Below are 144,179 nucleotides of genomic sequence, written 5' to 3'. Positions count from 1 at the left end.
TCAAGAGCGGATCCCCCATCTCTAGTTCATACACTGTTTCAATAATGTGCATTGCACTCTAAAAGTATGTTGTGAAATGAGGTTTTATTTTTGCAGATTCTACCCCTAATTTGTGTTGTTTAAGTAGTGCTTTATTGTGTAATGTACATTATTTAAGAGGTAAGTTCTATCATCCTTCTTAAAAGAATTGGATCCAGTTATCATTTTCATTTCAGTGGGCAATTTTCTTTTTACAGTTTTTAATTCCGTAATAAAAAATACTGTTTTGAGATTTATGTTTAATTTTTAATGTAACATTTAACTGAATTTGGGTCCTTGTTCTATGACCATAACTAGAGCTAGAGCTTAATAAAGTTTTTCTTAAGGTGCATTGTTAGAGGTTCTCAGATGGCACAGCTATAATTCCCAACTCTTTAAGCAGATTTTTACAATGAAGCCAATTATTAGTTTTTAGTTATTATTCTTTTTTCTGTAGTTCAGATATAGTGGTGAAATTTCGCACACTTGATTCCCAAAATCATATTACCAGCTAGGGACTGTAAGTACTTGCTGTTACATGCTGATAATCATAACGAAATTATATCAGAATCCATTAGAAACACAGCAAATATCAAAAAATAAAATTAAATAAACTTTCAGAGAAAATATCACTCCATGGAAAAAATAAGAGTGGTCTAGAATTAACTGAATTAAACACTTTAATTCAAAAATATTGGCGAGATAATATGAGCATGTACATGACATTAAAATTTTTGTAAAAAAGAGAACCAAGAACTAGTGAAGTACCAAAGAAAACAAAATTAAAATAAGTGTCATGTCCCATAGTCAAGTTATTTGAATAGTGATACGTTGTCAGAAATAGTGGACAAAATTCTTCAAAATGCAGAAAAAAGAAAAGCAACTCAGGTAGACTGAATAATAATAACATTGTGGAGGACCACTCAGCTGTGCAAATGTAAGCTAAAATTGTGGATTTAAGCCAGCACTGAGATCCACAACTGCCTTACTGCAGTGATTTGACCATCAGTAACTTTCATCCTCCCAGAAGAATAGGTTGCAAGATCAGTGTTTTCAAATCGATAGAAGAGCTCTTCATTTCCAGGGCATCACAGAACTGATCCTGTTGCAATATAGATAAACTTGTTTACTCAAAAACTGTTATAGTGAGGTCTCTTCTTGCTATATTTCATGTATTATTTTAGATATACGAATGTTTGACTACATCAGTTTGATGATTTTTTTAATCTTTGTTTTTGTAAGATTTTAATTGCTATGATTACAGATTTATAAGTTCACACTGAAAATATATATTATGGGAATTCAACATTTCATAATGTATTACAGGTTCCACTCAAACTGGGGCGATGATTACTTCTCCTTCTGGTGTGCTGGTATCCTGTACATTTCCTTGAACAGCCAGTATTACTATGATCCTTCTGGTGTCCCTGAAGAAGCCAAGGCACAAGAAGTGTGGCTTGACAAAGTTTTATCTGGTGTGAAGCCAGGAAGAGCCGTTGTCTTCATGCACATTCCACCATTTATAAACAGTCCTGATGAAACAGACATTGGGTACTTCTCACTTGCACCAGAACCACGCAAGAAGCTTCTGGATAAACTTATGTCTGCAGGTTAGTAAGGCAAAATTAAACAGTCACATTTTATAGTATAGTCACTAGGCACCAATGACTCTGTTAATGAGCACAAGTTAGTCATGTTGCCAGCTTAAGTGCATGCCACAGTCTCGAGTTAGAAATGCTGTCAGAGGAGTTTGATTATCAGGGGAGGTATTGATGCTGAGATATGATTAATTATCATAAAAACTAGTTTTATTATAACTTTTGAATACACAGCTTTGCAGACAAGATGTCAATCAATAGCCATTGAGGGGAGCTGTCGATTGGCACACATGCTTTATTGAGATTATTATAATCTGTCTGCTAAGAGAAAAAAATTATAAAATGTACTAATTAATCACTTTACAAATAATTAACATAAAACACAGTTCATTGAACAGCAATTTTTAGTATTAAGTTTGATTTATCACTCTGTGAAATATTATGTCTTAAAATGATTGGTGAGGAATGAGAGTGTTTAATGATAATTACTGTAAGTAATGTCGTCATTTGAATATGACAAAAGTTAGTTAGTTAGTTTCATGTTACATTGATCATTTGAATGATAAAACTTAATGATGTGGAACTTTCTGGATGGGATGAGAAGGCAAAACTGATTGTTGGAGATTGCACCAGACAAGATTTGAAAACCTGAGAGCATAAAGGTGGAATGTAGGGACATATGCATGACAGAGATAACTGTAGTTCAATTCTTTTATCTTGGCGGTTTGCGCATGCCCGCCCAGACGCAGGAGATTGCTGCGTTGCCAGTTGCACGCGCCAAGCAAACTTACATTTAGAGGGGAGCGCGCAGTTTATGAAGTAAAGCCACCACGGCCGCATTAATCCTTTCGCTGCTACAGAGACGTGCTCCCCGCATTCCACGCTGTGCGCGATTTTGTCATCATTGCACTGCTCGCCTGTGCAGACATTGGTGTTCCGACTGCTTTGACACACTTATCATTCGATTTCACAAAAACTATTTGGCCCAAAAATTTGATTTTTACATATCTTCTTGACTGATACCTTCCCCCCGTAAATGACTTAATTTTTTTTCGATGTTCGACGCAGTTATTGTGCAGCATTAAATGTAGTAAACCACTGCACGAAATTTTGAAGATTTTGCAGAGGTAAAAGTCCATAGCGTATACTTTCCGTATGGTTGATTTCAGATGCCACTAGAAATTTCAAAAAATTACATTCAAACGAATAAAATTCATAAAGTAAGACACTTCGATATTGTTTTTAAATAAAGAAAGTATTAAGCACAGAACAAGGTTTGAACTCGGAACCTTTCGCTTAGCAGCCAAACGCATTAACCATTACGCTAACGCAGCTCATAATTCAATATAGCTCCTGGAGGACCTTAAACTGGGACGCAAAATACCGACAAACACTGTTGGTATGACTATGAATTACTCACGTTTCATTGAAGTACAATAGGAAATAAACAATTACCGCTGTTCTTTATTGCGAAAAAGTGGTTAGTGAGGATGATACAAACACCTTTCCTTGCTATCGCCTGAATTAGGAGGCTTATTGCTTGTTTGGTTTAATTAATTAATAGAATATGAAGCAGTTGGTATAAAGAATGTTTTTCAAAACTTTCTATAAAAGAAATTCTGCTATCAAGACATTGATTTCGTTCAGTTACTTTATTTATGACTGAACGTTTCTAAAACTGAAGACACTCATCCCTGCTCTGTATTGCAGTCGAGCTCTGGCAATGTCGTTCTCTGTTCATTGGCTGACTGTGTTTTGTGACATCAGATGTGCAGAACGAACCTAAACTCGGCCGCCGTCATAAATGACGCGCTCTTTAACAAAACATTGTACATGAGTTAATACGAGTGGAAAGCTATTCTACATTGTATGTGGTAGAGGTGGGGGGAGTAGGAAAAAATAGATAGGTCAGTAAATAAAAGATATAGAAAACAAAACAGGAATGGAGAAAGGAATAGTTACTGAGAAGAAATGCTGAGACCTAAGAAAATAACATAATTAAGACCAAGGACATGTTGTAACACCTGTTCCCACATGTGGAGTTCTGGGGGATGAATCTGGTGGCATGTGTGCTGAAACAGGCAGTAAGGTCACGTAATACACACACACACACACACACACACACACACACACACACACACACACACAAACTGTTCATCAGTTACACTGACAGACGGTAAGTTTGTTTTGTTTTTAAATGTTAAAAACTGTGATAAATAGCAAGTGCAGTATTGTTTCAAACCTTGTTGGTGAAGAAACTGTTGAGGAAATTGATAACAATGAGTTGTCTACAAATCATTTATTAAATATGAAAAAAATCGTTCGAACTCTTTCTGTCAGCAGAGTTAATTTGGAATTGGAATGGCTGCTTATGTCGAGTGCAGGGTACCATATTTGTGTGGTCCCTGTTGATCCTGTACATCTGCCTGTACAACTGTCTGTACATCCTTGAGCACATCAGCAGACTACGTTTCCTGGTCGACACCGGATCGCAGATCAGCACGGCACCTCACACACCTGCCTTACCTACATCTGAAGACTCGTTCCTTCGCTTGACACCTGCTAATGGTTCTCCTATCGCTGTTAGGGGTATCCAGATGCAGACTCTAGACCTCAACTTTGCTACACCCATCATGTGGTAATTCATCGTCACTCATGTTACGGAGCCAGTCTGAGGTTCTGATTTCCTGTGGGCCTTTCACCTTGTGCATATGGATGTGCAAGAGAAGCTCACTTGCCTCTGACAGGACAGTGTGGCTCTATGCAGCTGCATCTGAACAGCACAGGCAGAAATTGCAGAGTCTCACTCCACCTTCAAACACCTTCATTCCTCACGCATCGCCTATGCTAGCAGGTCTGCACCTCTCACCCGATACCTCAAGTCACCTGACACAGCTGTCCGCACCTCACTGTTTGCTTAGGTGGGTGCTGAGCTAGCACCTGCACCCAGTGTTGCCTCCTGCTGTGCCATGTCAAACCTCCACAGCTCGTCGACTGCTCTGTGCATGGGCACGCACCGGCCATGCCCGAGCAGCCCAGCTCCAGTCTGCAGCTTGCCATCTGATGCCGCCACCTCCTGGGCCGAGCCAGCGCCTGCATGCAGCACTTCTTGCCGTGCCGTGTCCAAAATTGCGCAGCTCGCTAACTATGTCACACGTCCGCAGAATACCACCTTGCTCAGGCAACCTGGTTGCAGCCTAAAGCTGACATTTGATGTCATTTCTGCAGCTTGGGACACTGACCTGCACACAGCCCACACTGACAAATTCTCCACCAGTGGCTCCACCCTATGTGATCTTTTATCATGTCAGCTAGCAACAATGACATGGCGCACCGCATTAATGCTACACCCTGCCCGCCGGTCACTTGGTACCCCTAACATCTACCCCCTGACCACCTCCACATGGCAAAGTCAGCACCAGATGGGTTGTTACAAGCTGACGTCATTCACCCATCAGATGGCAGCTGTCTCCTCCCTAAAGAGGATGGCTCAGCCAGACTTTGCAGTGACTATAGTGCCTCAAATGCTCACACAATCATGGAAAATTACCCAGTTTGTAATATCCAAGACTTCACAGACTGTCTTGCTGGCTGTGTAGTTGTTTGTAAGAAGACACATCTGCAGATACTGATGTACAAAGATGACATTCACAAGACTGACATAACCACAATTTTTGGATTGTTTGAGTTCATTTTTATGCCTTGTGGACTAAAAAACACTCCAAAAACATGGCCACACTTTACAGACAGTCTGTTTTTAAATTTTCTTTTTGTTATGTGTATCTGGACGATGTCGTTATTTTTTTGTCAGACATGGACTCACACACTGCCCACCTTGAATGAGTTCTTATCACTCACGAAGCCAATGATGTTGTGTACTAAAATGAGAAATGTCTACATTCTTGGGCCACTTCATTAACTCCTCTGGCATCCGCCCAACTCCAAGTGCATCGAGGTGATTCGTAACCTACTGCCACCATGTGATTTCTGTGAACCGCCATTTCCTCAGAACAGTCAGTTTCTATCACTGTCGCCTGCCCCACACCATTGCCCTGCAGGAACCCTTAACAAAGCCCCTCAAAGGCAACAGCCAGTCACAGGAAGCTCACGTAGACCATGGACATGCAGCACACCTTTCAAGTGACAGTGACGATCTGGTTCAGGCAGCCATGTTAGCTCACCTGATTCCAGAAGTTCTCCTGTCCATCCCCACTGATGCTAGTGATTTAGAGATTGGAGGTATCCTTCAGCAACAGTTCGACGGCTGCAATCGACTCTTGCGCTTCTTCTCCCGTAAACTTACTGAGACACAGTGCACCTGGTCAGTTAACGAGTGGGAGCTATTGGCCGATTATGAGGCTGTGGGATAATTTAGAGAAGATGTTGAAGGTAGTCCCTTTGTCATTTACATGGACTACCGACTCCTAGCCAACACCATCCGTAGCCCACCCAAGAGTGCCTCCACCATTAACATCACCTCGAATACATCTTGCAGTTCACTACGTACATCTGTCACATGAAAGGCACAGACATTGTTGTTGCTTAATACTTGTCACGAATCAGTACCATCTCAGTCACGCCAACTCGCACCGTCTCTGCAGGACGACCTTCAGCTACGGATCTCTTAAATTATGCCTTCTCCACCCTCATCATTGAGCCAAAGTTTATCCTTAGTTCAGCTCACCCTGTTCTCTGTGACATGTTCCAGGGTGCATATGCCCGCTTGTCCCAGACAGTTTCACAGAATTATTTTTGACCTATTTCACAACCTCACCCGCCCCAGTGTCAAACCTACTACTTACCTTTTGACTGAGCGATACATTTAGCCCCATGTTAAGCAAGACTACAAGTTGTAGATGAGAGCCTACACACCGCACCTGCAATGTGAAACCCACCTGGTGCACCCAGCCTCTACTAGGCACTTTCCAGATACCGAAGGGACGCTTCCAGTACATTCGTGTGGTTGCCCCCCTTCCCCCATCTGGCAGCTACCTCTACCTCCTCTCCATTGTTGACTGGGTAATACGCTGGGTAGATGCTACCCCCATCCAAGACATCACCAATGAAGCAGTTGCCAGAGCTCTCATGTCGATCATGCACTTCAGCTGCTCTGCCTCCATAACCATGGACTAAGGTAGGCACTTTGAGTCGTCGCTGTTTGCTGAACTCTGTAAACTATGTGGCATTACCCATTACAGAACAACTGCCTAAAACCCTCAAGCTAATGGGCTTGTTGAGAAGTGGCATCAGGTCATAAAGTCTACTCTTATGTGTCACGGGAGTGAGTACTTCATAGGTTCTGCTAGGTGACAGCACAGTGCGTAAACAAGACCTCAAAGCCTCTGTAGCTGAGATTTTATATGGTGAGAGGCTATCTCTCCCCAGTGACCTTGACTCTTCTGACTGCCCCACCTCACTTCCCACCATGGTTGACAGCGTCTGGTGTCACATTGCCAACCTTCATGCGACCCCCCCCCCCCCCCCCTCTGTCCATACCCCTCCTAAAATTTTTGTTTCCAAGGACATAGTCATGTGTGACAACATAATTCCGCATGATGATGCTGTCCGTACCACAGTCTGGCCACCATTCTTGGACCCTCATAGTGTTCTCCAATATGGCTCCAACACCTATGACATTTTGCTTAATGGGAAGCCACTCCTGGTTCCTGTCAGTTTACTGAAACCTGCCTGATATCTCATCGGCAAACCCCCTGATAAAGACTTTAGCCTCATGGTGGCTTCCCCCCCAACTCCCGACCCTCCTCCCCCTGCGACTGCATTCCCTCATTTCCAGACGCTACTCGATGTCTGTTGCTTATGCCATGAGGTTCTTAGACTCCAGTTACAGACAAGGAGCTGGCAGTCACAGGGGTCCACAATGACTGCACAGTCTCACCTGAGTCTCCAGTACACCATTTATGGGAAGTTCTCTCCTTACCTGATAAAGTCAACTCCACAACTCTACTTGTACATTTCACTGATGATGGCTGTCTGGCCATCTCCACTACTTGCCCACCCCCTCCGGACAGTGAGCTCTTCATGGACCCATCATACACACATATCCTGGGGGTACATCTTCCCCACCTCCCCCTCCCATGCCCACCCGCGCAGGCTGTACTATCCACGCATCTGCCCATTTCCGTGACTATCATCTCGAGACCCAGCACCCAGACCACCCTTGCCCGCACTTCTTCTCTCCCCCTCCCCTATCTCCCCCAGATGTTGCCTCCAGCCCATGCTCCACATTACTGGGAGAGATGGCGGTGGGGGGGGGGGGGGGGGGGGTGCACTCTGTTGGAATGTTAGGATTGCGGGCCAGAGAAAATGACTTGTGGTCTTGTCTCTGATGGTTGATAGTAGCAGTGCAGTTCACTCCATGACTCAAGTGTGTTATGTTGTGTATTCTTCTATGTATTGATAAAAGTGTGTTGTGTATTCTGTGCCACTGTGTCATCTATTATTTGGTATCACTTTTTATTGGAGTTCCACAAGCCACTGATAATATCCTTATAAAACACTGTAATGAATAAAATTATATTACAAAACCAATAGTAAGTGTCATATCAGCCCATGACAAGCAGTTCCTTTCGTTAAATGTTAATAATGAACAGGTCATAAAACCAATAAATCTGCATTGAAGGGGGTAGCCAGCAAGCCAAAAATTAATTAAATTAGGACACTCCTCAGAGACAGAAACTGGAGCGATGTATATAGTGTTCATGGAATCAATGAAAAATGCAACACATTTATGAATAAAGTCCTTAACTCTTGTGAATACTGTTTCCTGTTTGTTGCCCTTCATGGCAAGCCATCCTGTTTGCCTTCGTGCTTTCCAAATCCTAACTTGGCCAGCAATGTCAATGAATCTCTCCCCAGTTGAGAACATTTGGAGCATTATTGGCGGGTCCCTCCAACCCTCTCAGGATTCTGATGATCTAATGCTCCATTTGGACAGAATTTGGCATGATATCCTTTATGAGGACATCCAGCAACTCTGTCAATGAACAACAAGCTTAATAACTGCTTGCATAAGTGCCAGAGGTGGACCAACACGTTATTGACTTGCTCAGTTTGTGAAGCTATCCCTTTGAATAAACCTTCCAGTTCTTCTGAAGTTGCAATTATTTGTTCATCTGCACATGTATATCATGTTACCAGTTTCTGTCCTATTTGGATAATTCCTTTGTAATGCATCATTCTTTTATTTTTAATTTATTTTACTTTCTTCTTTTCCTTAGAGTGTAATACTTTTGCTGTTTCCCCAGAGTATTAATCTGCTTCTTAGAGGGAAAAAAAGGTGTTCTTGCATATTCTAAAGTTACATAAGGCAGCTGTGTGGGTGTATTCTTAATAACTTATTGTTTGTGTGCTTGACATGACAGTTCACATGTATCTTTGATGTACTGTTAATTTCTAATAGGATGAACTACATATTCGGATTATTCTATTCATTTAATATTAAACCATTGCCTTAAGCCAGGATGCTGAATTTTCTTCCACCAAATTCATATTGTTCATAAAGTCCCCCAATACATAATTTGTTGCTGTGGTCTGCAGTCTGAAGACTGGTTTGATGCAGCTCTCCATGCTACTCCATCATGTGCAGGCTTCTTCACCTCCAAATAACTACTGCAACTTACATCCTCCTGATTAGTTATATAGTTCATAACCAGTAAATTGTACTCAGAGTCCACATCTGCCCCTGGAAATGTCTTGCAATTGAAAATCTGGTTCCCAAATATCTGTCTAAACATCATATAATCAGTCCTTCTGGTGTCTCCAGGTCTCTTCCACATATACAACCTTCTTTTATGATTCTGAAAGAAACCATTAGTGATGAAATTGTGCTCTGTGCAAAATTCTACCAGGTTGCTTCCTCTTTCACTCCTTTCCCCTAGTTCATATTCAATTGCTATTTTTCCTTCACTTCCTTTTCCTACTATTGAATTCCAGTCCTCCATCACAATTAAATTTTTGTCTCCTTTAACTATCTGAATAATTTATTTTATCTCATCATACATTTCTTCAATGTCATCATCATCTGTGGAGCTAATTGGCTTATAAACTTATTCTGCTGTGGGGGTGTGGGCTTCATGTCTGTCTTGGCTATGATAAAGCATTCACTATGCTGTTCACAGTAGCTTACCTACATTCTCCTGCATTACCCCTATTTGACCTTGTATTTGTAATCCTGTATTCACCTGACCAGAAGTCCTGTTCTTCCTGTCACTGAATTTCACTAATTCCTCTTATATCTAACTTCAACCTGTCCATGTCCTTTTTTAAATTTTCTAACATATGCACCCAGTTAGAGTATATAACATTCTTCGCTCTGACCTGTAGAATGCCAGTCTTATTTCTCCTGATGATGACATTCTTCTGAGTAGTCCCCACCCGGAGATCTGAATGGGGGACTGTTTTACCTCAGCAGGAGTATTTTACCTAAGAGGACACCATCATCATTTAACCATACAGTACAGCTACACATCCTCGGGAAAAATTATGGTTGTAATTTCCCTTTGCTTTCAGCTTTTCAAAAGTACCAGCACAGCAAGGCAGTTTTGGTTGATGTTACAAGGCAGATCAGTCAGTCATCGAGACTGTTGTCCTTGTAACTACGGGAAAGGCTGCTGATCTTCTATATTCATATTGCTAGGTGATTTGATAGAGTGACACCTCCAGTCAGTGTTCAGCAATCCAAACTGAGATTCAAATTGATTCAATGAAACTTAAAAAGTCTTAGCAGTAATCACAATGACTTGGATACCATTGCAGAGATTGATAACAGTGATATTTCAGTTATAAGTGAGCATTAGTACACAATGAACTAATTAGTATATGTCAGCCATTCTTCATGATCTTTTGTTCTGCCTTCAGCAGAAACGAAAAACATGTTTGTGGGGCAGCAATCATATCTGTGAAAGGTAGTAACTATGTGTAAGTATTTTCAGCATAGAGGGTATAATAGAATTAGCAGTAATGAACTCCTAGCAGCTATGAACTACTAGCATCAGTGAACTACAAGTGGGGAGAAGAGAATTTAATAGTTTAATAGTTACAGGCCTCCTTGTGGTATCATGGACATTTTCTTTGACATTATTGATGATCTACTTGTTGACATAGACAGTAAATACTGCAATAAATATGGTTGGGTTAACATCATCCTGACTGAAGATATGAACATTGACATGCTGACTACTGACTCCAGGCCAAAGAAACTAATGTTAATACTAGATCAGTTTAATTTAACTTTTCTTTTAATGAACCCACTAAAGAGGTCAATAGCAGCATATCATGCACTGAAACGTTATAATTAACGTCTCACTTTAAGTACAGTGCACCAGGTCTGAAGCTTGCCATTTCTGACCATCATGCTGTTCAGGTAGCGATACAAGCTAAAAATCATTATGTCAGTGGCAAAAAGGAAAAGAAAGTCGCAAAGGAACCACCCATAATGAAGACAATCTTGAAAATCTCAACAGTATTCTGAAAATATTACACTGGTATGAAAATAACTGCATCACTTTCAGTCATTACTTTCAGTAAATTTGCTTCGATGTCTCAGGCCCAGAAAAACTAGGATCTTCTCAATATGCGGTGCTAAAGAATGGCAATAATTATAGAGTAAAGGTAGAATTTAAGAAATATCATGTTTATTACAAAGATGTACTATTAGAAGATAGAAGTAAATACATAGCCATGGTGTTAAACTTTAGCAACACTGGCAAACTGCTTGGAAAGTTATAAATAGCCATAAGGGCAAATCAGCCAGTAATTATATCGACTATAAAGGGAGTATCATCAAATTCCAAATCAGGTCGCAAATGTTTTTAAGGAGGACTTTCCTGATTTTGGAAATCGACCAGTGAGCATTTCAACAATCTCCATTATAGACACAAGAGCATTACAGTTAAACAAAACGTTTACTTGGCCCCAATTAACAGCAAGGAAATAAAATACATAGTAAGATCACAAAAAAATTCAAAATCAACTAGCTATGGCAGGCTGTGTATTAGCACCAGCACATTAAAAAGTTGCATAGAAAACATGTATGATGTCTGATGTCATGCCCATAGCAGTAAATGATGTAACTGCATCACGTATTTTTTCAAACAATCTAAAAATAATACAAATAACCCTGATTTACAACAAAGCCGATAAATCTAAAACGACCCATCTACATCTACATCTACAGAGATACTTTGCAAGCCATCATATGGTGTGTGGCGGAGAGTACTGTGCACCACTAATAGTCATTTCCTTTCCTGTTCCACTCACAAATAGGGCGAGGGAATATGACTGTCTATATGTCTCTGTATGAGTCCTAATTTCTGAAATATTTTCTTTGTGGCCCTAACGCGCAATGTATACTGGCAGCAGTAGAGTCATCCAGCAGTCAGCTTCAAATGCTGGTTCTCTAAATTTTTTTGAGTGTGTTTCTCGTAAACAATGTTGCCTTCCCTTCAGGGATTCCCATTTGAGTTCCCAAAGAATCTCCGTAATGCTTATGTGTTGTTCAAACCTGTGGTAACAAATCTAGCAGCCCGCTTCTGAATTGCTTTGATGTTTTCCTACAGTCTGACCTGGTACAGATCTCAAAAACTTGAACAGGACTCAAGAACAGGTTCAAACTATCATCCTATATGCAGTCTCCTTTACATGTGAACCACTCTTTTATAAAATTCTCCCTATAAACTGAAGCTGACTATTCTTCTTCACTACCACAGTTCCACAAGCTCATTCCATTTCATATTTTTTGCACCGTGACGCCCTCATGTTTAAATGACTTGACTGTGTCAAGCAGGATACTAGTAATGCTGTAACCAAACATTACAAGCTTGTTCTTCCTACTCATCCATGTTAACTTACATTTTTTCACATTTAGAACTAGCTGCCATTCATCACACCAACTAGAAATTTTGTGGTAGTTGTCTTGTATATTCCTGCAGTCACTCAGTTTTGACAATTTACTGAACATCACAGCATCAGCAAACAACTGTAGATTGTTGTCCACCCTGCCTGCCAATCATTTGTTTATATAGAGAACAACAGTGGTCCTATGACACATCCCTGAAGCACTCCTGATGATACGCTTGCCTGTGATGAAATTTCTCCATCGAGGACAACATACTGGGTTTTGTTACTCAAGAAATCTTCAAGCCACTCGCATATCTGTGAGCTTATTCCATATGCTCATACCTCCATTAACAGCCTGCAATGTGGAAATGTGTCAGATGCTTCTGGGAATCTAGAAACATGGAATCTGGCTGTTGTCCTGCATCCATAGTTCACAGTATATCATGTGAGAAAAGGGCAAGACGAGTTTTGCACGAGTGATGCTTTCAAAACCACGCTGATTCATGGACATAAGCTTCTCAGTCTCAAGAAAGTTTATTATATTCAAATTGAAAATATGTTTAAGGATTCTGCAGCAAACTGAAGTTAGAGGTATTGGTCTGTAATTTTGTGGGTCCGTTCTTTTACACTTCGTATGTACTGGAGTCATCTACGCTTTTTTCCAGTCACTTGGGACTTTGTGCTATGCGAGAGATTTACAATCACAATTCTCAGTCTTACCTGGATTTTCTAAGATAATTGAGAAAGTTATTTCCACAAGACTAATGACATTCCTGATCAGTACAATCTAATATTTGAAAATCAGAATAGGTTTATGAAAACCAAGTTAACTTCAGCAGCTTCAGCTCGGTTAATAGACAAAATAATAACAACTCCCATAGAGAACAAGGAGTATTTTACTGAAGTGTTCTTTGATATTGAAAAAGCTTTTGATTGTGTCAACACCACTATATTACTCGACAAGCAGTGGAACCTGGGTATTAGAGGAACTGCGTATGAATTGATAAAATCATGTATGAACAACAGGAATCAATTTTTATTGCTCAGAACAAACTGGGCCAATGTAACAACAAAAATAATCAAATATTGATAAAATTATTTAATTGGATACATAAAAAATCTACTCACCAAGCGGCGGCAGAACACACACATAAAAGACTGTTGTGATTGGCAAGCTTTTGGAGCCAGTGGCTTCTTCTTCTTGCAGAAGGGTTGAAGGGAAAGGAAGAAGGGTGAAGGAAAAAGACTGGAGAGGTCTAGGAAAAGGGGGTAGATTTTGGGAAAGTCCCACAGAACAGCAGGTCAGGAGAGACTTACAGTACGGGATGAGAAGGAAAGACTGATTGTTGGGGATGAATCAGACGCTTGCATATTACCCTGTCTTCCAACTTAAAGTTTTCAAATCTCGTCCCTTCTTCCTTCCCCTTGAACCCTTATGCCTGAACAAGGAGCCACTGGCTCTGAAAGCTTGCCAGTCACAACAGTCTTTTATGTGTGTGTTCTACCACTGCTTGGTGAGTAGATTTTTTTGTCTGTCCAATTAAATAATTTTATCAAAACAAACTGGGGGTCATTCAAATCCAAAATTACTGACATCAAATAAGTGCCTCATGGTACCATGTTGGGACTTCTCCTTTTTAAATTTATGTTAATGTATAAAGTACTTTTCTCATAAATCTAAAAAAATATTGCATGTGGACAATACATCAATCAAACACAAAGCTCATGACAGTCTGGAACTGCTGTAAAACAGTGTTACCAATGAAATAGTCAAGTATTTCAGTGAAAACCATCTAAATATTGTTGCATCAAAGACTGCAGTAATGAAATATAACACCAGAAATTTTGGTATGAAATTACTCACGGGGAAACAACACTGCAAGAAAGGAAAAATTCTTGGGACCTCAAGTGCGACATGCAGATAGCTTCCTAAGCCTGTAAGGTGTCTAAAAAGATATTTGCCATAAACATGAAGAGCAAACATTGTAAAGATGTGTATGTGCTAAAAATTGGATATTGTTCATTATTCAAACCAGATTTGAATGCTGTAGAATATAGGTGCAACAACACAAAAACATTTTAACACTACAGAAAAATCTATCAGAATTATTTGCAGTGCCAAACTCAGAGAATTTTGCCAGAATGTGTTTCCAAAATTAGGTGTGAATAGAATACGATAGAATAGAATAGAATCTTTATTGTCAAATGACATGTTATATACAATAATTTGATTGAAACATTGGTGACTCGTCAATGACTAATTCTGTGCCTACCTAAGTATACCTTGAAACAAGACACGTTACAATATGGAATATGGATGCTCCCAGAAGCACATTACAACATAAAAATATAATTACATGTTTGAACATAAAAAGATAATTACATATTAGATTTCTTTCTGTTTCTTAAAAAATTCCACAATGTTCTCTAGTTTATAAATATAAGCATACTGTATAAGAGCACATACTTCCATGAAAGTAGTATGCATATATACATCTACATATTTAGATATATAGTTTACATGATACATAGTTTATAAGTATGGACATGTATAAAAAGAACATATACCTCCATTAAAAGAGAACATAAGCACACACATAGAATGTAAGTACAAAAAACAGAAAAACAAAACAAATGTAGTATCTGCTACTTGTTCCTTGTTTATAAAATCATCCACATTGTAATAACATTTGCTTTTCAAATATTTTTCAGTGTTTGCACCTGTGGGTTGTAGCTTGCAGTCCTTAAACTTTGAACACATTTCATTGCTAAGCTTCAAAGCTATGTAATATGGTGTATTTTCAGATAATGTTAGTCTGTGGTGAACTAACATGTAATCTTGTTTGTGCCCTGTTTCATAAGCATGTGTTAAAGAATTTCTCTCAAAAAGATGTGGGTTTTTTAACTCAAAGAGAAGTGTTTTATACACAAACATAGAAGGAACTGTCAGGAAGTCAAGGCTTGCAAATAAAGGTTTGCATGATTGTCTATTGTTTGTTCCAGTCATACTTCTGATAATTTTTTCTGTAGCTTGAACACTCTGAGGAAGCTTCCTCTTTCAACTCCCCAAAAAATTATGCCATATCTTACAACTGATATAAAATATGCATGGTACACAATTTTCCTAGCAGCTAAGTCAGTTACTTTATTTAGAACCATAACTGTGTAAACAAAACTATTTAACTGCTGCAGTAAGCAGTAGCTAGGATGATTGCAGGTACTAGTAGATGGGAACAATGACAGGAGGGTGTCCACAATGAGGAAATCAAAGAAAAACTGGGAATGAACTCTATAGATGTAGCAGTCAGGGCGAACCGGCTTAGATGGTGGGGTCATGTTACACGCATGGGAGAAGCAAGGTTACCCAAGAGACTCATGGATTCAGCAGTAGAGGGTAGGAGGAGTCGGGGCAGACTGAGGAGAAGGTACCTGGATTCGGTTAAGAATGATTTAGAAGTAATAGGTTTAACATCAGAAGAGGCACCAAAGTTAGCACTGAATAGGGGATCATGGAGGAACTGTATAAGGGGGGCTATGCTCCAGACTGAACGCTGAAAGGCATAATCAGTCTTAAATGATGATGATGATGATGATGATGATGATGATGATGAGTAAGCAACCCACATGATCAGTCCATGTCAAGGTTTTGTTTGTGGTCACTCCAAGAAATTTAACAATTCTGTAGTGACCACTTCTCTGTTTTCATAACTTGACTGTGGTATATATTCAACAGTTTGTTTGGTTCTGAAGTGTACAGTTTGTGTTTTTGTTAGGTTTAGCTTCATAGCATTATTATTTATCCAATTTTCTAATTCTTGAAGAGTTTGCTTCGTTTTCTGTGCTGACTCTTCAGTGGTTTTAGAGCAGACTACTGCTGTTGAGTCATCTGCATACAGAATCATATCTGAAGTTACCTTACCTGGCATGTCATTTATGGGGTGCACATGTTTGTATTTTCTTCCAACGAGAAAGCTTTCTTGCCTTTATGTTGTATAACTACCCTCTGTTTCCTATTTTTGAGATAAGATGTGAACCAACTTAAAGATCCTTCGTGGAAGCCATAAGAAGCTAATTTGAGGAGCAGCTGTTTATGGTTACACCATATCAAATGCCTTAGTGAGGTCACAGAAGATAGCAGATATACTCCTTGTTATGGAGGCATCTGCTTATTTTAGTGTTCCCCCCCCCCCCCCCCCCCCCCCCCCATGAAGCATGGACCTTGCCATTGGTGAAGAGGCTTGCATGCCTCAGTGATGTAGATAGCCATACCATAGGTGCAACCGCAACGGAGGGATATCTGTTGAGAGGTCAGAAAAACGTGTGGTTCCTGAAGAGGGGCAACAGCTTTTTCAGTAGTTGCAGGGGAAACAGTCTGGATGATCGACTGATCTGGGCTTGTAACATTAACCAAAACGGCCTTACTGTGCTGGTACTGTGAATGGCTGAAAGCAAGAGGAAACTACAGCTGTAATTTTTTCTGAGGGCATGCAGCTTTAATGTACGGTTAAATGATGATGGCATCCTCTTGAGTAAAATATTCCGGAGGTAAAATAGTCCCCCATTCGGATCGCCAGGCGGGGACTACTCAAGAAGACATCGTTATCGGGAGAAAGAAAACTGGCATTCTACAGATCAGAGCGTGGAATGTCAGATCCCTTAATCGGGCAGGTAGGTTAGAAAATTTAAAAAGGGAAAAGGATAGCTTAAAGTTAGATATAGTGGGAAATAGTGAAGCTCGATGGCAGGAGGTCCAAGACTTCTGGTCAGGTGAATACAGGGTTATAAATACAAAATCAAATAGGGGTAATGCAGGAGTAGGTTTAATAATAGGTAAGCTACTATGAACAGCATAGTGAACACATTATTGTAGCCAAGATAGACACAAAGCCTACGTCTATCACAGCAGTACAAGTTTATATGCCGTCTAGCTCCGCAGATGACAAAGAGATTGAAGAAATGTATGATGAGATACAAGAAATTATTCAGATAGTGAAGGGAGACGAAAATTTAATAGTCATGGGTGACTGGAATTCGATAGTAGGAAAAGGGAGAGAAGGAAACATGAATATGGGATGGGGGTAAGCAATGAAAGAGGAAGGTGTCTGGTAGAATTTTGCACAGAGAATAACTTAATCATAGCTAATACGTGGTTCAAGAATCATGAAAGAAGGTTGTATACATGGAAGAGGCCTGGAGACACTGGAAAGTTTCAGATAGATTATATAATCGTAAGACAGAGATTCAGGAACCAGGTTTTAAATTTTAAGACATTTCCAGGGGCCTGTTCCAGAGGTTGCTCCTCAGTCTGCAAGATCCGGACGGTTGCAGAGGGTGGGCTTACTGGTAGTTGGGAGCTCCAACATCAGGCATGTAATGGGGCCCATTAGGGATATGGCTGCAAGGGAGGGGAAGAAAACCAATGTGCACTCCATGTGCATACCGGGGGGAGTCATTCCAGATGTGGAAAGGGTCCTTCTGGGTGCCATGAAAGGGTGCACCCATCTGCAGGTGGTCGCTCATCTCAGCACCAATGATGTGTGTCACTATGGATCGGAGGAAATACTCTCTGGCTTCCAGTAGCTATCTGATTTGGTGAACACTGCTACTGTAACTAGCAGGATGAAACCAGAGCTCACCATCTGGAGGATCGTCGACAGGACTGACTGCGGACCTTTGGTACAGAGCCGAGTGGAGGGTCTGAATCAGAGGCTGAGACGGTTCTGCGACTGTGTGGGCTGCAGATTCCTTGAATTGCGCCATAGGGTGCTGGGGTTTCAGGTTCCGCTGGATAGGTCAGGAGTCCACTACACACAGCAGGCGGCTACATGAGTAGCAGGGGTTGTGTGGCGTGGACTGGGTGGTTTTTTAGGTTAGATGGCCTTGGGCAAGTACAGAAGCCTATGGACTATCAGACCAATTGTGTGATTGGATTGAGGAGTTCCTAGATAACAGGACGCAGCATGTTATTCTCAATGGAGAGAAGTCTTCCGAAGTAAGAGTAATTTCAGGTGTGCCGCAGGGGAGTGTCATAGGACCGTTGCTATTCACAATATACATAAATGACCATGTGGATGACATCGGAAGTTCACTGAGGCTTTTTGCAGATGATGCTGTGGTGTATCGAGAGGTTGTAACAATGGAAAATTGTACTGAAATGCAGGAGGATCTGCAGCGAATTGACGCATGGTGCAGGGAATGGCAACTGAATCTCAATGTAGACAAATGTAATGTGCTGCGAATACACAGAAAGATAGATCCTTTATCATTTAGCTACAAAATAGCAGGTCAGCAACTGGAAGCAGTTAATACCATAAATTATCTGGGAGTACGCATTAGGAGTTATTTAAAATGGAATGATCATATAATGTTGATTGTCGGTAAAGCAGATGCCAGACTGAGATTCATTGGAAGAATCCTAAGGAAATGCAATCCGAAAACAAAGGAAGTAGGTTACAGTACGCTTGTTCGCCCACTGCTTGAATACTGCTCAGCAGTGTGGGATCCGTACCAGATAGGGTTGATACAAGACAGAGAGAAGATCCAACGGAGAGCAGCGCGCTTCGTTACAGGATCATTTAGTAATCGCGAAAGCGTTACGGAGATTATAGATAAACTCCAGTGGAAGACTCTGCAGGAGAGACGCTCAGTAGCTCGGTACGGGCTTTTGTCAAAGTTTCGAGAACATACCTTCACCGAAGAGTCAAGCAGTATATTGCTCCCTCCTACGTATATCTCGCGAAGAGACCATGAGGATAAAATCAGAGAGATTAGAGCCCACACAGAGGCATACCGACAATCCTTCTTTCCACGAACAATACGAGACTGGAATAGAAGGGAGAACCGATAGAGGTACTGAAGGTACCCTCCGCCACACACCGTCAGGTGGCTTGCGGAGTATGGATGTAGATGTAGATGTAGATGTAGAAAGGGCAACAGCCTCAAAGGGTGTGGGGCAAAGTCAGGACATGTGGGGACCAAGCAGCAATCGGTATTGTAATTGTAAACTGTCGAAGCTGCGTTGATAAAGTACCGGTCCTTCAAGCGTTGATAGAAAGCACCGAAGCTGAAATCGTTATAGATACGGAGAGCTGGCTGAAGCCAGAGGTAAATTCTGCCAAAATTTTTACAAAGGCACAGATGGTGTTTAGAAAGGATAGATTGCATGCAAACAGTGGGGGCGTGTTTGTCGCTGTTAGTAGTAGTTTATCCTGTAGTGAAATAGTAGTGGATACTTCCTGTGAGTTATGGGTGGAGGTTATACTCAACATCCAAGCTAGGTTAATAATTGGCTCCTTTTACCGACCTCCTGACTCAGCAGCCTTAGTGGCAGAACAACTGAGAGAAAATTTGGAATACATTTCACATAAATTTTCTCAGCATGTTATAGTCTTAGGTGGAGATTTCAATTTACCAGATACAGACTGGGACATTCAGATGTTTAGGACTGGTGGTAGGGACAGAGCATCGAGTGACATTATACTGAGTGCACTATCCGAAAATTACCTTGGGCTATTAAACAGGGAACCAACTCGTGGAGATAACATCTTGGACCTACTGATAACAAACAGACCCGAACTTTTCAACTCTGTAAGTGCAGAACAGGGAATCAGTGATCTTAAGGGCGTTGCAGCATCCCTGTATCCCTGAATATGGAAGTAAACAGGAATATAAAAAAAGGGAGGAAGGTTTATCTGTTTAGCAAGAGTAATAGGAGGCAGATTTCAGACTACCTAACAGATCAAAACGAAAATTTCTGTTCTGACACTGACAATGTTGAGTGTTTATGGAAAAAGTTCAAGGCAATCATAAAATGCGTTTTAGACAGGTACGTACCGAGTAAAACTGTGAGGGACAGGAAAAACCCACTGTGGTTCAACAACAAAGTTAGGAAACTACTGCAAAAGCAAAGAGAGCTTCACTGCAAGTTTGAATGCAGCCGAAACCTCTCAGACAAACAGAAGCAAAACAATGTCAAAGTTAGCGTAACGAGGGCTATGCATGAAGTGTTCAGTGAATTCGAAAGTAAAATTCTATGTACCAACTTGACAGGAAATCCTAGGAAGTTCTGGTCTTACGTTAAATCAGTAAGTGGATCGAAACAGCATGTCCAGACACTCTGGGAGGATAATGGCATTGAAACAGAGGATTACACGCGTAAAGCTGAAATACTAAACACCTTTTTCCATAGCTGTTACACAGAGGAAGACTCCACTGCAGTTCCTTCTCTAAATCCTCGCACAAACGAAAAAATGGCTGACATCAAAATAAGTGTCCAATGAATAGAAAAGCAACTGAAATCACTCAACAGAGGAAAGTCCACTGGACCTGACGGGATACCAATTCGATTCTACACAGAGTACGCGAAAGAACTTGCTGCCCTTCTAACAGCCATGTACCACAAGTCTCTAGAGGAATGGAAGGTTCCAAGTGATTGGAAAAGAGCACAGGAAGTCCCAGTTTTCAAGAAGGGTCGTCAAGCAGATGTGCAAAACTACAGGCCTATATCTCTGACATCGATCTGTTGTAGAATTTTAGAACATGTTTTTTGCTCGCGTATCATGTCATTTCTGGAAACCCAGAATCTACTCTGTAGGAATCAACATGGATTCCGGAAACAGCAATCGTGTGAGACCCAACTCGCTTTATTTGTTCATGAGACCAAGAAAATATTAGATACAGGCTCCCAGGTAGATGCCATTTTCCTTGACTTCCGAAAGGCGTTAGATACAGTTCCGCACTGTCGCCTGATAAACAAAGTAAGAGCCTACGGAATATCAGACCAGCTGTGTGGCTGGATTGAAGAGTTTTTAGCAAACAGAACACAGCATGTTGTTCTCAATGGAGAGATGTCTACAGATGTTAAAGTAACCTCTGGCGTGTCACAGGGGAGTGTTATGGGATCATTGCTTTATAGAGGGAAACATTCCACATGGGAAAAATATATCTAAAAACAAAGATGATGTGACTTACCAAATGAAAGTGCTGGCAGATCGATATACACACAAACATACACACAAAATTCAAGCTTTCGCAACCAACGGTTGCTTCATCAGGAAAGAGGGAAGGAGAGGGAAAGACGAAAGGATGTGGGTTTTAAGGGAGAGGGTAAGGAGTCATTCAAATCCCGGGAGCGGAAAGACGTACCTTAGGGGGAAAAAAGGACAGGTATACACTCGCACACGCACCCGTATCCAACCGCACATACACATACACTCCTGGAAATGGAAAAAAGAACACATTGACACTGGTGTGTCAGACCCACCATACTTGCTCCGGACACTGCGAGAGGGCTGTACAAGCAATGATTACACGCACGGCACAGTGGACACACCAGGAACCGCGGTGTTGGCCGTCGAATGGCGCTAGCTGCGCAGCATTTGTGCACCGCCGCCGTCAGTGTCAGCCAGTTTGCCGTGGCATACGGAGCTCCATCGCAGTCTTTAACACTGGTAGCATGCCACGACAGCGTGGACGTGAACCGTATGTGCAGTTGACGGACTTTGAGCGAGGGCGTATAGTGGGCATGCGGGAGGCCGGGTGGACGTATCGCCGAATTGCTCAACACGTGGGGCGTGAGGTCTCCACAGTACATCGATGTTGTCGCCAGTGGTCGGCGGAAGGTGCACGTGCCCGTCGACCTGGGACCGGACTGCAGCGACGCACGGATGCACGCCAAGACCGTAGGATCCTACGCAGTGCCGTAGGGGACCGCACCGCCACTTCCCAGCAAATTAGGGACACTGTTGCTCCTGGGGTATCGGCGAGGACCATTCGCAACCGTCTCCATGAAGCTGGGCTACGGTCCCGCACACCGTTAGGCCGTCTTCCGCTCACACACCAGCATCGTGCAGCCCGCCTCCAGTGGTGTCGCGACAGGCGTGAATGGAGGGACGAATGGAGACGTGTCGTCTTCAGCGATGAGAGTCGCTTCTGCCTTGGTGCCAATGATGGTCGTATGCGTGTTTGGCGCCGTGCAGGTGAGCGCCACAATCAGGACTGCATACGACCGAGGCACACAGGGCCAACACCCGGCATCATGGTGTGGGGAGCGATCTCCTACACTGGCCGTACACCACTGGTGATCGTCGAGGGGACACTGAATAGTGCACGGTACATCCAAACCATCATCGAACCCATCGTTCTACCATTCCTAGACCGGCAAGGGAACTTGCTGTTCCAACAGGACAATGCACGTCCGCATGTATCCCGTGCCACCCAACGTGCTCTAGAAGGTGTAAGTCAACTACCCTGGCCAGCAAGATCTCCGGATCTGTCCCCCATTGAGCATGTTTGGGACTGGATGAAGCGTCGTTTCACGCGGTCTGCACGTCCAGCACGAACGCTGGTCCAACTGAGGCGCCAGGTGGAAATGGCATGGCAAGCCGTTCCACAGGACTACATCCAGCATCTCTACGATCGTGTCCATGGGAGAATAGCAGCCTGCATTGCTGCAAAAGGTGGATATACACTGTACTAGTGCCGACATTGTGCATGCTCTGTTGCCTGTGTCTATGTGCCTGTGGTTCTGTCAGTGTGATCATGTGATGTATCTGACTCCAGGAATGTGTCAATAAAGTTTCCCCTTCCTGGGACAATGAATTCACGGTGTTCTTATTTCAATTTCCAGGAGTGTATATGGCTGACTCTCTTCCAAATTCTGAATGTGGCAGGGGTCATATGCAGTGAGTGAAAGGTTATTTACAATTTATACAGAAACCAGATGGCAGTTATAAAGAGTCGAGGGGCATGAAAGGGAAGCAGTAATTGGGAAGGGAGTGAAACAGGGTTGTAGCCTATCCCTGATGTTATTCAATCTGTATATTGAACAAGCAGTAAAGGAAACAAAAGAAAAATTCGGAGTTGGAATTAAAATCCATGGAGAAGAAATAAAACTTTGAGGTTTGCTAATGACATTGACAGTCAGTCAGAGGCAGAAAATGACCTGGAAGAGCAGTTGAATGGAATGGACAGAGTCTTGAAAGGAGGATATAAGATGAACATCAACAAAAGCAAAACGAGGATAATGGAATGTAGTCGAATTAAATTAGTTGATTCTGTGCGTATTATATTAGGAAATGAGACACTTAAAGTTCTAAGACACTTAAAGTAGTAGATGAGTTTTGCTATTTGGGGTGCAAAATAACTTATGATGGTTGAAGTAGAGAGGATATAAAATGTAGATTGGCAACGGCAAGGAAAGAATTTCTGAAGAAGAGAAATTTGTTAACATCAAGTATAGATGTAAGTGTCAGGAAGTCTTTTCTGAAAGTATTTGTATGGAGTGTAGCCATGTATGGAAGTGAAACATGGACGGTAAATAGTTTGGACAAGAAGAGAATAGAAGCTTTCGAAATTTGGTGCTATAGAAGAATACTGAAGATGAGATTGGTATAGCATGTAACTAATGAGGAGGTACTGAATAGAATTGGGGAGAAGAGGAATTTGTGGCACAACTTGACTAGAAGAAGGGATCAGTTAGTAGGACATGTTATGAGGCATTAAGGGATCACCAATTTAGCACTGAAGGGAAGCGTGGATGGTAAAATATAGAGGGAGACCAAGAGATAATACACTTAGCAGATTCTGAAGGATGTAGGTTGCGGTAGGTACTTGGAGATGGTAAGCTTGCACAGGATAGAGTGGCTCGGAGAGCTGCATCAAACCAGTCTCAGGACTGAAGACCACAGCAACAACAAGCACAACAACAACAGTGATTAGTTCATTATCAGCTTGCACAGTGCTTCGGCCCTTCCTAAATACACACTGATTGTGAAGAAAAATGTTATGTTTTTTATTATATTTTTCTAGTTGGTTACACACTACTCACTCAACTATTTTAAAAATAATTGGTAGTATTGATACTGGGTGAAAATTTCCTATCTGCTCTTGTCTGCTCTTTTTGTGGATAGGTCGAACTTCCGCATACTTCAGCCTGTCCGAAAAGCAGCCCTCATCCAATGACTGATTTATTATGTGACAGGGTTGTGGTGTGATATTATCACATCTTGCCTTTATTATTTTAATTGGAACTTCATCCCAGCTCACAGATTCAGGATTTTTTGGGGATTTTATAATTTTAGCCACTTGATAGCAGGCTACGTGGGTAAATTTGAATTCTCCTCACCCGTGCCGCATCATATTAGCACTTATGTGTGGAGTAGGGAGATCATTAATCTTGTGAGAATTTATAAAATACCTGTTGAATTCTTTGCATGTATGTCTGGAGTTTGTAATCATTTCACAACTATTTCTAATTTATGATTAAAACTTTTTTGTTTTTCCAGCACCTATTTCACTGTTGACAATCTACCATACAGCTTTTGATTTATTTGTGGCATCTGATATATATTTATTTTTTGCCATTTGTTTTGCCTTTTTTAACTACTCTACCAAATATTCTTTTGTATTTGTTTACATAGCTGATGAACCCTGCATTGTGGTTACTCTTTGCTTCCATGTGCAGTTTCCTCTTTCTAATACTAGAGATCCTGATGTCTTCAGTTATGCATGAGTTCTTTTACAGTTTATGTCATGTGCTGTTATGAAGGGGAAACATTCATTGAAAACTCCCATGAATTTTGATACAAAAGCATTGTAGTTTGTGTTTACTGAGTACCGGTTGCTGAATGACCAGGTTTCATTTAGTCTTGAGACAAATGTATTCACATTTTGTTGGCTGAAGTTCCTGACTCATTTCACTGTTACACTTTTTATCTAAATTTGGCAATAAGATAAAAAGGGCTGAATGGTCCGATATACCTAATTCTAAGATGAACTTTTCTGTAGCACCATAGTTGATACTGCTCACTATGTTATCTACACATGTTGCAGAAGATGCTGTTATTCTAGTCTACTCACTAAAGTTTAATGTTAAGCCATTTGTAGATAACATGTCCTTCAGAGAAACAACAAACCTGTGATCAACTCTTACATTTATGTTGAAGTCAGTACAAATTATGACCTTTTTACATAACTTTTCTACTTGCAATCTACACAGCAAGGTTTCAGATTTGTCGAGAAATGCACAAGTAGCTGAATAGTCAGGAATATGACATATGCTAATAATTAACATGCCATATTCTAAAAGTTCAATTCAGCAGCTTTCAAATAATAGCACCTCGTTCAAGCAATTAAAAGTCTGCCTGACTTCAAAACTTCACTGATTCTTCTACTAGAATGCATGATCCTCCAAAACTGTTTTTTCTACAAAAACTTGGTGCTAAATTATAACCTGAAAGTGAGTTTATCAAGTTTATAATTTCACTTTTAAGCCACTGTTTGTTTAAGCATATAGCTTTAACAGAACTTGTGTTCTCCAGCAATACTTCTGGTTCATATAATATGTTCGTCATTCCTACTGATAGACCACCTATATTAAGGTGCGTTACGAAATTATTAGAAACTAAATGAAACAAAGAATCATTTAATTGGTCATCAAATGTGGCACCTGCCTGGGTCTTTAATCCTAAATTTCATTCCGTTATTTTGTTTCTTGTGGACCAAATTCCATGGGAATTGGTCCTTTAGTTTTCCTGTGAAGGGTCACCCAGCACAATAACAGACTTATTTCTACTTTCATTGTTGAGAGACATCTCTTCAAGAGCATTGCTTATGTTAGAAGCTAGCATGCTTTTAGTGTATTACCATTACAGTTGTATATTCATAAAAGTAATATTACTTGTGATAGCAATAAACTAAAATTTAAACTGTTACCTACTCCATCTTAATACGAGACAAAAATTAAGATACCATGTAAGTAGCCAAAGAATAGTATTACATGAGAAAGATGCATTTAATGCTGAGCTGAAGCTAGTCGATACCCTACCTGATATCTCTCATCCCTTCCCATTAACAATGAAAAGACCAACTAAAAAGAATTTTACTTTGAAGTTCATTTTATTTCATAGGTGAGTTCGTTATCTTTATGGAAAGTAGTTTTGGGTAATTCACAGGCAATCTAATAATAAAAATGTTGTAACACTTTTTCTTATATATTAACGAATGAGAAATGTATTAAAATGTACGATTTATTGTTAAACACAAAAAATTAGTTTCTAAATTATAAACTGATAAATTGTGAGGCCCCAAAACTGTTTTATATCTTGTGATTGTTTCCGAAATATTATGAAAAGGATAAATTGCTACTCACTATATACATGTCCCAGTTATGGAGTGCAATTGTACTTTTTTTCTGACGTGCTTGCTTTCTTTTTCTTCCAAAACCTCTTCATCTTCTCACCGTGGTTTTTCTTACATTCTTCTGTCCATGTTTCTTAGCTGTAACACTTGGTTTAGCTACAATCCGATGCTCATCAAATAAAATTTTGAATGCAGCTCTATGCTGTAGAATTTTGTTTGTAATGCCTATTTCCTGAAGATCTTTTTCAGATTGAAGTATGGTATCTAATTCTTTTTAACTTTCACTGAGAGGGCTAGGTACAGAATTTTTGGTGAGTCTATTGTAATTCGTTCTGAGAAAGTGGCATCAAAATTCAATCTCCTTTTCCTAAAAGCATCCAAGATTTACTCTAAATTTTGATTTAACTCATTAGTCTTGTATCTCATACAGATTCCCTCAACACAGATTGGACCAAAAATTGGCTTAGTATTTTTCTTTCTGCTTTTCTGTGTCTTTAATTACAGATCTACCTCCAATGATTAGAATCTCTTTTTCATTTGGACGATTGCTCCTAGGTATTTAAATTTGGACACTTGAGATATTTTGCCAAACTATGTAAACATGGTTTGTCCATGTAGGTACCGAGGAAAACCTTCCATGATTGAATTTTTTCATAAGGCATTTTCAGTCGTATTTTTAGCTGCTATTTCATGTAGTCTTTTAAGGCAGTTAATTGCCTCTTTTCTGTTGTTTGAAAAGATCACTAGACTGTCTGCATAAACTAGAAATAATAAATAAATATCAACAATTATAAAAAGAATAGATAGCTATTCATTGTGAAGATGACACTCTGAGCTGTAGACAGGCATAACCAAAAGACTGTTACACACTTAGTTTTCGGCCAAAGCCTTCTTTAGAAAAGAAAGGAAAACACACAGAACAGACACACACACACACACACACACACACACACACACACACACACAAGTAGGCACACCTCACACACATGACCGCTATATCTGGCCACTTTAGCTGGCCTGAGATAACGATCATATGTGCCTGAGGTGTGCCTACTTCAGAAACAGAGAAGGAAATGTTGAGCATGGGTGTAATCATTCTCCATGGCAGCACTCGCCCGCATATCATCCATCAAACTGTCACTCTCCAGCAAAAGTTTTAGAAGAACATAAACATGCACCCAAGTGTGGACCTGGCACCCATTGACTACCATCTGTTGAAAGAACAGTGGGCCAGAATGCGATTCAACTCTATATGATGAGGTGAAAGCTTAGGTTTAGTGCTTTCTCAAGGATATGATAGTGAGCTGGTATGACATGGCAATACAAAAACAATCATAGTGTCTACAAAAATGTGCCAACCAAAATGGCGATTATATGGAAAGATAGATAAAGGTCCAGCTTTTAAAATGACATAAATTAAATACCATGGAAAACAATTTCTTTAATTTATAAAAAAAAATAGTTCTTACTTTGGTATTATCCTTGCATATGACAAAATTGGTGATTCTAACATAGAATGCTAATGTTTAAAATGGTGCTGTATCTTTCTTATAATTGTACATTCTTCACTGTGAGCTTTTAACATCTAATAACTGGAATCTTAATTTTATAGGTGTTAAGAAGGTGTTCTGTGGTCATTTACATCGCAATGCTGGAGGATTCTACAAGGATATGGAAATAATTGTAACTTCTGCAATGGGAGGACAACTGGGTACTGATTTACCTGGATTCAGAGTTGTTAATGTCAAAAATGATGCTATCACCCATACTTATTTTGATCTTGATAATGTTCCAAAAGAAGTCACAGTGTAGCACAGTGTCAGTCTTAATGATAAGCTGTGTGAAGAGTTTGGATGAGACACACAGTGCAGTGCGTTTTGTGGCAGCCTTTCTCTAAAGGCTTTGTCAGTATATGTTGGAACATTTGCTTCTTTCTTTCTTTCAATAAGGTGAATTTACTTTGATGTTGACAAATGTAATCCTTGTATGTCACTATAAAAAAGAAAAAAGTAAAGATTATAAGGGGGAAAAGTAAAACATATACATTAGAGAAAAAGTTAATTTTTTTACTAAAAAGGCAAAGTTTAAACATAATGTTAAAGTAAACATTCTGTGGTTCACTATTCTATGCACAACTTTTAACTTCTTAATAAGTTCATACAAACTGTTATCAAGGTACTCTTAGTTTTATGTGATATCATTTCGTTCATGTAAAGCTTCACTAGAGAACATCACAGTGTTATTGATCAGCAAAATATCTTACTTTCACCCTTTACATTTATGACCTGGATCTTCAAGCAAATTATATCTCACATTTTATTTTTATAACATTATGAATTAAAGTATGTGTTGCAATGGGAAGTGATGTAAATGCATTTTACAAAGGAAGTAATCACTGACAATGAAACCCTGTGTTTTATCATGCATTATAATGCCATTACATGCAGATCCTGTAGGCAAAAAAATAAAAAGTACTATTTTATTTGTTAATTTATGCTATGCAAGTTACTAGTTAACTTACACACTACATATTCATACAGCATTATTCTTTCTCGTCTTTCACTGTGTGATTCTAAGGTGTAGGGAAGGGTACAGTAAATGGGCTGGAATGATAGCAAAATCTTTAAAGGGAGGGGGCCATTGAAACTCATGGAAGTGCTTCTTTTTTAGACAAATGATTCAGCATTGACTGAAATTAAGCTTAACGAGAGGTCAGACAGGCAGGGACTAAGATGTTAAAGTATTACAAGATTCTCATAAAAGCACAATGAAAAATAATGTTCGTATATTGCATCAGAATATCAGGGGATTAAAAAACGCAGTAGATGAGCTTCTTGTCTGTTTAGAAGATTTAGAAACAGGATGGAATAGGAGTACTATACCTGTCTGAACATTGTGTAGTCGCAGATATGGAAAAGGTAAATGTAGGTGAGTATAAGCTTTCAGCACACTATGGAGAGAAAGAGGAGCTGCCATATAGGTTAAAATTTATCATAGTGTGAAAAATGAAGAAATCAAAAAAAATTTTGTGTAGTTCAACATATAGAAGCATGTGCATGTGAGCTTAAACTAAGTAATGGTACTTTTATAATTGTAGCTGTGTATAGGTCCCCATTTGGAAACTTTCAGCTATTTTTGAAAAACTTGGATTATTTGTCAAGTTATATATCAGACAGAGGGTAGCAAATGTTTGTGGGGATTTCAGCATTGATTTTCTGAAAGAGTCTGATAGTAAGCTTGACCTTGAAGTAATACTTGTTTCTTTCACTTTGATGTCATTAATTTTTCTACTCAGGTACTACAGGAAACCAGTATGCCATAATAATGTTTTTATAGACCAAAATAAATTTAATCAAGTAAAAACTTTTCCTGTTAAGAATGGCCTTTCTGGTCATGATGCACAGCTAGTTACAGTATATTACAGAGCTCCATACAGTAATGCAAAACAATCCTCCAAAATAGTTTGATCAATTACCTATTTAAGAACTGTAAATTTTAGGGAAAGCTTGCAACAGTTCGACTGGGATGAGGCGTACATGAAACATGATGCTAATTTAAAAATTAACCTATTTCATGATACCTTTGGGAGTATATTTGAGAACTGTTACCCTAAGAAAACAGTGAAACATTACAAGGATCCATCTGAGAAGCTGTGGATTACTAGAGCCATAAAAAATCTTTAAACAGAATAAACATTATAAAAACTAATGCACTGTATGAAGAAAAGTTGTTAGAAAGTCCAGAAGTATGTACATTATGTTTGAGATTAACACCTCCGATAAAAGATTAAAACAATTTGAAATATTATTAAAAGAGAAACAGAGCAACCAAGACCACAGGAAGACTATGTCTGAGAGCTTAAAGGTGGGAGACATGCAAGACAGAGATTATTACTAAAATGATGTTTTAGTTTAAGTAGTAATCTCTGTCTTGCATTTTACCCTGTCTTCAATCTTTAAGCTCTCAGGTATTCAAATCTCATCCGATGCAGTCCCCAACAATCAGTCTTTCCTTTAAGTCTCACCTAGCCTGTGGTTCTGGGTGACCTTCTCAAAATCTACCCCTTTTCCTAGACCTCTCAAGTCCTTTTCCTTCACCCTTCTTCCTTCCCCTTCAACCCTTCTGCCTGAAGAAGGGACCATTGGCTCCAAAAGCTTGCCAATTACAACAATCTTTTATGTGTATGTTCTGCGGATGCTTGGTGAGTAGATTTTTTATCTATCCAATTAAATAAAACTCAATGAAAAGTTTGCTAACAAAAAATCAGAAGTAGAAAATATTTTTAATAAACATTTTTAAGTGTTGTGGGTCAAATAGGATCTAGCTGTGACTTCTGAAATTTTCCTGGCATATTTCTTCTTTCAGTAATTTTTGGGTTTGCAGCCAGATCCCATCTACATTCTGCCATGGTATTTTGGCCCAGAGACGTCCAGCCATTCTCAGGTGAGTAGACAAAGTACTGAAGTATGACGCAAATGGTCCAGGAACGCTGTGTGGAGCATGAAAGACACACCCGTCTGCAGCAACCTTTAAAATCAGTTGTGGCAGAACATTGCATTTCCATGGGATAATGGAATACAATAACACCAAAATTTTAGCACTGGCTTCCAGCTAGATAAAAATTGGAACCCAATTATTAAAATTATGCGGTCACAATGGAACTGACATGCTCAGTCAATACTCAGCGATTAGTTTGTTCTTACTTCACCACTGAGGGCAGCACACACAATCTGGCTGCCTCGTGCCTGTCACCTCCTAACACATGTGCCGTAAGCCACCAGTATGATTCGCATGCACGGAATTTGCTATAAATACCATGACTGCATCAGGTCTTTTGAGTACTTCGTCTACGCACCTGAAGATGTCTCTGGGCCGAAATGTCGTGGCAGAATGTTGATGGGATCCAGCTGCACACCTGAAAATTACTGGAAGAGGATCTAGCTGTTCATTAGAAAATGCAAGGCTGTGTATGGAAGGGAAAATATCTTATGCAATTTGATAAATTGAGATTCAACCCACCTCTCTTACTGAAATTAGGAAAATAATAAATTCACAAAAAAAGCAAAATCTATGGCATTTCCAACAGAGTACTGAAAGCTTGTTTCCAACTGACAAGTAAGATTCTCAGCCACATATGTAGTACCTCCCTAAAATAGGGCATTTTTCCAGATAGATGAAATATGCTATTGTTAAATCATTGCATTAAAAAGGGGATATGTCTGACGCTAACAATTACCATCCAGTCTCACTTCTGATACCTTTATACCATGTTCTTGAAAAAGTAATGTATTGCTGAGTAGCTTCACATATTCGTGTAAATGAAGTACTAGCAAAATGTCAGTCTGTTTTTCAGAAAGGCTTTTCAGCACAAAATGCTATATATGCTTTCACTGATCATATATTACATTCTCTGAATAAGATAATGTCACACATTGGTGTATTTTGTGATCTCTCAAAGGCTTTTGACTGTGTGAATCGTGAAATTGTTCTAGTTAAGTGTAAGTATAGTGGTATGAGTGGGACAGTGCGCTAATAGTTTAATTCATATTTAGCTGGAAGAATGCAGAAGACTGAAACTAACAGTACAGATAGTCTGCAAAAATCAGCAGCAAAGTTACTTCTTTTTGCTGGTGATACAAGTATAGTAATCACACCCAACAAACAAGAATTAGCTGAGGAAATTGTAAGTGATGCCTTTCAGAAAATTATTAAAATATTCTCTGCTAATGGACTCTCACTAAATTTTGAGAAAACACAGTATATACAGTTCTGTGCAGTAAATGGCATAACACCATTGATAAATAGAGACTTTGAACAGAATTTTGTTGCTAAGGCAGAATATTCAAAATTTCTGGGTGTGTGCATTGATGATTAATTGGAAGAAAGAAATTAATGATCTGCTGAAATGGTTAGATTCAGCTACTTATGCTATTAGGGTTATTGCAAATTTTGATGATAAACATATTAGTAAATTAGCCTGCCATTCCTATTTTCACTCACTGCTTTCATATGATATCATATTTTGGGGCAGTTCAACATTCAGAGAAAATATTCATTGCACAAAAGCCTGTAATCAGAATAACAGCTGCAGCCCACCCAGGATCACCTCGCAGACATTTATTTGATGAACCCTGGATATTCACAGTACCTTTGCAATGCATATGTTACTTATGAATTTGTTATTAATAAGCCATTCCAACTCAAAAATAATAGCCAACTGCATAGCTGCAGCACTAGATGAAAGAATGATCTTCACTGTTCTGGGTTAAATCTGCCTTTGGCACAGAAAGGGGCGAATTATGCTGCCACAAAAATGTTTGATCATTTGCCAAACAGCATTAAATGTCTGACAGACAGCCAACCAGCATTTAAAAACAAATTAAAAGAATGTCTGAATGACAATTCCTTCTACTCAATAGAGGAATTTTTAGATATGAAGTAGTAACTGTAAAAAAAAAGAGAGAGAAAGGTTATAAAGTAAACTTATGTTAAACTGACATGTTCCCACTATGAAATGTCATATTCATTAGCTATGGAACAAGTATTAATGAAATGTAATGTAGTGAGAAGGAAGGGAATAGTGTCTAGATTCCTCCAAATAAAATCTCTCTTGGTATCACTTTTATTATTAATCTTCAGTCTAATTGTATACATAATACAACATTTGCACAGGTAATGAGAGAATAAGGTAAAGAACCAAGTAAAGACTTAGAGGAGTATACAAGGCTACTTTGACTGTGGTACTGAGTCATGGTAGCCGTGTCTGTCTGTGGTTTGTTTTTTTGTTAGCTTCAAAAAAGGACATACTCCAAAAGCTTAGCAATTAATTCAATCTTGTATAGTTGCCTGCTGAATACCAAAAACCTTGGTTGTGTGGCGAGTGGTTACTTTTATTCCTTCTGTCGTGATCCATATAATAAAAATGTACGTATGTATGTTTCACCGGATCCTGTCAGATCACCGAAGTTAAGCACTGTCGGGCTGGGCTAGTGCTATGATGGGTGACCATCCGGTCTGTCCAGCGCTGTTGGCAAGCAGGGTGCACTCAGCCATTGTGAGGCAAACTGAGGAGCTACTTGATTGAGAAGTAGTGGCTCCGGTCATGAAAACTGACAACGGCCGGGAGAGCGGTGTGCTGACCACATGCCCTCCATATCCGCATCCAGTGATGCCTGAGGGCTGATGATGACACGGCGGCCGGTCGGTACCATTGGGCCTTCATGGCCTGTTCGGACAGAGTTTAGTAGTTAGTTATGTATGTTTCACTTCTCCTTTTAAACCACTTGACTAAATGCAACCAAACTTGGTACACAGGCAAGAATCACTGCTGGGGTAAGAACCACGTACCTGTCATAGTTCGGGAGATCTGATGTCATAAACAGTGAGATGAGTGAAAACTGCCACATCGTGTCTGACGTTTAAATTTATTACTTCTGTGCTACTAACTGTATTCACAGTAAATTTTGCAGCCAGTATCCACATATGCTGCTAAATGCACATATAAAATTATATCATGGTACCACATACACTTCAGGAGATATGATGTCATAAACATTGAGGTGCATGAAAAACTGGCACTTTGGTCATGACGTTTAAGTTTATTACTTCTTTGCTACAAACTTTATTCACATTATATTTCAAAGGCAGTATCCACATATGCCACTTACTGTATCTGCACAAATATATCATTGTAAGGCATGTAGTTATAGAGATATGACTTCATAAACACAAAGATGCGTGAAAAAATGCCGCATCATGCATAAAGCTTTAATACATTTGTTCTTTGCTACTAAGGTACTCCTACAGTAAAGTCAACTTAAAGAAACCCCTGATACCTGGCAGTGCCTTTGACACCTTTCACATGTGAAGTGCCAATGGCTGTAGGCGAAATAAATAACTGTCTATAGAGCTATGAAGAGATGTTGCCGTAGAGACATTACTAAAATTGTGTTGTAGACATGTGAAGCAGACGCACCCAGTATGCAGAAACTGTCCAGGATCGTCTCATACCAAATGTACTGCAGGAGTATATATAAAGTTTCATTTCTAATATATAATTGGCAAAATGAATATCTTGGCAGTGACAGTTAGTTATATGTGGTCACAAAACTTCTATTATACAAACATAACAGGAAACTCACAACACATATTTCCCAACATTGCCATCATATCACAGTAGAATTGTTGCAGTCACTTGTCCATTACTACTTTTGAATTTCGTTGAACCTGTCTAGAAATACTGAGCAAGCTATGATTTCATTTATTTATTAAAATAACAAAGAAGAAGAAAAAAATTAATAGTGGCATAACAGGATATAAATCTTATAAGACATTAGCCATTAGCTTTTTAGTAAGACATGGAAGTTAAGTTTATCACTAAAATCTCAAAGACAGTATGATAGTTAAATGTTTATTCAGGAATAGATAACCTGTACTAAGTATTGAAAGAAAAGCTGAAATATTGAAAGAATATATAGAGAGGCTATACAAGGCAAATGAGCTTGGAGAAATCATAGAAAGGGAAGAGGAAGTATATGAAGACGAGATAGGCAATATTACTGCAAGCAGAATATGACAGAGCACTGAAAGACCTAAGTTGAAACAAGTCCTTTGGAGTAGATGATATTTCCTCAGAACTGCTGATATCCTTGGCATGGCCAGCCATGACTTAACTTTTCCACCTGGTGTGCAAGATGTATGAGACAACGGGAGTACCCTCTGATTTAAAGAAAAATGTACTTCCAGTTCCAAAGAAACTAAGTTCTGACATTTGTGAATGTTACTGAAATGTCAGATTAATATGTCATGGTTGCAAAATAGCAAGACAAATTATTTACAAAATAATTGAAATACTGCTACAAGCTCTCCCCAGGGAAGATCAGTTTGGGTTCCAGACTAACGTTTGAACCTGCAAGACGGTGCTGATGCTCTGACATGAAAGTTTTGATAATGTTGACTGGAATACAATCTTTAAATTTCTGCAGGTAGCAGGGACAAAATAAAGGGAGTGAAAGACTATTTACAACTTGTACAGAAACGAGACACCAGTTATAAGAGGCGGATGGAAGCAGTGGTTGAGAAAGAAGTGAGACAGCATTGTAGCCTATTCCCAGCGCTATTCAGTCTGTGCATTGAGCGAACTGTGAAGGAAAGCAAGGGGAAATTTGGAAAGGAAATTAAAGTTCAGAGAGAAGAACTTTTTGGTTTACCAGTGACATTGTAATTCTGTTGAAGATAGCAAATGACTTGGAAGTGCAGTTGATTGAAACGGGTACTTTCTTGAAAGGAGGGTATAAGATGAACATTAACAAAAGCAAAACAAGTGAAAAGAAATGTAGTTGAATTAAACAAGGCGATGCTGAAGGAATTAGATTAGAAAATGGGGCACTAAAAGTAGTAGATGAGTTATGCTATTTGGGCAGTAAACTAACTTCTGATGGCAAAAGTAGAGAGGATATGAAATGTAGAATGGCAGTGACAAGACAAGTGTTTCTGAAGAAGAGAAATTTGGTGCCTCCACTCAGCCAACCTGATATAAGTTTTCTGTGATTTCCCAAAATTACTTCAGACAAATTGCAGGATGATTCCTATTATAATGCCATGGCAGACTATCTTCCCCATCCTTCTCAAACTGGATGTGTAAGTATGTAAATTCATGTATGAAGAAATATGTACAAAGTAAAGCTGTGAGTGCTGGTTGTGAGTTGTATCATGGTAACTCAGTTTTGGTAGAGAAATTTGCCCACAAAAGTCAGAGGTTCCAATTTTGAGTTCCAGCTCGATACACAGATTTAATCTGCCTGGAAGTTTCAGTTCTATGTTATACAATCTTTATACGGAGCGAGCAGTAAAGGAAAGTAAGGAAAATTTTTGAAGGGTTATTTAAGTCCAGTGAGAAGAAATAAAAACTTTATGGTTTGTCAGTGGCTGCTGCAGTTCTAACAGAGGTGGCACATACTGTATAAATGAGAAACGTTGTTAGTAAAAAGCTTGAAAAGTTCTTGAACAGTTTTACTCAAATTTTTACTCAATGATCTAATAAACATTCAGATGTACATAGACTACCTATTTTAGTATATATGGTGTGTAAATACCTATATACTACATTAAGGGGACATAATAAAAAATTTGAAATGTCTGTGACCAATATACTTCAAATTTTTGAACAATACTCTAATAAATGTTTGGATGGATGTAGACTACATATCTTTTAATATATGTGGTATATAAATATCCATATACTATATAAAGGGCATAAGTTGTTGACAAAAATCTCAAAAAGTTTGTGAGCAATTTACTTCACATTTTTACATGACACTATAACAAACATTTGGACACACATAGCTATATCCTTTTTAATATAAGTAATTTACTAATATATACATCATATAATAGGCGCGGGCGGACGTTTGTGGGGGCAAAGAGTTTGGCCCAAACTCTTTGCCTTTACAAGTGTCTGCTTGTGCCTGTGTGTGTGCGGATGTGTGTGTGTCTATATATATATATATACACACACACCTGTCCTTTTTCCCCCCTAAGGTAAGTCTTTCCACTCCCGGGATTGGAATGACTCCTTACCCTCTCCCTTAAAATCCACATCCTTTCGTCTTTCCCTCTCCTTCCCTCTTTCCTGATGAAGCAACCGTTTGTTGCGAAAGCTTGAATTTTGTGTGTTTGTTTGTGTGTCTATCGACCTGCCAGCGCTTTTGTTTGGTAAGTCTCATCATCTTTGTTTTTAGATATATAATGGAGAAACATTGTTAACAAAAATCTTGAGAAGTTCTTGACCAATTTACTTCAAATTTTTACACTATTCTCTAGTAAACATTCAGACAGACATAGGCCACATATTTTTGTAAATTTATGTGGTATATAAATGTATGTATAATATATAAAGGAGAACATTTGTTAGCAAAACTCTTGAAAGTTCTTGACTGATATTCTTCAAATTCTTATACGTTACTCTAATAAGTATTTGGATGGGCATAGGCTATAAATTTATTTAATCAACATGGTACAGTTTTCTGTTACAACTGACAGCGAGAGAAAATGGTGCTGTAGTGTGAAAATGTGTGGTTTAATTTTCTTTCTTACAGTCAATTTTAGCTACGATATTGGGGTTTTTAAACCATTAGACAAATTGTTTCTCCTATGTTACTCCTTATATAAAATTTTAAACAAAATTTGTGTACACAACAATGTGCTGTTCCATTGTCCTTTTTATTCCTCACCGTTGGTTTTAATAGAAAAAAGGAAAGTTGTGTTTATGGCTTATCTGTGTATCATTAGAATAATGCTATGGAATCTGAGTCATCTGAATGCTACTTGTTCACAGATTAAAACCATGTGAAATACTGTCATTGAAGCTACTATCCTGACAGAGCCAACACCTGGAGAGGCCTCTCTATACACCATGTACCAATGATACCAAACTATTTACCCTTTCATTTTAAGACACTTCAGTTCTCAATCAAGGTTTACTTTGCAACACCAATGAACAAGGCTCAAAGTCCATGAAAAGATTGAGGTGGACAGAGAGAGTGGGGGGGGGGGGGGGGGGGGGGGAGAGAAATGCAGATAGACCATGAGAAGAAGGAGATGGACAGCGAAAGAGAGGAAGGAAGAGAATGACAGAGAGAGCGAGGAAGAAGAGGATATGGACAAAGAGAGAACTGAGATGGAGATTAGGACACACATCCAATTCCTATAATTATTTAGCCATTTGTGAAGCATTGCTGTGTTCAGTAGTAGGTTATAAGATGAATATCAACAAATGTAAAACAAGAGTAATTGAATGTACTCAAATTAACTAGGGTTATACTGAAGGAATTACATTAGGAAATGAGACGCTATAGATACTACACAAGTTTGCTATTTGGGCTGCAAATAACTGATGATGGACAAAGTAGAGAGAGTATAATATATGTACTGGCAACAGCTAGAAAAACATTTCTGAAAAAGACACACATGGTAATGAATACAGATTTAAGTTTTTGGAATTTTTTCCTGCAGTGAACCATTATATCAAAACTAAATGCGGACAGTAAACAATACAGGCAAGAAGAGAATAGAAGCTTTAGAAATGTGGTGCTACAGAAGAATTCTGAAGATCCAATGGGCAGACAAATAACTAATGAAGAGGTGTGGTATCGAACAGGGTGAAAATAAATTTATGGCACTTCTTAACTAAAAGAAGGAATACGCTGATGGGACACATCCTGAGGCATCAATGAATAGATAATTTGGTAATAGAGCAATGTTGTGTTCTAAATTTCTTTTTTTCATGATTTGGTTCAGTGCCTCTTCATTAGTTATCTGATCTATCCAACTAATCTTCAGAATTTTTCTTTAGCACCTCATTTCAAAACCTTCTGTTCTCTTCTTGTCTGTAATGTTAATCAGCCATGTTTCTCTTGTGTACAAGATTACACTTCAGACAAATACTTTCAGAAATTCTTAAATTCTTTAAACACTCAAAATTTGTATTAGATGTTAATATATTTCTCTTTTCCAGAATATCAAACATTGGAAACTCCAGGTAGGAATATCAACAATGTAAGAAAAGACAGATTGCTACTTACTGTAAAGAAGACACATCAGGTCGCAGCATGGCACAATTAACAGACACTGCGAGCGAACGCGCGCGCACACACACACACACACACACACACACACACACACACACACACACACAAAACTGTAAGCTCCAGCATGCCGGAATGCAACTATAACATGGGGTGCAAGCAGCAATCTGGCGGGGGTGGGGAAAGAGAAGGATAGTGTACAGATGGGGAGAAAGACGAACACTGTCTGGTGGAATGGAGTGTGCAGGGACTAGACTGCCAACAGGTGCAGCGTCAGGAGGTTGTGGGGCAGGGAGGTGGAGAAAAAAGGAGAGGAGTAGGGAGAGATGGGTGGATGCATTGGTAGTGAGCTGCAAATAAAAATGATGGGGATGAGAAGGGGGAGGAGATGACAAGACAGAGGAGGTGGAGACTGTGGGAACAGCATTTTACCTTAAGTTGAGGCTGGTATAATTATGGGAGTGGAGAATGTGTTGTAAGGATAACTCCCATCTATGCAGTACAGAAAAGCTGACAGTGGAGGGAAGGATTCAGATGCTCAGGTAGTGAAGCAGCCATTGAAATCAACTGTGTTATTTTCATCTGCATGTTATGCCACAGGGTTGTCTACTTTGCTCTTGGGCACAGTTTGGCAGTGGCTGTTCATCCTGGTGGACAGCTGGTTGGTAGGCATATCAGTGTAAAAAGCTGTGCAATGATTGCAGCAGAGCTGGTAAATGACATGCTTTCACAGGTGGTCTGGCCCCCGATGTGATAGGATAAACCTGTGACAGGATTGGAATAGGAAGTTCTGGGTAAGTGATTGGGGTGGTTTTGCACCTGGGTCTTCCACAGCGATACGATCCTTGTGGCAAGTGGTTGGAACTGGGAGTGGCATATGGGTGGACGAGGAAGTTGTGGAGGTTGGGTGGGCAATAGAACACCACTTTAGGAGGGTGGGAAGTATCTTGGGTAGGATATCTCTCATTTCAGGGCATGATGATAAGTAATCAAAGCCCTGGTGAAGAATGTGGTTGAGTTGTTCCAGTCCAGAGTGATATTGGGTGATGAAGGGGACACTCCTTTGTGGCTGGTTCTTGAGGGTGGTGGGAGGATTGAGTGTGTGAAGGATAATGGCACGGGAGATCCATTTGCCTACTAGGTCTGGGGGATAATGCCTGTCTGTGAAGGCCTTCTTGAGACCCCCAGTGCAGTCCCCAGGTGGCCAGGCTGTATGGGAGGGATTTTTTGTGTGAATGGGTACTGTTGGTGGTTTTAATGTGGCCAGAGGTGTTGATGGAGCCATCAGAGAGGAGGAGGAGGAGGAGGAGGAGGAGGAGGAGGTCAACATCTAGGAATGTGGCACACTGGGTTGAGGAGGACCACGTGAAGTGGATGGGAGAGAAGGTGTTGAGGTTGTGATGGACTGAAGACAGGGTGTCTTGGCCCTGAGTCCAGATCATGAAGAAATCATCAATTAAACTGAACCAGACTATTGTTGTTGTTGTGGTCTTGAGTCCTGAGACTGGTTTGATGCAGCTCTCCATGCTACTCTATCCTGTGCAAGCGTCTTCATCTCCCAGTACCTACTGCAGCCTACATCCTTCTGCATCTGCTTAGTGTATTCATCTCTTGGTCTCCCTCTACGATTTTTATGCTCCACGCTGCCCTCCAATGCTAAATTGGTGATCCCTCAATGTCTCAGAACATGGCCTACCAAATGATCCCTTCTTCTAGTCAAATTGTCACAAGCTCCTCTTCTCCCCAAATCTATTCAATACCTCCTCATTAGTTATGTGATCTACCCATCTAATCTTCAGCATTCTTCTGTAGCACCACATTTCGAAAGCTTCTATTCTCTTCTTGTCCAAACTATTTATCGTCCATGTTTCACTTCCATACATGACTACACTCCATACAAATACTTTAAGAAACGACTTCCTGACACTTAAATCTATACTCGATGTTAAAAAATTTCTCTTCTTCAGAAACGCTTTCCTTGCCATACATTTTATATCCTCTCTACTCCGACCATCATCAGTTATTTTGCTCCCCAAATAGCGAAACTCCTTTACAACTTTGAGTGTCTCATTTCCTAATCTAATTCACTCAGCATTGCCCAACTTAATTCGATTACATTCCATTATCATCGTTTTGCTTTTGTTGATGTTCATCTTATATCCTCCTTTCAAGACGCTATCCATTCCGTTCAACTGCTCTTCCAAGTCCTTTGCTGTCTCTGACAGAATTACAATGTCATCGGCAAACTTCAAAGTTTTTATTTCTTCTCCATGGGTTTTAATACCTACTCCGAACGTTTCTTTTGTTTCCTTTATTGCTTGCTCAATATACAGATTGAATAACATCGGGGATAGGCTACAACCCTGTCTCACTCCCTTCCCAACCACTGCTTCCCTTTCGTACCCCTCGACTCTTATGACTGCCATCTGCTTTCTGTACAAATTGTAAATAGCCTTTTGCTCCCTGTATTTTACCCCTGCTACCTTCAGAATTTGAAAGAGAGTATTCCAGTCAACATTGTCAAAAGCTTTCTCTAAGTCTACAAATGCTAGAAACGTAGGTTTGCCTTTCCTTAATCTAGCTTCTAAGATAAGTCGTAGGGTCAGTATTGCCTCACGTGTTCCAACATTTCTATGGAATCCAAACTGATCTTCCCCGAGGTCGGCTTCTATCAGTTTTTCCATTCGTCTGTAAAGAATTCGCATTAGTATTTTGCAGCTGTGACTTATTAAACTGATAGTTCGGTAATTTTCACATCTGTCAACACCTGTTTTCTTTGGGATTGGAATTATTATATTCTTCTTGAAGTCTGAGGGTATTTCGCCTGTCTCATACATCTTGCACACCAGATGGTAGAGTTTTGTCAGGACTGGCTCTCCCAAGGCTGTCAGTAGTTCTAATGGAATGTTGTCTACTCCCGGGGCCTTGTTTCGACTCAGGTCTTTCAGTGCTCTGTCAAACTCTTCACGCAGTATCATATCTCCCATTCCATCTTCATCTACATCCTCTTCCATTTCCATAATATTGCCCTCAAGTACATTGCCCTTGTATAGACCCTCTATATACTCCTTCCACCTTTCTGCTTTCCCTTCTTTGCTTAGAACTGGGTTTCCATCAAAGCTCTTGATATTGATGCAAGTGGTTCTCCTTTCTCCAAAGGTCTCTTTAATTTTCCTGTAAGCAGTATCTATCTTACCCCTAGTGAGATAAGCCTCTACATCCTTACATTTGTCCTCTAGCCATCCCTGCTTAGCCATTTTGCACTTCCTGTCAATATCATTTTTGAGACGTTTGTATTCCTTTTTGCCTGCTTCATTTACTGCATTTTTATATTTTCTCCTTTCATCAATTATATTCAATATTTCTTCTGTTACCCAAGGATTTCTACTAGCCCTCGTCTTTTTACCTATTTGATCCTCTGCTGCCTTCACTATTTCATCCCTCAAAGTTACCCATTCTTCTTCTACTGTATTTCTTTCCCCCATTCCTGTCAATTGTTCCCTTATGCTCTCCCTGAAACTCTGTACAACCTCTGGTTCTTTCAGTTTATCCAGGTCCCATCTCCTTAAATTCCCACCTTTTTGCAGTTTCTTCAGTTTTAATCTACAGTTCATAACCAATAGATTGTGGTCAGAGTCCACATCTGCCCCTGGAAATGTCTTACAATTTAAAACCTGGTTCCTAAATCTCTGTCTTACCATTATATAATCTGATACCTTTTAGTATCTACAGGGTTCTTCCATGTATACAACCTTCTTTCATGATCAGACTTGGAGTATGGTTTTGAAAGGCTAGGAAGGTCTTCTCTAGATGGCCTAATAAGGTTGGCATAGGAGGGTTCCATGCTGGTGCCCAAGGCTGTGCTGCAGATATATACTTTCCCTTCATATGAGAAGCAGTTGTGGGTTAGGATGAAGTTAATAAGATGTATAAGGAATGATGTAGTGGATTTGGAGTCTGAAGGATGTTGGGAAAGGTAATGTTCAATAGCAGTAAAACCATGGGCATGAGGAGTGTTGGAGTAGAGGGAGGTGGTGTGAACAGTGATGAGCAGGGGTCCAGAAGGTAAAGGGGCAGGGATGGTGGAAAGTCGAAGAGGGAAGTGGTTGGTGTCTTTGATGTGGGAGGCTAGATTATAAGCAATTGGTTGGCGATGATGGGCAATGAGGGCCGGAATTCTTTCAGTGTCGTACTATAACCAGGCACAATGTTGTGTCCAGGATTGTTAGATTTGTTGATTTTGGAGAGCATGTAGAAGGTGGGTGTGCGGGGTGCCATAGGGGTGAGAAGGGAAATGGATTCATGGGAGAGGTTCAGGGAAGGGCCTAAGGCTTTAAGCAGGGATAGGAGATTGTGTTTTACTTCTAGGATGGGATCACTCTGGCAGAATTTATAGGCTGAGGAGTCAGATAATTGGTGGAGGCCTTCTGCCAGATAGTCACTGCAATTCATAACAAGAGTGGTGGAACCTTAGTCTACAGATAGGGTGATTAGGTCAGAATTTGTTTTGAGGTTGTGTATGGCTGCTCTTTCTTCTGCTGAAAGGTTTGTGTTTTTAGGAAGGGACCTGAGAAAGGATGGAGGGGCTATGTTGGAGGTAAAGAATTCGTGGAAGGTGACTAGCAGGTGATTAGGTGGGAGGGGAGGAAGATCACGGTTGGATGGTGGTATGAACTGGAAGGGGCAGGATTCAATGTTGGAATGGTTTTGGTTGGAGGTACTGGCAGCAAAGAAGTGCTTCCATTGCAGGGATCGGGAGAAGAAGAGTAAGTCTTGGACAAGTTCAGCCTGGTGAATTTGAGTATAGGGCTTAAGGTGAGGTCTGTGTATAGGACTGAATCTTCTGTGGGGCTGAGGGTTTTGGTGGAAAGGTTAATAACAGAGTTACATTAATGTTTTGACTCTGGGTTTGGTGGAGAGTTGGTAGGGAGTTTTGGGGGTGTGTGGCAAGTTGAAGAGGTCAGTTTGACAGGGTTTAGCTGCTATGAGGGTGGACAAGAGGAACACTGTGGGTATGATATGGGTTACAGGGTTTGTACACTTTTTAAAAGTGCTTTATTTTTATACTGTGCAATAAAAGTCTTTACAAGTGCTTATTTCTATCTTTTTAAAAAATCATTGTCCTTGTAAGTCCTTATTTTTCTCTTCGCAATTATATTCAAACTTAAAAAAACGATTAACTTGTCGAAGTTAAAAAAGTGAATAAAAAAGGACTGCATGTATAGGTTGAAGGCCGAAGCAGTTATGAGCGTCACTCAGCTGCGTGACATGTAGGGCAAGAGGAGTAAGGCTATCCTTGCATCAGGAATGCAGAATTGAGAGGGGGTATAATTACACACAGCACTGGCAACTGAGTCTGTTTCATGTATGTAAACAGTGCTGGTAGTGGGAGATACTACATGTTGGCAGCAATGGCAAGGGAACCTTAACTAAATAATACACCTGTGACAAGAAAATAACTGTGGCAAAGTATCAGTCTGCTCCTTATTGGTCATCCCTACTTGCAAGACATGTCTGATGAAAACACTACAGAACAGGTTATATTTTTAAAATAGTGATTAAAAAGCCTGGAAACTGTGTGTTTAGCCAACTGTGGCCACAACAAGATGAGTATAAACACTGGCTAGTGCTATTGAAAGATATTCACAAAGGGAAGTGTAAGATTTGCATAAAGGACATTGATAAAGCAATGATGGGGGAAGCAGCATTAAAAGTGTAAATGAAAGGTAAGTGTTACTTCATGTTTTATGTAACTTGAATTGAATGACTTGACTTGATGGGCTTAAGTACACATGATATACATTAAATTGTGAATGAGTTGTTAACACACTTCATCTGTACCTTCAGGGATAATAACATATTTTGAGAATGGTTAAAAGTATTCTTGAAAAACCTCCATTGCAATAGTCCTTTGTTCATAATTCAGCCTGTCTTGAGCCAAAAGTTATTCTTGAAAATAAAGATAGTTCCAAGAAAAAGATGAAATTAATAATGAATAGTCTGATTGAAAGTGGCCATGTGTTGGTGGGAAATCATGATTCCCTCCTAGTGGTGTTTGGAGATTTTGTACAGCAAATTGCATATCAAGAATGTAGAGATTTTGACATTAAAATTTCAGTATTAGATGACATTCTGTACAAGAATATGTGTTCAAGAGGTTTCAAAAAAATCTGGAAGGCTCACAAGGAGATTTCAATGTACTGACATGGTCAGGGCAACATCAGAGAATGGATTCTCAATGAACTAGACTGTAGAAGTAGGGAAATTGAAAAAAGCTCCTCTGTTTTCCGTGTGCTAAGTTAAAGACCACCTTAAAAAATTTTGCAGGGGAGTGAAAAATATACAAATTACTAAGGGTTTGTTGGGGTCTGCATCTTCTGCAAGAAAAAAATACATGGCTTATCACGAGGAACAATAACAAGTGTAGAAGACCAAGACACAACCAGAAAGGAAGTGCAAATTGCAGAGCAATTGGAAGGTTTAAAGCAGAAAATTTGCATCTCAATTCTGACATTTCTTCATTACACAAATCGATGAACTTTCAGAGGTTGTAGAAAAGACAATGATCTCTCTTACTGCTCACAATCTAAAGCACTAAGGAAAAATGGTCATAAAAAGAAAGAAGATGTTCAAGCATTAGAAAGCCAGATTAAGGAAAAAGCTGTCACTTTTTTAATTTATTTATTTATTTTTTGTGCTTATAAGTTTTTCTTATTGACAATTCGTTCTCAATTTCATTAAAATTCATACATTTGAAATTACTTTTATGTTTGATTGTATGATAGAAACTGCAGAGAGGACTATAAAATGTTACACACTTACTTTAACTACATTAATAAGATAAACGTTTATCGAAGATCAAGCAGCCGTGCAATGAAGAACATTGTTGGTAAGTTTTTAAAGAATTTGCCTTATTTCTGTTGTTACTGTTGAATTTTATTGTAGTGATACTACGTTGAAGTTATCATCTATTTATGCATGTTATTTTATTCTTGACCTCACTACAGCATTGAGTGCAACTATTGTCAGTAAAGAAAAGGTGCTGAAAAGTCATAATTTTTTATTGTGTAAATTCAGTACAAACCCTGGGTAGGATAGCAGTGGCCCGAGGTGGCAGTAGGATGTCAGCAGGTTGGATAACATATGGAGATGGTGTCTGACATGCTCCTGCAGGCAGTCTTCAGTTTATATCCCCTCCGTTTCTACCATCATCAGTTCTTTTCCTACCCAAATATACAAACTCGTCTAGTACTTTTACTGTCTCATTTCCTAATCTAATTCCCTCACAACCACCTGATTTAATTCAACCAACTCCATTACTCTTGTTATACTTCTGTTGATGCTCACTTTCCATTCATTCAACTGATCCTCCAAGTCCTTGGACTTTAATAATCTATCCATATTTCTCTTTGGTTTCCTTTACTGCTTGTTCAGTGTACAAATTGATAAACATGTGGGGTAGGCAACAGCTCTGTCTCCCTCCATTCTCGACTACTGCTTTCCTTTTGTGTCCTCTGATTACAATAAAAGTGTAATAATACCTGATATAACATTACAGTACAAAACAGAAACAAAAAGTTAATTTGAAAATAGGAATATCCTTGTTAAAATATAAACTGCTAATGATATGTATATGCTTAATTATCTAAATTTTTCTCTTGTTTTAAATAATTTTTCCTCATTTTAGTAATTGTAATATTACCTACATTATTTTTAAAAAATCATTCATTGCCATTAATTTTTTGTTGCTATCACTTTCAATCCAGATAACCATTCTTGACTCATTTTGTAAACTATCAGCATACTTCCATTCCCCCTCCCCTTGTCACTTCAGTTTCAGAGGTACTAGGTACATTAGGGTGTCTGTGCATACATCATGGTAATTTGATACCATTGAGCGACATTTTCAACTGAATCCATAAGTGTTTCATTTGTAAGATGTTCATCACATGTGGTTGATTTTTAACAAAGGTTGCATTGCCCTGTATGCGTATATAATTTCCTTATTTATTGGAAACTACATGCTGTCACTCTAAATCTAATTACTGGTTCTGATAGGTCTTACCTTTTGTATCTCACCTGGAAGGCGGCATGTGGGTCTGCTACTGGAATCGGTAACATAGGCCGAATGTAGGAAGCGAGTAGGAGCAGGTGAGGTAAAGCTTTCAGTACTGCAAATGCAGTTAAAGCACCTTTATTAGTGTATAAGCACATGCAAACATATTACATAACTTACGTAATGAGCACGTAGGGTGCGACATCGTAGACCCGTAGTAACTGATGCAAAGTCTCTATAGCAAGTTAAGCTCATTGAGCTCCACAGCGTCGGCCAGAGGGCACTGTGGTCGGCGTGGACCGACCGCTCTTGTAGTGCCAAACTACTAGCTTGTACCTACACTGTGGCAGCATAGCTATCGATACCACATCACCAAAGTGCATATTTACCATTTTTATTCGTTTGTTAAAAAATTTATATTATTTTTTTCCATCTTTCACAGATGATTACTGTAGAATAAACTCAAACCTGTATGTATTGTATGTAATATACAACGTGTCAAAAAGCAGCATTCTACACTGGTCTTCAGCTGTTCAGTAAGTTCCACACAAGTATAAGTCTACAGAATACAATACACAGTTTTGTAAGCTATGAAATCTTATTGGGTGTGTCATTGTTTTTATTGTACAAAAGAATACGCAGAACAGTAAATCTGCTGGTTATGATTAAGTGAAGCGCTGAACTGTTCAGTACTGGAACAAGAAATCTTATATAAACTTATTGTGATGCATTGTAAACCACAACCTAGCCAATGCATTTTTTTTCTTGAACTTCTGAGGCACACTGTATAATGCCAGATAACATGGACCACATAAATTAATGTTGAAAGGTTCATCAAGCAGTTTGTTGAATCATCCTTTGATATTAGCCGTTTCTATCAGGGCCATTCGTAAGATGCCATATGCAACTCCACAGTCCATATTCACCAAATCTAGGCCTTAGGAGCTATATTGAATCTGTCTCATATTTTGCATTGAATTCCTAGTTTTGATAACAACAATGAAGGATTCAGTTTTCTTTTTGGGATCTGTTTACTAATACATTTCGTATTCATAAGAATTATGTCTTTCAATGACATGCATAGATGGTGTTGTACCTCCCAGCTCAGCACATTGGATTAGTAGCTTCAGTGTGACCTTGGAAGTAAATACATAATAAGTTTTTAATTATGCCACTGTAGCATGCTATGATGGAGAAATGTATAGATGTTCTCCACTGTTTTTTTTTTTTTTTAAAAAAAATTAGCTTCGATAGCATATTTAAGAAATACATTGAAATAGTGACTTGTATAATGGACAAGTGTATGCTGACCATTTCATGCCCACAGCCACCAATAATGCATAGTGTGGGGCAGTAGCAGGCAGTGGAGTGAAAAGTATGCAGCTTACTTTTCAGGAAGTTCATGGGCCAGAATTAGCAACACACAAATTAAGTGACTTATGTTTGTAGTCTTTCATACCGATTACAATGTAAATGGCTCAAAGTGTTCTGTTTGTCAGAGAAATCACCTGTGTGACTTCTTTCCATACTGTTCTCCTCCCTACACAAATCTTTGCAAGAAATTCCATGGACTGTGTTTTCTTCTGGGGCAGACAACCATAGCTTAGCAGTCTGTGTACACCTGACCTTTTCCTTACACTAATGGATGGAGTATTGGTGGCCATCAAGCACCTGATGTTATCTGTCAGCAGCTGTGAGCAGTTGGCACAATCTGAATGGATCAAAATCAATTTGGCATGTTTTAAGATAACTACTTCTGGATAAAGGTATTGATCACCAACACAGTAAGGATATTTCTACACATACACTGATGCATGCCACATATTCCACTTTTCTTTCACATTTTAATTACAACTTCTTTACTTGTATTTCATTTGGGTACCAGGAGATCCTTAACCTTGGGGTATTGAAAGGTTGCCTCGGCCTAGTTACACCTCTGCTTGATTTGAACATTCCAAAAATCTGTTCTTATAGTTTCTGAAAGTAAACAAAAAAAAAAAGACATGCAATTCCAAACAAAGAAAATTTTATATAACATATTAAGAAATAATGTAAAGTTACATCAGTAACTTACAAACCAAGATGTAATGGCGAATGTGACATTTTTATCTAATGAAAAAGCAAGATTTGGAATCCTTTGATTCTTCATATTTCAATACTTCTATTGATGTTCAGACATGGTGACTCAAAAAAAGTTTGTAGCATAATGCTGTTTCCTTATGGTGGAATAACAAGAGGGACTCTGTTATTGATAAGCTGAGAATGCTGAGATGGGTGGAAAAGGGTGATAGTTTTCAACTTTATGCGTGTTACACATTTGAATAATGGCATCACTTTTGAAGTTTTTAATCTTTGGTGAAACACCTCAAAATGGTTGATTTACAATATGTACCTAGGTCTTCACAATTTTTATTAAAAATTATACTGGAACTTCATATACACCAGATGGCATTTTGAATTTTCAGTGCTTCAATTGCCCTTACTACTGCACTACTGCATGTTTACTGGTTGGGACTGTCCTCATGCTGTATGCATCTGGTCAGGTCCTTTGGAAAATGCATTTCAGAATTTTTCTAGAAGAACAAAAAGAAAGTATTGTAAGCATCTATAGTAGTTGTTTGTGGCAACATTACTGATAATAATTCATTACTACTTTGACTACTGATAAAGTTGCACAGTTTTTCACAGAGAAATTTGCTTTCTAGGTAAAAGTCTCTGTCTCACTGTAAGTGTGAATTGTGAAATTAGTACAGTGTGGTCAGATACTCCTAACAATTCTGTCTTGTGGTATCTAAATTTGAAAAGATCTTGTATATAAAACTTCCCATTGCATTGTATCAAAAGCAAAATTTACTCAAGGGGAGGGGGAGGAAGACAAAGAAAGGTAGGGTGATGGGGTAATACTTTCCTACAGGAGGTGAAATATTTAGTACTGTTGACACACACACATAACAAACCACTTTAACTTTCACTACAATTTGTTCTTTTTGAGGAAGGTTAAAAAGGATGAGCAGGTCACTCAAACCCAGAGATGAAAGGAAACCACCAACTGTGAGGAGAAGGAGAGACCTGCATAAAGATTCCTCTCTCAAAATCGCATGGCGGAGAGGAATCTTTATGCTGTTTTCAGCACAGTTTTGTACCCTCACTCCCACAACTTAGTCTCGGAGGACGATTGCCGTGGCATATTTTCATTATTTGCTGTGTTGAAAAAATGTTAACAAAGAATTTGATGCACAAAGAATGACCCGTGAGATGAAGATTGTGATAATTAAAGTGACAATTTCACCATCATATGTTATTTTGCGGTGTGTGGTGAAGCTGAAAATTACCAGAATTACCTAAGAATGAACACTGAAATATATGACTGTTTACTGAAAGTGGTTGCTCTTCATACAACAAAACAGGAGACTTGTATGAGAGAACCTGTTCCACTTGACAAGAGACTGACTATGGCTTTATGTTTAATAAAATCTTATTTATAGAGTGTAAGCATCTCTTAACGTACAAAGGTATAGAATTAATCTTCTTTACAACAACCTTTCTGGTTCTCATATCAGTGTGTGGGTGAGCATTACACTGTTTGAACAACACGTCATCTTTGTGTTGCAAGAATGGCACGAAAACAGGACTAACAACATTCTGCATGTACTGACTGCTGTATAGCATCCTCTCCAGAAACACCAAAGGTGAACAAGAGTTGCAGCTTATTGAACACCAGACCATAAGGCTTGGGAAGGGGCCAGCATGCCTTGGATGAATGCACTCTATGAGACAGTGCTCACCAAATGTAAATCATACATGTACACGACTAGCACTTGTATGCAGGCATAATCTGCTGTCATTGGTGAAGACCATACTGCACCATTCCATCTTCAAAGTGATCCTCTGATAGCACCAGTTGAGCCATGCACGTTGAATGGAAAATGGTCTAGAGATGTGCATGCCCATAGTCCTGCTGCTAACAATAGGTTCACAGTGTTGACACACATGGGCTCACGAGCCCTCTTATCTGCACGGTCATATCTGTACGATCTGCCACTGTTGCCCTTAGAATACAACAATCCTGGTGGGCATCTACTGGCGTGAGAATGTTCACATGACTGGTACTAGCATCGTTTCATAAATGATACAGTACGTTCAACTTATATGGCAGTTCTCTGAAAGGATCAATCCTGACACTGGAATGGCCACAGTTCGCCCCCCCTTCAAACTTGTGCAGTTGGCTGTAGGAAGCACGAGTGCTTCTCTGTGGCATGGTTGCCTGCTTGCTTCACATGTTTGCAACACACATTGAGCTTTCTGGCTGTGAGCATTCCTTATGAAACGGTAGTCACTGGTAGCTACGGACCTACACTATCTGTTAGCAGATGACACTGAAACCATTATCAGTACATCTACTATCCTCCAGGTGGCATATGCTGCCGTCGGATCAAAATCGATGTCATCTTTCCAGATGTACTATTTTTTTTCTGGCCGTGTGTTTAGGAGGATGGCAGTTCCCATTCCCATTCAGACATCCAGATTTACTTTTTTCTTACTTACCATACCCTAAATTGATTTAGACAAATGTGGTGGAATAATTCATTTGAAAAGAACACAGCTCATTTTCTTCCACAACTTAAGCCTGTCCTCAGTCTCTAATGACCACATCATTGTCATGTGGTTAACTGTACCCTTCCTTCCTTTTTGATCTCAACAGAATCTTTGTATAGAATTGCAATATTCATTTTCTGGCCAAGTCAGCTGAACATCATGCTTCAGAACATAACCATTTTATTTAAAAGAAAGCCACATGATATAACAACTAAACCCTAGTAAAATACTGGACTGAAAATCAGGTGAAAGAACAGCGTAAGAAAGAGTGTCAAGTTAGACACAAGAAAGTTCTGGGTGGAATGCAAAATAAAAGTATTAAAGGCAACCACTACAGCTGAGTTGATAAGTGGCTATGAGACACATAAACGACATTGGAAATGATGCTGAGCTTATGGATAATATCCTTCTTCAGATATAACTAACAAAAAGTGCATTCACAGCTAGATAGTTTTGGCTGACTGCTTTGTCTCAGCACATTAGATTCTGTAGAAGCACACTGAACATATTGCTGAGCTTTCAGATTATCAGCCCATGGTGGTTGGAGACAGTGGCCTTTGTGTGTTTGTGTTTTGCATGTTGCATTTTCTAGTTCCAAAAGATAACGTTTTTGTCATTAAATGTTTAGCAGCTTTTTATTGTGCCTGTCTGCGAATCAGTGCCTCATCTACATGATGATTAGTAAGCTATCCTTTTCATGATGTTGTTGTTATTCCATCCTGGACTTCACATGTTTATAATCTTTTGCTTTCAGTTAATATCAACACACATGTAATAGATTCACAAAGTCATTTGACTGCAACACTGGCAGTAGCAAACAACACACTGTTTGCTGCTGACTTGTAGATATTGCAGTCAGAGTAACTGATACCACTAAAAACATTTCTTTAAGTATGAATTAGGTAAGCAGAGTAGGAGACATAGTAAGTGCAAGCAATTTTCATCTTCACGTTTAAGTGTATTCTATAAATGAACAGAGTTCTTCACACTTCTGCTTTATTTATTTATTATTATTTTTCTTTTAGCAAATGTATCTCATAATCTGTAGGATTTGAAGTGATTCCTTGTCTAACATATTATTTGGAATGTATTTTCACTCATCATATAAACATTATGAAAACAGGCAGGAGTAAAGGGTGATATAATTATTGCTGTAATTTTTTCTGATTGATGCAATTGAAAAAGTCTCGCTTTTTGTTGCTGTGCAGTAAATATGTGGAACCGAATTTTTGATCACAACTAGTGCCATAGTATAGCATGTTCTGTTCTTTTCTTTTCTTTTCTTTCTTTCATTTTTTTTTTCACTGAACAGTACATAATTTATTCACACACAGCTTTAAGACATTTCCGCTACCTCTGAATCCACTCACCTTTACACATGTCTCATCGAGCACTTTAGATATAATCATATACATCTCATTCAGAAGATAAATGGATAAAAATGGAAATGAGCGTTTGGTGTGATTGGCCGGCGGGCAGCCCCTTGCAGTGGTCAGGCTGCCTTGGTGGAGGTCTTATTACAGTCGATGCCACATTGGGCGACCTGCATGCCGGACGGGGATGAAATGATGAAGAAGACAGCACAACACCCAGTCCCTAAGCGGAGAAAATCCACGACCCAGCTGGGAATTGAACCCAGGCCTGTAGGACGGCAATCCGTCACGCTGACCACTCAGCTATCAGGGCGGACAGAAAATAAATGGCTTCATGTGAATTGATAGTGAAGGCTGTAATAATGGCATTACGATAATAAAAAGGCATGAGAAAATATGGCAGCTACTGATGCCTTCAAATGTCTCAGTAGAGAATACTATGGTATTAGAATTTTTTGATTCCATAACATGGTCAAGCATACAGGAATTTTTTTTTTTTTTTTTTTCAAAATTGTATATTTGGCAATTACAACATAGACTTAACAAGTGTTATTTACAATAGCATACTGGCCTACCTTTCAAAAACTCCTCTCTCTCTCTCTCTCTCTCTCTCTCTCTCTCTGTGTGTGTGTGTGTGTGTGTGTGTGTGTGTGTGTGTGTGTGTGTGTGTGTGTGTGTGTGTGTGTGTGTGTGTTTTGGTTGATTTGGGAGGAGGAGACCAAACAGTGAGGTCATCGATCCCATCGGATTAGAGAAGAAAGTCTGCTGTGACCTTTCAAAGGAACTAGCACAGCATTTGCCTGAAGCAGTTTAGGGAAATCCGGAAACCCTAAATCAGCATGGCCGGATGCGGGTTTCAACCATCATAGTCCCGAATAGGATTCCAGTATGCTAACCACTGCGCCACCTCACCTCGGTCTGTTTGTGTGTTGTATTGGTTAATTTGTTTAGAATTGTAAACTGTTGGGAAGTTGTGCACATCTCCAAGGTGGGATGATGACAGCAGTTTCGCTAAGTATTCCAGTGCTGCGCAGTGGCTCGCAGAAGCACGGTGTGCCATGACAATAGTGCTTGCATCAGATAAGAAAAAAAATGAGATTCACTCTGTTGTAGAGATTGTACAGAACTGCTATTGATGAACATTGTACAGGATTAATGTCAGATAGATGCATGTTCACAAATGGTAAATGAAGTGTTACCTCTCACATGATATTGTATCAAGAGAACAACTACATCATTTTATCTGAACAGAATTTTTAGAGGTAGCAGTTCAGAATTTGAGAGTAATAGCACTTGATGGTGTCTTATTTCTATATACACATGGGCACAAATTTGCAAGGGGCTAAAATGTAAGATTGGGTTTATTGAAAGTAATTTTGCACATTGCTTCGTAGGATAACAGCACCTTAACATGAAACCCTGAGTTATCTAATTTTTGCTATTTTGACAGAAACTTAAAATTGTGAGTACACTCGGGCAACTCATGAACAGGCCTTAGAAAAAAATAAAAAACCCCTTATATGCGTTTTTGCACTTATAGTAAAGTGTTGAGCCACTAGGGAGCATCTGATACTACATTTGTAACCTGGCTGACTTATTTTGGTTGAGGTGGTTGCCACTAGATTTCGTCTTTACTGTGTGCAGTCATGGATACTTGGCAACAAAATGCACCCTTTCAGCCTCTCCTCTATTCTTCTTTACACAATGGTTTCAAAAAAGGATGGCTATAGTGAGCTGCATCAAACCAGTCTCAGGACTGAAGACCACAACAACAACAACAACAACAACATAGTGATTCTCAGTTTGACACTGAATTTAGCTGCTCAGAAAGTGAAAAAGAATGTTATGTTATTTCATTACAGACAAAGTGATGACAATTCATCAGCTGAGTAATAATTGCTAGTGGTATGAGATAAATACATTGACTGTGCTTTAGCCAGCTGCTCCAAGATTTATGTTCACCGGAGACAGTTGTAAAACACATGGTTAGACTTCATACCAACACAGAAACTGAAAAAGGACTTAAAAAGTTTCAAGATTTTTACACAAAGTCCAGTGTACGAATATACTGGCAATTTTATTATCGGTGATCTTCAAAATTTTGTAACTCATTATTTTGAGCTTTTAATGGTCTCTTAATATGTCTATATATGTAATGTGGTTCATTACAGGATGTTTTTCATGAATAAAAAATGTTTTTTGGAACATAATTTGAAGAAAATTCAATATGTTACAGGGTTAGACAAGAATTATAAGCATATCAATGTACATAAAGACTTTAAAATTAACATTTGATATATTTGGATTAATCCATTATTCCAAAACAAAACAACCATCTATATTACTAAACAGCTGAAATGGTCACCAGTCCCAGTTGTAGGTTTAACGGATCCCCCAGGCAACAAAAATTTTATTTTCCACGTGTCATGTAATAATTGATCAATGCTGTCATAATCTGCTCTTTAGTAGGTATAATCTTACATTAAAGGTTTAACACAATAAGTCAAGTACTAAAGTTAGAGATTGCACATCTATCTTAAGGCAGTGTAACTCACAATGAGCAAATCACCCACACTCATTCATCCAGTATTTGATAGTGAGAGCACTTAGTGACTTCAAAGAAATTTTACTTTATTAACAAAAAACATAATAAAAATATTATCACTTACTACATTTTCACTGTTCATCCAGTAAAAACTTCAGCATCACGCATGTTGTTTTATTATGTTACTTATTTACTACTAACTGTATTCACAAAACATTTTGCAGAGTTTCCACACATACCACTGAATGTGCCTACAAAACTATATCATTGTACAACACATGGTTTAGGAGCTAAGACATCATAAAAATTGAGATGCAAGAAAAAATTAATTTTTCTTAAAACGAAACACAAATTACCCAGAGTCTGTACTCATCCAGTGTTTGATAACATGCATACTTAGCAACTTATCAAACTAAACATAATCTGAAGCTGTTTTACATATAGGAGTTCGATTCTTCATAGAATCGGAGGAGGAGGTATTGGTTAAAAGTAGCACTCCCCAAATTTTGCGAAACGTACGATATGGCAACAATGTAGTGGTAAATTACAATATGAAGAAAATATGCAATATCTGTGGAATTAAGACTCAAAACCAGTGAACAAGGTGGACAACTTCAAACTGTCTGGTTTGACTGAATTGACAAAAATTAAAATCTCATTATGGGACTCTGTATTTACAATGAGGAGGAAAAACTGAAAGTAAATACTGTCAAAATAAGAACAGCTGTCAAAACAAGAGAAAGTGAGGGAAAGCCTAAATGCACACAAAATAATCAATATTTTGGATTTTTTGCAATTTTCAAAGAACTTATTTTATAACAAGAAAGAGGCAAAAAAATGAATGTTGTGAAGTGCCAAACACTGTATTAGGAGCAACACAAGTTGCACTCCTCTCAGTTTCAAGTAGAGCAACTTTTCCTTCTTAACCATGTCCATACATCTGTTCCATGACTTCTGACCATTTTTTATCTGCTCCTTCCCGTACCCACACAGAGGCAAAAGAGTTTTGACATTTAGTAAGCAGATATTCCTCTTATGTTCTGCATAGTGTTTTTATTCACTTTCACTTTGCTGTCACGAAGAAAGAGTCATTTCCCAAGTAGTAAGTTCAACAAGGGCCAGAAGTTTGAATGGTCCAAATGATATTACCTTCGATTAAGCTCTGACTATAAGTGGAGAACAGGTAGTACAGCAACACAGTTATGGAGTACATATACTAAATGAGGACCAATGACAGTCACATTTCAAATTATCTTTATTTTGTGACAGTTTTGGAATAAAAAAAAAAAACCTTACTTGTATCAATTGTAATTATACATAAAAATTTGTACTAGTTACACATATCAATACAAATTACGTAATAAATTATTACCACTACTATGCCAACTAATACGTGCTTCTAGGTGATGCAGGTAATAATCTAAAATGAAATTGTTATTCCGAAACTGCTAATGAAATAAAGATGTTTTGAAATGTGGATGCGGTCGATACTTGTAATGCAGTATACATACTTTGCAATGACAGTGTACTCGAATATGATGATTAATAAATTATTTCAACAATGGATATTTTTTCAAATGCTTAACAATGAAAACAGTGTCTTATATTGAAAAAGGGAGTGCATGATATGAAATATCATGTCAGCTGTATGGAATAAAAAAGAACAAACAAATCCAAAATTAAAACACACTTTTGAGGAGGAAAACTCTTTCTGTGGAGTTCATTACTCTTGTCCATTATCATCAACACTGCTTTCTTGGTTGAGAGTTAGTGATCGATCACAAAAGTCTCGTAACAGTCTGTCTCCATTTTTCTGATCTTGTAGCTGGCCCATGTTTGGTGTGTCTTCTCCTTTAACTTGTCCATCCATCGACTATGTGGTCTTCTCGCCATATTTTGCTTTTCACTTTGCCTTGAACGACCATCTTTCCCAAGATATTCTCGCATTACCAAACTGTGTCCAAAGAACTGCAGGATCCCCGAGTTCTTGAGGAACTGATTTGTTAGTCTGGTCATCCATCCATGATATTCTCAGCAGCTTCTATATTTCCACATCACAAAAGCATAATTTCTTCAGTTATTGTCCACATTTCAGTACCATAAAAGAGAACTGGAAACACTACAGATTTCAGCACTCTAAATTTAGTATGTCTGGTTGGGGGCTCAGTCCTTCCAAGTCACTGTCAGCTTTGATGCAACATCCCAACCAAGAACAATTCTACATCATATTTCCTGAGTAGTGCTGCTCTCTTTCAGAGCCACTGAGCCCAGGTAGACAAACAGATCAACTTCTTCATATTCCGACAATACATCAGTAGCTGGTACTAACTCATCTCTATCAATTACTCTGAGCTTGACCTTTTTCTTATTAACTTACAATCCAAGTTTCTCACGTTCTGTGTTCATTCTATCTAGTAGTTCATTTCCCCTTGTGATTCTACAGAAATCTTAAATTACTGATTCTTTGTCCTCCAACTTGGATCCCACCAGTCCAACCATGATGACTTTTTCTCATAACATATTCTCAGCAGAAGTTAAGTACAACTAGTGACAGAATGTATGCCTGTGGAACTCCTTTACATGGCTCAAAGAGACTTGAAACAGTCTTATCTAGGTTGATTAATGCCTTGATATCAGAACATAGATTTCTGATAAGGGTAACAAGATGATAAGGAAAGTCCATTTCTCCTAGTATGCTATTTCCATCGGAAACAGTCGAATGCCTTGCTACACTCTACGAAACAAAGAACTAAAGTGGTACTGAATTATATATGTTTTCAGTTATCTTTCACACATTGAGAATCTGCTCTAATGTTCCTTCATTATGCACAAACCCAGCTTGTTCTGGTGGTATTTATTTATCTTAGTACGTTCTCAGACATTCATGGATGACAGTCAGCTCAATCTTGCTGGCAAGGAAATGGTTCTGTAGTTTCCACAATGCTGTGTGTTTTCTTTCTTATGAAAGTGAATCATTACTGACATGGTCCACTCATGCTGTTACATAAATCATGCAATGATTTCCTAACTCAGATCTCCAGATGCTTTGATAATTTTGGCATTAATAAGGTCAATCGAGATGCTTTTTTGTTTTTCAGTTTACCTATAACTTTTCAGATTTATTCTTTTCCTAAGATATTATGTTCCTTCTCTACTGGAGTGTTTCCATTACCAAGTTTTCCATTTTTATTCATGTAGTATGTTCTCCAACGGTCAGCAGCTAGTTCTATATCAGTCAGTGTGTGCCATCTTCAAAATCTACACCACATGTCCTTGGTTTGAAGGATCTTGTTAGTTTCTGGACTTAGAGCGATCCTGGAACTTCTCAGTTCTAACTATGTTTCACTCGTAATTATTCTCGTCTCTTTGGTAACTTCTCTGTATTAACACTGCCAAGTTGTCACACAGTGGAGTTCCCTGTAATTCTCTCATCTTCACTACTTTTCTGTCCTTAATTATTTATGTGGTCTCCTTAATAAGCCAATTACATTTATTCTTCACTTTTTTGCTATCCTTGACTACTTCCTCAACTGTTTTAACTAAAGTCTTCTTCAGGAAATTCCATTTCTGTGCAGATGTCACATTAACTGAATGATCTGTCACAAGTATTTTGTGGACTTGATTTCTAAGAATTTCAATTTCAGCCTTTTGCGGAGGGGACCATTTACATTCCGACAGTTTCATTCTCAGTTCAAGACATAGAAGCTGATGGTCAGAACCACAGTCAGCATCATGAAGAGTCCTGATATTTTTAAAGGATGATCTCCATCTTAACCCAACCAAAGAATTGTCAATCTGATAATGTGTTGGGAACAATCATATTTTACTCTTTGATGCGTTATATGCATGGTAGTTTATGTTTTCTCTTTGATCTTCGTTATGTAACATTGCTGAATAAATAGTCTCTAAAAATGTGTGTTCCAGGCAATATGGTGTATTGCGTATTTGATTAAAAGGTCAACTTTATAATCTCACAGAGGACTAATTAAAAAAAAAAAATGGCTCTGAGCACTATGGGACTTAACAGCTATGGTCATCAGTCCCCTTGAACTTAGAACTACTTAAACCTAACTAACCTATGGACAGTACACAACACCCAGCCATCACGAGGCAGAGAAAATCCCTGACCCCGCCGGGAATCGAACCCGGGAACCCGGGCGTGGGAAGCGAGAACGCTACCGCACGACTAAGAGATGCGGGCGAGGACTAATTAGAGTCAATATCTAATATAATGGTAAGTTCCAGGAGGAAAGTCTTTGTGGATGCTGTTGGAAGCAGGTGTTGATAATAACAAACCTATTTGCCTGACAGACCTGAATCATTTTGTTTTTGTCCAAACCATGACAACCAAGTATTGCATTTGACAAGTCCCATTCCCCTATCTTAGCACTCAAATCTCCTTGGACTATGGTAACTTACTTTTTATAATATTCTTCTAACTCTTCATCACCAGCTGCTGAAGTTGCTGCATATGTGTGTATAGCATTTAACTGGAAAGGTTTGATGTTAAATTTCACTGTATTAATTGGTCACTGATACACTTGTATTCAATCAAAGCAACATTCCATCCGTTTTGTACTACCATTGCCAAGTAAAAAGCCCCCTACCAACAGTGACAGTGAAAATGGTTCCACTAGATCGAAAAATTGACAAAACCAGTAAATATTACTTGCTGAATAACACATGTTACTTAGCTATTACACAGGGGCAGTGACATGCTGATGGGAACTATTAAACAAATTGGTGTATTCACTAATTTTTCAACAGCACGATGCTGCTGAAAAAGATCTTATTTTAGAACTGACAAATAAAGTATTTAAAATATAAAATTCTAATGGAAATCATGCTCTAATAACTTAAAAACGGGGCCAAAAATGGTTCACAGTCCATGTAACCAAAATGATTGGAAATGCTAAAAGAACACAGCCAGGATAGTCAAATTTTGTTCTTATTGAGAAAACTTTCCCCCGAGATGTTTGCAACAAAGATAAACTTTCAACAGCAAGTCAAGAAGTTAGCAACAGGTTATATGGGCTAGGTTGAATTATAAATTACCAAGACTTTTGTCCAAAATAAAACTATGAAATCTCGAAGTTCATGAAAACTGTGTCTTGCATAAGTGTGTGAATGTAGATGTTCCAACACAGATACATGGCTGGGAATTTCTACTGAAGACAAAGTAATTTAGTAAATTGTTCGATACTACAGCTTTTAATTTTTTGATCTGTTATTCAATAATAATTTTTCTCATGTTCACTACACATGAACTAAAGAATGAAGCATATAAAGAGGAAGGGAATAGAGCAAAAGATGGTAGTTTGGCATTGTTGGGTACTTACTAAAAAAAATCTTAAGTGCTCAGTACAATCACAATCAGACTCCCGCATGTTCAAGCATATTGTAAAGTTAAGTTTTCTTCCCTCACCTGTTTCTAAGAATGAACATTTCTTGTACATATGTCAGGACTTCTGCTGTAACTAATTTCAAAATTAATCACCTTACAACTTGTGTAGTATCATGCTGAATTTCCACTGGTTTAAGATGAATGTTGCACAAATGACCAGAATGTAAAAAATATATACATATATAATTGTTACCAGCCAACACCCATGTACATAACATTTTAGTTCAATGACATTCAGTATATGGAAACAGACAAAATATGATGAATTACCAACAGAAGTTATGTACAGCTGCAATACATGCTCTCAGTTAAAGCACAATTTCCGCATGTGTCATGAGATAAGATTCATGGACACTCATTTCACTGTTTACAATACTGATACAGTTCTCAGGATTTTATCTTCAAATGTACTTGGATTACATGTAAAATCTGATTTAGAATTCATATACTTATGACTAATAACATACATTGAAAGCACAACAGTTTCATCACAGATAAGTACAACTACCATCACTTTCACAATTATGAACAGCAGTAGCATTTGTTCAAATTTCTTAAAAAACAATTTGCAACTGAAGACAGTTCTCTGACTGAAGTCATGGTGTACACACAAAAAGTTAGTATTTCACTGACATACCTGACTGCTGTGTTCATGTAATTGGCAGTATGAAAAACACAATAACAAATAGTTAGATCGAGAAACCTAAAAATTCAGTTAAGAAAGTGTAGTTGATTGCAGAAGATATATTTTTGGATGCTCAGCCAGGTTGGGACTCCATTTTTGTGCATAATAAAATGGATTACCTAATAATCTTTGAAAAGTGTTTCTGATGATGGTCTTACACACACACCTTCTGTTTGATCTCTGATCAGATTGCATAATAATGGTATTGTCAACCTGGCTTGACATCCAGAAAAATATTGTCTATTAATTATACCATGGAACACCACAAAAATCACTCAAAAGAGTTCTGCTATTAGAGTAACCAGAACACAATGAATGATAGTTACATAAAAGCATACAAGTACATTTAAGTGAATGCACAAAGCAGATGACATAAATATAGATTAATGTTAGATAAGGATATACAAGACAGATACAATCCCACTAAATTATTACAAATCAAAATTCTTCTATTTAATGTTGTAATATCTATCCTTTTACTTCAACTAATGTAACTGGTGATGTCTTCCATTGCAAAATGTGATCTGCTGGTTGATCAATTGTCTTATGCAAATGAACAAATGTCACCAATTTAAGGTACATAGTTAGATATTACTTAGGGATACAAACAGTTTTCTACAAGAAGAGTACATTTGAAATGTGGTCCAACAAGTTTAAAACAAAATAGACTTTATATATTCAGTACTTCGCGCAGTAAGACAGAATAGCAATAAATGTTTGGCACAAGTAGGAATGGAATCACTTTATAAATATAGTAATACATATTTCATTATTTTGTTAGAAAATATTTCATCATCCACAACATGCAGGAAAAAAATTAATAAAAATACAAAAATACATTCTTTCTTTAAATGCTATTCTTTGGAAGTACACAGAGCATCTATAGTGGATATAAACTACTTGTACAACATGGGAATGGATGCAGATATATAAAATTAACTTATTTCTTTTAAACAATTACTATAAAGGAACTTTTTAAAATGCATCTACTGTATACTCACTAAAAGCTTAACAATCACAGTCAGAAGTCTACATGGAGGAATAAATTAAACCTTTTGGAGTAAACAGGTACATTTGCATGCAATACAAGTAGTAACTAACTTCAGGTAGCACTTATTTCCCCAACTCCACTATGAAGATTTCTTATATTCCACATTGAAGCAGCTTCCCTGCAAGATTTCAATGGATAAAAATTAATGCTTTGTTAAGAACTTCACTTTGAATTAACATGAGAGTGATTAGATTTAAATTAACTGTTTTAGTTTACAACTGAATATGCACATGAAAATGAGAAAAGGTCAACAAACAAGCTAAAATAAAAATTATGAAACATTTAGTAAATGTACTGTCACAACTGTGAAGATTTATAAATAAATGAAAAGCGATAAAAACATCTTTCCATTTTTACACCACATTACATGAAAAAAGGAAAAAATGAACATTTATAGCAGACAATGATAGTACCAGGCAAAAGGTTTTCTTAACAAAGACAGTGACATTTATAGCAGACAATGAGTGTACCAGGCAAAAGGTTTTCTTAACAAACTACCTACCTACATGAATGAATGAAACCAAATGAACATTTTTTTGAAGTTCCTCAGAAATATATCTACAGTATAAATGAGTAGTTAAAATGAAACTAGTCACCATATAGCGGAGATGCGGAGTCGCAGACAGGCACAACAAAAAGACCCTCACAATTATAGCTTTCAGCTGTTAAGGTCTTCGTCTACAATAGGCGCGCATGCGCGCGCACACACACACACACACACACACACACACACACACACACAGGACTGCAGTCTTAGAAAACTGAAACCACACTGCCAGTGGCAGTTGCCTGAGACTGCAGTTGTGTGTGTGTGACTTGCATTTGAGTGTGTGTGTGTGTGTGTGTGTGTGTGTGTGTGTCTATTGTAGACAAAGGCCTTAATGTGTTTGTAGTGCCTATCTACAACTCAGCATCTCCGCTATACAGTGAGTTACATTCCATCCTGGATATCCCATTGTTTAATACAAAAGTAGATGTCAGATGTTACATTGTAACAGAAAATATGTAATAAACTTTTTATGTGTAGTCCTGTTTTCTTTTATTGCTCATATATAGTAATAAATCCTTGAAGTAATCTTACATCTGTCTGCATATAAAATTGTATGGTGGACCCAATACTCACAGCTGAAAATTATCACCTAGAGCCCATGAGCAAAAAATAAATATAGAAATATGGAGCATACAAAATTTGCAGAAGAAAAAAATGAATGTAAGAAGAATAGTTCTTAGGTACAGCCATAGTAAGTAATAAACAATGACACTATAAACTTTGTAGTGACCTGTGTAAGATACTGCAACCACCATATTCAGACAGCTGTATGGCACACCACAGAAGTCACAAACGCTAGTGACGGCAGAGGCGCCCACTCTTGATTGCGAGCACAGCATTCTGTAGTGCACACTCTACCAGCCGGCCAAAGGCTTATAGAGTCGGGCCCGGCCTGCCTCACTCTTAGTCATACGTTGACATTTAGTCTGTGTGTCTCAGACTAGTAGTGCAGCCTTTCCATAGAAAGTGTTTTCCTGTAGCAGTCTTCTTGAAGTAATGAACTGCTCTGTTTGTTGTTATGTGTATGTTCTTGTAGTCAGAATAAAATTCTTTCTGTTTTTTCATCATCAGGTGAGGGGATTCTTCTACTTTAGAAGCAAATTCTGTGTGATGAACGAAGCATGGAAGATAAACACTCATGCACAAAACTCAAGGACGAAAGTAACTCTTGCACCCTTTGTCACTGCCAAGTAACAAAGCTCGGTGAAACTTGGACCACACTTAGAGAGAACTGCTACAGTATAGTACAGAATGTAACTGAAAGAAATACTCAATAAGACAAACATAAATGACACTTCTATTCAAAGACAATAATTACAATGAAGTCACTGATTTATGATGGTCCTCTGGATGATGATGAAGGTGGGACATGCTTCTTAATAGTGTGTGTGGTCATCACTAATGGTAACTTATGTTCTGCAGAGTCCTTCCATGCTAGCCAGAGGTTGGTAAGAAGTTCTTGAGGTAGGACATTCTATTCCTCCAAAAGGGTGGTTAACAAATTCTGGGTGGTTGCTGGTGCACATGGCCGTGTTGCAATATATCTTCCCAACACATCCCACATATGCTCGGTGGGATTTAAGTCACGGGAAAAGGCAGGCCAGTCCATTTCCCAAATATCCCCCTTGCTCCAAGAGCTCCTCCATCTGTGCTGCTTGATGTGGTTGCACAACGCCATACTTAAAAATGAAGTCAGCACTGAAACCATCTCTGAAAAGACACACGCGGGGAAGGAGTATAGTGTCGTAATAATGTTGACTGGTGAGTGTATTGTGTTCCAAGATTTGGATGTCAGTTTGTCCATGCAACATTATGCCTTTCCAAACTGTAACACCTGGACCACCAAAACTATCATGTTCAAGAATGTTCCTTGGTGCACTGTGTGTTCCACCTCTCACCATATGAAGGTACATCCAGAATTGTTGAACATGATTGTTTTTGGTGGTCCAGGTGTTATGATGTGAAGAGACATTATGTTGCAGTGATGTACTGACTTCTAAATCTTTGAACATGGTGCACTCACCAGACAACATTATTATGACACTATACTACTCCTCAGGTGCATCTTTTCAGGAATGCATTTGGTCCATAGCTCATTTTTATGGATGACAAAGTGCAACCACATCAAACAGTACAGGTACAGCAGCTCTTGAAACTGGAGAATATTCAGTGAATGGTCTGACCTGCCTCTTCCTCCAACTTAAATCCCATCGAGCATGTGCAGGTTGCATTCCGGAGAAATACCGCAGCATGTCCACATGCACCAATCACCATTCAACAGTTGTCAGCCATGATGGTGGAGGATGGAATGCCCTAACATAACAATTCCTTAGCAGTCTTGTGCCCAGCACAGGAGCACATTGCAGAGCATATACTGCTGTCAGTGGTGATCAAACATTCTATTAAAAACCATATCCTACCTTTTACATTGTCCCATGAACCATCAAGAATTGTGGTGACTTCCATGTAATTATTGTCATTCAATAAAAAGTCTCATATTTGTTCATCTCATTGCGTATTTCTTTCAGTTACCTCATGTACTATACTGTAGCAGTTCTCTCTGTGTGTGGTCCAAGTTTCATCGAGCTATGTTGTTTGGCAGTGACACGTCATGTTAAAGGTACCATCGTCCTTAACTTTTTCCCACTAGTGTAAGATGCAGACTAGCACATACAAAGAGAGCATTTCTCACAATTTTCTATTTTATTTATTAATTTATATATTTTTTGCTAAAAGAAGTTAACTATTATCAAATATAAGCCTAGAAGAAATTTATGAGTACATACAAATGAAGCACAGCATTGCATGGAAGTGAATCATGGACTGTAGGAAAGAAGAGAAATGAAGCATTTGAGATGTGGTATTACAGAAGCATACTGAGAATTATGTTGACTGACAAGGTTTGAAATGGGGAAGTTCTCTGCAGAATGAACATAGAAAGTAATATGTGGAAAATACTGGCTACAAGAAGGCCAGAGACAATAGGAGACACATTAAGATATCTAGAAATAACTTCCATTGTACTAGAGGGAGCCGTAGAGAGAAAAAGCTAAAGATTTTGGTTCCTGAAGCGATCGATGGAACATGACTGATTGCATAAATGAATGAACGTTAACACTTTCACACAAGCAAGCATGCCTCACACACAACCGCTATCTCTGGCTGCTCAGGCCTAAGCAGCCAGAGATAGTGGTCGTGTGGGTGACGCATGCTTGCTTGGACGAATGAGTGTGTGCTTCTCTTTTCCAATGAAGGCTTTGGCCAATAGCTTAATACGTAAATCTTTTTGTTCTGCCTGATTGCAACTCAGCAAGTCATCTTTACAGTGAGTAGCAATCTATCCTTTCCATAATTGTTGATATTCCAACCTGGACTATCCATTGTTTGAATGAACGTTAACTATAGATACATTTTATTACTTCTCTTAAAAATGAGCTGAACAATGACTGATTATAATCTTTTTGGAAAAAAACCCCGGAGACTGTGATGCATTACATATTTCAAAACTAATGTTAGTTACTACTTCTCAACACAACACTTTGGTATCCTCAAAATTAAAGCAACACCAAATGAAATGGAGAAAGGTACACCCTTTTTATGGACAAAATTGATTGACTCACTTATTTTTATCAAACTTATTTTTATTTTAGACAAAGTCATATTTATAACATGATGACAATCATACTGAATATGACAATGCTTTGTCTACCAAGTGCCATCCAAACTACGAGGGCAGTTCAATAAGTAATGCAACACACTTTTTTTCTCGGCCAATTTTGGTTGAAAAAACCGGAAATTTCTTGTGGAATATTTTCAAACATTCCCGCTTCGTCTCGTATAGTTTCATTGACTTCCGACAGGTGGCAGTGCTGTACGGAGCTGTTAAAATGGCGTCTGTAATGGATATGCGTTGCAAACAACGGGCAGTGATCGAGTTTCTTTTGGCGGAAAACCAGGGCATCTCAGATATTCATAGGCACTTGCAGAATGTCTACGGTAATCTGGCAGTGGACAAAAGCACGGTGAGTCATTGGGCAAAGCGTGTGTCATCATTGCCGCAAGGTCAAGCAAGACTGTCTGATCTCCCGCGTGCGGGCCGGCCGTGCACAGCTGTGACTCCTGCAATGGCGGAGCGTGCGAACACACTCTTTCGAGATGATTGACGGATCACCATCAAACATCTCAGTGCTCAACTTGACATCTCTGTTGGGTTTGTTCCCGCTGGGTCCCTCGTTGTCTAACCGAACACCATAAAGAGCAAAGGAGAACCATCTGTGCGGAATTGCTTGCTCGTCATGTGGCTGAAGGTGACAATTTCTTGTCAAAGATTGATACAGGCGATGAAACATGGGTTCATCACTTCGAACCTGAAACAAAATGGCAATCAATGGAGTGGCGCCACACCCACTCCCCTACCAAGAAAAAGTTTAAAGCCATACCCTCAATCTGGTAAAGTCATGGTTACAGTCTTCTGGGACACTGAAGGGGTTATTCTGTTCGATGTCCTTCCCCATGGTCAAACGATCAACTCTGAAGTGTATTGTGCTACTCTTCAGAAATTGAAGAAACGACTTCAGCGTGTTCGTAGGCATAAAAATCTGAACGAACTTCTCCTTCTTCATGACAATGCAAGCCCTCACACAAGTCTTCGCACCCGAGAGGAGCTCACAAAACTTCAGTGGACTGTTCTTCCTCATGCACCCTACAGCGCCGATCTCGCACCGTCGGATTTCCATATGTTTGGCCCAATGAAGGACGCAATCCGTGGGAGGCACTACGCGGATGATGAAGAAGTTATTGATGCAGTACGACGTTGGCTCCGACATCGACCAGTAGAATGGTACCGTGCAGGCATACAGGCCCTCATTTCAAGGTGTTGTAAGGCCGTAGCATTGAATGGAGATTACGTTGAAAAATAGTGTTGTGTAGCTAAAAGATTGGGGAATAACCTGGTGTATTTCAATGCTGAATAAAACAACCCCTGTTTCAGAAAAAAAATGTGTTGCATTACTTATTGAACTGCCCTCGTATAACATATAGAATAAACTATCTCTAATCTACAGCTGAAATTGGTAATGACTATTATCATATTATAAATGTGATTCGGGCTAAAATTTAAAGAAGTGCACAACTTCACATGAGATTTTATTTTTGAAAGAGTTGATTGTTTCAGGACTTATGATGAGGTACATTACTTTCAGTTCTTTCTTTCAAAAATCTGTAACGCAGCAGAAATTTTCTATGTCTGTACAAAAGTGGTTTGTCCTTAGTACATGGAATTATTCCTTACCTAAAATTTCCACTATTGCACTTCTCTTTCAACATGTGCTTAATCAAATAAATGACTTTTGTCATGACATCTCTACTATTACAAGTATTGTTCCATATATTGACATTAAAAATTTCCATATGGTTTATGACTTTTTTTGTCAGCTCTTAGGTTTATCATTGAATCAATAGAGAAAATCTGTAAACATCTCATTTATCTCAGTTAAATATAAATTTCTTATATGTACATAATAGAGGGAAACATTCCACGTGGGACAAATATATCTAAAAACAAAGATGATGTGACTTACCAAACGACAGTGCTGGCAGGTCGATAGACACACAAACAAACACAAACATACAGACAAAATTCAAGTTTTCGCAACCAATGGTTGCTTCATCAGGAAAAAACCCACACCCTTTCGTCTTTCCCTCTCCTTCCCTCTTTCCTGATGAAGCAACCATTGGTTGCAAAAGCTTGAATTTTGTGTGTATGTTTGTGTGTCTATCGACCTGCCAGCACTGTCGTTTGGTAAGTCACATCATCTTTGTTTTTAGATATGTTTTTCTTATATTTACTATGAATACACTTACCTTAGACAGTTGTCTGGAAGTTTTACAGCTAAACACCACAAAATTAGAGCCAAAATCACGGACCAAGTACGTAAAGGGCCCAAGAGAAAAGCCATTGTACCATAGGCAAGCCAAAAGAAATATGCAAACATCATCTGCAATGTCACTATCACAGTAAATGGGAAATGATGAAGAAATGTATGCATTATTGTGCACGATTTGTTTGCGACTTTATGATAAAGCCTGAAAATATAAAGAGCAGAAATTAAGGACTATCAACATAAGTATCACTCTCATTAATGAGAAGAACTCTTTTTAAAAGTGTACCTTCTTTCCAGATAATGTGCAAGGAAGAGGGTAAGTGGAAGCTGAAAACTACACATCTGAAACATAAAAAACAGTCTTCAGAACACAAGATATTGTACACAGGCATTAAGAATATTGCTTTAATTAATTACAATGAGAAAAACACCTGCAAAAATCCATAAGCGTAAGTGAAAGAGCCAGGGAGATAGCTCTTATTGATGAATATACCCCATGCAAAAATTACGCCAGTGTAGCCTTCTATAACTTCACCCACTGACCACGGACCTGCACATTAGAAACAGAAAAAATATTATGAGAACAGTAAGTCCAGGAGTGGAAAAAACACTTTCATTGTAAAGTATGGAGTAACTGCAAGTGTCGGGGGTTGGGGTGCAGGGTTGAGTGGCTGCTGTGACTTACAGGGTCCTTTCCTACCTCAACTAATCTAAAAGTCTCATTTTATTGAATGCCTTTTATTAGCAAAGTGGTGAAATTGGGGTAGAGGGGGACAATGGAATTAGTACAAATGAGTAAGTAAAGGCTTGTTAAGTAATCGTTTAGTATTGATTTGCAATAATTATGTATTGGTTGTTTTGTTTGGGAACCTTGAGAGTGGGTGCAGCAACAGGCTACTGTGGGAGAATGTGTTCTGTTGAAGAGATGTAATGACTGAACTGCATTTGCCAGGCCAAAAGATATGACAGGTTTGCAAAGGAGCTGAATTACAGGTAGTGGAAAAAAAGGAGAGAGAGAAGGAAGAGGAAGAACAAGAAAGAAAGAAATACCACAAAGTAGTTGTTCAGTTGAAACTTCCTGGCAGATTAAAACTGTGTGCCCGACCGAGACTCGAACTCGGGACCTTTGCCTTTCGCGGGCAGCTGTGAGTACCGGGCGTGAGTCGTGCTTCGGTAGCTCAGATGGTAGAGCACTTGCCCGCGAAAGGCAAAGGTCCCGAGTTTGAGTCTCGGTCGGGCACACAGTTTTAATCTGCCAGGAAGTTTCATATCAGCGCACACTCCGCTGCAGAGTGAAAATCTCATTCTGGAAACATCCCCCAGGCTGTGGCTAAGCCATGTCTCCACTATATCCTTTGTTTCAGGAGTGCTAGTTCTGCAAGGTTCGCAGGAGAGCTTCTGTAAAGTTTGGAAGGTAGGAGACGAGATACTGGCAGAAGTAAAGCTGTGAGTACCGGGCGTGAGTCGTGCTTCGGTAGCTCAGATGGTAGAGCACTTGCCCGCGAAAGGCAAAGGTCCCGAGTTCGAGTCTCGGTCGGGCACACAGTTTTAATCTGCCAGGAAGTTTCATATCAGCGCACACTCCGCTGCAGAGTAAAAATCTCATTCTGTAAACATCCCCCAGGCTGTGGCTAAGCCATGTCTCCGCTATATCCTTTCTTTCAGGAGTGCTAGTTCTGCAAGGTTCGCAGGAGAGCTTCTGTAAAGTTTGGAAGGTAGGAGACGAGATACTGGCAGAAGTAAAGCTGTGAGTTCCGGGCGTGAGTCGTGCTTCGGTAGCTCAGATGGTAGAGCACTTGCCCGCGAAAGGCAAAGGTCCCGAGTTCGAGTCTCGGTCGGGCACACAGTTTTAATCTGCCAGGAAGTTTCATATCAGTGCACACTCCGCTGCAGAGTGAAAATCTCATTCTGGTAGTTGTTCAGTTATTCTCTTTTAGCCATATTGGAAGTTTCAAAGATGTCAGCCAGTACATGCTTCATTGAAGAATATTCTATGGCACATAAGGCTTTATTAAATGTTAAGCTAAATATAAAGACTTAACAAGCCAAGTTGATCCCAGGCTCTGAGATTCAGGCTTGTGCTGAGATTACTGTGGGTATAAATGTGCTGAGGTTTAATACCGTTCATATGACTAGTCAAATACACAGAACACTGGAAGGATAGTGTACCACAGGTATGGTTGTCAGAGGCACTAAGTGATCCAAAGACATCAATATCCTGGCCTTGGTGTTTTTAAATCAAATCTTTATTATTATATCACATACCCCACACAATGAAAGATAGTGACATAGATGACTTGTTAATCCTAACACTATATACAGACTAATAAAATTAATCTAGCGGTATACGATGTTTGACAATAAAAGTGAAGCATCCAGAAGAGGAGCAGGAAAGTAAATGAAACTTTACACAGTTTCAGAGGGTAAATGATGTTATTTCAGTAATTATAAAATTAAGTCATATTTACAAAGAATTCAGCAGTACGAGGCCACTTATCAGTAAGACGTAGCATCCACTTTGGCCTGTACGCTACACTGTTTCATTTGGAAAGGGTGTCATATAGCCGTTGGATCATCTCCGGAGACAAGCTGGCCCACAACTGTAGTAACTGGTCCTCAGTACATCATCTACTGGCACTGGGATAGAGTTGACGAACGAGCTGGTCCCACACATATCCTATCTGGGAAAGAGCTGGGGATCTCGCTAGCCACAAGAATACCTCAACATCATACAGATAGTTCATATTGACACATGTCAAATGTGTACTAGCACTGTCCTGCCCCAACACTTCTTGGAATGTACGCTGCTGCGTTTTCAACAGTAAGCCTCTCCGTGATGTGTAACACCTCTCTCATAGCAACTGCCAGTGGAGCTGAGCATTTCCATAACACTTTCAAGCCAAATAAATGATCCCATAACATAATGCACAGCTCTAACTGTTTTATTAATCCAACTTAGTAAGAGCCCCAGAATGATGAGCAATACTTGAGCAATCACTTTTTGAACAGTTGCCTTGATTTTGTTTTTTTCCTTTGAAAATCTGTGTGAGGTCAGTGAGGAAAAAAGTGACTACTTTCACCAAGAAGTCAGAAGCGATGGAAATATGATACCAGAGCTGCTAGAATGGCAATATCATAAAATACTGATCACTCAAAGAGATATACAATTGGCAGTTTATTGAAACAAAAGCTATGTTAAATGTTTTTAGGGGAAGAGAGAAAAGAAGTATGAAACAATGGACACACAATTCCTTTGTAACAAAGAGGTGTTTTCACATTTATTCCTCAAGAGTACCCACACCCGCAGAACCCAGCAGGAGCAGAGTTTCTACTTATACAAAGGATTAAGTTTACTTTTTGTTCTCACGTGCCTCTGCTAAGAAGTGAATTGTGTCTGCTTCTTTAACAGTGTTGACTAGCACATACTACCGTAATCTAACTTTCTGAGTGAATTTTAATGCATTTGCATTGTGTGAGCTGACTTTTTAGTGTAACTTTATATGCCGCCATTAGCACTACTGTCATCTGATTCACTTTGAGTCTCATGACCAATGAATACAATGGTTGCATAGTCAGTGTAGCCACAGCTGTGGAGCCCAGTGGACGCATTAGCAGCGCAGTAGTTCCTGTTTATGCAAAGAATTTAATTTAGTTATTGGTCTATGTTGTTTACTATGTTGAAACGTGTATACTAACTTACTCTAAATTTTTGCATAAATTTTAGAGCATTTGCACTATGTGAGCTAACTTTGGAGAGCAGTAAAAATCAGAAGTACTTTAGCAGCAATACTTTAAATTGTGTCCAACGACTGCTTGGGTTAGTGTTGTATTCTCTGTGGTATAAAAAAGTGATTACTCTGATTAATGCCTGATGGGGAGTGTGCCTGTTGTTTACAGATGCAGGTGGAATTGACCATGGACTGTAAACAGGTGGAAGCTGTGTTAGTTATAAACAGCAAGATTCAGGCTGCTGCCCTGGAGTGTGGTGGCACTGGGACATCTGAGGCAAATACTTTGGCACCTCCAGAGCCTATACCAGTGCCTGAGATTCCTGACTGTACAGTGCATTTCAGTTCACTCATCTTGGATGGTCAACATTAACTGGAGGTGAATGGTGAACAATGGTGGCCTGTGTGCCAGGCGAAAGTGGGTACTGGTCATATGGCTGTCCCCTACACCTCAAAAACAGGTTTGAGGTACTGCTCACTGTTGAAAGTACATCTGAGTGAGTATGAGATGCCTTATCTATTGGAGCTGGGGCCGATCTCACTGCAAGATCCAAATGAGTGCACAGGGTGGGACAGTTTTTCATTGGGAGCTTCAAAATTAGACAAATGGTGGGGCCCCTTAGAGAAATAGAGGACAAGTCAGGAAAGAAGGCCAGGGTCCATGATGTTTGATTGCCAAGAGACACATACAATCTAAGGAGGAGGCCCTTTCAGCAGGAACTGAGCTCGTGTGCACCTAGCTGCAAATCATGGCTAATGTCAGCACAAATGATACCTGCCATTTGTGTTCAGAGGCCATCCTTGGTTCCTACAGGTGGCTGCCTGCTTTGGTGAAGACAGCTAGCCTTACTCTTGGGGTGGAAGCAGAACTAGAATTTTGCAGCATTGTTCCCAGAACCAATCATGATCCTCTGGTTTGGACCACGGTGGAGGGATTAAACCAGGGCTCAGAAGGTCCTGTGACGATTTTAGATGTGTATTTCTCGACTTCCGTTATCAGGCAGCAAATTGTAGAACCCTGCCTTCTCTACCCCTCCGTCCCCATCCCCCCTTCAATAGGTCAGGCATGCCCTACACCAAGGAAGAGGCTACAATGACAGCAACATATACATTGCACTGTATTGAGAAATCAGTCCACAGGCATGGTAAGATACATTCTGATTTTAGACAGGGACGAAAACTATCCCTATTAATTAAAGAAAGCAGCATTCATGATGGCAGATGGGATAAAGAAAACCTTTATGTAGTATTAATTAATTAATTGCAGGAGCATCTACAGAAAGGTTCCGGAACTAGTCTCACTTCTAATCAATAACAATGTCCATACTGAGGACAGAAAGCTGGCTGAAATCAGACAGTAAAAGTAATGAAATTCTAAATTCTGAAAATTCTGACTGGAATATATATCTCAAAGATAGGGCGAACACCGATGATCGAACAGAGTTTATAGCAGTAAAATATACGATAATATCTAATGAGGTCAGTGCAGATTCTGAATGTGAAATAATTTAGGTACATTTTTAGAAATGGATCAAACATGCTTTTATATACCCGATGCCTGAGGAGCAGTAGTGATGGAACATTTGAGGGGAAACTTGGGAAATATTTCATGTAAATTTCTGGTCATGTAATAGTATTAGGTAGAAATTTCAACTTACAAACTACAAAATGGAGGCCTCAGGTGATTAAGGAAGGTAGTATGGACAGGGAATCGTGAAATTTTTCTAAATGCCTTAGCCAAAAATTAAACTGAGTGGCTAATCAGAGAACCAACACTTGAAATTAACATAGGCCTACTTGGTTTCCCAGTTACAATAGGCAGAAAGACTCATTATTGTATGATTACATGACTGTAGAACAATCACTGGAAGAAGTCACACCCATAAAATATCAGTGAACATGCAAGTAGAGTGATTTAATGATTTAAAGTGGATAACCACAAGAAAATAACAGCAGGTAAGGCAGGGGGGAGAATTCTCAGGAAGTGTTGTCCATCAACAAAGGAGGTAGCTTATAAATCTCCCATTTGGCCAGTACTTTAATACTGCTTATCTGTCTGGGATTCCTATCAGATAGGATTGATAGACGAAATTACCAAAGATCCGAAGGAGAGCAGCATCTTGTCACAGCTTTGTTTAGAAAGCATAAGAGCATCATGAAGATACTCAACTCCAGTGACAGACACTAAAATAGAGGCACTGTGCATCACAATGTGGTTTACTATCAAAATCCTTAGTGTGAATATTCCTAGAAGACTCAGCTGATATATTACTTCCTCCTATGTGTATCTCATGGAAAGGCTTTGAAGGCAAAATTAATGAAACTCAAGCTCTCACAGAGGCTTATCAACAATACTTCCCATGACTAACAGGAAAGTGTGGAAGTGATATTGGTATATAAAGTACCTGGTGTCACACATCATAAGAAGGCTTGTGGAAAATAGATGTAGATGTAGAAAGAAACCTCTTTTCATACAGAATAAATCAATTACTTTCCATTCTAATTACATATGTTTGCCAATTTTCTAATCTATAATGAAATCACATTGTGACAAAAACTGCGAGTGATAGAAAAAAAATCAAATCATCTATGGATTCAGTGTCCATGAAATTGTAGCATCAAACAATTACCAAACAAAAATAGTGAAAACATATTTTCTGTTAACTAGTGTTACTAATGAATATGGCTCCACCATGTCTAGCCCTCTTCCTACAGAGTTTTTCAGTTTTGCAGAGCCTAATGTCCCTTAGTACAATGGCACACATAGATGGTGTAGAGGAAACTGTAGATGGAGCAATTGTTGCATGTGCATTTGCATATACAGGTGCACAAGCCACCATTAGGTGGTAAGGTTGGGTTGATGCATATTTTATAGTGTCATCTAACCACCTTGCATAAGGTCATCACAATCCTTTCTTATCTCTTGGTTGATTTTCATTATAGTCATAATTACATCTTCCATCCTAGTCTATTCCCTAATCCATTGGTTTGTTTTCCTACCACTCCTAATAATTTTCAGCATGCATCCCTCCACTGAGTTTTGAATGTTTTCATATTAAAAATCTATGCATCACTGCCAATAGTCAAAACTGGTAATACTCAGTGATTATCAGCTTTCCATTTCAGACACATCAGAATATTTGTTTTGGAAAACCTATTTAGCTTATTATAGGCAGTCCATATTGTTTTTACCTGATTGTTTACTTACTTACATATTTATTTTCTGCTGTCAATCTAGTCTACAATTGACCTTAACAGAAACACACAATTATTGGTTCTACGTTAATTATAATTTTCTTTTTGAGGTACTGATTGTACACTACTGTAGTTTAATTATAACTGATTTTCAAGCATGCTTTTTACAACAACTTTGTTAAATTCTTCTATGAATTGTAATGGTTTATCTGTGCTAGAGGCAATAGTACAATTTCAACAGAAAAACAAAGGTGTTGCAGATATGTATCACTGACATGTACTTATTCTCCAGTTTCCCAGCTAAGGTTCCTCAAGTCTACCCTGAAACAAAAAGTCTCCATTCAGCAAAGTGACTTTTATCCACCTAATTAATCTCTGCAATACTAGAAAGTTCTCACTGCATGCTAACCACTCATTTTCTAACTGAGGCTTTGGGTGGCTGACAGGCACATAAAGAAGATTGACATACTTCTAAGCCATCAGTGACCTTCCTCAGAGCTAACTAACAAAAGCACTAGGATAGAGATTGTGTCAGGTGAAGTTAGTGAGAGGAACAAGAAGAAAGAAAGCAGAAGGGAGGCTAACAACTGGGAAGGAGAGGCAACCAGGGAATGTCTGTTTCTTTTGTTTCAGGGTGCAAAAACCACTGAGGTCGTATGTGCCCATGTCAGAACCGCAGAACACAAAGACAAAAAAAAGGAGTTAAAAATGACTACACATTAAGCCCAATCAATGGAAAGGAGGACAGCTCAAATCAGGCACTTAAGAGAAAGATGCATATAATATGCCATAGAGAAACGGATGCCCTGGACTAAAGATTAAATGTCCTTCACCATATTGCTACGATGGATAAAAAGAAAAATGTGGTCAACAGCCCACAGGTTGTTCACTAAAACAGCCAATAATTCAGACAGCAAACATAAATGAGAATGTAAGTGGTTAAAAGAAGGGCATTCCGTCAGGAAATGGTGAACTGTCAAAGGTTGATGACAATGAACACAAAGTGGTGGGGGGACACTACTTAACAGATGGTGCCGGCTAAAAAGACAGTGCCCAATATGCAACCTAGCTAAACTGATCTCATGGCAAGAGGGCTGAGAGGAGGTTGTCCAAGCTGCTGGGAGAGGCTTAATTACCCAGAGCTTGTCCCCACGATGGGAGGAGCAGTGGTGATGCCAAAGTGACACCAACTGCTGACAGACGGCAACACAGAGATCATTGGAGGGAATGGAAGAACTAGTGGGCTGAGGCATGAGGACTGTAGTCTTGGCAGCAGTGTCAGTGACCTCATTTTCGGTCAGACCTATGTGACCAGAGACCCACATAAACATCACAGTTGCTCCATCAAGTGAAAGCTTTCGTGTACCTATTGCACAAAGGGATGGACGATGTACAGCACACAGAGACTCTGAAGGGGACAGAGAGAGTCAGAGCAGATGATGCAATTGAAAAGCTTGTGACACCAGATGTACATTGTGGCCTGATATGGGACAAAGAGCTCTGCTGTAAATATTGAGGAGTGTTCCAGATGCCGATACCAAAATCGTTGGTGCCAATGACAAAGACACATCCAACACCACGGTCAGTCCAAGAGCCATTAGTGTACACAAAGATAGTACATGAAGTTCCGTGCAAAGGTCGTGAAACTTAAGGCAACAGAGCGAGGCTGCAGTAGTGTTCTTATGAAGCAAATGGAGGCCAAGGTGATCATAGGCTGCCACACGAAGCCACGGTGGTGAAGGGTTCCCACCCATTAGGAAAGTGACAGGTAGCATTAAATTAAGCTGCTGGAGTAAGAGCTGAAAGTGAACTCTAGGAGGTAAAAGAAAACAGGGATGCACCCCATACTGGTGATCAAGGGAGTCATCGAAGTAAGAGGCATAGGATGGGTGGTCAAGCATGGCAGACAAACAGCAAGCATATCTGCTGAGGACATAGTAACAGCCGTATTACAGTGGTAGTTCACCAGCTTCTGCATACAGACTCTCAACCAGGCTAGTGTAAAAAGGCACCAGTGACCAAATGCTGAGGACACGTAGGACATTGAGGGACCGCATACAGCAGGCGGCCAGGTAAGACACATGGGAGGACCAAGAAAGTTTCTTTTCAAGCATGAGCTCCAGGAATTTTGTAGTTTCAATGAATGGTAGAGCAACAGGTCCAAGATATAAAGACAGTATAAGAAACCAACTGCACCACCAGAAATTCATACAAATGGTTTTGTCAGTGCAAAAGCGAAAGCCGTTGTGAATAACAATGATCGAGACATCGCTTAAGATGCCGCTCAAAGAGACAAGTCCACGCAAAACAGTGATACATCACAAAATTGACAACAAAAGGGGAGCTGGAGACAGACTGAGGGAGACAGACCATAATAGCGTTAATGGCAATAGCAAAGAGGAAGACACTTAGGACGAAAACCTGAGGCACACGGTTTCCTGGATAAAGATTTCCAACAAGGCAGAACCCACATGTATCTTGAGAACTCAGTCTTTTAAAAATGTGGCTACAGAAACCCCATGTGTAGAGAGAACAAAGGATACCAGTCCTCCAGCAGGTGTTGTAGACTTCCTCCAAATCGAAAAACATGATCACAGTGCATTTCTGCAGAAAATCATTCATGACATGGGTTGACAAAGTGATAAGATGGTCAACTGCAGAATGGTGCGTTCGAGATCCATGCTGCTCAGTAATCAGTAAATTGCGAGACTCGAGCCTCCAAACCAACCGAGCATGAAGCATATGTTTCATCACCTTGCAAACACAGCTGGTGAGAGACATAGGGTGAAAAGTAGAAGTAAGTTGTTTCTCCTTACCGGGTTTAGGTATGGATATGACAGTGGCTTCACACCAGTGTATGAGAATTGTGCCCTCCGGCCAGACGCAATTGTACGTATAAAGGAAAAAGTGCTTGCCCGCAAGGGAAAGGCTCTGCAATTCTGAGAAGAGAAGGGTATCGCCTGAGACTCCTCCACTTGTTTCCAATGGAGGAAGGATGGGTGATAATGGGTGGAGCTCAAAGTCTCTGCAAAATAGCAACCCAAGGTGATGGAGGTAGCAAACGACTCCACTATGACATCACCTGTTACTGTCAGGCTGGAAATTAGGGAATGGACTTTGGTCCCAGGGGCCCGTCGGAGGTTGGCCCATATAACAGAAGAAGGAGTGGAACTGTTAAAAGAAATCCAGCTAGCTTTTTTGCTATCCCGAAGAATGCACACAACAGTTTATAACAAATGCCATTGTAGGATGACAGTTACAAAAACAAAGAGCATGTCTCTATCCACCTCAGTCCACCAAGGGACCGAGATACAGGAGAGTAAAGAGGAAGTGCGAGGAGTGGAATGTTCTGCGGAGGTAAGGAAAAAAACTGTAAGATATTCTACCTGGTCATCACAAATGGAGAAATGTTGATCATTGAAGGTCGCCAGGGAGGAGTAAAGCCTCCCGTCAGCCTTAAGAAGCTGCCACCATTTGAGAGCGCATGTAGGTGGAGTAGGAGTCAGTAAATGGATAGCACACTGGAAATCATTGCTTGAGTACATTTCAGAGAGAACAGACCATTCAAGATGATGGGCAAGCTGGGCAGCTTTGAAGGAGAGGTGTGCGTGGAGTCTGAAAGGAGTGTGGATGCACCCGTGTTGAGGCAGATGAGGCTAAGTTGATTGAGGTCAGCCAAGAGGGCACCTCCGACAGGTTCTTGGACAGCCCTATTAGGGGATGGTGTGCATTAAAGTCACAGTGCAGCAGAAAGGAGTGTGATAGTTGCCTAATAAGCTGGAGGAAGTCTGGCCTGGTGACACCGAATGACGGAGGGATATAAACTCCACACAGGGAAAAGGTGAAGTGAGGAAGGAAAATGCGCACTGCAATAGCTTGAAGGCTGGTAGTCAGGGAGGTGGGTTGATTATGAAAGTCATCTAGGATGAGCAGCATGACTCCCCCATGAGATGGAATTCTGTCCTCAGGGGGGAATGTGAAAGCAGATCGGGAAGAAATGAGAGAGCTCGAAATTGTCATGAGGATGCAATTTTGTTTCCTAGACATAGAGAACAAGATGGACGCTGCAATTCCAAGAGCAGCCATAAGTCCCCTTTGTTGGATTGAAGGTTGCAAATGTTCCATTGGAGGAGAGTCACGATGAAAAATGGGGAGGAGGAAAAAAATGAAGGGGTGTAATGGAGAGGATCCTCCACTTTCTGCGCCAGCCTTTGAAGGCTCACTGTTACATGTCACAGAGGCTGGAGGATTCTGGTGCATGAGATCTACAGAGGCATCGGTTTTCTCCTTCTGTTGGTCTGTGGAGTCCAGGGCAGAAAAATGGTTGGCGGTGTGCCCTAGTGACATGGAAGTTGTCCAGGTGAGGGTATCACATAGCGACACCGTCAAAGGTGATCTCACAGTCAGCAAAGGAGATGACCATTTGGCATTGTTGGACTTCTCCGGGCCTTGGCAGAGGAAGATTCACATGTTTGTTGGCTGGAGGGACATAAGAAGTATTTACGGGAGTGTTCCTTCTGTCCTTTCCGGCCTGCTGGTTGTGTAGCAGGTGACTTCGTTTCATGAGGCGAAAGTCTGGCGGCTTGTTGGACAGATGGAGGAGGAGATGGGGGTGCTACCATGACAATAGGCAATTTTACAACTGCAGTGCTGAATTTGAAATCACATGTCTGCACGGCTATGTCCTTCATGAAGCGAGATGTAGCAAGAACAGTACTGTAAGTACCGGTTGGTAGGACACAGGGTTTCCAACTAACCAACGACCGGGTAAGACACTTTTTCCTTTACCCGGCTCTCTTGGATGCTCAATGAGATACACGGGACAATTTTGACAGGTGGCGGCATGGTCGCCAATGCAGTTGATAGAGTGGGGAGAAGGACGCGGACAATTGCCCTCGTGTGCATCCCTGCCACAGGTCACACATTTGGCTGGGTGTCGACAAGACGTTTGAGTGTGGTTGAAACAATGACACTGGTAGCAGCTCATCAGGTTTGGAATGTATGGTCGGACTGTGGTAACATCATAGACTGCTTTGATCTTGAATGGGAGCACAACTCTATCAAAGGTGAGAAAAGGAGTGCGTGTGGGCACTACGGATGCAATGGACAGCAATGACACCCTGATCATGGATCACGTTTGGATTTCTGCCTCGGTCAGACCATCAAGCAGCCTAGCGCAAATAACACCATGAGAAGAATGCAGCATTCGACGGGCCTTGACACGAACCGATAGCAATGAAGGAGCGAAGTATAAGCAGCTGTTGTGCTTGAGAATCAGAAGTAGGCTCCAAAAGCATAGTGCCAGTGTGTAAATGAGGGCAGGATTTCACAGGGCCAGCAATTGTATCAATACCTTTCTGAATAATAAGGGAAGAGCAAAGTTGACCGTACAATGGAAGAACATGTTGAACACAACATGTTTGAGTTCAGTCACTGCTTAACACAATTCACATCTCCCTACCCTCTCCACTCCCCTATACCATTATACCAGCTAGTTTGATTTACATAGATGGGGATTGTTCTTACAGCACATTCTTTGATTCTGCAATCCTCCTGGCCTGAATTTCTGCCAGCTCCTGTTCCACATCTGTCTCCCCCTGTGTACTCATGATTCTCATTCCACTTGTTTAATCTCTATATCCACAGTCTCTCTCTTTCAAGAAAATCATTCAAGCAAGTTTGTCACAAGTTCTGAATTAAGTGTACCTTTCTTGTACCCTGTTATATTCATGACAGCTCCATAGATTGCAGGACCTTTGCATACACTGCCAACTTATTATTTACTGAAGAAGAGTTGCCAGATAGGTTGAAAATATCAAAACTGAAGTCATTATTAAAAATGGCAAGTATAAGGCAGAAAAGTACTGGTTTTCTCCAAAATGGTAGAAAAATTGATGACGCACCAAATCAACAAATCCCTAAATGACCACAAGTTACTAAACAGTAATCAGCATTGCTTTCGGACACATAAAATGAAAGATAGCATAGTAGGAGTTAATTTAGATCTCTCCAAAGCATTAGATACTATCAATCATGGGAGCCTTTAAGGAGGGGGGAAAAAATTAGAAGCACTAGCAAATCAAGGATCTGTCAAAAAGTGCTTCGAATTGCACCTACCAAGCTGAATACAGATTGTAGGACAGATATCCCCTTACTACATTCACAAAATCAATTTAGTTGGAAACAGGAGCACCTCAATGCAATATTCTAGGTCCAATATTACTTCTTATCTGTAAAATGATGTACAGAGCCACACATTTTCTGGGAAATATATACATAAGCTACTATTGACTATATCTTAATTACACTGACTCCAATATTAATATTATGTAGCAGAAAGAGAGTTGACTTTTTCACTACATGCTTTGTGAGTATTAAGCAAAGTGTTTGAAGCACAAATAAGGTTTCTATTTTCTATTAAATATTTTTAGATTTCCATGAAACTTTTAGTTTCTGTATCTCAAAACTGGTTTGATGTGGCTTTTTACTATAGCTGTCCAGCCCTTCCAATTACAGAAACATTTATGCTGATATGCTGGAGCAATTCCTGGAAACACAGATTCAACAAGAAGACACTGCTGACACTGATGTGTTGCATCAAGGTGGAGCACCCTCTCATTTTTCTCTCATGTTAAGGGAGTATCTAATGGAAGATTCACAGACAGATGGACAGGCAGAGGTTTAGCAAAGACCAAGGCCATTGCATTCATCACCTGATTTAACATACTCAAATTTCTTCACTTGAGTACATAAAGGCAATGGTGTAAAAAAACAGAGGTAAGGCATTTCCTGGATCTAAGAGCTTGAATCTGGGATTCATTGTTGGCAATTTGACAAGATGTACTACAGAATTAAATCAGTTCCGCTTTTAAGTGATGGGAACAACAGTTTGAAATGAAGTTAGGCCATGCTGAATTGTGATACAAATATATACACAGTGTCAACAGACATTCATGCATATTGCATAAATGCATCAATTATTTCATAGAAATGGATCAATACTTTATGACCATCCTGTACAACAGCAGCTTCCAATGTTATGAATAATCTTTTAATTTAAGCTTGATTCAGTAATTAACAAGTAAAAGTGAGCTGCAAATGATAATCTACTTGTGTGAACTATGTTATTTGATCATATTTAAATAATTTATCCAGAACATTTCAACTACATATTTTAGAGAAAGTTTTATAAGACATACAGGCTAATATATAGTACAAACAGCGAGTGTGACAAGACTGAAACCTGACCCTTATGACAGAGTAGTATATAAAAAAGTTATAACTACATGTCATGTTTTATTTACTTTAATAATCTTGTGTAAATTTTCTCCGTTTTGTACAATATACAATTTATGGATTCTATTCAACAAGTAAATAATAATATACCTAAAGTAAAGGAGGACAAACATATACATCTAACACCAGAAACAGAAAAAGATGCTGGCATTACAAGTGTACTGCTGTACAGACCATAATACAGTGGCAGCTTCCAATATTAGGAGCCATTTTGTAATCTTAGTTGGAATCAGTAATACATAATGGTGAGCTGTAATTTCATGATTGTATTTAATAAACTCTTCTGAACTTCTTGTGTATAGAATTTAAATGAAATATTATCTTTGACCTACCCACAGATGGAAGGAAAGAAGTTTATTTTACTGCCCTTCCTGTTATGTAATTTAATTAGAGATGGTGCACAAACTTGGATGAAACATGATGAGGCACTAAATTGGAGGTTGGCTTAGAAAGAAACCATTCTAGCATTTACCTAAAAACATTTAGAACCACAGAGAATGTTAACCTGGATAGTCACATTCACATTTGAACTCTCATCCTTCCCAATACAACTCCAGACCCATAGCCATTGCATTATTTTGACTGGTCATTTGACAGTAGATGTAGTAATATTACTAGTACCAACACAATGCGAGGAATACATATGTTAATTAGTTCCAATTTGCTTTTGAATGTTTAGTCATTCATACTACACTCCTGGAAATTGAAATAAGAACACCGTGAATTCATTGTCCCAGGAAGGGGAAACTTTATTGACACATTCCTGGGGTCAGATACATCACATGATCACACTGACAGAACCACAGGCACATAGACACAGGCAACAGAGCATGCATAATGTCGGCACTAGTACAGTGTATATCCACCTTTCGCAGCAATGCAGGCTGCTATTCTCCCATGGAGACGATCGTAGAGATGCTGGATGTAGTCCTGTGTAACGGCTTGCCATGCCATTTCCACCTGGCGCCTCAGTTGGACCAGCGTTCGTGCTGGACGTGCAGACCGCGTGAGACGACGCTTCATCCAGTCCCAAACATGCTCAATGGGGGACAGATCCGGAGATCTTGCTGGCCACGGTAGTTGACTTACACCTTCTAGAGCATGTTGGGTGGCATGGGATACATGCGGACGTGCATTGTCCTGTTGGAACAGCAAGTTCCCTTGCCAGTCTAGGAATGGTAGAACGATGGGTTCGATGACGGTTTGGATGTACCGTGCACTATTCAGTGTCCCCTCGACGATCACCAGTGGTGTACGGCCAGTGTAGGAGATCGCTCCCCACACCATGATGCCGGGTGTTGGCCCTGTGTGCCTTGGTCGTATGCAGTCCTGATTGTGGCGCTCACCTGCACGGCGCCAAACACGCATACGACCATCATTGGCACCAAGGCAGAAGCGACTCTCATCGCTGAAGACGACACGTCTCCATTTGTCCCTCCATTCACGCCTGTCGCGACACCACTGGAGGCGGGCTCCACGATGTTGGGGCGTGAGCGGAAGACGGCCTAACGGTGTGCGGGACCGTAGCCCAGCTTCATGGAGACGGTTGCGAATGGTCCTCGCCGACACCCCAGGAGCAACAGTGTCCCTAATTTGCTGGGAAGTGGCAGTGCGGTCCCCTACGGCACTGCGTAGGATCCTACGGTCTTGGCGTGCATCCGTGCGTCGCTGCACGATGTACTGTGGAGACCTCACGCCCCACGTGTTGAGCAATTCGGCGGTACGTCCACCCGGCCTCCCGCATGCCCACTATACGCCCTCACTCAAAGTCCGTCAACTGCACATACGGTTCACGTCCACGCTGTCGCGGCACGCTACCAGTGTTAAAGACTGCGATGGAGCTCCGTATGCCATGGCAAACTGGCTGACACTGACGGCGGCGGTGCACAAATGCTGCGCAGCTAGCGCCATTCGACGGCCAACACCGCGGTTCCTGGTGTGTCCGCTGTGCCGTGTGTGTGTTCATTGTTTGTACAGTCCTCTCGCAGTGTCCGGAGCAAGTATGGTGGGTCTGACACACCGGTGTCAATGTGTTCTTTTTTCCATTTCCAGGAGTGTATTTTAGTGTCAGTACTTGTGGAGAAATCTTATTTCGAGACATTCTGATGTTTATTATAGGCCTGATGGAATGTGAGGTCACTATATTTGTGTCTAACTTTGAAGTAAAGGTGTCTGTGGACTTTTTCGTTTATATAGTTAGCAGAGAGAAGGTCTTTGGATTTACAGGGTAATGATATACATTCTTAAATACAAAAGTATGAGGCAGAATGGTTGACAAGTATGAGGGGTACTCAAAGTATTAATCAACAATTTGAAACAATATAGCTGCAAAATTAATTTTTTGTTTGTTTGCAGGTAAATGTCAGTAAACCAGGCACACACTGGAATCCCCATGCCACGGTACCACAGCATGAGGTAATTCGTTTTTGGCAGCAGCAGAAATCTTGTGGTTGTGTTACACAGCTAAAAAAGTTATCTAGATTGGTCTGATATAGTTTCCACATTTTCGGTATTGACAAGAAAGAATTGCCAAACAATACTCCAACTTATGAGTGGACTACACCATTTTGTTTGACTTCTTTAGTGATATTCTGTGGTACAGGAATTTCAGTTTGTTAGGACTGCAGACACATACCTGCAAACATAACTAATGTGTTGAGATGATAATTGCAACTACAAATTGTACCTACCCCTCATACTTACATTCAGGGGGTCAAATTCTTAGTACTGCCAACAGATATACCGAAAAATGCAAGAAACTTGGATGCATTTTCACTCTGCAGCAGACTGTGTGCAGATTTGAAACTTCCTGACTGATTAAAATTGTGTGCAGGGCCAGGACTCAAACTTGGGACCTCTGCCTTTGAGAGCAAGTGTTCAACTGGCTGAGCTATCCAAGCACAACTCATGACCCACACTCATAGTTTCGGTTCCACGAGTACGTCTCTCATTCCTTCCAAACTTCACGGTTATCTTGCATACCTTGCAGTCCTGTACGAAAAAAGGGAAGTTTGGAAGGTAGGAAAGGTGTACTAGTGGAAGTAAACATGTGAAGCCAGGTTACAAATTGTACTTTGATAACTCAGTTGGTTAAGCACTTGCTCACACAAAAGTCCCAAGTTCAAGTCCCAGTGCGGCACACAGTTGTAATCTGCCATGACATTAAGAAACTATCTTAGCATTCAGAACTGTTAGTTCTTTCTTTGGAGATGAAAGAGGGAGTTGTCTATGGAAGTTATGGAAGGAAGGGGAAGTCACTCAGATGCAGGCTAAGGGATCGTGATTTTTCCATTTTGGTGCTATCATCATCACAATGTTGGTTACTGTTTCTAGTATGCACCGGGTTGACCAATATGCGAAAAGTGCAAGACTTCATATTTCATACAAGCTGTGGCATATATGCACTGGTGAGCAGGAGTGTCAGAACATGTACACATATCATCCACTCTGTACTGTCACATCAAATTACTTCACACCTGCAGATAGGCAACTCAAAGAACAGACTGTCCGAATATTTTATTTATTTTGTTAGGTCCATTTTTTCACCTGTTGAACAAAGAGTGCTCTGGCTGCTCTGTAAGATTGTCTGTTGTGAATGCTTATTGCTGAATGGCATGTGTTCACAAGAATGGTGACAAACAATGATGAAATTTAAGCTTTGGGTGCAATAAATCAGTCTGTGGTAGTGCACAGAGATGATAAACACATCTTTTGTCTCAATGCTTCATATGCTGAGGTTGTGTTATCAGATTTAGTGTTTGGAGAGAACTTGGGCCACTTAATATGACACTGTACATGGAAAGCAATTGTATCAGACTGCATGGCATGTGCTTCATAAAAATGATATTTTGGACAGACATGAACTGATGTCAGATTTTTGTAATATTATCAACATTTCAGAGAAAGTTACTTCTGTAAACTTTGTCTTTGTATTCTTTCTCATTTTGTTGTGTGCTGCCCATTTACTGAAATAAATATTACATACCGAATGAAATACTGGTAAAAAGGTTCAATTTTATGGAAAGTAAACTACACTGCTACAAAGAATTAGGGGAATATGACTTTGGGCGTCTGCCATCCTACATTGAGCAATAATTGAGGACTGGATATGTTACCAACTTAGACCTTCATCTTTCACAAAGTAACTACACAATGGAACATCATTACATCCTCAATAGTTTATATAAATATGTCTGAAATGTCAGACAGGCATCGAAAACAAAGTGCAATCAGTCATACCGTCACCCTGGATGCTTTTCATTGAACTTTGAAAGCTGCAATAATGTGTATGCTGTCTGTGAGTGTTTGTCACTGCCTGACACCTACATGGCACGCTCCTTATAAGTATACAGAAGTCATCCTTTGGTCTCCATTACCATTCTTCAATGAGAGACCATGAGAGTTCTTGGAGGCTCTGTGGTGGAACAGGACGACCACAAACATGTCTGTCACACATGTGCAAAATATGCACAGCAGAGTTTAGGTAGGGACTCACCACCATGCATTCCATTACTTCAATGTCCAGGCTTCGCAAGACATCCCTGCTGGCACCCGCCACCTAGACTTTGGCATCAGAAGGAATTCAGGGCCATCATCGCATGCAGTAGCCACCACAAAGCCCACAAGGATCTGTTTGATGTACCGTCTAATGGTAAGGCGACCACAGACAACATGATCCATATGGCTGTCAACACTGGAGCCTCCCCACAATATCACAGCACCTTGGGAATATGTTGACTTCCTGGACAACATTTGGCAGTTACTGCTCACTGTGGGTTTCCGCACATGAGCATGGCCATCACTTTGCATCTGAGGATATTGGGACCTGTCTGTAAATAATATGTTTCGCTAGTGATGAAGAAGCTGGCAGGTGACATGAAAACAGCAGAACTGAAGGTGAGCTGCAAGACATTTCTGTGTCAAGCAGGATCTTAAGATACTTTTTCATAATCTGTTCATTATAGGCTGATTGGATACATCTGCTACAGTGGCCCTTCTGAGATTGCCTTTCAGTGCTCTGGTGGTATCTGTGCAATGCCAAAATGCAGAAATGGTTAGATATTGGTCTTCACATGGGATTTTAATGCATCGGCGACCTTGTCCAACTCGCACTGTGTTCTGACCTGTCTTCTGTAGCACGCCCACAGCCTATGGATGACACATAGAGAGGCATTGGCATTTGCAGCAATATGACTGATAGTCCATCTTTTTGGATCAAACAGACTGCCCTTGCAACTTACACTGCATTGAGATATTGCCTTCCATGTGTTTGGCTGAATACAATGCCCACAAACAACAACTGCTATCTGCCTACATCAATACAAGATACTAGGACACTGGTACTCACTTCCTCCCAACTGACAATGTAATGCAAAGTACAGCCAATAGATGGCAAATGATTTTAATTGTTGTCTACATTGAAAGCAGAGATCTCAAGCTCCTGCTGTACCAAAATAGATTTAACATAAAGGATGTTGCTACAAGTGTTCCCCTAATTGTTTTGAACTGTGTATCATGTGTACAGTAACACGTGTTGGAATGCATGCCTACTGAATGTGAACAGACTTTGTTTGGGAAAATTTGTGCCGACTGTTAAATGAGGTTAAGAACTGTGGAAATTGTAGTGTGTTAAGGGACTATCACTCTATTTTGTGCAAGAATTTTCATAATGCATCATCATTATTTCCAATGTTAGACTGGTTTCATTCATAGTAATATTTGCACTTTGCTGTTTCACATTTCCAAAGTTTTCAGTTTGATGAGATGGTGCATGTTATTTAATTTTTCAGTATTGACTAACTTCATTACAAGGTAGTTAGCATCTGTTGAGTGGCTTTTAACGCGTTTAGTACAGGAACTGTTCGGAATATTAACATTTATTATTACTGACATAAAATAATTACACTAGCCAACAATGTAAATGTTTCGGGCTCAAAAATAGTTAATTCTTATGTAGTTCCATCTACTGAATTAAAAAATCACCATTAGCTCTTGCTTTGGAGATAAAGTGACATTTCATTTTTATAGTCAACATTTTCAGTTTGGACGAAAATTTGTTTTCGGAGTCTAATAACAAAACACAAATGCTCTTAAGCTGTTCGTAAGTCATCAACAAAGATACTGTTGCTGTGACTGAGTTTCATATAGTTTCTGCTGCAATTAAAGCAGAATTTCTGGTCTGAGAGTGCTTTTGTAGTGGAAAATTCATAAAAATGCCACGAAAATGTGTAAATAAGGTGAATAATTTTTGTTACATTTGTGGTTAAGTAACATTTTCCTCACAGAAACACAACCTGGTGTCTCTTGTGAAGACTGCCTATCAGCATTATTTTGGTATGGAAGCAGGGGACCAGGATAAGTTTTGGGCTCCACATATATGTTGCAACACATGTTCAGTTTCACTGTGAGAATGGCTGAAAAATTGAAAACAATCTATGGCTTTTGTTGTGCCTATGGTTTGGCAGAAGCCTACAAACCATACAGCTGACTGCTGTTTCTGCTTGATTCCACCTATAAAGGCAGGATTGTCTATGAAGACAAGACGAACAGTTCAGTACTCGGATCTTCAATCTGCTAATCGACCCATTCTGCATTCAGATAGTTTACCAGTTCCTACTCCACCTGAAAATTGTGTGTTTGAAGTAGAAAATGAACACAGTGTGGAACAAGAAGAGGAGGAGGAGGAGCAGGAGGAGGAGGAGGAGGAGGAGGAGGAGGAGGAGGAAGAGGAAGAAGAAGAAGAAGAAGAAGAAGAAGAAAAACCAAACAAGCCTTCCACATCCCATGACCCTGATTTTGAGGGCAAAAATGATAAACCTCACAAACTGAGTCAAGTGGAATTGAGTGATTTCATTAGAGATCTTGATCTGTCAAAGGAGAAGGCAGAAACTCTTGGATCTTGAATACAGCAACGGAATTTTCTCGAAAGTGATTTCACAATCTCACAGTACAGAAAATGTCATATGGAACTGCTTCCCTTTTTGGAGAAGAAAAACAATCTTGTTGTTTACTGCGACATTAATGGCTTGATAAAATCTTTGAGGATGAATCATGATCTAACTGAATGGAGGCTATTCATAGAATTCTCCGAGTTTACTTTGAAAGCTGTGTTACTTCACAATGGCAACCGCCTTGCTTCTATTCCTATTGGTCATGCAGTTCACATGAAGGAGACGTATGCAAATATGACAATCCCCCTTGACTCAATCAAATATCATGAGCACAAATGGAAAATGTCTGGTGATCCAAAAGTCACTGCCATACTATTAGGAATGCACCTGCGGCACACAAAACATTGCTGCTTCTTATGTATGTGAGACAGTAGGGATAGGAAACCGCATTACATTAAGCACAATGGCCTGCAAGAAATCTTAGCCCTAGTGAGGAAATATCATTGTCGAGCCTCTTGTGGACCCAAAAGATGTTCTTCTTCCACCCCTGCATATCAAGCTGGGTTTGATAAAAAATTTTGTCAAAGGTAGAAACCAAGGAGGACAAGCCTTTAAGTACATAAGGGAGAAATTTCTGAAATTAAGGGATGCAAAAGTTAAGAAAGGTATTTTTATCGGGCCACAAATTCGAGAACTTGTAAAGGATCCTGCATTGGATCAAGTTTTGGAGGGGAAAGAAAAGGAAGCTTGGGAAGCCTTCAAGGGAGTTGGTTCAAATAGCTCTGAGCACTATGGAACTTAACATCTGAGGTCATTAGTTTCAAGGGAGTTGTTCATGGGTTTTTAGGCAACAAAAGAGATGATAACTACACTCATATGGTGACAATGCCCCTGCAAAAATACCACAACCTTGGATGCAACATGTCCCTTAAAATCCATTTTCTCCACTTTCACCTAAACTTTTTTCCTTCTTGTAGTGGAGCTGTCAGTGATGAAGATGAACATGGAGAAAGATTCCATCAGGGCATTTCTGTTATGGAAGAAAGATATCAGGGCCACTGCAACGAAGCAATGCTTGTGGATTACTGTTGGTCTTTCTGTAGGGATGCTCCAGGATTCCGTTACAAGAGGCAAGCTAAAAGATAATGATCTCATTCAGCCACTACACGATTCTCTTCAGACCCAACTGTCTGTGAGGTATTCTACCAGCAATTTAGAACTCTTAAAATGTAACTACCATTAAAAAAATCAAATACTTTCAAAGTTGTTACCATTTGTAATTAAAATCTATCTTTTTCTCTTCATCCATTAATATTAAATACTTCTGCCTAATGTGTAACACAGAAACTAGAGCTAAGGAAAATTTTTCATTGTCATATTCATTTTTCTCAACCCAAAATTAGTAGGAATTGACTCATGAAGTGCAGGAAACATTCAAATTTTTTTTTTTTTTTTTTTTTTTTTTTGTTGGGCAGTGTCATCATCATTAAATAATTATGCTGTACCACTACAATGTACAGCAATAATATTGTCTATTATATTTAGAGGCAAAAAAATCTCATGAATCTATTGGCTTTTCCTACTTCAAGAAAAATACAAGGACTTACCAACAGTTAAGTACAGAGGATAAATCACCAAAGGATAGAATATTCGGTCTACAGTCGATAAAACCCATAACTTCTGTACCCATATACGCAAACACCATGCATTCCATGTGGGTTTACGCATTCTGCGAGCTGGAAAAGGTAAGCGCACCATAAATACAGTTTGTGCTAATATTAAACAAAACACTTGAAATGTTAAAGGGTATCAAGATCATCAATATTTTCACAGAAATTCCAGCCCTATAAACAAAATAATCATGAAGAAAGCAAAATATGAGGACTAAATAAACAAAAAGATTTACTCACTTGTTAAAACTATTACCATGGTACCAGCTCATGGAGAAGAAGCTGATACAATACTACATAAGGTCAAGAAGTATAGATTTTTTCCACTGTATAAAGTAACAATACCAAGGATCATGGATTATGGGGTTTTAAGGGGAGTATAATAATAAGCACATTGCGTAAAATTATACAATCTACTCTGGCATTATCATCTTGGACTTTGGGGAGTGACTGGACATCTGCGAAGATCACTGCATAGCAGTGTAGGTGTAGTGCTTCCAACAAGATATGGGCAACTGTCATGATGTCACAGGATGTATCCGTGAATCAGATTGGTGTGACCGATACAGAGGCAGAAGCTGATTGTGGATTCACTTTGAGACACTCTAAGGGAAGACTGCCACGCAGTTGTAGACTCTTTTATAGTCCATAACTTATTGATTGCACAACAACACTCAGGTTTGATCTTTAGCTAATGGCAAGGTATTCGAAATGAGACACGAATAATGGAACTGTATAGGCCACAGTCAGACTGGATTGTAACAATAGCAATGAAATCACTAATGACAAATAGTAGAATATCAGATTCAGTGTTAAACTGCAACATTTAACTTTTCAATACAATAATAGAACAGGGTACAAGGGAAATGAAATATAAGAAAGACTAAAAAGAATGAAAGGGAAACCAGCAACATGCATAAAATAAAACAAAAAAGACTTATTGAGTAAATAAGAGAAGGTGATGAAATGTAAAATAGAAAAATAGCAAAAGATATTACAAGAAAATAATTGATTTGAGTATGTGCAACAAGAACTGAGGTTGTGAATGCAGGAAAGAAATATCCCATCCTATGCAGATTAGTTTGTATTGCCCTTCCTTTATTAGGAAGTTATCTATTTCCTTTCTGTTTTATTTTATATTTCTGTGCTATACATTATTGGTGTGTTTCTGATGTCTGGACAGCAGTACCTTAAAACTACAGTTTTATCCTGTAAATACTCTGCAATAAAATCTTCTTGATGATTACACGTTTATGGAACTAAACAATGGTGTCCCTCCATATCATGAGAGAAACATGTCAAAAGGTAAAAAGTGAAAACGATGGGGACTAGGCTGCTCAAACTATATAAGCAAGTCAAAGAATTTAAAAAGGCATAACAGCAGTTGTACCACAACAGGTAAAAGAAAAGAGAGAAACAGTCAGCATCTTGCACAAAAGTGGCTAAAAGCACAACACAGTGAGAGGAGAAGACAGGAGTCTGTTGTTGCTTGGTGGATACCTGCCACAGAGGAAGACTCTTGCCCCTCAACCACCCCTAATACTGGAAGGGGAAGAGTATTATAAGTTACGAGTAAAATACGCTCTTCCTCAGGAAATGCTACACTTTGGTAGTGGCTGTCATGTCATCAGCAAGCATCTGAGGTAGTGAGGTAGGGAAGCTGAGTGTGTGCTGCAGATAAACCAGGAGGGGGTACTTGATAAGAACACATGCTACCGTCAGTAGACTATTGTAGCTGAGTGAGGAGGATCCTCCCGACGAAGAAGAAATTCGTGGGCGAGTCTCGTGTGGCCGATGCGTAGTCAGCATAACACAATGGCATCTTTCCGAGAGGACTTCAAAGATGTATGCCACACCTTAGTGGGCCCTTTAATCACTCTCAACTTGTTTTGGGTCATAGTAGCCTGCCATTACAATTCCCAGAGCCTCAAAATATTGTGTTGGAGTTGTAATCTTAAGTCTGGGCCCGGTATTCCCACATCAAGTTGGTCTCCTGTAGTTGCACCTTTACCTAGACAGTCGGTGAGTTCATTTCCTGGAATGCCTACGTGGCTCTGTGTCAGATGGAGCTCACTGTCTTCCCAGAGCTGTAGAGGTCAGCAAGGTCCTAGATTTTTGCAGCCAAAAGGTTTTTGGGATAGCACAGGGTCATACCCTTTAAGCAACTCACTGAATCACTACAGATCAGAAAGTTCGTCTTGGCCTGGGATTTGACGTACCATGAAGCCTGAGAGATGGCCACCAATTCTGCAATGTATACATTGCAGGCAGCTGACTGAGAGTGCTTCTCATGTCCCCTTGCACATACAAAAGTGTAACAGACCCCGATGTTGACTTTCAATCCATCTGTGTAGATGCATACCAAATTAGAATAACTGTGGAGGATTGAAAGAAATAGGTGTCAGAGAGGGTCCAAAAGAGGTCCATCCAGCGCACAGGGGAAGTTGAGAGGGAGCTCTAGGAATACAGACTAATGGAGGCTGTTAGAGGTCTTTCAGTATAAAATAGAGTTGGATCCCATCTGGTCTTCCCAGTTTTGGGCAATGTGCAACAGTCTGAACTGCTGGTTGTGTTGAATGACATGGGCGGGTAGGCATTTGATAGACTGTGACTGCATAAATTGCCAGGAGCTGCTGTTGTCTGACCCGCAGCGGTGGGACACCGGCTTCTGCCTGACTACATCTTCAGACCACCATGGTACTGGCGGTTATTGGAATGAGCCAAAGGAGTAGGATATCGTCGCTGCTGCAGCAGCATGAGTAATAGTATCAATAGTATCCTGTATCAATTTGTCGATATCTGTCACACGATGGGCTGCAAAAGTGGCTGCAGAGGAGAAAGCCTGCCAATCAGCTTTCCGAAGCGACCAACATGGAGCATGTTCTAGATACTTGTGAGTGTAGAGGGAGAGAACGATAGGAAAATAGTCACTGTCACAAAGATCCCCATGGGTATGCCACTGAATCAGGGGTAAGATACTCGGGTTGCAAACTGTGAGATCAATAGTTGAAAATATTCCGTGGGCCACACTGAAATGTGTGGCAGCTCAAGTGTTGATCAGGCAGACATCCAATTCTGAAAGGTGTTCTAGTACTTGGCCTCTGTGAGATATAGCGTTGCTGCCCCACAAAGGATAATAGGAATTAAAGTCCACCAATAAGAGGAAGGAGGCAGGGAGCCACTAACTCTAACAGCTCATAATAATCTACTTTGGGGCTAGATAAACATTACACATTGTCATCTGAACTGATAGTTAGGTCACGTCTTCTAGTACAGTGGTTAAGGGGCACCTGCTCACTGAAAATATCAGAGCTTATGAAGGTACAGACCCCACTGGACACTCTCTCAACATTAACATGATTGGTACAGTAGTGGTGGTAGTTTTTCAGAGCAGGGAGGTGTGTTGCCATAAATCATGTTTCCTGAGGCGCTATGCCAATTACGGAATAAGCAACCATTAGATGATTGAGGTCATTCAAATGTCGATAGTAGCCGTTACAATTCCATTGAAGGAGCATTGGTGTAAGGTCTGAGAAATTGGCAAATGCAAAATGCGGGTGAGATTACTTTGCTCCGTGGTCCAGGATTTCTGGCCACACCAATGGTGTGGGAACCACCAGTGTTATAGGTGTAGGGGATGAAGGAGCTGATACTACCTCCCCCAACTTGAGGACAGGCCCTGGAACACAACCAGGACGTGGAGGTGTCTTGCGAGATGTTGGTATTGCATGAGGTGTGGACTGTGACATGACAGTCGCAAAATTAGAGACCATAATAGTTGGAAGAATTCTTTCAAACTTTTTCCTTGTTTCTTGGTAAGACAGGCGGTCAAGAATCTTATACTCTTAATTTTTTTTTCCCTCCTGAACATTGAGCATCATGGTGAATGAGGATGGTGCGGTTCTTGACAGTTGACACACTGAGGGGATGGATCACAAGGGCTGCCCTCTCAGGATGCCCGTCCACATGCCCTACAGATAGCCTCATTAGGAAAGTGGCAGGAAATGTTTCCAAATCTTTGGCACCTGAAACATCTCATTGGAGGAGGAAAGTAAGGCCTGAGGCCACACCTATAAATCATGCCCTTAACATTCTCAGGCAAAATCTTACCATCAAAGGCTAGGATAAAAGCTCCAATGTCCACTCTATTATCCTTGGGTACCTTCTGGATGTGGCAAACGAAATGGACTCCACATCACACCAGATTAGTATTCACCTCTTCATCAGTTTGAAGTGTTGGGTTGCAATAGAATTCTATCGAGCTTGTTATGAGGAGAAATTGTAACTGACATATCACCTAACTTGACATAAGCCTGAAGTGCCCACGATTGGTCAGTCGGTGTGTGATGATTTGATCAGCAAAGGTCAATTTCTCATCTTCCCTATTACCACAACCTCCCCGAATTGATCTTCAATATTTTCAACAAAAAACATATGCTGCATTGAAGCTAAAGAGCCACTGTCAGTACAAGAACAAGAACTTGACAAACTGGCTACTTTCATTTCTCCTTGCCTGGTTCTCATCTTGAGGCATGGTTAATGATGGAAACGCTGTAGGATTGTAAACTTGTGTATTAAAATCACTGTTCGTGACTGCTGAGATGGCCATGTTGGTACAGCTACCATTAAACTTGATCCGTTATATTGCAGATGATCCACCCCGATTCCACACACTCTGATTGGAGGCTCTCCCTGTGCCCCTCGCCCTGAAGTCAACAGGCACCTACTCCTTGGCTGACATGGGGAGGTCACAACTTAGGCTTTGGCAGTGCAATCCCTGCACTGTCAGGGGGCTACCACCGAGAGGGAACACGAAAACATCCACCACGACAGACTGGCTACCATGCTGGATTTTGGATGCAGAGGTAGATCCACTTCACTGGTAGCTGCAATAGGTAACAGCACACATGGACAGGTAGTCCACCATAGTAAGGTGTCCTTCTCCAGACCGCCCACACTTCGGTAAAATTTGGAAAGTGGAGATCAGAGCCAAAAAGGGGACCAGAATTTAAAAAGTCAAAAAAAGGGAGGAAAAAAGTGTTACAAAGAAGAAAGTCCAAAAGCAGTCACAAGACCAAGGTAAAAACATGACCCAATAGAAGACTCCTATTAGCTGCCTCTTACTACAGGCAAGGAAGGCCCCGACACTGCAGGGGATAATAAAATTTTCTTATCTTTATTATTTTCTCTTTCTTATAATTTAAGTTCATGAGTTACTTGCTCATTTTTCTTTATTTTCATAACTATCTTATCTCATTTATTACTTTACGACCTAGAAATAAAACATAATACAAAGTGTGTGTATTTTTTGATACTTATGTTGAATGAGGCTGATTTCCACTATTAGTAAATATGACTACTTTTATTAATCACTCATGTTCACAAAAATGCACTAATAAAACAGCATTCACAACAGAAACTATTTATTTCCAGGTGGGAGATGATTTAAAGGAATAAAAACTTACAGATATAGCAAACTTTACACCTTGCAATTTATAAATGTTGAAAAGGGAAGAAGCTTTTAGGTGCATACGGCTGTTGGATAATCAATTAATTTAAAACTTTCTCAAGACTTGTGTTTTATGGAACACTGCAGATGAGAGGGAAATCAATAGATGCTACAAATAATTAGATTTGGCAAGGAGGGTGAGATGTAATTGATGTGAAATAATGCAAATAATGAAATCTTTGATACTAAAGTAATGTTTAGAGTGAGTGAGTGAGTGAGGTTGTGCGTGTGTGTGTGTGTGTGTGTGTGTGTGTGTGTGTGTGTGTGTGTGTGTGTGTGATTTAAACATTTCTTTTGTTTATGGTGTGAACCAAAGAAATTAAATTATATAATTAGATAATAATTACCAGATAATTCACATGTATGTCTGGTTTGGGATCTGAAAAAATATTTTTTATTATGCAGAAATCGCACATGCACAATGATTTGCAGATAGATGGTGCCCCTATGCCAAATATTGCAGAGCAGCTATCTTGCAAATGCACTGTATGCTGTGTTTGCTAATAGTGCAGCCAGACGTTACTCACCAAAGACCGTACGAGACTAATGTTATGACGGGTCTGTCATCGAAGAATTAATCATTAATTTTCACATCATGATTTAATAGCAGCCAATGCTGGGTTTCAGGCCAATTCCTTGTCAACGTGGGGGCAGCATATATAGGCCAGGCATGTCTCACAGTACAAGAACACTGCGATGAACATCAGTGTCATACATGTCTTCATCAACCAGAAAAGTCAGCAATTGTGGAACACTGTCTGAATACAGGACTTAACTTGATTTATGAAAAGATGGAAGTTTTATCCGCAGCATTGCATCATTAAGGAAGCAATACATATCGTACAGCCAATAATCTCATCAACAGGGATGTGTGATTTCAACTGAGCACAGCCTGGAACCCTGCATTGGCTGCTATAAAATCACAATGCGAAAATCGAGATTCTTCGATAACAGACCCCTTCATAACACTGGTCTAGTACGGTCTTTGGTCAGTAACATCTGGCTGCAATGTTTGCAAACACAGCAGACAGTGCACGCACAAGAGAGCTGCTCTGCAATTTTTGGCAGAGGGCAGTTACATATGGCACCATCTATCTGCAAATCATTGCACATGCACCATTTTCACACCTGCACATTCTTCACTCACATGTTCTAGAGACAGGGCGTCGACGTGCAGATACCGTCTGTCGTACCTAGCCACCAGCAAGGTTGAACCACCTGAAGATGTCAGACAGTTGCTCCGAGGAAATATTGTGGAATTTGCAAAACATGATCTGGCGGCAAACCCGTGAAGACTATTTACAACAATGACATGATTCGCTAATGACATTACTATCCTCAGTGAAAGTGAGGAAGAATTACAGGATCTGTTAAATGGGATGAACAGTGTAATGAGCACACACTATGGACTGAGAGTATATGGCAGTCAATCATGTGTGGGATAACTTGAAAAGAGGAAAATCATAGCGTTTGACATGTGTTGCTATAGAAGGACACTGAAAATTAGGCAGACAGATAAGATCAGAAATTAGGAGTTTGTTGCAGAATCACGAGGAGATGAAGATAGGAAAGCACTGCAAAAAAGGTACAGGGCATGTGTTAAGACACTGAGGAATAACCTCAATGGTACTACAGAGAGCTGTGTAGGGTGAAAGCCTTAGGGAAAGACAGAGTCTGGCGTGTATCCAACAAATAACTGAGGACTCTGGGTGTAAGAGTTCCTGTGAGATGAAGAAGTTGGAAAAAAATTAAAAAATGAGGATGATGGACATAACCTTAATTCCTCTCCTGCACAATTTCATCAGAAAGAATCCCTGAAAGGCTTTCAAGAAACAAAGTTCTTTAACTTACATAATTTTGCAGACTTAATTCCTGTGTAGTCCTCATTTTCTGTAAGTAGAAACACACAATAGTCATACATCTCAACAGCAATAGCAATAGCAGTAGCATACTTTTTTGGCAAAACACCTTGGAAAAGGCTCTTGCTTTGATATCAACATGATTTATGGTGTTCTAATGCTTTTCGATCATGAGGTGTTTTTCTTGGTAATGCACATCCAGTTTACATAAGATATACAGCTCATTTCAGTATTACCTTCTAGTTTGGAATGGACTCATTTTAATTATCAGAAGTACATTTAAAATGTTGTTTCCATCAGAATCACACTTTTAGTTAATATTTTCATTACATAGACCCATTATTCACTAGATCATGGCATGTTACTGAATGACAATCCTTGCTGTCATAAGGATTCCCCCCCCCCCCCCCCCCCCACACAAAAAAGAAATCGCTCTAATCACGGACCTTTCTATGTCCCTTATCTTGAGAATAATGACCCAATAAAATGTGGGAGCTCATGTTATTGCATCCTGTTTCTTTCATGGAACCTCACATTGAATTTTCATCTATACCATCAGTTCTAATACAGCACTGATATTCAACTAATAAATAAAAATTTAAATAAAGAAACTCACCTTTGACTAGAACATGTAAGATTTTCACAGCGCAGAGGGGAACAATACAAATCACTAGGCTGACTCCAAACAAGAACTGAAACTGAAGCAAAATCAAAACTCTGTTATCTTGTAATCTCATATTCAATGAATTTTAAATTGCTTGTATCAACAATGCAACTATGCACTATGAAGTCAGTCTTACCACAACACTGACATTGCACATTAATGCTATTCTGGGAAGAAGTCTGAAACTGATGCGGGACCCGTCGAATGAGAATGGCTGAGTTATCACTTTCTCTCTTCCTTCTGTGTCTCTAACGAAGACCTGGAGCAGAAACATTGTAACATTAGTATGCAAAAAGTAGCAACAAATTCCAGCTCACATGGCTTATGGGAGACAAAGTGAACATCAGAAGCACACAATACAATGCTGTAAACTCTGGACCCAAGTAATACTTGTTCAACAAAATAATTTTAAAAGATGGGCTTCTTAAAGAATGCACTCTCTTTCTTCCAGGCATTAGGAAAAGGCTGCTAATCTGTCCTTGTACCTCTCTAAACTAATGGAGATTGCAGATCACAATTGAGATAAAACTGCAATTAACTTCTAAACAGAACAGTTGGCCATTGCTTGTAGTCCTGGTTACGCGCTCTCTAGCCTACTCTAAACCCTATGTCATCTGAAACTGTGTAAATGGTTTATATCCCACTGCCTTTTTATTTTATTTTATTTTTTTTTTTTTTTTTGTGGTTTTAGGGCGCACAACTTCAATGGTCATTAGCGCCCTGACTACTCTAAGAATGCACCGCGAGGCACAAGTTGACAACAACAACTAAAAGGGAAAACACGATAAAAGACAGACTGACAGGCATAGGATTAAAAAACAACATCATCAAATGTCCTTAGCGAGGTTTATCAAATTGATAAAACAAAGAACACGAGCAGCTGCTCGTGGGTCATCCGCTAAAATGGCATCGAAAGTATTAGGCAGGTTAAGATCGAGGCGCAGTGTGTTAAGATCTGGACAGGACATTAAAATGTGTCTAACCGTCAGCAAGTGCCCACATGGGCAGAACGGCGCCGGCGCAGCCATCAGCACATGGCGATGGCTGAACCGGCAGTGTCCAATTCTTAACCGGGCTAAAACGACCTCCTCCCGCCGAGAAGGGCGTGAGGAGGACGTCCAAGCCACGGGAAGAGGTTTTAAGGCCCGAAGCTTGTTGTCGGTAAGTGCAGCCCAATCGGCATGCCACAGCCGTAAGATGCGCCGACAAATGACCCTGCTAAAATCGGACGAAGGGAAACAACAAGAAGCTGTCCGAGGCTGGAGGACCGCAGCCTTGGCCGCGGCATCTGCAGCTTCATTCCCAGGGATACCGACATGGCCAGGAACCCACATAAAGCTAACCGGAGAACCGACGTCCACCAGCTGCTGAAGAGAGCGTTGGATCCGGTGTACGAAAGGGTGAACCGGGTACGGATCACTGAGGCTCTGGATGGCGCTCAGGGAATCTGAGCAGATGACATAAGCAGAATGTCGGTGGCGGCAGATGTAAAGAACAGCCTGGTAGAGGGCAAAGAGCTCAGCTGTGAAGACCGAACAATGGCCATGGAGCCGGTATTTGAAACTTTGTGCCCCGACAATAAAGGAACACCCGACCCCATCATTGGTCTTAGAGCCATCTGTATAAATGAAAGTCATGTTGATGAACTTCGAACGAAGTTCCAAAAACCGGGAGTGGTAGACCGAACCGGGGGTGACCTCTTTTGGGAGTGAGCTGAGGTCAAGGTGAACGTGGACCTGAGCCTGGAGCCAAGGTGGCGTGCGGCTCTCGCCCACTCGAAAGGTTGCAGGGAGTGAAAAATTAAGGTGTTGAAGGAGGCGACGAAAGCGAACTCCAGGGGGTAGCAGGGCAGAGACATACAACCCGTATTGACGGTCAAGAGAGTCGTCAAAAAAGGAACGATAAGACGGATGGTCGGGCATTGACAGTAGCCGACAGGCATACCGACAAAGCAGTATATCGCGCCAGTAGGTGAGTGGCAATTCGCCAGCGTCAGCATGAAGACTCTCTACGGGACTGGTATAAAATGCTCCGATCGCAAGTCGTAAACCCCGATGTTGTATGGAGTTGAGGCGGCGTAAGATGGATGGCCGTGCAGAGGAGTATACGAAGCTCCCATAATCCAGCTTGGAGCGGACGATCAACCGATATAGACGAAGTAGGACGGTTCGATCCGCTCCCCACGACATACCACTGAGAACACGGAGGACATTTAAAGAACGGGTACAACGGGCGGCCAAATATGACACATGTGGAGACCAGCTAAGTTTCCTGTCAAAGGTAAGGCCTAAAAATTTGGTTGTCTCCACGATTGGGAGAGCAACGGGACCGAGTCGTAAGGACAGTGGGAGAAACTCTTTGTAGCGCCAGAAGTTAATACAGACCGCCTTCTCGGCAGAAAAACGGAAGCCATTGGCGACACTCCAGGAGTAAAGACGGTCAAGAGAACGCTGAAGACAGCGCTCCAGGACACGTGTACACTGCGTGCTGCAATAGATTGTAAAATCGTCCACAAAAAGGGAGCCTGATACATCAGCTGGGAGGCAATCCATTATTGGATTGATCGCGATGGCGAAGAGAGCGACGCTCAAAACTGAGCCCTGTGGCACCCCATTCTCCTGGCGAAAGGTGTCGGACAGGACAGAACCCACACGTACCCTGAACTGTCGATCCATTAAAAAGGAACGAATAAAAAGAGGGAGGCGACCGCGGAGGCCCCAAGTATGCATGGTGCGGAGAATGCCCGCCCTCCAACAGGTGTCGTAAGCCTTCTCCAAATCAAAGAACACAGCCGCGGTCGGGCGCTTCCGCAAGAAGTTATTCATAATGAAGGTCGACAAGGTAACCAGATGGTCAACAGCAGAGCGGCGCCTACGAAATCCACATTGTACATTGGTAAGTAGGCGTCGAGACTCGAGCAGCCAAACCAATCGAGAGTTAACCATTCGCTCCATCACTTTACAGACACAGCTGGTAAGCGAGATAGGTCGATAACTGGAAGGCAAGTGCTTGTCCTTCCCCGGCTTAGGAATCGGGACAACAATAGACTCGCGCCAGCATGCGGGAACATGTCCCTCAATCCAGATGCGATTGTATGTACGAAGAAGAAAACCTTTACCCGCAGGAGAAAGGTTCTTCAGCATCTGAATATGAATAGAATCAGGCCCTGGAGCGGAGGACCGTGATCAGCCAAGTGCGGTTTCGAGTTCCCGCATGGTGAATGGGGCATTATAACTTTCACAATTCGAGGAGCGGAAGTCAGGTGGCCTAGCCTCCTCTGCCTGTTTGCGGGGGAGGAAGGCAGGGTGGTAATGAGCGGAGCTCGAAACCTCTGCGAAAAACGACCGAAGGCATTGGAGACAGCCTCAGGGGCCACAAGGACTTCATTCGCGACCTTCAAGCCAGAAACTGGGGAGTGGACCTTAGTGCCAGATAGCCGGCGCAGGCTACCCCAGACAACAGAAGAAGGAGTAAAACTGTTGAAGGTGCTTGTGAAAGCAGCCCAGATGGCTTTCTTGCTTTCGTTAATAATACGACGACACTGAGCACGTAATCGTTTATAATTAATACAATTCGCCACTGTAGGGTGGCGTTTAAAGGTGCGTAAAGCACGTCGACGAGCACGTAAAGCGTCTCTACATGCTGCGGTCCACCAGGGGACCGGTACGCGACGTGGAGAAGAAGTAGGGTGAGGGATGGAATATTCAGCAGCAGCGAGAATGACTTCATTGAGGTGTGCGACCTGACGATCGCAGCTTGTGAAGGTTTGATCCTGAAAGGTCGCCCTGGAAGAGAAGAGCTCCCAGTCTGCCTTGGAGATGGTCCAACTAGAGGAGCACGGGGAGGGAGTATGCTGCAGGAGATGGATAACACACGGGAAGTGGTCGCTCGAATATGTATCAGCAAGTGCATACCACTCAAACCGGCGTGCAAGTTGGGGAGTACATATAGAGAGGTCTAAATGGGAATAGGTGTGAGATGTGTCCGAAAGAAAAGTAGGGGCGCCAGTATTGAGGCAGACAAGATTGAGCTGGTTGAAAAGGTCTGCTAACAAGGAGCCCCTCGGGCAGGATGCTGGAGAGCCCCAAAGGGGATGGTGGGCATTGAAGTCTCCAGTTAACAAAAATGGTGCAGGTAGCTGAGCAATAAGTTGCATCATGTCTGCCCTGGTAACGGCAGATGACGATGGAGTGTAAACGGTACAAAAGGAAAACGTAAAAGTGGGGAGAGTAATGCGGATGGCAACTGCCTGCAGGCCGGTGTGCAACGTGATGGGATCGTAGTAAATATCATCCCGGACCAGCAACATAACCCCTCCATGAGCTGGGATACCTACCACAGGGGGTAGGTCAAAACGCACAGAGGTGTAGTGTGCCAAGGCAATTTGATCGCATGGGCGTAGCTTCGTTACCTGGAGGGCTACGACGAGCGGACGATGCAAGCGGAGCAGCAACTTCAAGTCCTCTCGGTTGGAGCGAATGCTGCGAATATTCCAGTGAATAAGTGCCATCGTAAGAAAAGGAAGATGAGAGAAGGGGTCACCTCGAAGGCTGCTTAGGGCCTGGCTTCGAGCGAGCACTGCCGCCGCTATCAGTAGGCGGACAGTCATCGTCCATGGGGTCTATAGGGTCATCGGCCATCTCGGGAGGATGGCCGGGAGGGGGAGCTTCCTCTGCCGGTGAACGGCCAGATGTACGGCTACCAGCGGTGCGGCCAGGCGAAACGGATGACGGCCTGGGGCGGCAACCGCTGGGTGGCGCAGGAGAAGAAATGCGCCGTGGCGGAGAAGGAGAACTGTGCTTCCTATGCGCCTTTTTGGAAGGACGTTTGGTGGAAGTACCGGTCGAAGGCTGGGAGGTCGAGGGACGTAGGAAGTCTGCACGGGATGGTTCCTTCTTGAAGGCCCGTGCATCTGACTTCGGGGTCTTCGACTTAGCAGAAGCTGAGGAAGGGGCTGGTGTCTGTGGGGTGATGGGAGGAAGAGGAGACGTCGACCGCGCGATCTTAGCACTGGCCGAATGGACGACCGTGGTGCTGAAGGTCAGATCGCATGTCTGGGTTGCTACCTCCCGGGTAGTCCGAGGAGAGGCGAGGACAGTACTGTATTTCCCCGCTGGGAGCAGCGTGGGCTTCCTACTAGCCAATAGCTTGCGAGCAGCCGAGGTGGACACTTTCTCTTTGACCCGAATTTCTTGGATACAGCGTTCTTCCTTATAGACAGGACAGTCGCGGGAGGATACGGCATGGTCACCCTGACAGTTCACACAACGAGGAGACGGAGGTGGACAGTCACCCTCATGGGCATCCCTGCCACAAGTGACACATTTAGCCGCATTGGAACAAGACTGTCGAGTGTGATTGAAACGCTGACACTGGTAGCAGCGCGTAGGTGTCGGGACATAGGGGCGAACAGAAATAACCTCGTAGCCCGCCTTGATGCGCGATGGCAGCTTAACACTATCGAAGGTCAAGAAAAGTGTCCGGGTCGGTACAAGGTCATTGTTGACCTTTTTCATGACCCGATGGACAGCCGTCACGCCCTGCTCAGCGAGGAAAGATTGAAGCTCCTCATCAGTCAATCCGTCAAGGGAGCTAGTATAGACTACACCACGAGACGAATTCAAAGTTCGGTGGGCCTCCACCCGGACAGGGAACGTGTACAGGAGGGTGGCCCGAAGCAGTTTTTGTGCCTGAAAGGCACTCTCAGTTTCTAATAATAAGGTGCCGTTACGCAACCTGGTACAATATTTGACAGATCCGGCTATGGCATCTACGCCCTTCTGAATAACGAAAGGGTTGACAGAGGAAAAATCCTTTCCATCCTCAGATCGAGAAACTACGAGGAACTGTGGGGCAGGCGGTAGTACTTTTGTCACTGTTGGCTGGTCACGTTTCCGTTTTTGGGTCGAAGTCGAGAGAGATGGAGTAGAATCCATTGCGGAGGAATCCCCCATGATTGCCAGCGTCTCCGATGGCGCGTTCCTTCCTTGTGGGGACCCTCTCAGAGGGCACTCCCGCCTTAGGTGAATGTTTACACCTCAGGTCACACCTCCCGAGAAACAGACGGAGGGACCAATCGGCATGGTCAGAAGGTATCAGCTCAGGCAATCACCCCTCCCCGGGCCTGGCCTTTACCAGGGGGTACGCGCGTGCCTTACATGTCTACCCAGGGCGGGGACTTACGCGTTACCCCGTCACCGGCTACGCGTGCGAACGCGTGGGTCGGCCTTCAGGCACGCACAGGGAGGAAGGAAGAAGAGGAAAAAGAAGAGAGAGAGGGAGAAAGAGGACAGACTGTCTCAAACGCCAAGGCGGAGACCAGAGAAGGCAAGGAGAAGAAGGCAATGAGAAGGCAAGGAGAAGAAGGCTATGAGAAGGCAAGGAGAAAAAGGCAATGAGAAGGCAAGGAGAAAAAGGCAATGAGAAGGCAAGGAGAAAAAGGCAATGAGAAGGCAAGGAGAAGTCAAGGGAAAGGGTAAGGAAGACAGTGAGGTGGAGAAGAGCAAAGAAAGGAACCAACAAAAGGAAGGAAGAAACGAGAAGTGAAAAACCAAAAAGACCACGATTATAGGTCGTGGAACCGTCCGTCTCCGGACGCAGGCGCTAACTACCCCCGTGAGGGGGATGGACTCCTTTTAGTCGCCTCTTACGACAGGCAGGAATACCTCGGGCCTATTCTAATCCCCGGACCCGCAGGGGGGATCCCACTGCCTGTTAACATATGTCGAGATGCTTGAGAACCGAACCTGGAGATTCAGAATAGCTAATGTAAACCACATTTGCACACATTTGTCTAATCTCTCTCTCTCTCTCTCTCTCTCTCTCTTTGTCTAATCTCTCTCTCTCTCTCTCTCTCTCTCTCTCTGTCTCCCCCCTCTTCCCACTCCAATTCATGTGTATGAAGTACATACATAAATCAGGGCTTTTGGAACAGGTTTAATCTCATAGAATGTAGTGATTTTGCATCTCTCTCGCCTAAAATAAAGTTCATATACAGTTCAGTACTGAACATCAACTACAGTGTGACTGGGCTTACTGAGCGAGGTGGTGCAGTGCTTAGAACACTGGACCCGCATTCAAGAGGATGATGGTTCAAACCTGAATCTGGCCATCCTGATTTAGGTTTTCCATGAGTTCCCTAAATCACTTCAGACAAATGCCAGGATGGTTCTCCCCCATCCTTCCCTAATCCGATGACCTTGCTGTTTGGTTCCTTCCCCCAAATCAACCAACCAACCTTGACTGGGCTTAGCATGTTCCCCAACGTATATTAAGTACAACACAGGCTGTCACTAATATTCAGTCAGGCACTGTTTTCAATAATTATCAAAGTCACCTGTGTGATTATATGTCAAACACACACAAATGTGATCCCAATCATTACAGAGAGTGTTTTTAAATAACAAAGTATCACTGATTTCCTTTAAAAAGTTGACAAACATAGACATAAGACTGAAGTACCTGCATCACCTGTAGAAGTTACCTAGTAAGAACAAGTACTAATTTAACACAGTGAAGAAAGGAAAGGCAAACCCATGGATAAATGAGAAACATTTTGTTAAACAAAAATAGATGTTACCTGAAACAACCAGTAAACATGGCACAAAAATTGAGACAAATTTAGATTTTAAGTACCTAAAAGTAAGTTAACTGAATAAAAAGAATTAAAAATGATTCACCATAAAAATACCGAAGCATGTAGGAAGCTTTGCAATTGCTTAAAGAAAACTGTTCAATCGGTATATGTTTTGTATCGAAATTATTATGTGGGAACTTTCATTGTCTAACTTATATTCTGGAAAATTTAAAAAGGAAGTGAATGGCATCCATCTAGAAGCTGTTAGCTTTCATCCATATTCTTCTTTCATGTTTCAAAGTTTAATTTCACCAAATGTGAGACATTTGATGAAGATTACCATTTTATGATAACAACATCACAGAAAAATGATGAGCACACACCACCCACCCACCAAAATAAGTCTTGTTAGATAAGAGTGTGATTTGAAAAACATGATGAAATCTTGTCATTTCTGACTCTCTTTTTGCACCTTCTGTCTCTCCTAATCTAGGATTTGAAGTGATCTCCTTCTTAATTCTTATTTTCTTTTTCTTCTTTACCTATGCAATGAAGGAACTATATACAGGTGGGTCACCAGTCAGTAGCCACTAGCAAGCCTTAGACTTTGTTTAGCCTAGTGTAATGGTAGTCAGCTGTAAACTTGACTGATTTGCAATATACATAAGTCAGTTGACTCCGTGTATTTGTATTGCAAATACTGTGGAAACATGACTAACTATAGTGATACTTGTGATTCATTTGTGGAACATTTTCCAAACATCTATCCTCCATTTTGACATGGTCTCTGCAAATTAAATTTAAGATTTGAAGTGAATGGGTTGGTAGCGGAGCTTCATCACCCAGGCAGACCAAAGTCTGTTACTACAAGAGAGAATCTTAATGTTGTCACACAATTTTTAGGCAGTCGCTGCCTAAATCTCAAAGAATCGTGTCCAGGGAGTATGGAATAGCAAGAACAAGCTTACAAAGGATTCAGAAAAAGCTGAAACTGAGACAATGTCTGCCTACTTTACTTCAAGACCCAAATGGAGATGATCCAGACATGCATATGGAATGCTGCACGTTGTACACAATCTGACAAGAAGCTTATCAAAAGTTCTACAAAAACATTCTTTGGAATGATTAAATGACTATTAAGGCAAATGGCAGGGTGAATAGGCACATACGGGCAGGGATTTTCAGTGGTGGGCTAATCAGGCCTCATTTTTCAATGCGATTGTCAATTTTATAAATTACCTAGATAGGTTTAAAGAAGTGTTGTCAGAACTGGAAAATAGTCCACTTTTTTAACATATTCAGCCAGCTGAGGAAAAGTTGATACAACAACAAGATGGAGTTCCCCCACCATATGGAGTTATCAGCAGACAGGGTACTATTGAATGGTCTCCATAATCTTCAGATATCACACCCATGGTTTTTCACAGTTCAACAGAGAAATTTTGCATCAGAGTTTAAAATAATAATAATAATAATAATAATAAATCTTTGCTACTCAAGAAAGCAAATCATCAGCTGTATTGGGTGAAGTTCATGATGGCTAGAGATGAAAAAGAACACTGTGAGAGCTGATGATGGCAGCATACGTTCTGAGAGAGAGAGAGAGAATCTGTGCACTATTCACTAAAATAAAATTACTAACCCTTAACTCATGAGGAGTGGTCTTCCAGACCGCAATGGAATTCCTTATAAAGCCTCCTCCCCCACCTACCCTCCTTAAATCACCACCCCTACACATTTTTGCTGTCAGTTCCTCATGAACTACATAGCTGTTCTTCAGTATACTACAAAATGTGTTTGCAGGAATGTGTCAATTTTAATGATCCTAAATTTGATGAAATTATTCTTCGGTGGGTGGAGGAAGATGTCAGTGATATAGATCAAGAAATACACAAAAAAGATGGTGATTTTGCAGTAGCTGGTGATCACTAGCATGCAGGACAATGGTGATGGGCACCTTTCTGGTTCTCCAAGAAAACATTTAATGTCTTGGTTAAAATCAAATGCGCTTTGAATGGTTGTAAAGAAAAATGTAGATTTCATCACTGAAAGTCAGTTTTTCAGACTATCTTTTGTGGTCACGAGGCAGCACTGACGCCAGCTACGAGCGCTTTTCGCTTGCTGTGTTACAAAATAAGTAATTTAGCTAGTAATTAATTGTTTTTGCTGTCTATTATATAGTATTTACGTGCTTTAGTGTTAGATACACTTGATAAAGTGTTTCAGTTTTTATTTTCGTCTGAATAAGATAAGCGAAGTTTCTATTTAGGACAGTTCCAGGAGTGCGCAAACGTTTGTTTACATTCTTAACTGATGTTAAATACGCAGGATCATCAATTAATTCAGTGCGCAACACTCAGTATTTGCAATTATTAGTGTCATTTAGGCTCGATACACTGAAGGCAGCAATTTTTCTACGTTTTATTAGGTTATTTTTCACGTGAACATAAACGTTTCTTTACATTATCAATACGAGGGTTAATCAGCTTAAGTTAGTGTACAATACTCAGTACTCACGTTTATTAGTGTCATTTAGACTCGATACATTGAAGGTAGCAGTTTTTACACATTTTATTAGGAATAGTGATACTGACAGTGATTTCTAACCTCACTTGTATACGTTTGACTAGCGCAACCTGCGACCGTTAACAGTTAAGGAAATGTAAAATACGCGGTAAATTAGTATTACACTACAATATCTGAGTAAATCAGTGTTACAATACAACTTCTGAGCCCTTCTTTCATACGGTCTAGTTAGCAGAAAGCTAAAACTCACTTCGCTGTCTGCTTAAATACCTTAGCTTGTTGTGGGCTTTAGTGATCGTGTACTGTAAGCCCATCGGTTTCTATAAAGTAGATTCGTATTTGTGCTTTCATTCTGAACTCTTATTGTTAGCTAAAGGTTTTGTTTTGTACCTGCATCTGTCAGTGTACAATACCCAGTGTTTATGTTTATTAGTATCATGCAGACACGGTACAGTTAAGGTAGCAGTTTTTATAGTTTTATTAGGTCACTTTCGCGTGTACGTAAATGCTTGTTTAAATTACAAATACAGGGGATAATCAGTAGGTGCAGCTTACTGTAGATCACTGTTTAATTAGTTTATGATATTCATTAGATAGCCCCTAGCAGTTTACTGTAGGTCACTATCTTATTCTTTAGTATTCACTAAGTAGCCCCTAGCAGAAAAATAAGCACCAGATCTCGCTTCTACCATATATTTTTATTTTCATTATTGAGTGTCCTTTCTGCCTACTAGAGTGCAGCTGTTAACCTTGGGTGGCAGTAGGTTGCCTTAAGTTTTTTTTTATAGTAAATCAGTTACTAGTTAGATGGATAGGGACTGTGTCTGTTGTGTGCGGATGCAGGAGGAGTTGGCCACAGTCCAAACACAGCTGGAAGCTTTGTTGGCTACAGTCAATAAGCTCCAGAGTGCCACCTTGAGGTGCGGTGGGGATGGGGTGCTTGGGGCAGCCTCTGCTGTACTAGATGTGCAGGGGGGAATGTCACAGCTCTCTGTCACTGAACTGACCTCAGGAACGACTGAGCCGGCCAGCCCACTCTCACCTCAGTGTGGGTGGCAGACTGTGTCGAGGTCTCGAGCCTCAAGGCGAAGGCTGCACAGGGTACGCAGGCTCCTGCCAAATCCCATGCACTTTGCTAATAGATTCAGTGTGCTGTATGATGCTGGGGGAGGGGGGGGGGGGGGGGAGAGGCTGAGCCAGATCAGCATGCACCTTCTGCCAGGATAGTGGCCGCTCCTTCGGCAAGGTCCGGACAGGCACGTGGGGGTAGGGGTTTGTTATAGTGCACGTCATTTACGACAGCGGCCGAGCTTAGGTTCATTCTGCGCATCAGACGTCACAAAACACAGTCAGCCAATGAACAGAGAGCTACGTTGCCAGAGCTCAACTGCAGTACAGAGCACGGACGAGTGTCTTCAGTTTTAGAAATGTTCAGTCATAAATAAAGTAAGAGAACAAAAGCAATGTCTTGATAGCAGACTTCCTTTTATAGAAAGTTTGGAAAAGCATTCTTTATACCAATTGCTTTATATTCTATTAATTAATTAAACTAAACAAGCAATAAGCTTCCTAATTCAGGCGATAGCAAGGAAAGGTGTTTGTTTCATTCTCACGAACTGTTTTTTCTCAATAAAGAACAGCGGTATTTGTTTATTTCCTATTGTACTTCGACGAAATGTGAGTAATTCATAGTCATACCAACAGCGTTTGTTGGTATTTTGTGTGATATTTTAGAGTCGTCGAGGAGTTGAACAATGAGCTCTGACGGCGTAATGGTTAAGGTGTTTGGCTGCTAAGTGAAAAGTTCTAAGTTCAAACCTTGTTCGGTGCTTAATATTTTCTTTATTTAAAAACAATATCGAAGTGTCTTACTTCCTGAATTTTATTCGGTTGAATGTAATTTTTTTAAATTTATAGTGCTTTGTCTCAATCATAATACGTTTTCGGTTCTAATTTTGTCCTCCAATATTTCTCTTCACAGCAATTAAAAACAATGAAAAGGCACACATACAATATTCATGTTATCTGTTTTGTTTGTATATCTTCTCTTCCACAGTCACTGTTTTACTATTCATATTGAGATATATTCTTTCACGACAGTATTAAAAGTATTATTTAGATAAGAATTTCGAATCGTATGTTGCCGAGCTACTTGATTGTCTGACGTAAATCTTTGCTTCGCTGCTTTGTCAACATCACCATATTCAGTGTTTTCGTCGACTGATCTATGTTTTAGCAAGTATTTGCTGTCCGTTGTGACAAACACAAATTGTTTGCGCCATGCGCCTCACCAGGGTGTATACGTGGACGAAGAAAAAAAATTCCCGGATTTTTTGCGGATTTCCCAGTTAAAAATACACTTTCTCCAGGATGAAAATACACTTTTTCCATGTTAAGTAACAGTCTACTTTTCCTCAGAACTGTAAAACTTATCAATCCTTTCAATGGTTGTGGTTTTATACACCGACGTAGAATTTCCCAACACTTTGGAAAACTAAACTCAGGGGGAAAAAACACATTTTGGGGAGATGTCTGATGTGCAGCAACATGTGCGCTGCGTATTTTCATATTACGAAAGTATACATTGCAATTCTACCAAACACCCCAAGTTACTTTCCGAAGGACTGAGATCGAGATTGCGATGCACTTTTGTAAGCCGGTCGTAGCTCATGTCAAGCGATCTCGCCAGCCCATAACAGCAGATATTCAGACCACAGGACACGCGATGTAGTCAGCCAATAACATCATCACTGTTAAGTAGCGCGAACACACAAGCAGGAAAAGTTAATGGTTTAAATTAATATACATAGTGTTGCTACAAGAAAAGAAAAGCTTTCACGTACCCTATAACACTGGCCTCTAAGATTAATAAGCTGCAAGAGAAGCTAGGCTTTCACACATAATGTTGATCTTTTTGCGCGTGTTACACTTCAAGATACATCACAGAAATGTGCCAGCAAATTTTTTAACAACGACATAAATGTCTGATCTTCTGGGCTCGAAAATATTCTAAATGGTCGTTCTCAAAGATTTGAATTTTGAATGAGAGTCAAACGCTCTGTGAGTTAAGAAATTCATCGGACATTCGTGCACAGATCTCATCTTGTGTAAAAGGAAATTTTCTCTACTTGAAAGTAACGCTTTTCAAACAACCATTCGGAATATTTTTCTGCGACCTGTTAGATTCGTTTTAGCAGTTGCGCCAGATGACAGGCGTCGCCGCGCTTGTGCAGCTATGATGACGCAGGAAGCCCATACGTTCGTATGTGTAAAACATTAAAAGATCTTACATTATGTCATAAAAGAAACAAGACGTTAGAGGATACTCCAAGGGCATGGGAATTTTCTCAATCCTACTAAAATGCATAATTCGGCTTAAAGTGCACATTCGTATGTCCAGATTCAGATGTACCAGTACCGCATTATCTCATGTTTGGTTCTTTATTATGGCATAATGCCATACGTGCTAGACAATGAAAAAATGCACTTGAAATGTAGCGAGCAGTTGAAACTAGGCAATAGTGTGGAATTAAACACTTCGTTTCAAATAAGTTGACTGCCTCAGCAGAAAAGATTAATAAAAGTCAAATTTCTTTAACAAACCGACAAAGATAACTTCATTGTTCTGCAAGGCGATTAACGCTTGACTGTCAGGAAGGTAGAAACAAACTAAAATCTGAAACTAATAACTTATTTTAGCCTTCCATAATTATGAGCATGTATTTTAATTCACTTGATAGCCCTGACCACAGAAATCCATTTTGTTTTCATTTGACGTGAGAGCAATAAACGAAGAGGAAACAGTAAAAATTGTTAGTTCACCTAAACAGGTCAGTCCAAAGGATGAAGGGTCTGTAGCAAAATCCCAGAGTTAATCTCCAAAATAAACATTAGCAATGCCAATATTGTATTTGGTACCAAAAGCTGATTGAAACCGACATAAAAAGCAGTGAAATATTGACTCGGATTGGACAATGTTTAGGAAGGATAGGACTGAAGCTATTAGATTAGATTAGATTTACTTTCATTCCAATTGATCCGTAGTGAGGAGGTCCTCCAGGATGTGGAACATGTCAGAAAAACAACAATACATGACAAATATTTACAACTAAAACAAATAAGCTAATGTACCATTCCACAGGTCCCAACTGGAATGATCGTCATTTTTTAATGAATACTATATGAAAGTCATTTTACAAATACTAATGCACTGAATTTAAAATAAAAAAGTTTTTTATTTATTTATAAGGTAATAAACATGTAATACAACTACTATAATACTTATTTACAATGAACACATTACTGCACTGAAATGGTGCAGAAGTTAAATTGTACTTACACACACACACACACACACACACACACACACACACACACACACGTTTACAATGAACACATTACTGCACTGAAATTGCGCAGAAGTTATATTGTACTTATCAGTTGGTTTTACTGAGAAATTCATCAAGGGAGTAGAAGGAGTTGGCCACCAATAAATCCTTTAGGCTTCTCTTAAACTGAATTTCATTGGTTGTTAAGCTTTTTATGGCTGCTGGCAAGTTATTGAAAATGTGTGTTCCTGAATAATGCACACCTTTTTGTACAAGACTAAGTGACTTTAAATCCTTGTGAAAATTATTCTTATTTCTAGTATTGATTAATGAATTGAACTGTTGGTTTGAAAAAGTGATATATTTTTAATGACAAATTTCATTAAGGAATGAATATATTGGGAAGCAGTAGTTAGTATCCCTAGTTCCCTAAACAGGCTTCTGCAGGATGTTCTTGAGTTCACACCACATATAACTCTTACTGCACGTTTTTGTGCCCGGAAAACTTTAGCTTGGCTTGATGAATTACCCCAAAAAATAATCCCATATCACATTATGGAATGAAAGTAAGCATAGTATGCCAGCTTTTTCATTTTTATATCCCCTATGTCTGACAAAATTCGCATTGCAAACAGAGATTTGTTAAGACTCTTCAGCAGTTCTGTAGTGTGCTCCTCCTAGTCGAATTTATTATCAAGCTGTAATCCCAAGAATTTAACACTGTCCACTTCTTCTATCTTCTTGTCATCCTATGTTAGACATATACTCATGGGACACCCCTTACAAGTTCTGAACTGCATGTAGTGTGTTTTTTCAAAGTTTAGTGACAAAGAATTGGCTAGGAACCAGTGATTAATGTCCACAAATATTTTATTAGCTGATCTTTTTAAGATTACGCTTGATTTGCTATTTATTGCAATGTTTGTATCATCGGCAAACAAAACGAACTTGGCATTTGGCAATTGATATACACAAGAAAAGGTAATTGATATACACAAGAAAAAGTAAGGGCCCCAAATTGGAACCTTGTGGGACCCCACATGTAATTAGTTCCCAGTTGGATCATGCCTGATAGCTTGATACATGGGAGGTGGTGTGTTCATTGCAGTTAAAAGCTGTTTAAACACAGTTGAGATCGATACTGGGTCGGACTGTGAAATAGTCTGGATAAAGTTGTCAATAAGACAAGGACTGGCCATTGTATTAGGATGTTTTTATAGACCACCAGCACCCGCAACAGATATCACAGAACGTTTCAGGGAAAGTCTTGAGTACATAGGAAGTAAATATCCAAATTATCCATTAGTTATAGGTGGAGACTTTAATCTAGCATCCATTGACTGGGAAAATTACACGTTTATCACAGGGGGCAGAAGCAAAGATTCGTGTGAAGTTATTCTAGGAGCACTCTCAACATACAACCTTAGGCAATTGGTTAGAAAACCAACTCAGAATTGGACCATATTAGATATCTTGGTGACAAACAGACCTGATCTTTTAGAGGAAGTTAATCTAGAAGAAGGTATTAGTGACCATAATGTGATTGTGGCTTCTACGAGGTGCATTCAAGTTCTCGACGTAATCGCCCTGCAGACGTACACATTTTTCACAACGCTGACGCCATGATTCCATGGCAGCGGCGAAGGTTTCTTTAGGAGTCTGTTTTGACCACTGGAAAATCGCTGAGGCAATAGCAGCACGGCTGGTGAATGTGCAGCCATGGAGAGTGTCTTTCATTGTTGGAAAAAGCCAAAAGTCACTAGGAGCCAGGTCAGGTGAGTAAGGAGCATGAGGAATCACTTCAAAGTTGTTATCATGAAGAAACTGTTGCGCAATGTTAGCTCGATGTGCGGGTGCGTTGTCTTGGTGAAACGGCACATGCGCAGCACTTCCCGGACGTTTTTGTTGCAGTACAGGAAGGAATTTGTCCTTCAAAACATTTTCATAGGATGCACCTGTTACCGTAGTGCCCTTTGGAACGCAATGGGTAAGGATTACACCCTGGCTGTCCCAGAACATGGACACCATCATTTTTTCAGCACTGGCGGTTACCCGAAATTTTTTTTGGTGGCGGTGAATCTGTATGCTTCCATTGAGCTGACTGGCGCTTTGTTTCTGGATTGAAAAATGGCATCCACGTCTCATCCATTGTCACAACCGATGAAATAAAGTTCCATTCATGCTGTCGTTGCGCGTCAACATTGCTTGGCAACATGCCACATGGGCAGCCATGTGGTCGTCCGTCAGCATTCGTGGCACCCACCTGGATGACACTTTTCGCATTTTCAGGTTGTCATGCATAATTGTGTGCACAGAACCCACAGAAATGCCAACTCTGGAGGCGATCTGTTCAACAGTCATTCGGCGATCCCCCAAAACAATTCTCTCCACTTTCTCAACCATGTCGTCAGACCGGCTTGTGCGAGCCCGACGTTGTTTCGGTTTGTTGTCACATGATGTTCTGCCTTCATTAAACTGTCGCACCCACGAACGCACTTTCGACACATCCATAACTCCATCACCACATGTCTCCTTCAACTGTCGATGAATTTCAATTGGTTTCACACCACGCAAATTCAGAAAACGAATGATTGCATGCTGTTCAAGTAAGGAAAACGTCGCCATTTTAAGTATTTAAAACAGTTCTCATTCTCGTCGCTGGCGGTAAAATTCCATCTGCCGTACAGTGCTGCCATCTCTGGGACGTATTGACAATGAACACGGCCTCATTTTAAAACAATGTGCATGTTTCTATCTCTTTCCAGTCCGGATAAAAAAAATTGGAGGCCTTATAACTTGAATGCACCTCGTATGTCAGTGGAAGTTGCAAAAAAAAAAAAAACAGCGTAAAGTTTTCTTGTTTGGGAAAGCAAATAAAAGTGTCATTAATGAATATCTTCATAGTCAGCTCCAAGCATTCACTGTGAGACACAAAGATATTGAGCATCTTTGGTCAGAATTTAAAGGTATTGTCCACCATGTGCTAGAGAAATATGTGCCTAGCAAAAGTACAGGGGAGGGAAAGGATCCACCTTGGTACAACAAACATATTAGGAAGTTGCTGAGAAAGCAGAAAATTTCGCAGTCGTTTTAAATGTAGTCACTGCCCCGCTGACAAACAGAAATTGTGCAAAGTGAAAGCAGCTGTCAGAAGGACAATGAGAGATTCTTTCAACGAATTTGAAAGCAATATTTTATCTGCAGATTCTAAAAGTAACCCCAAAAAATTTTGGTCGTATGTAAAATCTATAAACTCTACAAATAATTTAATACCTTCTCTTGCTGACAGTACGGGTAATGTAACTGATGATGATAAACAGAAGGCCGAAATTCTAAACCTAACTTTCAAAAACTCGTTTAAGGGAGTGCGGTAGAGGACTGCAGCACCATTCCCCCTTCCAATTATCGAACAAATGAAACGATGGCTGACATAGTGTTTAGTGTATCTGGGATTGTACAACAGTTAAGATCCTTAGATGCCAGGAAGGCATCTAAGGATGACTATGCTACAAATATAGCACCATTCTTATCCATCATCTATCAGAGACCACTGGAACAGCGGAAAGTTCCACGGGACTGGCAGAAGGCCCAGGTCATAGCAATCTATAAAAAGGGTAGAAAATCAGATGCACACAATTACCGACCAATTTCACTGACATCGATTTGTTGTAGAATCATGGAATGTATTTTGTGTTCTGACATAATGACCTTTCTAGACTCTGAGAAGCTCATCTGCAGAAACCAGCACGGTTTTAGGAAACAGCGGTCATGCGAGACACAGCTGTCCCTCTTTGTGCACGATATACAACAGGCTGTAGATACTGGCTCCCAGGTTGATGCCATATTTCTCGACTTTCGAAAGGCATTCCACTCAGTTCTTTCACTGTCGCTTGCTACAAAAAGTGCGCGCTTCCAGTCTATCCCATGACATATGCGGTTGAATAGAAAGTTTTCTAACAGACAGGGAGCAGTATGTCGTCCTGAACGGGGTGACTTCAACAGAAACAAGCATAACTTCAGGTGTGCCCCAGGGCAGCGTAATAGGTCCTCTGCTTTTTACAATTTACATAAACGATCTGGTTGATGGTATTGACAGCGGCCTTAGACTGTTTGCTGGTGATGCTGTAGTCTACAGGAAAGTAGATTCACATGAAAGTTGTGAACAAATCAATAGAGGATTTGCAGAAAATAAATGCATGGTGTAATGACTGGCAGTTATCTCTCAATATTAGTAAGTGTAACCTACTGCATATAACAAGGCGAAAATCCCCATTAATGTACGAGTACAAAATAAATGCCCAGTCTTTGGAAGCAGTACTGTCCGTCAAGTATCTGGGTGTGACTATTCGAAATGATCTCAAAGGGAATGATCAGATTACAAAAGTAACGGGTAAGGCGAACTCTAGATTGTGGTTTATTGGTAGAATCCTGAAGCGATGCAGTCCTTCAACAAAGGAAATAGCTTACAATACGTTAGTTCGTCCAGTTTGGAGTACTGTTTATCTGTATGGGACCCTTACCAGTTGGGTCCGATTCAAGAGACTGAGGAGGTCCAAAGGAGAACGGCAAGATTCGTGACTGGTACATTTAGCCACTGTGAGAGCATTACAAATCTCATAGAATGTTTGAAGTGAGACACACTTGCAGATAGATGGCACACTAAACGCAAGGGGCTGTTCACTAAATTCCGATATCTGATCTTCACCGAGGATGTAGAGCACATATTATTACCACCAACTTTCAAATCGCGCAATGATCACCATTCAAAGATAGGGGAAATAAGAGATCGTACTGAGGTGTTCAGACAGTCGTTTTTCCCTCACGTGATCTGCGAGTGGAACAGAAGGGGGGAAATATGACTTTGGCGCGAATTGTGCCCTCCACCACACACCGCTTGGCGGCTAGCGGAGTATATATATAGATGTAGATGTCCTTAGGATGTGCAAGTTTTATTTACATGTTTAATGTCTGGAATTCAGTTGTGTGTGAAAATTTACTTGCTACAGAGCTAATATAATTTCTCTGAATGTAAAATTCACTTGTAACAGTATGTTTTGTGTGATATTCAAGAAACCACACAAAAGCATATTATATACTGCACAAATTATTTAGTGCAATAAAATCAGCAATGAAGCCACAGCATTCACTGGGGTGGGGGTGGGGTGTGGGGGGGTGGGAACCACCACACACACACGATCACAAACACACGACCGCCAATGAATGTGCCAGGCCCGAGGTGCTGGAGTTGGCGGTCGTGTGAGGATGTGTGTGTGTGTGTGTGTGTGTGTGCGTGTGTGAATGGTGCATATGTATGTGTCTTTTAGTGATGAAGGCTGCAGCTGAAAACTATAAGTGAGTGTCTTTTTATCGTGCCTGTCTGCAACTTGATGTGTTTTCTTTACGATAAGTAGCTATCTGTCTTTTCCTACATTGTTGATATTCCTACCTCGAGTTTCCATTGTTTGATAACTTAAATTCAAATTTTCAAATCATGTATACTCTAAATACATCCCAGAGACCACACCTCGTAGAATACTTTACACAAGAGTCAGCACATGAGTTAAGAGCTAACTGTCTCTATAACTAGAAAAATTCCTGTCCAGGGAGGAGATTTGACAGTGATAACTGCACAAAGAGAAAATGAGACAAGAGCCCCGTGTTGGACTAACACAGTATCCCCAACAGCAAGAGGGGTGAAATGGTTGCTAGTTTTTCATCTCCCAATTAACTGCAACAATCATATTTTTACAATTAACAATATCTACAGAGCCTTGCTCATTTAATTCTGTTTTTATTTCTTTATATTTATCCAGTGTTTGCAGGTGATAGATACACTTGGCAGTAAAAGTTCAAAACATTTGTTTTAAAGAGCCAAACTTATTACAAATGTACAGTTTGTTATAACAGTAATAATAAATCCTGTCTATACTTCAGAAACATTTAGTTTACATCTGACTTACTGTTATCTCATATATTCCAGAGTTAAATTTGTCAGGACTCCAGTTGGCAACAAACAATGGGCCCTCAATGTGTACACAGTCTTGCCAAATTTCTTTGTCCAATGTAACTTGTACTTTTTCAACAGGTGCCAAAGAAAATGCTAATATTCTGAAATAACAAAATGCATTATAGTTATAATGTAACAACAAAATTATTAAGCATCATAATGTCTAGGTATAAACGTCTTGCCTTATATGTGTTGAAGTGTGTATCCTTTCTAATGGTTCTCTTCCTGGTAGTGTGTATAAGAGATGTTTTGGATTGGTAACCAACACAACAGGCCAGTCTCGATGCACAACATCAACAAAAGAAAACAACCCATGATCCATAACACCTAAACGATACCTGCAACATTGTAGTGAAATTATTTCAAACTTTCAGGAAAGAATCCTGACAACGAGTTAAACAAAAACATGTGAAAGTAATCAAAAAGTCTACTTACTGCCATCAGTGAAGTTGCAAATAACAAGATGGATGTCAAATTATTTTTTAAAAAAAGCAGAGAGACACCTTGTAAGTGAAATAATACTACAAAGGAAGGAAAATGTGGACTTTTTTTGTAATGATTAATACAAAATAATTCAGTCTAATTTCACTCTTTTCATTACCCACACATTTATTATGAAATACATGTATTGGCACTTATATGTAAGAATCCTCGAGCTCCTCAAGAGACTAAGCAAGATTTCAGTTATCAACTTTATAGAATATTATTATTGTATCAGCTGTACAGAATATTATTACTGTGCACTTCTGCAGAATAACTTTTTTTTTATATTAGCTGCACTACCCCAGAAGATTATGCCACAGTACAATAGTGAGTGTAAGTATGCAAAGTACGCTAGCAGATTCATATAAAAGTCAGCTGGAGCACTTTGTTTACCTTATTCATATGCTGACGCTATCTCTGTTTGTTATCCATCTAGATGACTAAGAACATCAGACATGGAGCCTCATCCAGCGTGTTCCTGTTGATCTCCAATTCTAGCACCTCTTGTTGTTATTGTTTGTTTGGAATTATATTATTTCTAATCGTTCTAATATTTATGTTAAGCTGTCTGCTGAGAACCAGTTTTAAGCATTATTCTCCAGTGTCTGATATGGATGTGTCTGGGCTTTTTGTCAGTACATGTGCATCATCAGCAAACATCACAAATTTTTAAAGATCCTCCAATGTTCCAAGTAAATCAGTTGTGTAAGCCAAGAACAGGATTAGACCAAGCACCAAACCAAGCATGGCACCATATTTAATGTTTCTCTACTTTGAATTCAGTTTTACTCCTGTTGTATCATTCGTTAATGTGACACGATGTTTTCTGCTATTAATATATGACTCCATCTTCACTTTTAAAACCACACCATTTTAGTCCCCCTAGTAGAATTGTATCATCCAGAGAGGCCTTGGAAAGATCACAGAAAATGGTAGTTCTACTAGAAATGAATTAGTGAAGCGCTGGTAGATAGGCACAATAAAAAACACACAAACACACACACAAATTTTCGAGCTTTCGCAACCCCCGGTTGCTTCGTCAGGAAAGAGGGAAGGAGAGGGAAAGATGAAAGTATGTGGGTTTTAAGGGAGAGGGTAAGGAGTCATTCCGATCCCGGGAGCGGAAAGACTTACCTTAGGGGGAAAAAAGGACAGGTATACACTCACGCACGCACACACACACACACACACACACACACACACACACACACACACACACACACACACACACATATCCATCCACACATATACAGACACAAGCAGACATATTTCAAGGCCTTTAAATATGTCTGCTTGTGTAAATATGTCTGCCCGGTGTAAAACCTGTCCCATGCACCCTCCCACCACCACCTACTCCAGTCCTGTAACCCGGAAGGTGTACGCGATCAAAGGCAGAGCCACGTGTGAAAGCACCCACGTGATCTACCAACTGACCTGCCTACACTGTGACGCGTTCTATGTGGGAATGACCAGCAACAAACTGTCCATTCGCATGAATGGACACAGGCAGACAGTGTTTGTTGGTAATGAGGATCACCCTGTGGCTAAACATGCCTTGGTGCACGGCCAGCACATCTTGGCACAGTGTTACGCCGTCCGGGTTATCTGGATACTTCCCACTAACACCAACCTATCCGAACTCCGGAGATGGGAACTTGCTCTTCAGTATATCCTCTCTTCCCATTATCCACCAGGCCTCAATCTCTGCTAATTTCAAGTTGCCGCCACTCATACCTCACCTGTCATTCAACAACATCTTTGCCTCTGCACTTCCGCCTCGACTGACATCTCTGCCCAAACTCTTTGCCTCTGTATATGTCTGCTTGTGTCTGTATATGTGTGGATGGATATGTGTGTGTGTGTGTGTGTGTGTGTGTGTGTGTGCGCGCGAGTGTATACCCGTCCTTTTTTCCCCCTAGGGTAAGTCTTTCCGCTCCCGGGATTGGAATGACTCCTTACCCTCTCCCTTAAAACCCAAATCCTTTCGTCTTTCCCTCTCCTTCCCTCTTCCCTGACGAGGCAACCGTTGGTTGCGAAAGCTAGAATTTTGTGTGTATGTTTGTGTATGTTTGTGTTTGTTTGTGTGTCTATCGACGTGCCAGTGCTTTCGTTTGGTAAGTCACATCATCTTTGTTTATATATATATAATTGTTGGGTTCAAATTAATGATATGAATATAATAGAGAGAAACATTCCACGTGGGAAAAATGTATCTAAACCCTAAAGGGAACAGCCATGGGTACCAGGATGGCACCCTCGTATGCCAAACAATTCATGGGTCGCTTAGAGGAAGCCTTCTTGGTCACCCAGGCCTGCCAACCCAAAGTTTGGTACAGATTTATTGATGACATTTTCATGATCTGGACTCACAGTGAAGAAGAACTCCAGAATTTCCTCTCCAACCTCAACTCCTTTGGTTCCATCAGATTCACCTGGTCCTACTCCAAATCCCATGCCACTTTCCTTGATGTTGACCTTCACCTGTCCAATGGCCAGCTTCACACGTCCGTCCACATCAAACCCACCAACAAGCAACAGTACCTCCATTATGACAGCTGCCACCCATTCCACATCAAACGGTCCCTTCCCTACAGCCTAGGTCTTTGTGGCAAACGAATCTGCTCCAGTCCGGAATCCTTGAACCATTACACCAACAACCTGAAAACAGCTTTCGCATCCGGCAACTACCCTCCCAACCTGGTACAGAAGCAAATAACCAGAGCCACTTCCTCATCTCCTCAAACCCGGAACCTCCCGCAGAAGAACCCCAAAAGTGCCCCACTTGTGACAGGATACTTTCTGGGACTGGATCAGACTCTGAATGTGGCTCTCCAGCAGGGATACGACTTCCTCAAATCCTGCCCTGAAATGAGATCCATCCTTCATGAAATCCTCCCCACTCCACCAAGAGTGTCTTTCCGCCGTCCACCTAACCTTCGTAACCTCTTAGTTCATCCCTATGAAATCCCCAAACCACCTTCCCTACCCTCTGGCTCCTACCCTTGTAACCGCCTGGGTGTAAAACCGGTCCCATGCACCCTCCTATCACCAGCTACTCCAGTCCTGTAACCCGGAAGGCGTACATGATCAAAGGCAGAGCCACGTGTGAAAGCACCCACGTGATTTACCAACTGACCTGCATACACTGTGAAGCCTTCTATGAGAGAATGACCAGCAACAAACTGTCCATTCGCATGAATGGACACAGGCAGACAGTGTTTGATGGTAATGAGGATCACCCTGTGGCTAAACATGCCTTGGTGCACGGCCAGCACATCTCGGCACAGTGTTACACCGTCCGGGTTATCTGGATACTTCCCACTAACACCAACCTGTCAGAACTCCGGAGATGGGAACTTGCCCTTCAGCATATCCTCTCTTCTCGCTATCCGCCAGGCCTCAATCTCCGCTAATGTCTAATTTCAATTTGCCACCGCTCATACCTCACCTGTCTTTCAACAACATCTTTGCCTCTGTACTTCTGCCTCGACTGACATCTCTGCCCAAACTCTTTGCCTTTACAAATGTCTGCTTGTGTCTGTGTGTGTGTGTATACCTGTCCTTTTTTCCCCCTAAGGTAAGTCTTTCCGCTCCCGGGATTGGAATGACTCCTTACCCTCTCCCTTAAAATCCACATCCTTTCGTCTATCCCTCTCCTTCCCTCTTTCCTGACGAAGCAACCGTTTGTTGCGAAAGCTTGAATTTTGTGTGTATGTTTGTGTTTTTTTGTGTGTCTATCGACCTGCCAGCGCTTTTGTTTGGTAAGTCTCTGTTTAGATATATTTTTCCCACGTGGAATGTTTCCCTCTATTATATTCATATAGAGGAGACTTTACAGGAGCCGAACTGAGCTGCTGCTATTGTCAGAAAGGTAGTTCAATACTCTGTGAAAGCTACCCTCTCACAAATATTTTGAGAACATGGGAAGGAGGGATGTGGGTCTACAATGAGGGTCACTTGCTTATCACCAATTTTATAAGTGCGAATTACTTCAGTCTTTCAAGAAACAAAGGAAATCATAGGCAGTAGCAAGTCAGCACGAGAAATACCAAATAACTATGAGGTTCCTGCTTTTCATCAATCTAATGATTTTTCTGATCTAACAGATGATATGCAATACTGATGTCTTGGTGGTGAAGAATACAATGACTAAGTACATCGAATGTAACAACTTTCAAAGGTCCATGTCTGCACCTGCGTTTTAGGACACTGTTAGGAATAATTCATGGAATTTTGTGGCCAATGATAAGAATTTAATACCACCCATCCAACTATTACTATCAACTTAGTACAATTTGTCTTGCTCTGTATATTCATTTTCTGTCTTATAATTCTCCAAATTGCCTTTGCTTTATTCTTGGAACTTCACATTTTTTTGCATTTAATACAGGGTTACTACCTTTTTGATGACACTGTGAAATATTTTGCAACACTGCTTGTAGTTCATCTTTAAGTCTCCATTAAAGATAAACATCTGTTTCAAAGAAAGCTCTCTCTTCCTGGTACAACATAATTTGTTCCTTTAAAATGGCAAAATCAAAGCCAGTGCCCAGTGCTGTAGGCTGGGTGCCAAGTTCTGGGCACTGACCATTGCAGTCAATGATCAGCCAACACCACATCCCAGTAGCAGCTACTGTTCTTCCACCTCCTCCTGTGAGACAATGAGTATCCGGGACAATGGCCAACCCTTCAACAAGCCTCTGTATTAGCGCGTGAATTCAATGGCAGGGAGTAATGTGGGAATTGCCTCCCTTTCACATGGTCAGGAGCCAATAGCTGTATTTACAACTGCCCCCCCCCCCCCCCCACCCCAAGGCCAGCCAGAGAAGTACGCACACTGCTGCAAGTGAGAGCCAGCTCTTTGAACAGTGTCACAATCAATCCTGCTGCCCAATTGCGTGGAAGGCCGTAATGGCAACGTTCCAACTGGGTACGGGCACAACTGATTGGCATGATGAGTCAGCTACTCCCCACCGACATCCACCACAAAAAACTGCTGACCTTTGTGGCCCACAAAAACTGTCATCTATGCAGAAATGTTAGGTCAAAGGTTGGCTATCGTGAACTCTATGGAGCGGGGGGGAGGGGGGGGGGGGGGGGGAACAGGGGCATCACATACGTAAGATTGTCCTTTATCGCCACTTTAGTATCTGCAGAAAGCACGACAATGCTACAACTCGACACAACTGGTGCGCTGGTGACTAGGTGACAACTGGGGAACAGAACCCTGTGAATGGAACCAACTCACAGTATGAATTTAACTATTGGAAGTAGAGTGCCTATACGCACGGGGATATGTACATGACAATAACTCAGCACCTGGCTGGCATGGGTGGCCAGTGAATGAACACATGACAACTCTCAGCACGAGCACCAGGCTAGGTCTGCGACGGCCTAACTCTGCAGGACCATCGGACTGCTCCACTTACTGCAACTTGCAAGTAAACACTGACATCAGCAGGTCTACCCATATGACACAACATGTGCCCTACATGGCAGGTTCCTGAACTACTCCGCTATTCTACCCATGCCTGTTCATCTTCCTCTATTGAAACATCCACTGGCAGAGATTCAGAATTGTGAATCCAAGGTAAACTATTCCCACTGACTGATGAGTAAAGTTTCCTTCAATAGTGTAACTGAATCAGTATTATACTCTACCTAATTGCTAAATTAAGTTCAAAATATTTCCTGTTGTGGCATCCGTTGATTTTTGGATTGCTGTTGCTTGTTATAAGCCAACTCTTGTGCTAACATAAACAAATGTATACCGGCATGGAGGAGAGTGCCACACTATAGAAACAATGTATTTCACTAAATTCTTTACACTTAATGAACTATGAACAAATATTATAGTTTAAGTAGTATGAGAGGTACTACAAATATTGTACAAATGACTCTGCACACAATATTTCTCAGTACTTTGGGATACCTACATGCGATTATCTTTCCAGTCAGCAAGTTCAAGTTCTAGAAAGCCATCATTTTGTATTGTGTACATATTTGGAACAACACCTCCCAACATATGGAAATGACCACAGAGGTACGCCACAGATTGAGGTGGTCCACCAATCAATGCTCGCGCACCTGGCGATGGGGCTAAAATGCAGGATGTTGGATAATGACCAAACCATATCACCGCATCACTAGTAGCGGATGCTTCCTCTGCCAATCCCTGTTGCAGTGGGATGTGAAATGAGAAATATGTAAAGATATGATCAGAAAGTTTCGTGAAATTAAAAATGTAATGCCAATCTACCACTTAAAATTCTTTTCCGACTATTAATAACAAACATGCAATACATATGATATTAGTTCAATACAGATGTAGCACCCCAGTTAATTTTATATGTCATTAATGTTTCCATAAACACACGAGTTTTTCAGATAGCTGTTCTGAAAGATCTTTTACTCACAATACTTGAAATGAAGAATGAAAAATGGTTCTGATCCAAAATGAAACAGTTATATGTTTAAAATGCAATTTTACAAAAAAACCAAAGCTAACCTTAACATGTGATATCTCCTCGGCAGACAGCACACCGATGAAGTTGAAAGGACGTCGGGGACCAGGATCGAGGCATGCATCCATTGCAATAAATGAATATGTGTCTCCATTGTGCCTCAGTCGGTATAAGTAAGACTTTGGGTGTGCTGGTCCTTGTACTGAATAGTTCCGATAATAATTTCTAGCTGACTGTATGCCTGGGACATTAAAATTATCTGTAACAGATGTATATTATTTGAAATATGAAACTCATAGCTCTGAAAGAACTATACTGAGGTGACTAATTAAGTAACAGACGTGGTTGATGTATGTAACATTCTTAAGTGAAATGTGGCAAATATGTTAAGTGCTCTGAAATTAGGCCAAGATATCTTCATTAAAACAAATAAATAAAATAAGAAACAAAAGCATTCCACAATCAAGCTCACAGGACTGCACAACGTTGACCAGACACTTTGTCATCCTCTGTCATATGAAGTCATTTTCAGGTTACCTTCCATTCATTCAGAAAGCTGTTGCACTTGGTGCTATATTGACTTGTACATTATAGATTGCAGCGAAAAGTCATCCTTTTTAAATTTTATTGTGCAGATCTAGATTTCGGCTAGAGGCTAGCTGAAATCTAGATCTGTACAATAAAATTTAAAAAGGACAACTGATTGCTGCAATCTATAATTTACAAGTGAAGTAATTTTGGTGCAATACTGGGGGAGGGGGGAGGCGGGAGGGGCAAGGGGAGGCTTTTTCAGCAAATGTTGGCTTTCTAGACCTCGGAGCCACTACTTATCATTCAAGCAGCTCCTCAATCAGGATCACAAAGCTGAGTAGACCTTGTTCCAGTCCTCCCATCAAGGAAAAATGCCTGGCATTACCAGGAATCAAACCTGGGTCCTCTGTATGGTTGTAAATCACACTGACTAATCAAGTACGAGGCAGACCTTTATACAACACATACGCTTAAAAATAGTAGTAATAATTCATGGTGTGAACTATTTTGCAATTTCATTATACTTCTAGAGGGCCAAAATCAAGATATGAAAATGTACACAAGACGGACATCCATCATCATTTAGTTGGCGAAACATTAGTAAATTGCATTTGGGCATGAATAGTTCACTAAAACTACACTACTTCCCCACGAATTAAAAACAAATATGAAGAAGCCAGTGTATGTGATGATAGCAAAAAGAATGGTTAAAAATAAGAAGTTTCTCTGAATGAGAGAAAGACATAAACCAGTGGGGCATGAAACTAAACACCACTATTCAGGAGCAGTGAATTTATTCTGATTCCAAATTAGACAACACTCGCAAATGGGCTACACTGAGCCACGCTGCTGGTTCACAGTGATTTTGTGACGGTGAAATCTTCTCAATAAATGGCTAAGCTAACGACTGAGGAGGAATCAGTTAATTTGTCTAAAGAAAACTGAAAAGGAAAATACAGAAAATGTCGCTTTCGGCTAGAAGGAAGCTGAGTCACTTCAACTTGGTTCAAGAACTCTTACTCACACCTGCTGATTGGCGAAAGTATTTACAGATGGATGAGAATAAGTACATTACATTGCTCCAAACTGCCACCCCTAATCATCAGGGCAAAGGATACAAATACAAGACAAGCCATTACCCTACTTGAGAGACAGACTGCCACATTTTGGTAGATTACACATGGATGTACCTATGATGAAATGAAATTCCCTACAGGTATTTCACCTCAGTTTTTTATCAGATGATTCCTGACAACTGCCAATTGATTCTGTGTTGCTTACAACACCATATAAATATAGGCATATATCGAAAAACCTGCAATAAAACTTTAAATTATTTAAATATTAAAAAAGGTTTGCAAGAAATCATAAACAATGTATATAAAATGTTCTTGCTTCTCACAATTATTCCTTTCAATCATTATTGTTGTTAACTGGACTGACAGAAATGTTAATTGCTGCCACAACTGTTTTCTCATTTATAGTTGACAGAGCAGTAATGGTATGCTCAGTAACTGTGCATTCCTTAAGTTAAGAGTTTGTGTCACTAAAGCTGTTTGCCAACAGAATCATGTAGTAATTTTTGTTTATCCACATACGATGTGGGGATGGAGATAGGTTGTTTTATTCCTCTGGCTATTTTTCTGACACTTGGTTTCTTTACACTTGAGGTTATTTGAAAGTTGTTGACCTGTACAAGAAGGAATGGGTGTTGAATATGCTCACCAGATGATCATCGAATGGGTCAACCTCTGAAAACAAGAATAAAAGTAAAATATCACCCATAATAAAGTGTGTTTCAAAAAATTCATCCAGTTTCATAAGACTACATACTTTATATTAACAAGGATAGAAATTTGGAGTAAATTTTAACTTACGACCACAACTAAAAGCTTACATCAGCAGCAGTTGTTAAGTTGCCTTCCATTTACTGCCATTAGAGATCTATATGGTGCAGCTGGATCACTATCTCTTAGCCCAATGTGCACTGAAGTGGGACAATGACAACAGCACAAGAAAATGAGAGTTGCATTCTCCATGTCAACAAGTGCAATTCAGTTACAACTGTGTGCTGCGATTTTTCCTCCTGAGATCAAAGTATTTGATAACAGCAACAGTAGTTTATAGACACTGGTTGCTTTTATACGAGGAATTTTACAGGTTTCCCAAATATGCTTGTTCAAGAAACAGAGCACATTCAATGAAGTTTTAGTCATCCTGCCAGCCGAGAGAGAGCCATCCCTCACATGTCTATCTGGTGTGTTTTCAGGCAATGTTTTTATTTCCAACCATACAAGATTCAACGGCTACAAGTCCTTCATGATGGTGATAAAAATAAGTGCAGTTTTGCACATACATTCTGGGTGTGGAGATAGAACATAACAATTGCCTTTCATTTTTGGTGTTCACTGATATCGCTATGTTTCATTAAAGTGGAAAGTGAACTGCCACAAACTAAACTCAGACTATGGGGAACGCAACACCCATATACCATAGTTGAGCACAAGAGAGACTTTCCATAGCTTCATGTGTTTAGAGCCATTTTCTGAGAAAATACTTATGGTTTTCTTTTGTGGAGAAGAAACAGTTACATGGATAGCGTACCCAGTAAAGTTGTAGATCTGGCTTCTTCCACAATGGCAAGATGATGCCAAAAATTTCATTTTTCAACACGATTATGTACCATCGCACTGATACCTGCATGCAAACACATCTTAACAATCAAGTCCTTCAGTGCTTGATCAGCTATAAGAGGCCTAAAGACCTCTTACTCCAACATAGGCCTCTAAGACCGTCTGATATGATGGCAAGGTTTTTCTTTTAAGAATTCACCTATGTGCCTCCCCTTCTGACAATCTTGGGTGGTCTGCAATGGAACATAACTACAGCAGTGAATGCAGTAACTTCACGCTTGTACAAGTAAGGGACAAGTTTTACTACACAATCTGGATGACTGTTATGCTCATTGAGTGTTTGTGGAAGATAAATCAAAACATTGATCCTAAATGAAAAAAGTATTCCAAAGATTATATGTGCATGCATTTAAAAGATGTACCTTCACAAAACTGGAAGGTTCCTTTATAAGTAGAAACTCTGTAGTCCTGTGCATAAGTTAAAATCCACATCAAGTTTCTATTTTCATTCTTGTGCAATACATACTCTTAGGAAAACTAATGAATCTTTTTGAAATGCCAGGTTTATAAAATGTCATCGTTATTAATAGGCAGGCAGCTGTACTGTTACTTTAGGAGAAAGTAATTTAACAACTGAACACACTAGCGATCTAGCAGGCCTTAATTCACTGTGTGTAGGAAAACTCAGATGGATTTGTGTGGCTTGGCAATGTGGATTTTGGACGTACAAAAAAATCCAATTAGACCAGACATGCTATTCCACTCCATCCAAGTTTCTGTACACACAGTGAGTACTGTCTCAGTTTTAGGCCATTTGGGCTTGCTTGTGCAGAAAGAATGCAAAGAACACTATATAGATGCTACAGACATAAATGATAAGCACTAAGACAGAGGGCAAGAAAGCTAACTGAATAATAACACACATACTTGAAACCAAAGTGGAAATGTAACTACGCAAGCAGATGTGAGTTTAAGTAATAAGTAATAAAATGGTTTCCATAAATTACGGAAAAATCACAAAAACTGAAAGAGCTTAGGAAAACGTTTGGCAATAGGTTTTATTGTGATAGAGCTGCAGAAACCTATCACATGGAAATCAGTGCTACTGTGATAAATTTGTGTTCTCTGTACATGGCAGATATCTGCAATTTGGAAGATCATGCAGAGTGAGGGAAGGCAGTTTGACTTGATTTGGATTGAATTTTCTGGATGGTGTGTGATGGTAGTGCACTGCAAATAAGAGAGTGATCAGACTGCATTGGCCAAATGTTTAAACGTTCATCCTCAGTCTGAAGACACATTTGGTGCAGTTCTCCATACTAGTCTATCCTGCGCAAGCTTCTACATCTGTACGTAACTACTGCAAACAAATCCAGTAGAACCTGTTTAGTGCCGTGAAGCATTGGTCTTCTTTTACAGTTTTTGTCCCCCACATTTCCCTCTATTACCAAATTAACTATTTTTCTATTCCTGACAGTGTGCCCCAGCAACCTACAATTTTTTTTAGTCCAGTTGCCACATAAAGCTTTGGCTTCACTGGCAGAAATATTGTATCATGGCAGACTTTACAGTTTTTATTTCTTCTCTCTGAACTTGCCTTTTGCAAAAGGTTTGCCAATAGTATGTATGTAAGGTGGCAAGCCACATGTGAAGTTTCATCTGCTCAGTTCAGGAGCATGCTGAACTACATACCAACTGAAGTGAGATTTTATCTTGTAAAGTGATGACAGGTATGCTTTGATTTGAGAAGAAGCCAGTACCAATCATCATCCATTAGTGAGGATGATAATGCCTGCAAAAGAGGCAGTGTCTGTGTGTGGCACTGTATGTTCCGATGGATGCAGAACTTCATATCCCTCCGCACAGAACTGTGCCTACACATATCTAGATTGATGACACACTTTATGTATATGGTCATCCTTATGCTAATGGAACAGGTGATGACCTTGTCCCGAAAGATGATGAAAATTGCAAGTACAGGACTCATTTGAGACTGCATTAAATACTGCACCACATTGCTGACAACTAACCAAGACACAATCATACAGAGTATCTTGACAGATACGATAGGCTTGATGAAAGATTGAGTAATAGAACCCAGTATGTTATATAGGATGGCAAATGTTGGAACAGAAATAAAAGTATCACTGAGTGTGTGTAAAAGAAGCACAATAGGAACTCCACTGCTCTCAATATACAGGGTGAGCACGAAGTCTTGCCCTGATTATAAAAATTTATAACAGAATAACCATTTGACATTATAATTTACATTTGATGCTGTTACATGGGTTAGTGTTATTAGTTTTTTAAGACCTCTTACGTTAGTAAACCTCAACATGTGCTGCCTTGGTAACTCAGAGAAAGTCGAGGTGTTATTCCAGTTCCTGCCAGGTGTTTTGTAACATGGGTTCTGTCACAGTACCCACAGCAGCTTGTATCCTAGCCTTCAGTTCGTCGACATCAGCAACTAGTGTGATGAAGACTCTGTGCTTGATACAGCTCCAGAAAAAATGTCAAGGGGCATAATGTCTGGAGAGCGGGGTGGCCAGGGTGTTGGACCATTCCTTTCAATCCACCGATCTGGACATTACTCCCCTCTCCAGACATTACGTCCCTTGACTCTTTTTCTGGGGCTATATCAAGGACAGAGTCTTCACCACACCAGTTGCAGACATCAACAAACTGAAGGCTAGGATACAAGCTGCTGTGGATACTGTGACAGAACACATGTTATGAAACACCTGGCAGGAACTGGAATACCGCCTCGACATTCTCTGAGCTACAAAGGGAGCACATGTTGAGGTTTACTAACATCAGTGTTCTTTAAAAAACTAGTAACATTATGTAATAAACACTACGTAATGGCATCAAATGTAAATTATTATGTCAAACGGTTATTCCGTAATAAATTGTTATAATCAGGGCAAGACTTAGTGCTCACCGTGTATATAAATGTTGTATCAGATAAAATCAGCAGCACTACAAGACTATTCACTGACCATGTTGTTATTTACAGGAAAGTATCATTGTCATACGACTGTATGGAAATGCAGAAAGTCTTTGACAAAAATTTCCACACTGTGTAATGATTGGCAGTTGTCTTTATATGTGGATAAATGCAAGACAATGCAGTAAGAGAAAGAACCCTGACAGTACAGACTTAAATTTGTCAGAAGAGTGCAGTGTATCTGTAAAGAAAACTGCATACAAGCCACTAGTGCGACCAAGACCTTATCAAGGAAGCACAGTAATAGACACTGAACAAATTGAGAGATGCACAACAAAGACCTTAAAATGGTGGTATAGCCTCTATGAAATGGTAAGAGAAATGTACGGGGAACATAAATGTGAACCCTTGGAAGAAAGATGGCTTGATTCTCACAAACCCTGTTGGATAAGTACTTGGACTTGACACAGACTGTGTGCTCATTCTGTTGTCATCACTGTATATCTTAGCTACAGGATGGTGAGAATAAGATAAGGGAGATTAGGGCCTGTACAGAAGCACACTGCATGGGCACCAGCTGATGTTACCATGGAAACATAGTAGCTGGTGCAACATTACTATTGACCACTGTGGTGCCACTACTCAGATGGTGCTGATCCTCAAGCACACATTCTGATGGGAACATGCCAGACTTTGCCATATAAGCCAGTCCAAAGCCAGACTAAGCCAGTTTTGTTTTAGGGTTCAAGAACAACTAAGATTACACCAACCCATGTCAGAACCTTAGAACACTAATACAGAAAAGGAGCCCAATTGATGGAAGGAAAGAGAGCTAAGAACAAGGACTTCCTCATGGAGAAAAGCCCACAAAATATGCCATAAAGACAATGGAGGTCTCGAATTAAAGATTAAATGTCTTTTGTCATATTGCTGTACTGCATAAAAAGTGAAATGCAATCGACAGCCTGTGTGTCATTTGCTAAAATGGGCGATAACTCAGATGGCAAACATATATTAGATTATAAGTGGTAAAAAAGGGCATTCAGTCAGGAAATGGTGCACCATCAAAGATTGATGACAATGAGCACAAACTGGTGGGAATCACCACTTAACAAATGGTGATGGCTAAAACGACAGTGTCCAATACGCAACCTAGCTAAAATGATCTCCTCGTGGCGAGAGGGCCAAGAGGTGGTTGGCCAGGTCGCTGGAGAGGTATAAATCCCTGGAGTTTGTTCCCATGAAGGGAAGACCAGTGGTGTTGACAAAGTGACACCACCTGCTGACAGACGGCAACATGGATATCATTGGAAGAAATGGAAGAACTAACAGGCTGAGGCAGGAGGACTGCAGCCTCGGCAGCAGCGACAGCATCCTCGTTTCTTGTCGTATAAACATTACAGTGGCTCTCTCAAGAGTGAGCTAGTGGAAGTTTTCTTGGACCTGTTGCTCTAAGGGATGGATGGTGTACAGCACACAGAGACTCTGAAGGGCACTAAGAGAATCAGAGCAGATGACACATTTGAAAAGCCTGTGTTGCTGGATGTACTGGGTGGCCTTATAGGAGGTGAAGAGCTCTGCTGTAAATACTGAGCAGTGTTCTGGAAGCCAATACCGAAAATCATCGGTGCCAATGACGCACCTGACACCACGGTCAGTCTGAGAATCATCAGTGTACACAAACGTGCTATTGCTAAGTTCTGTGCGAAGATCAAGAGTAGTTTCCTTAGGAGGTGAATGAAGTCCAAGGTGAACATGGGCCACTGACGCATGAAGCCAAGATGGTGAAAGGTTCACACTCATTGGTAAAGTGGCAGGTAGTGTGAAGTTAAGCTGCCGGAACAAGAGCTGAAGGCAACTCCTGGAGGTAGCAGAGAAGAGGGACGCTGGCCATACTGGCGGTCCAAGGAATCATTGAAGACGGAGGCATAGGATGGGTGGCCAGGTATGGCAGACAAACGGCATGAGTATACACTGAGGAGAACATCACACCAGTATGACAACAGTAGTTCAGCAGCTTCTGCATAGAGACTCTCAACTGGGCTACTGTAAAACGCACCAGTTGCGAAACGAATGCCACAGTGGTGGATTGTATTTAGATGGCATAAGGAGGACAGACACACAGATGCATAAATGAAACACGCATAGTCCAGTTTCCAACGGCCAAGGGATCGGTACAATCAGAGGAGGGTGGTGCAATCTGTTCCCCAAGAAGTACTGCCTAGGATACTTGGGACACTGAGGGCCCGGGTCCAGCAGGCAGCCAGGTAAGACACATTCGAGAACCAAATATTCAAGTAGTCCCACAATAATCTGTGCGAATAGCTAAATTAATTAGTGCAGTATATTCTATTTCCTCTAGAGGATTGCTTAGTGGTTTTAGATTAAAGTGTTGTACATAAAGAACAAAACTCATTCTTTCTCAAATTCCATGGATACTGTGAAGTATCTGATAGGTTATTATACAAATGATTGGTTTTGGTTTATCTCTATTAAATGTTTAGCCTGCCTGCTGTATTCTCATTAGCTAGGCCTGCTTAAGATCAGCTGTCAACACAATGTCTTGGATCCAACAAACCAATCTAACATGTAAATAACAGCACCTACCCTATTATTAAGTTTTACTTAATTACAATTGGCTTCTTACATACATTTAAATACACAAATTTCATTTTTATCTTCTTATTTGTAACCTATACAGATGATATTAATAACTAGTCATTTTCAAGGGAATTAAATAGCAGCTTAGCCTTTATGAACTACATGGAGCAATTTCTGACAAATCGAACATCAACCAGTGGCAGAATACCACCTCACTATTAAGGCAAGAAAAGAAGTGTGTAAGGTAAACAGTGAACTACAGTTCAGTCTAGCAATGGAAAAATAAGTGTTAAACCATACCATTTTGTTAGGAACTGTTCTCATACCATGAGAAAAAAACCTAAAAAAACAACTCTAAAATGTGACATTATATACTGACTCTCTGATGACTACTACACCAAATGCAAAGTGATGGTCACAAAAACATACGTGCACCAAGACTGAAAGAACATCATAAGCCAGATAACTGCTTATTAAAACTGGTTAAGTTCTTTGTGCTGAGAAGCAGCATGCAGCAAACACAGATAGGCAAGGAATTCAATACGAGTAGATACGCTATTTAGGCATCTGGAACTAATAGTCAAATGATATAGAAATCTATAAACCAACCATGATTGCCTCTGATATCTAACCACACCGTCTTTTCGTTTATTTTAGTTTCATCTAAAACATTTTTGTATACCATCCATTCCTTTACATACTGGCGTGATCCCATGTTGTCTTCCGATTTGGCATCTGTTAGATCACCTTCAACAAAAATCATTCGTAAAAGTCTAGATACGAAGCGAAGTCCCAACTGCATGTCGCCATTAACTATACAAACCTGATGCCAATACAACTGATGGCCTAATGGCATCAACTGTAATGTCACAAAACTCTTTAAATTCCGTGACCCGCGTCTCATCGTGGAAAATACTAATGTGTATGTCTGACACCTGTAATCGTTCAAGTCATTGACCTTCTCAGTTAAAATTAAAAAAGTAAATTGCTTTCTCATATTAACGTTCCTAATACAGACCTGCAAAAACCACATCAAATTTTCGGACGAGTTCCCTATTATAACAGTGTCAGTATCCGTGCCACCTCTTTCCTTGTCTTTCAGCCGCCTGGACTTGAATGAGAATTTGTTGTTTTCGAGAACTTGGTCAATATCTACAGTTATGACACTAACAAGATTAGAAAGGAATATAGAAAAAATTAGGACCATTACAACTGCCACTAAAGCTTTCCGTAACACGGGCATGTTTCCTTGTGAGTTTCCTACGTATTCTATGTTTTATTTACAACAGTATACACAGAAACTGAAACAATCTCCGTCACCATCAGGTTGACCAACACCTGTATAGTGTATACGAATGATACCGAGCATGTCCGCAGTCTTAATGTTGTCATCCTGCTAGTAGTTGTTTTGTTTCATTTATCGTAGGTAGCTTCTATGAAATTATGCTTGGCTTAAGATATCTTGAATTTCGTGGTAGTGATATGATATTGTGTCTAGGTGTTTGCTATTGTGTTAGTGATTAATCTGTCAATGCTTGTGTCATTATTTAAAATTATCAGTACAAATCTCACAACCACGACTTCAATACTTCTGAAGCCTTACACGGTTACACATGTTGGTTAACCTGAGTGTTTGTAGCATTTAACGAGTTGGCGCGATTATGGGTGAAAACAAGTGTGATTTTTCTCACGCAGTATTCGTAAACAATCCGATTCAGTTTCGGTCTTACGTCCACAAATATGTGGAAGTGGAAACCACAGAAGGCGACGTACATAAAGGAACACTGTATACCATTGATCCTGTTTCCGAGAGGTATGATAACTCCAGTTACTTTTCGTTGTAATTATTATCTATGTTAAAAGTAATCTCAATTTTATTTCCTTCAGCGTTGTTCTCGTAAATAAAAATGAAGACAAACTGAGTATGGATATCATAATGGGACATGCTGTGAAGTCTTTGCAAATTAAAAAAAGTTGTGAGGAAGCACCAGTTGACGTGTTCTTAAAGAAGGATGAAGAAATGCCATCAGGTGAAATCGAGCGACGTAAGGGAAGATTGGCGGGTTGGTTACAAAAGAACAGGACACCAGTAGAAGAAGACGGCCAGATTTTACGAATTGGGAGTGTTGTAGAAATACACCCACCGTATGGAGTGGATAGCTGTCTAAGCAGTAATGAAATTATATTGGACCGCATACAGAAACTGATGTTATCGATGCCAGATAATTACGATCTGGGAACATGAACGCTCTTTTTGGTATGAATGGCGAAACAGGTGTAAAAGATGAGACGTTGTCATTAAATTATTTTTACTGTAGACTGTGAAAGAGATTTTAAAATATGTGTTTATTCAATGTTCTAATGTCTCAAGTTTTGAAGTAACTTCACTGGGATGCATTACTTGTAGCCCCAGTGTGGTTCTTGATATTACTGTATGCATGCTACTAGAAAAGTCTGAAGATGCTCAGCCATTGTAACTTGTTGGCAATTACTCTTTGGTTAATACTCATAGTGAATACACACAATTTGGATTGTGCAAGGTTAACATGTTGATTGACATATGCATAGTGATGAATGTTTCATTGGCAAGCCACTGCACCTAGTGTAAGGTCTGCTGGCAGCATTGTGGCAGTCGACTTGTGAAGTTAATTTGCTGTAGCACTTCTTGTTACTATAGATATTGAACTATTAAATATTTATTTTGTGTTTCCTCTTACTACTTGTGTGTCCTTGTGGGTTGACGATAATTTAATAACTGCACCTCTTTTTCCTTGATTGTTGACTAACTTTCAAGGTAAAAAGAATAAACTGTTGGTTGTTCAAAATGTATCAGATTTGGTTATGCTGTTGTGATACACATAATTTTCTTTTGTAGAGCAAATGTTCTGTATGGTGAAATAGAAGCTGCTGTTTTCTAGCAAATGGCTTTGTTTTACCCTATATCTTATCAGATAGATTGGTGTGCGACTGCTAAGAGTATACTTCACATCTCACGTGTGCTTGTAGCAGTTTGACTGACTTGATTAATAATAATAATAAAAAAATAATACAGTAAAAGCCTTCACAGCCAGTGCTTACTTCTATTCAAACTTCCAGCCTGTGTGGTGTGGTCAATGTAAAAACTATTTGTTGTTGTTATTGTCGTCTTCAGTGCAAAGACTAGTTTGATGCAGCTTTTCATGCTACTGTATCTTTTGCAAGGCTCTTCATCTGTGAAAAACTACTACAACCTACATCCTTCTGAATCTGATTACTATATTCATCTGTTAGTCTCTATGATTTTTACACCCACACTTCCCTCCAATACTAACTTGACAATCCCTCGGTGTCTTGGAATGTATCCTATCAACTGATGCCTTCTTTTAGTTAAGTTGTGCCACAAATTTCTCTTGTCATTCTTTTCAGAACCTCTTTCTTCATATGCAATCTACTCATCTAATCTTCAGTGTTCTTTTGTAGCGCTACATTTCAAAAGCTGCTATTCTTTTCTGTCTATTCTGTTTATCATCCATGTTTCGCTTCCGTACATATGGATATTTTAGCCCTGTTTGCAGGAGACATCTTTAGGGACAAGCAATCAAAATTTATGTCACTTATCAGAGATGCACTAGCATCACGTGATCAATAATAATACCCTGGGTACAGCTCATAATGGCCCATAAAGCTGGGACCTTTTGAGGTTTTTTCCACTGTACAGTGTTTCTCTGCAGATATCTCCTGCAGAGTGTGAAATGTCAGTAAATAGTATCTTACATCAACCGCAGCCTCTGAACCCAAAAGCTTACATACAAGTAGTGTTAATTAGTCTTGTCATTGTTGTATGGAGGTAGAAATAAATAGTTTGCTTTGTTACTGTTCAAGCCTAAATTGTGGAGGCAGAAGTCAAGCTTTCGACCATAATTAGCAAATTTTCCTTTCCCTTGTTCAGATTAACAACAGTTTTGGAATGCAACAAATTTTGTACTTATAGAAGAAAAAACTGTAGAAATCACTCTTCAGAATCTAGAAGAGGAAAGTCCTGAACAGAGCCCAATGAAACATCTGTGGGAACTGGCAGGGGTTGTATTTGGCCGACTTTTAGCCACTGTAATTAATTGCTGATTACTGATTGGACAAAATGTGTTAAAACATAAATAACAACATTCAAGCTTGAGAGAGGAGATTTCTGTAAGTGTTAATATTAACCTATGTGATCATTCCATTTCACATCCCCACAAATTGTCACATCCAGCTATTTGTACGAGTTGAGTGACTCCAGTTGTGACCCACTGCTATTGTAATAAGATCATTATTATACAATGTGGAAAGTAATGATTCCAACACACTTCCAAAGGGCATGTCAGAAGTTACTTCTACCTCTGTTGATGATTCTTCACCCAAAAAAATCCTCAGAGCAGCCACAAATTTCATTTTATACTCCATGTGATTGTTCTTCATAAACAATGGGCTTTGCCAGTGTCATGTGTGCTGCTGTGACACAGATTGATGGACTGTAGGTGTAAGCACAACAGAGGGATCTGTGGAGAAACCGGGCAAACATGGTTCTAGAAGTTGGGCAGCAAACTATTCAGAAGTTGCACAGGCAACAGCTTGGATAATTCACTGATCTGGCCGTCCTGTGGTACCGTGAACAGCTGAAAGCAAGGGGGAAACTACAGCCATTATATTTCTCCAAGGACATACTAGCTTAATGATGGCTTCATCCTCTTGGGTAAATTACCCCAGAGGCAAAACTGTCCCCAGGCAGCAGACTTGTGACATAGGATTGAGAAATGTAGGGTTCCCATAAATAGGTCAGGTGTGCACTACACATCAGAGGCTGCTACTCACATACCTGACTGCGTGGGTTGAACACAAAGTTTTTGATTAGGTGACTCTCCATCCAGTCAAGATAAGAATAGCTGTAGGAAATGCAGAAGCATCAGTGTAAGATCAAAAGAAATGCCTCCCACAGGTGAGAGTATTAAAATCCTAATGGCAAACTGCAGAAGCATTCGCAACAAAGTGTAAGAGTTGGAAGCGCTCAGGAAAAGCAGTGAAACTCGCATACTACTAAGTATGTACAGAAAGCTGGTTGAAACGCAAGATTGATAGTAATGAGATTATTGGGGAAAATTTAAATGTATATCCAGGGTTGCCACAGATTCTGGAAATCGGGGTATTTCAAACATGGTGGGGAAATTTGGAAGAGAAGCAGTGGAAAAATCTTGGTTTTGTCTCAGTAGATGAAATGGTTTTTTTTAATGAGGTGTCGTGCATCGTTGCTGGTTGGGTGCAGCCAAGTACATGCACTGCTTCCCTACTCCCTCATTCCTACTGCTTCTCCCCTTCTTACCACTCGTCTCAGCTTGCAGTCAGTGCTGCCAACACTTCCTGCTGCTAGACTACCAGCTGCCAATGAGAGACGGGGTGGTGTGAGGAGTGGTTTGTTTGGACCTGATTCTCAGAGACTGTAGACGCAGCAGCCAGAGATGGTGGTAATGTGTGTGTGTGTGTGTGTGTGTGTGTGTGTGTGTGTGTGTGTGTGTGTGTGTGCGCGCGCGCGCGCGCGCGCGCTCATTTTCTGACAAAAGCATGGCCTTTCTGCGGGTCAGCAATTATCTTTATGGTGATTTGCCACGTATCTTCATTATTATTGAGTCTCAGAGTATTTGAACAAGTTATGTTGCATGGTTGACCACCATGGTCTCAGTCCATCAACATGCTGTCTGTGGCTCGTGAATAGCTGGCCACACGAGTGTATTACTGCGAAAGGCCAACACTGTAGGCCACTGCTGCGAGTATCTGTAGTGGATCGGGCGTGCTGATTTGAAGCCATACAGTTCCCACTAACGTGCAGGCGCTGCCTGTCGGATCTAGTCTCACCATCTGCCCGCAGGCCTGGTCACTTTGTGTGTAGTGTAATGCAGTGGATTTTCAAGGTTTATCCATGGACCCAGGACTGTGGTGCTCCTCAACGGGCCGGAGACCATGGGTGATGGATTTCAAGAATTGTGACTGTCTCACCGCAAGTACATTGCACAGTGCCCATATTATAGACATTTTATTTCTTCTAGTGCATTTTGGCACTTCGAAAGTAGTTCGTATATTAGAAAATATGGACTATAAGAAGAAGAAAATTGTGGTGGTTGCTGGCAGTTTGTACGCTATGTACTCGTGTATTTCTTGGAGGAAAACCAACGCAATACCTGTAAAATAATAGATATAACACATTGGGTAATAACCGACAACAACGAACATAGCAGAACCAACATTTTATTGACCGTCACCTAAAGTGTTGGTTTACACAATTCTTCCCCACCTTATACACTTCTTTCAAAAAGCCAACTTTTTTCTGAGGTTATTTCTGAAATCAGTGAAGGTATTTTTAATCTGTCTTGCGACTCTGAGCAAATGTGTGTTTTTGTCACCCAATGTGTTTTGTTTTACTGAAATAAAATAACATCAGTGGTCTTAATGAAATATACTATTTGGCTTGCTTTCTCCATCTAAAAACAGTTCATTACAAAAGATGTTGATTAAGATTTTTGCTCACATCGGGAAACGCCATCTGCTTGCACGTTTATTTCCTCGGTTGCAATATTGTTTCTTGTACGGTAGCTGCAAAGACACATTGTCAACTTACATCTTAACTTACCCTTGAGATCTCAAAATTTGTCAGGGATAAATACTAAAACTTGTCTGGAAATCAGGAAATTTCATCTGGGGAAACTTGTGGCAACCCTGGATGAAAGAATAGGAAAATGGGAAATGGAAGTGGTGTATTTGTCACAAGAAACTAAAATGCACCCAGATAGAAATTGAAGCTGCATGTGAGATTTATTGGGCAAACTCAGTATCAGGGGTGTGCCTAAAATAATAATAATTGGATCCTACTATTACCCACCAGATTCATCTGGAGAAAACCTCACTTCAGTTGTACTTAAGTCCCCCAATCATATTGGAATCATCAGTGGAGACTTTAATAATCCAACAAATAATGGGGAAAATTACATTGTTGTTAGTGGTGGGTGTAAGACATCCTGTGAAAATTTATTAAGTGCCTTCTCTGAAACTATCTAGAACAGACAGTTAGGAACCGCACTCATGATGGAAATATGTTGGATTTAATGGTAACAAATAGACCTGACCTCTCCGAGGATGTCTACATCAAAACTAGTATCAGTAAGCGTGATTTGGTTGAGGCAATGATGATTATCAAAGGACAATTAAATCGAGCAGAAAGACACATCTATGTTCAATGGCCAAACAACGGAAACTCCAGGTAGGAATATTAACAATGTAGGAAAAGACAGATTGGTATTTACCGTAAGGAGGACATGTGAAGTTGCAGACAGGCACAATTAAAACACACAGCCTTCGTCAGTGAAAGAGACACACACACACATACACAGAGAGAGTGTCTCTCTCTCTCTCTCTCTCTCTCTCTCTCTCTCTCTCTCTTTATAATTATGCCTGTGTGCGACTTGACCTGTCGTCTTTATGGCAAGTAGCACTCAGTCTTTTCCTATATGTTCAGTAAACTAGGTAAAAAAATCAGTAGTGTTATATCTCGGTGAGGAACTTGAAACTTTCAGCATAGGGCAGGAGCATGTAGAGCGACTCTGACTCAAGTTTAAAAGAATAGTTGAACATGCACTGAATATGTATGTACCTAGTTAATAATGAGAGGAAACCTCAATTGTATAGCCACTGTAAAGAAATTGAGATTACTGCATAATACATGTAAAACAAAGCCTAGGAAAGCAGAAGCTGAAATGCTTAACTCAGTTTTCAAATGTTCCTTTACAAAGGAAAACCCAGGAGAACTGCTCAAATTTAATCCTCTTACCACTCAAAACATGAATGAAATAAGTATTGGTGTCTGTGGTGTTGAGAAACAACTGAAACTGCTAAAACTGAACAAAGCTCCAAGACCCAATGGAATTCCTGTC

The 144,179-nt window shown here is 40.3% G+C and overlaps 3 protein-coding genes across 4 annotated transcripts in view; 2 read left to right on the top strand and 1 right to left on the bottom strand.

The window, feature by feature from the left end:
* Window positions 1-29,102, top strand: part of LOC126092232 (serine/threonine-protein phosphatase CPPED1-like) — a 128,474-nt gene extending 99,372 nt beyond the window's left edge. The window contains exons 5-6 of the mRNA XM_049907735.1: window positions 1,345-1,628; window positions 28,225-29,102. Coding sequence (XP_049763692.1) covers window positions 1,345-1,628; window positions 28,225-28,424 — 484 coding nt within the window. The 3' untranslated portion in view covers window positions 28,425-29,102. The remainder of the gene's footprint in view (window positions 1-1,344; window positions 1,629-28,224) is intronic.
* A 32,232-nt stretch (window positions 29,103-61,334) lies between these two features.
* Window positions 61,335-137,571, bottom strand: LOC126092228 (transmembrane protein 62-like). Of its 2 annotated transcripts, XM_049907726.1 has the most exons (14): window positions 137,264-137,571; window positions 137,069-137,180; window positions 136,855-136,992; window positions 127,578-127,792; window positions 127,006-127,244; window positions 120,769-120,924; window positions 120,540-120,687; window positions 100,286-100,408; window positions 100,102-100,183; window positions 92,055-92,183; window positions 69,770-69,888; window positions 69,625-69,680; window positions 69,319-69,540; window positions 61,335-63,024 (listed from the first exon to the last, which is right to left on the bottom strand). In XM_049907726.1, exons 1-14 carry the CDS (start codon window positions 137,486-137,488, stop codon window positions 62,958-62,960), a joined length of 2,031 nt encoding a protein of 676 aa, XP_049763683.1. In that variant the 5' UTR covers window positions 137,489-137,571; the 3' UTR covers window positions 61,335-62,957. The 2 variants fall into 2 exon arrangements, with proteins under 2 accessions (XP_049763683.1, XP_049763684.1); XM_049907727.1 differs by lacking the exon at window positions 61,335-63,024 and having other exon boundaries at window positions 69,450-69,540; window positions 69,625-69,699.
* Window positions 137,572-137,656: 85 nt separating this feature from the next.
* Window positions 137,657-139,291, top strand: LOC126092235 (gem-associated protein 6-like). The gene is made up of 2 exons (XM_049907739.1): window positions 137,657-138,058; window positions 138,133-139,291. Exons 1-2 carry the CDS (start codon window positions 137,907-137,909, stop codon window positions 138,488-138,490), a joined length of 510 nt encoding a protein of 169 aa, XP_049763696.1. The 5' UTR covers window positions 137,657-137,906; the 3' UTR covers window positions 138,491-139,291.
* Window positions 139,292-144,179: the final 4,888 nt, after the last annotated feature.

Source organism: Schistocerca cancellata, chromosome 7 (genome assembly GCF_023864275.1).
Source record: "Schistocerca cancellata isolate TAMUIC-IGC-003103 chromosome 7, iqSchCanc2.1, whole genome shotgun sequence".
Taxonomy (NCBI): domain Eukaryota; kingdom Metazoa; phylum Arthropoda; class Insecta; order Orthoptera; family Acrididae; genus Schistocerca; species Schistocerca cancellata.
Note: the sequence above shows the minus strand (reverse complement) of the source record. Positions and strands in the feature narration are given on the sequence as shown.

What these genes read in the sequence shown, in the direction of transcription:
- LOC126092228 (XM_049907726.1), bottom strand. Translation starts at nt 137,488, where the DNA reads ATGCCCGTGTTACGGAAAGCTTTAGTGGCAGTTGTAATGGTCCTAATT. An exon ending in ATCAGTTGTATTGGCATCAG is followed by an intron (nt 136,993 to 137,068) that starts GTTTGTATAGTT and finishes TTTTTGTTGAAG; the next exon opens with GTGATCTAACAGATGCCAAA. An exon ending in TCCTCTGTACTTAACTGTTG is followed by an intron (nt 69,889 to 92,054) that starts GTAAGTCCTTGT and finishes TCTAATGTGCAG; the next exon opens with GTCCGTGGTCAGTGGGTGAA.
- LOC126092235 (XM_049907739.1), top strand. Translation starts at nt 137,907, where the DNA reads ATGGGTGAAAACAAGTGTGATTTTTCTCACGCAGTATTCGTAAACAAT. An exon ending in ATTGATCCTGTTTCCGAGAG is followed by an intron (nt 138,059 to 138,132) that starts GTATGATAACTC and finishes TATTTCCTTCAG; the next exon opens with CGTTGTTCTCGTAAATAAAA.